At 34.9% G+C, this 118,515-nt stretch overlaps 4 protein-coding genes and 1 long non-coding RNA gene across 8 annotated transcripts; 2 read left to right on the top strand and 3 right to left on the bottom strand.

The window, feature by feature from the left end:
• Positions 1-6,134: 6,134 nt before the first annotated feature.
• On the bottom strand, positions 6,135-19,658 carry LOC106674399 (phosphatidylinositol 5-phosphate 4-kinase type-2 alpha). Its single transcript, XM_014407066.2, has 8 exons — positions 18,990-19,658; positions 15,884-15,981; positions 15,706-15,816; positions 11,844-11,982; positions 11,635-11,765; positions 11,411-11,579; positions 11,091-11,349; positions 6,135-7,242 (listed from the first exon to the last, which is right to left on the bottom strand). Exons 1-8 carry the CDS (start codon positions 19,116-19,118, stop codon positions 7,055-7,057), a joined length of 1,224 nt encoding a protein of 407 aa, XP_014262552.1. The 5' UTR covers positions 19,119-19,658; the 3' UTR covers positions 6,135-7,054.
• Positions 19,659-26,477: 6,819 nt separating this feature from the next.
• On the top strand, positions 26,478-37,398 carry LOC106674398. Of its 2 annotated transcripts, none has more exons than XM_024228781.1 (5): positions 26,478-32,414; positions 32,643-33,425; positions 33,842-34,396; positions 34,976-35,563; positions 36,161-37,398. In XM_024228781.1, exons 1-5 carry the CDS (start codon positions 26,780-26,782, stop codon positions 37,342-37,344), a joined length of 8,745 nt encoding a protein of 2,914 aa, XP_024084549.1. In that variant the 5' UTR covers positions 26,478-26,779; the 3' UTR covers positions 37,345-37,398. The 2 variants fall into 2 exon arrangements, with proteins under 2 accessions (XP_024084549.1, XP_024084548.1); XM_024228780.1 differs by having other exon boundaries at positions 33,842-34,558.
• An 8,507-nt stretch (positions 37,399-45,905) lies between these two features.
• LOC106674395 lies at positions 45,906-53,544 on the top strand. Its single transcript, XM_014407063.2, has 4 exons — positions 45,906-49,194; positions 49,423-50,043; positions 50,444-51,586; positions 52,190-53,544. The coding sequence occupies exons 1-4, from the start codon at positions 46,161-46,163 to the stop codon at positions 53,368-53,370; spliced, it is 5,979 nt and encodes a 1,992-aa protein (XP_014262549.1). The 5' UTR covers positions 45,906-46,160; the 3' UTR covers positions 53,371-53,544.
• An 82-nt stretch (positions 53,545-53,626) lies between these two features.
• On the bottom strand, positions 53,627-55,649 carry LOC112127605. Of its 3 annotated transcripts, none has more exons than XR_002910648.1 (3): positions 55,356-55,649; positions 54,146-54,534; positions 53,627-53,762 (listed from the first exon to the last, which is right to left on the bottom strand). It is a non-coding gene; the product is annotated as an uncharacterized LOC112127605 (long non-coding RNA). The 3 variants fall into 3 exon arrangements; XR_002910649.1 differs by having other exon boundaries at positions 54,146-54,339; positions 54,410-55,631; XR_002910647.1 differs by having other exon boundaries at positions 54,146-55,617.
• A 763-nt stretch (positions 55,650-56,412) lies between these two features.
• Positions 56,413-118,359, bottom strand: LOC106660774 (sushi, von Willebrand factor type A, EGF and pentraxin domain-containing protein 1). Its single transcript, XM_014383686.2, has 39 exons — positions 118,302-118,359; positions 95,484-95,520; positions 73,954-74,035; positions 68,767-69,679; positions 68,500-68,704; positions 67,897-68,415; positions 67,495-67,677; positions 67,076-67,435; positions 66,811-67,013; positions 66,584-66,751; positions 65,945-66,524; positions 65,702-65,883; positions 65,328-65,630; positions 64,984-65,253; positions 64,602-64,914; positions 64,288-64,539; positions 63,978-64,216; positions 63,709-63,922; positions 63,166-63,636; positions 62,969-63,103; positions 62,709-62,906; positions 62,012-62,647; positions 61,747-61,947; positions 61,329-61,690; positions 61,064-61,257; positions 60,745-60,992; positions 60,548-60,679; positions 60,314-60,479; positions 59,868-60,110; positions 59,251-59,792; positions 58,969-59,181; positions 58,599-58,899; positions 58,343-58,533; positions 57,937-58,262; positions 57,567-57,878; positions 57,152-57,501; positions 56,888-57,087; positions 56,698-56,808; positions 56,413-56,614 (listed from the first exon to the last, which is right to left on the bottom strand). Exons 1-39 carry the CDS (start codon positions 118,356-118,358, stop codon positions 56,583-56,585), a joined length of 10,644 nt encoding a protein of 3,547 aa, XP_014239172.1. The 5' UTR covers position 118,359; the 3' UTR covers positions 56,413-56,582.
• Between the last annotated feature and the right edge of the window lie 156 nt (positions 118,360-118,515).

The raw sequence follows: 118,515 nt of genomic DNA, 5'->3' as shown, positions 1-118,515 counted from the left end.
CATTCTGATAATTGCCATATGGAGAAAGGGAAATTACTCAGCCAAAAAAGTCTCATTTAAACTTACTAGAGATTATCGGTGAAAATTAGGAAACTTCTTTCCTCCTATATATTTGTAAGCGGACGACGGCGCGGCGGCCGAATTATCTCTCGATATTCACTTGTTTTTCTCTAAGCGACAAGAGATGAGTCGGCGTAAGCACGTCGCTACTTATTCTTGTGTAGGGAAGGTAAGGTTCCAGAATTCATTAAACCAGAGAGCGTATTCAGTAACATTTATTGTACACAATTCTTTCTCTTAATCTCAAAAACCTCAGAATCTTATTTAATCTACAAGTCAGCCACAACTCTAAATCTGGGATGAGTATAAACAAAGGGACTTTCCCCAAACGATGCTCGCCATGATCAGTGTCCACAGCATCTCTTCTCTCGACCTCTGATGGCTCGATTGGTCGCAACGGCTGATCCTCGCTGGCTCTGGCTGGCTGAGTCCTCTTGTTGAATCCCAGAAATTTTTATCTTTTATCTAGTTTCTCATGAGTCAAAAGTTTACACTTAACTTCCCAGGATGAAGGGATATAGGATAATGTCAAGATTCTCATCAATGTACAATTTTTTTTTTTTTGACACTGAATTCAGCAGTACAAACGGTTTTTAATTTGGGGCTAATTCAAGCTATTCTCAAAAAACTATTTTTGAACACTGTTTTTGGGAATAACAAAAGCTAATTTCTTCAACCAATTTATTTACCATTTTAATTGTTATTAAATTAATCGCTCATGGTAGCAAAAACAAAGAAAAGAAAAAAAAAACTTGTCAGCAAATTCCTCAAATAACATCGATTGAATGTTTATGTGGTGTGCAACTTGAAAATAAGGGTGGTAACAAAGGTTCAGGACCCCTTCTGTAAAGTTCATTTGCCGTAAAAAAAAGGATCATTCTGATAATTGCCAAATGGAGAGAGGGAAATTACTCAGCCAAGAAAGTCTCTTTTAAACTTACTAGAGATTTTCAATGAAAATGAGGAAAGCTCTTGTAGTGAATGCAGGGTGGGCTTAACCTTTTTTCCCCTACGTATAATACATACTTTTTTTTGGGGGGGGGGGCATTTTTGGGAAAACCTATGAATGTAAATTTTATATTTTTTTTATCTAGTATCTCATGAGTCAAAAGTTTACAACTAACTTTCCAGGATGAAGGGATACAGAATAATGCCAAAATACTCATCAATGTACAATTTTTTTTTACACTGATTCAGCAGTACAAACGGTTTTTAATTTGGAACAACCATTCCAGTTATTCGGAAAAAAATATTTTTGAATGTTGTTTTTGGGAAAAACAAAATCTCTAACTTTTCAACCAATTTATTTACCATTTTAATTTATATTAAATTAATTTCTCATGGTAGCAAAAACAAAGATAAGAAAAATCTAGTCGGCAAATTCCTCAAATAGCATCGATTAACAGGACACCCTGAATGTAGCTTATTAAAGTGTGATACATCCTGGTGAAAATTTTAGTCCATTTTTCCCAACAACAGAATCAACTCCATTTTTTCTTGTAATATATGACATGTTTATAATATGCACAGCGAGTTGAACAATGCAGAAACTTCAGTGTGACATGTTTTCATATGTGTTATCTATGGAGTAAAACTTTTTAATTTTTTTATTACCCGAACAAAACATTTTTTATTGACTTTTTCAAACGTTAATTCCTTTTTTTTTTTTTTTTTTTTTTTTTGACGAATGTCATATGTTGTTCAAATTGGGGGTTATCGGGAAAAAAGGGCCAGAGGCGACGGTGGGAATCGAACCCACGACAGCGGCGTGAGAGTCTCTCATGCTAACCACTCAGCTACCGTGGTCCCTGTTAATTCCTTTAAATTTGTATTTGTGAACTGAAATTTGCACCTGGCTGAATCGCACTTGAATGAGCTATATTCAAGAGCGCCGTACCAAAGAGGATGTAGTGTTTCTGGGCCAAAGCTTTGCAGTGACAAAGGACATTATCCAATTTCTCTTAAAATGATAATTAAATTGACAATAACCAGAAAGCCAGTATATTAGCTTATTATTTTCTTTAAATTCTTACAGGCCTGGTATTGTCGGTCAATGGGATCCTTTAAGGTACACTTATTTGAAACCCGGACATGTCTTGAGGACTTTACCTTTCGTTTGTGATAATTTTGTATGTAATATGTAAATTGCTTAAGCAATTGTGATGATGGCATGACAGTATTCCCTGCATAGTCTGGCTTGCCTGGCTCTCTCGCCAGCCGTCACTTTCTATTTTACCATACCACCCTCATTATCATTCTGTTCGAGGCAGATTATGGATGCATATTGTCACAGTCGATGCCATAGGTTGAGAATTAAGAGGAAATCATGGGTGGTTAAACTTAATAAAAAATCAATTAATTTTTAAGTGAAGCCTTCCCAAATACTCATGATAAAAACAAGGGTACTTTTTATTCGGTGTGATGCGGAGAAAGTCCTACAGGGCCGTGAAAGGTCTCGATATATTCCTGCAGTATTCTTGATTTGGGATGGACAACAAACACTTTTACGGGCAAGTCAGAGTTGTGGCAAGATTAAACAAAACGGGAACTTAGGCCTAGCTAGTGACCGGGTGCCTTACACAACACATATACATTTTAATATATGAAAAGTTAAAGACCTTTTGGGTATTCTGGATGTTGATCAAAATCAAACTAAAGAACAGCTTTGGAGCTTGTGCATTAAAATGAAACATGACCTGCTCTTCACCTGGTAGATTATAGGATGTGTCTGTGGCAGGTTTAAGCGTTGAAACGGCGCTTATCACTGTAGGTAAAGGTCTTGAGTTCGAATCTAGCATACTTACAAATGGGCTATTAGCTACTTTTGCCTGAACCCTGAGGGTTCATATAACCCCGTAAAAAAAAATAATAATAAAAAAAAATAATATATATATGTATACATAAAATGGTAGATTTAGAAATTATCTTTAAAATAAATAAATTGTTTTATTTACCTTTGTGCTAATTAATTTTTCTTATTTTACAGTTTGCTTTGGCAGTAGTGAGGATGCATCTTACAGTGTTGTACTAACACCCTTCAAACAGTTTGTTAGTTTAGATGAAGTTAAACTGTACATTAATTTTTTTAACATTGTTATTTTTGTAATTTAAGTACATAAATTGTTTGTTTCCATTTCATTTGGTTACTTTCTTTACCTTTAATTCTTATTGTAAAAACTTGAGTTTTTGGGTGCTATTTACCACATTTTTATGATGGATTTGAATTATATTATTTTCTAACACTCGAAGGTGTAGTTTTTTTAAATGTGTAGAGATTAGTGACCGTTAGTTGATAATTATTCAGATATCGTGAGATGCGGTCTGGTGTGATGTAGGTTTCAGAAAAACATTTTCTTTATCGTGCCAACGTTTCGATCTTTATTGAGATCATCTTCAGGGCCTGGGATTTACAAACAATGTTTACATTTAACAAATACATTTAGGATGTGGAAAAGTGAATTTTTTTTAAAGATGAAATTATGTTTATTTTACATTTTGTGTTGTTAAAATGTTGTTTTGAATCCTGTTAGTGACGCAAAAAAATATATGACATGAAGGTAGAAGGAAGCTTCTCAAAAAATATAAATGAAGTCACCTTTATGCGAATAAATTCTATATTCAGTTTCTAAGATAAAGAATTTATTTAATATTCAATTTAAATATATTAATCCTCAATGGCATAACTGGATGCGGGATATTTTGTAGCCAGTTTTGCCGTACTTATTGGCAGCATTATTTTTAGGTCGTGACATGTTCCTCAAGCTTATGAGCACCTGTAACACTAAACATCTCAAAATATGCGCTCATCAAAAGCTGCTGACACCGGAGACATTTTCCTTTTGCACCTTCTTGGATTTGAAGTTTTTCATTATCTCTCTACAATTTTATGACAAATAAAAGAAAAAAAGGGCTATTTTCCTGCATTCCAAATCTCTGTTTATTTCAAAGATTTATGGAGTAGAATTGATTCATAGCTGTTAAAATGGCATTTTATTTTAATGATCCTGATAACTTTTCATCATATATTTTTAGAATGCTTAATCAAAAACTGCCCTTGTTTATATTTATGTGGTGAATCATGTATAGGCGATGAAACCCTTTTCCCACTTAGGTGAAATTTCCGATTCATCGTTGATCTATCTAAGAAGCTCTTATCTCTTACAATGCTAAATAAATTTTCATCTCGTAAAACAATTCTGTAATTTATAACAACCCATTAATGCTATTTAAATAAATTTACTCTTTTGAATGTTCAAAAATTATTAACACTGAATAATTATTGTGATAAAGTTGCTGATACCAAGATAGCAGCCTGAGACTTTAAGCGTTAAAAGTAATGCTAAATGTTAGGAAACTATCAAATATGAAAGTACAGTGGAACACAACTGGGACTTTGCCATAGAACATTCTCAGATATCTTATACCTATGTATAAAAAGAAAAAAGATCTTTTAACAAGCTTTATTTTATCTTTTATATTACACACTTTTTTAACATTGAAAACCTGATAAAACATCTGTTATCACAAGAACCACAATAATTAAAATGCCGATATAAAGGCATTTATTTATTTTTTTAATTTAAATTAATTTACATTGAATAATTCATTAGCGTACAACTTAGCAACTAAAGTTTGTATTCTTAAGTTTTTTTTTTTAAATTCATAATAGAAAAAAAAATTACAATGAGCAAAAGCAAATTTTTTAAAAACAGTATAAAAGACCGTAATTTTTTTTTATATATTAAATATATGAAAACGTACAAAAAGGTAGCCAGTGGATTAACACCTACATTATGGCAAGTGATGATTATCAATTTTACCTCACAGTTTTGTCTGTTAATGTGTATTTTATTTTAAATATTTTAAGCATACAAAGTACCATTTTAACTATGGGAATTGATGAAACTAGACCAAAAGCATATAATTGAATTTGTCTTATATTGTCAACTCAAGAGACGTTTGTATTTTATCTGGAGAGAAAGCCAACGATAGCAACTTTTGTGCTGATAGGCCTGAATATATTTAATATTAAAAAAAGTGTAAACAGCACTTTTACATTTAAATTATATTAACTAAAAAAAATTTATTTTGATAACAAGACTATCAATCAAGCAACTTACTTTTTATACAATAACAACACTTTATTCTTTGTAAATTGAAATTCAATCCAAAATTTTTCTGTACGAGTGAGCTTTTACAATTAATTGTGTCATTCCTTCCACTTAGAACTGCTTTTCTACATTTTACTCTTTCCTGACTTTTAATAACGTTGCATTTGGTTTGAAGACTGTTTCAAACCAGACACTTTTTAAGGAACAGAAGCATGTCCCAAAATCGGTATCAACTCAATTCACCTATCTAACATGAAAATATTGCAATAGTAGAAAAACACTTAAACTGTTATCTATTTTAATGAGTTTGATATATATTTAAATATGTCACATTAATCGAATGACTTTTAACGAGAATATACTCATTTATATTCACATTTAAGACAATTTCATACTACCCTGCAGGATTAAAGTTTCTTAATTTTGAATACTAACAAAGTTGTTCCATTCCTGTGTTTAAAATTTTTAAACGGACTCCAATTCTGTTTTCTCCGATTTTATATGTTATCAATTATATTGAAAACTTATGTTTTCTTAAATATAACATTTATTCAACTATCAATATTGATTTATGTTTATCGAGATTCAATTTCGGCAAAAGTTTGATTTTTAGTTGTTTTAAGCGAACTTCTACTTTGGTAAATACTCTGATAATCAGCACATTTTATGATATCGGGTGATGATCAAAGTGTAGAAATTCTACCGCCAGAGATAAATTTTTGCACACTGGCTTGTGTACTTTCAATTATCAGTCTTCTGCATGCAACTTAACGTTTACATTGTCCAAATAAAATGAGAAGCACCGGTATATTTAATTGACTAACACAACTTGTAATTATTTTTTAAATAACAGCGGATTTAATTTAAATTTATATTTTGCGTTTTCAAAAAAATAACTTCTCTGGGTTGATAAGAAAATTTTAATTTCAAATTTATTGAGAACTAGTTCTTTTTCTCTCACACTTTTTTTTTTTTAACACTATGGTGCATTTTTCTAATCGATCAGACTATCCGACAATTGTAAAACTGCAAATTCCTAATCAGTCTTTACAGAGAAAATAGATCTCCATTTTCTCATCTTGGCTTCCATTTAAGAAAGTCTCCACTCGTCCAGTTACTTTATGAAATTCAATCGTTCTTCTACAAGTTCTTTGAATTTATTTTAGAAAGCTCCAGTAATAAAAAGCTTTGCATGGAAAAATGCGAGTAAAAAAATTGTGCACATAATCTCTCGAGTTTCAATTCAACATCAAGTCCTTAATTTAAAAAATGCACTTATAGTATAAAGGTTCTTCAATATTTTAAATTAAGAATGGATACTGTCCTAAGAAATATTTATACATAACAATGATCACAGAAATTAAAAAAATAAAATAAAACATGAGAATAAACAATGCACAATAAACTTTTACATTTGTTTTTGCACTACTTAAAGTTATGAATAAGGGAAAATTTTGAATTAAGAAGGATCAAATCCAACCATTTTGGTCTCAAATCAAATTTATGGATACATAATTTTTAAGAAAGAAAATATCTATATCACAAAAAATGGCTTTTAAGCCATGATCTTCCTTTATACTAAGAATAAGAATGAAAGGGCAAATTTGGCTTACATGATGAGCATGTACTGTAACATAATTGTGTTTTCACCAAAAGAAGGTAGACAACTGAGGTAGATGAAAACAAATTTAGCATATATATTTTAAACGTGTAACTATTCAAGTATATAACTATATTAAAATTAGATAAAAGCAATGAAAAGTATGAAATGTGCGTTAATGGTATGATTTAAACAATTTTTTTTTCTTCTTTTTAAAGAATAGACAAAGAGAATGGTCGGCGGCATGACCCACAAAATGAAAGAAACAAAGAAAGCTGGAAATTTATTCGATGGCCTTGCTCAGAAACTCGATAAACCGTTTCCCGTATTGCTCTGGATCACATGTTGAAATCCCGTCGACGTTAGCTCCGTACTTGACTGTTTTGGCTGCCTTTGCTGCTTGCTTTTTCACACCATAATGGGTCAGAACATCGATGAGTGCCAAGAAATAAATCTCTTTAACGGGAGCATCTGAGGAAAAAAAATGACTTTGAGGGTTGATCAATACAATTATTCAAAAATATTATCAAGCTACTACATATTATTATATATAGTTGAACTTCCCCGAGAAGACACTATGTTTATAGATTTTACATTGAAAATGTCTCTTATAAACGGACAACAGAAAGAAAAGCAACTCGAGATTCCACAAATGACAGTGTCTCCACAAATGAGATTCAACTTTACATAGAAATGATGAATAGTGGAGTGAGTGCGGTGTTCAATCCTTTTTAAAAAGATAGTTCCTACTCACAGTAAGGTAATAACACAAGTGAATATTATAATAGTAAATACTGTAAGGAATTAATTATAAATTAGTGATTAAAGATAAAAGATTAGAATAATATCTTAATAATAGATTATTAAATTACGATAAAAATAATAATTAAAATAATTAATTTAATTATTTGGATGTTTAATATTATTTATGTACATCTTTAAAATGGGAGGTAGATCAAAATCTATTATATTATTAATGCATTTATCTCCATGCTCAATTTTACGTTTTTTAATTTCTCTCCCTTTGTTAAAACTATGTAACACTGTTGTATTTAACTTACTGTGATTAGGAACTCTTTTTTAAAAAGGATGACTTTACATGTTGCTTGCAAGCAGTAATGTTTTATGGATTCTCAGACCCCGCACAACCTTAAAGAATGCCTTTGGTCAGTTCTCAGTTCAACTATTTTATTTATTTACTTATTTGTTTTTGTTAACTGTACATGTTTTATTAAAGTATTTAATAAAATTGTTTCTGACTGCCAAGGGAAGGGCTCCTATAATTTGAGTTTCCATTTTGGAAATTCATTTGACAGATTAAAAACAGTATAAATTATTATGCTTTAGACGCGTGGAAAAATCGAACAAAAGAAAAATCACTAAATTTGAAGCAACATTTGTTTAGATGCAACAATATTCAGGGTGTGGTGGCCAAAATTGGAATGACATAAGGACTTTCGGCAATACAATGTCATCCTTGAGTACCCAAAAAACAAAAAAATAGGGAATAATATAAGTATAATATAATATATAGTAATAATATAAATACAAGGAGATGCTAAAAAGTGGAGTGGAATTCCCTACAAAAATAGAGAATATAATTACGGATACTAAAACATCAGAATTTTAGATGTGCTCTTTACATTCATAAATTGGAAAGACAATAGTATGGTACCACATAATTAATCATACGTAGAATAAAATAATTAAGCCATTCCCTGTCTCTATATAAAGAGCATGTAGGCCACCTGATATGAGTTGTGCTTGAGCACAGCAGCGAGTAGTATCTAGGCCCTCTACGAATTTTAGATAAAACAGAGTTGTTTTATTGTATAAAACACTGACAGTTTTGTGTAGCGAGTTTTGAGAGTGAATGTATTTATTAGCATGAATGAATAGCGTGAGAGGGCCGATGGAAAATTGAGTGACCCATCAACCATAATGCACTTTCACCGAGTGAATGGTATGTAAGGCTTTTTGTGTTTCATATCTGAATATGAACAAATCGGAAGGGGTTTATTTCCTATTTGGTCAATGGAGATTAGAAGTGGGTTCTCTACAAAAATGTTAAACAATGAAAAACCATTTGTAAGAATAAAACACCACTGCCCGTGCCAAACGCAGGATTGTACCCTTGTAAGGATCCTATTGTCTATTTGGTGAGAATTAACCAAATAACCAAACTTTTTTATTTAATTTTAACGAGGGTTAAAAAAACAAAAAAACGCTAACCATCCTTAATCAAACTCTCACAGCTGAGCAGTGCTGAAGGAAAAACATCCAGCCCTGGTGAATAGGGCAACATTGTATTTCACCATGACAATACCAGGCCTCAGAGAGTAAAATCGCATTTAAGGTCGATTTATATTGAACGTGACGGGCATCTTACGGGACGTGTACAGAACAAGTCCCATAAGGCGTTTGTATTTACATTACACCGGGCTGCTTACGGCAGGGCAGTGGCTGGGATCTTCAAATCAATTTTTCATCAGTTTTACTAGCGTTCACGTCAAGAAGTGCTTTTTGTATGTGCGCGCGCGATAATAACATGAACTTTAACATAGTTGAATTAGCAGCTATTGCTGTAGCTCTTGATGAGAAAGAAGACGAAAAGACAAGAAGATGGGCTGTACATCCAGTATGGAAGAAAAGGGGATCCGAAGGTGAATTCGTTACCCTCTACAAGGAGTTGAACGATGACGAGGAAAAGTTTTTATGGCTATTTTAGAATGACTCATCAATGTTTTTCACTTCTGTTATGTGCTCAATACTGATGGGGGTGGACAATATGGCGGGAAGGGGAAAGAATCGTAGGCTGTGGCTGGCTCCGGGGCGCCGTACGGGGTTTAGCCCCGTGCTGCCCTAATGCGAACTCTCCTATTTGAAAACAATGAGATAATATGTTGACATGCCCCGTAAGACAGCCGTCCTGTACCCTGCACATTCTAATATAAATCTGCCTTTAGGCAGGCAATAGTTTCCCCATTGTCCATACCCTCCAGACCTTACCCCATCCAATTTTTATTTGTTCTGTTACCTAAACAAAATTAAAGAATTTTTAAATGAAAATGCTCTAAAAATTGAATCCCAGCCAAAGGAGGCTTTTTGCCATTTTTTAAATGTCGTGTAATCTATTTGATTCTCGGCAACGAATGAAATGGCCACGGAGAACTTTCCTGAAGATATACTTTCAGTTCAATTATTAAATCCATTCCAGTTCGTGGACTGATTGACCAAATAACATCCTTCAATCAATTAACATTTATGAAAGGTATTGATTGAGACAAAAATGGCAAAAAGGAGGGAAAATTCGAAAGGTAGGTTGAAGTGGGAAGTTAGTGTCCGAGCGGATTGAAATCACAATAGCTCAAGTGGTAGAGCAGCGACGTATTTAGCCAAAGGTCGTGGGTTCGAATCCCGCTCACGACACTGGCTTTTTTGTCTCAACCAATACCTTTCTTAACTGTTAATAAAATTTATATTTTGATAGTTAGATTTTTTTTCTGAAAACAAAAAAAGCACAAGTACACACCCAATAGCCTAATGTGCTGGACAAAAGCGTTAAGTACTTATCTTGGTCTTCCTTGCCAAAAAGGAGAAAAAGAGCCTGATGGCTGACTTCTCTTTGTCACAGTCTAATCTGCTTTGTAGTAGGTGATCATTAGTTTTTTATCCATTACTAGATCAGTAATGCAACCGTGAATTGAATGATGTTTGTTATAATGGTCTGTGCATGGTAAATAAGATTTCCTGTTTTTATCGGGTTTATTTTTAAGCTTTCATCTCCTATGAATTTACTATTTCAAGTAATGCCAACCTTGGAGATTTTATCTTTGTCTCCAGGATGTTGTCTTAAGGCCAGGTCGTCTACATATAGTGCAAACTTGCAATTTTGCTTGGCAGCAGGGTATTGAAGAATATTATTTTCTTTCCATAATTTTCCACTTATTCTCAGTTAGTCAGTCGTCAGATCATGATTATGACAAACCGATTCAGAGATGAGTGGGAAAAAACATTCTGTCAGAGAAAAGGTTGTAGTTGTAGAGAAAAGTTGTAAAGTCCATACGAAAGTTAAAATTAGTGTTCATGCACAGTTGTCCGTGTACATAGTATATTCGTTTTTTTTTTTTTTTTTTTTATAGCATTCACTTAATGTCATTAATGTAGTCATTTTTCTTTATTGTGGACCCTTCTAATAAGCAGACCAAATCCCATTACAGACTGTATTGAAAAATTACATTAATGTCAAAGCAGTCCAAGAACTTCATACAATATACACTGCACTCTGATATAATAATATTTAAAAAAAAAGTACTGACTTTCAGAGCTTGGTATGGCATAAATATCGAGTTCTGGGACAATCCCTTCATACTGGAGGCTTGGGGTACAACATAGTTGTAAGGGAGAATCAGGTGGTGTGCCACACCATCCACCTCCTCCCTCACTGTCTTCGTCCTCTTCACCGCCTCCTCCTCCGCCCTCGACGTCCTCAATGTCATAACCTTCAGATTCACCTCTGCTGCAGTCATGAATCCCGAGCAGGAGCGAGTAATCCATCAAGTTGAGTTTTGTCAGAAACTGTTGTCAAACAAAACATTAATTTTTAAAATGTTTAATGTATAAAATTGTTGTAACTTACATCAACATCGGCGTTTAATGTTTCTAATAGTTTTTCTTTGGCTTCTTCTCCTATGTAAATTTTAGTTCCCTCTTTCACGAAATCGTTGTCTTTGTAGGTTGGAAGATCTTTCTCACGTTCACGGTCTGAAGCTTCTCGGTCCACAGTAGAGCCTTTGAGATCAAACTTTCTGCAATTAAAAATATAATAAACATCCTCCTGGCAAATTTAGTTTTACGACAAACCTATGTGTAGCAAGATGATTGCTGAAGACATTTCTCATGGCTACCATATAATGTTCAACACCATCAACTGTCAATCTGTACATCCCGAGGTACTGAGGCAGCAGTGTTTTCCCATGCCTTTCAACAATATACTAAAAAACAAAACAAAAAAGATAATATTTTCAAGCCATAATGTACGTTTAATATAAACCATTAGAAGATTTTCTCACAGGGTGGTATTGTTTAAGAAATGAATGCATGCGTTCAACTTCCTCACTGGTAAGTGTCTTGATGACAAAAAGACGGTCGTATGAATGGTAGAACTTTGCCCCTGACTTCCCTGGATTATCCATGACAACAGGTTGTGACCTAACAGCATGAACATTTCAATTAAAACTTAAGTGATTCAAGGCAAATAAGTTTAGTGTTAAAAAAAATAACTTTTTAATTAATCAAAACCACAAAAATTTTAATATTACTACCACAAAAATTACAAGCATGAATTGAATCATAGGTGGGGAAACATAATGAACTGTCATTTGTATAAAATTACAAAGTTATCATTCCATTTCAAAGATTCTCTGCATTTTAACCTTTATGCTAAGATTTGTGGTTTTTTCACTAGCTCACTAAGTTCCTAGATCTATTCTTAGACCCCTCTTTAACAAATTACACTGTTTAATCATCTTTATATTTTGACTGGACATAATTAAAACGACAAAAAAAAAAAAAAATAGAAATTATAAATGATGGGGTGTGTGTGGAGTTCAATCCTTTTAAAAAATATGGTTCCTACTCAGATTAAGTTGTTTCGCAACAATCCAGATTTTGAGCCCTTTAGCTCATCGCCAGGTTGAAGGGTTTCCACAACACGTCTCTCGACATGAATTGCAGAAGTGAACCCGCTGATAACCCTGCCAACAATGCTCCAATGAGGAGCTGGGATTTTTATGGTGCTCAATTTGAACGTGCGAAAAGCGGGAATTATAACACAAATAACAATTGTAATAGTAAATACTGTAAGAAATTAATTGTAAATTAGTGATTAAAGATAAAAAATTTAAAAAATATATATAAATAAATAAAAATAAAAAATGAAATAATTAGAATAATACCTTAATATTACTAAATTATTATAAAACATAATTAATTAAGGTTTTTAGTTGAGATGAAAAAAAGTTAATGGCACGAGAGGGATTCGAACCCACGGCCTTCGGCTTGATACGCCACTGCTCTACCACCTGAGCTATCGTGGCCTCGATCCACTCGGCCATCAACACCCCATCTCAACCCCACCTTATGAGTTTCCCTCCTTTTGCAATTTTTCAAATGTCGTGTAATTGGTTTGGATTCTCGACGACAATTGAAATGGCGACGGAGAGCTTTAGTGAAGTGTACTTCATTTTAATCATTAAATTCACTAATTTTGTGGTCCGCTTGACCAATTAATACATTACAATTAATTAAGGTTTTTAGTTGAGATGAAAAAAAGTTAATGGCACGAGAGGGATTCGAACCCACGACCTTCGGCTTGATACGCCGCTGCTCTACCACCTGAGCTATCGTAACCTCGATCCACTCAGACATCAACTCCCCATCTCAACCCCACCTTATGAGTTTCCCTCCTTTTGCCATTTTTCAAATGTCGTAGAGCAGCATTAATTGTGACGCATTAATTGGTCAAGCGGACCACGAAATTAGTGAATTTAATACAACATAATAATAATTAGAATAATTAGTTTAATTATTTGGACGTTTAATATTATTTATATACATATTTAAAATAATACATAAATAAATAACATATAATAATAATAATATAACAGATTTTGATCTACCTCCCATTTCTAATTATTTCATTTTTATTTTTATTTATTTATAAATTTTTTTTATCTTTAATCACTAATTTACAATTAATTTCTTACAGTATTTACTATTACAATCGTTATTTGTGTTATAATTCCCGCTTTTCGCATGTTCAAATTGAGCACCATAAAAAACCCAGCTCCTCATTGGAACGTTGGCGGGGTTATCAGCGGGTTCACTTCTGCAATTCATGTCGAGAGACGTGTTTGCGGAAACCCTTCAATCTGATGATGAGCAAAAGGGCTCGAAATCCGGATTGTTGCGAAACAACTTAATGTGAGTAGGAACCATTTTTTTTTAAAGGATTGACAAAAACAGTGTTATGCAGTTTTGAAACTTCTTAAACATTACTATTCTTCTAGCCATTTCCAGATTTGGTCGATTCAAATAAGGGGCCTGAACTTAATCGACTTCCATGTGAAGACTTTTCTTAGCTAGATTCACACCAGGCAACTTGTAGAATCAACTTCACTTCCTAACACGTGGTCAGTACCCACGAAAAAAAATGAACACTTGTTCTGCAAAAAAAGAAACAAAAAAGGAGGAAACCCAGAAGAAAATCGTGGATTTATCTAGTGTTACAAAATTGGGATCGCTTTCTCACAACTACTTTCTTCCTTTTAATTTTGTCGCTATACTCCTCATTTATGTACCACGTCATGGGACTAATGAATTTCTTCAATGCTATTTCACATTGAAGTTTGCAAATGCAATGTTTTCTATGGTGAACTCAGCTAGGTGACTGGCATGAATGAGCAATGCTTTTTGTCTTTTGTGTGTAGTCAACCATTTGTGACTGCTGGCCACCTGCTTGGGCAGACAGTTGACTGTGTGTAAATGGGTGTTCCAAATCATTTTATACATGGCCACACTCCTTGACACCCGCCCATTCGGCTAGTTAAATCAACTAATTAATCACTGTCTGAAACAGGTCTTAGGCTAACTAAAGATTTTTGGATATTAGAGGGCTGGCTATTTATAATACTTAAGAAAATTCTAAGAGAATCAAATAAAGTATGACATCTGTAAAGCATGATAATCAAATGGTGCCCAATAATTATTGTTTCACAGGGAGAACCGTTCAGTATCTTATTGGGGCCAAGATCAGATTTGCCACAAAAAAATTCTTTCTGCACAATATTATTCAAAATGGTTCACATTTATCAGAATGAATTAGTAGTTAGTCTGTTGCAAACAATTCTTTTATAAATTTAATAAATCACTCACTGCGAAAGAACTTACCAATAGAACAGAAAATATATCAAACCACAAAAAAAGTTAAATTTGTGATAATATTCCACAATATAAAAATAAAAATTTTACAATTTTGCATGTCAGTTGCATCAAATTTTGTAGTATGTATTAGAAAAATAAAAATTCAAAGACCCCCATTTAGGGCGATAACTTATAGGGTCAGTACATCATCAATCATCAAAGCAAAAATAGAAAAGCGAAAAAATCATCAATCCTGCGTCATTTTTGTTTTAAACCCGAATTTTTTCTTTCCACTCTGTAAATGAAATACCTGCTCCGCTTTGGCAAATTCCTGAGGCTACGAGGTTCTGTCGGGCACCTCCGAAGATAAAACGATTTTTCTCTTTTGTAGTCGCTTTCAGAAAATCTATGCCAAGAAATTTCTGAGGCTTGGATTTTTTAATTTTTTTAATAAGGTTATTCATTTATTTAAAACAAATAGATAAACAATGATGTTAGGCCGAGGATGACAATTTACAAATTTCTAAGCAGAAGCATACATAAATGTACATAAAATCAATGTTTGCTTTCTCATATTCTAAACCTAATCCATTTATGGGGGAGTAAGCATAAACTGTAAGACTTTAATTGATTAACATGGATACAATTTGAGTACTTTTATTCAGGAAGGTTCAGAAATGTACACATGATTTTGAAGTAAATTAATTATCAATGGTTTTCACAATTTTTAATATGAAAAAGACACTATAAATATTAAACTATTATAGATTATTATGGTATTTTTAGACAATATCATTTTCTTGCATATTTTTAAAGAAAAAAAAAGTATGAGAAAGCATTCATTTTAAGTATTTATAACATAAATAGAGCTAAATAGAAGCTGTCAGTAATACATGAAATCAAGCAAATACTACTGATTGTTCTCTAAAAAGGCAGTTTCAGTTAATTGATTTTTTTTTTAAACTTTCACTAAAAGTTTTATAGTATATATAAATTATTAAAAAAAGTCACCTTGTCATTGATTCTTTAAAATCGAGATCATCGATTCCAAATCTCTCCCTCAAATTCCTGAAGACAAGCGGGCAGTACTCTTTGATTTTGAAATGACTCGGCATGTTTTCCCTGGGTGAAACAAATAAATTAATGGAACGCTTTAATTTTCAGACAAAATGAAAAAGCGCCTCCTTACTTGTTAAACAAGTGGTTGTCGACTTTGAGTTTAGAGTAAGCCCGGAAGTCATCAGGCAAAAGCATGACTGGTATTGTAACATGACTCAGTTCATTAATCTGAAACAGAAAAAAAGTGCTCAATTTATGAAAATTTAAAAAAAAATTAACAGATCAGATGCAACAATAACAGTAACAAGGGCTATAAAACATGTATGACATGTTCTCCTTTAAAAAAACTTTGGACATTGTACCAAAGACAAAAAGTACGAAGTACAAGAAAATAGAGGAAGGAAAATACGTAATGTGAAGTTAAATTACGTGAATAAAAAAGTGCTCAATTTATGGAGATTTTCTAAAAACATTTTTAAGAACTTAGATGCAACAATAACAATAACAAGGGAAAAAAACATGTACTGACATGTTCTCCTTTCAAAGAACTTTGAGAATTGTACCAAAGCCAAAAAGTTTCAAGTGCAGGAAAATATGGAAAAATGTGTAATGTGAAGTAAAAAGAAGTAAATAAAATAAAATGAACTCTTTATGGAGACAATTTTAAAATCATTTTACTAGATTAGATGCAACAATAACAGTAACAAAAACATGTATTGACATGTTCTCCTTTCAAAGAACTTTGGGGATTGAATCAAAGCCAAAAGTTACAAGTGAAGGAAAATATGTAATGTGAAGTAAAATGAAGTAAATGTAATAAAATAAGCTCAATTTATGAAAAAAAAATTAAAATAATTTTACTAGATTATACACAACAATAGGACTGAAAGACATGCCTGACACGTTCTCCTCTCAAAGAACTTTGGGAATCGTATCAAAGCCGAATAGTTTCAAGTGCAGGAAAATTTTGGAAAATGTGTAATGTAATATAAATGATAAACGATGGAGTGAGTATTTTGTTTAATCTGTTTAAAAAGATATGTAATGTGATGTAAAATAAAATTTGTTTAATACCTGTATGAAAAATAGTTTTACAATTGATAAAACAATGTATTATTGTACAATTAAAAATAAATAAAATTTAAAGTTCGATAAGTAAGTTTTTTAAGGAATACAACTCGGATTATCAGGCTTTCAATTATAAACGAAGGTCACAAATAACTTGAAATGAAATAAAAACACAAATATGGAGTATCGTACATGACAAATAAAACCTCTAACAAAACCTAATTAAGAAAAAAAATGTTCGAATCTCAGAGCCACAAATCCAGGAAACCAACCCCAAGATCAGGAAAATGTGCTCAATTTAAAATGAAGTAATGAAATAAATTCACTAATTTCGTAGTCCGCTTGACCAATTAAATTTAAGTAATGAAAATGAGTTCAATTTATGGAAAAAAATTAAATTTTTTTAATTAGATTAATTGCAACAATAACGCATTATGCAATAAGTTACAAGGGCTATACGATGTCATAATTGTCAACTTTGGTTACTGTTTGAAAGGCAAAAACTTTCAAGTGAAGGAAAATATGGGAAAATGCATAATTCAAAGTAAAATGATATAAATAAAAAAAGTGCTCAATTTATGGAAATTTTCTAAAAATATTTTTAAGAACTTACATGCAACAATAACATTAACAAGAAAAAAACATATTGTCATGTTCTCCTTTCAAAAAACCTTGGGAATTGTGTAAAATATGGAAAAATGTGTCATGCGAAATAAAATGAAGTAAATGAAATAAAATGAACTCAATTTATGGAGACAATTTTAAAATAATTTTACTAGATTATATGCAACAATATCACTAACGATGTACTGACATGTTCTCCTTTCAAAGAATTTTGGGAATTGAATGAAAGCAAAAAAATGTCAAGGGCAGGAAAATATAGAAAAATGTGTAATGTGAAGTAAAATGAACTCAATTTATGAAAAAATTTTAAAAATATTTGTAAGAACTTAGATACAACAATAAGTAACACGGGTTAAAAATCATGCTCTCCTTTCAAAGAACTTTGGGAATTATATGAAATATGAAAAAATGTGTAATGTGAAGTAAAAAGAAGTAAATAAAATAAAATGAACTCAATATATGTAAAAAATGTAAAATAATTTTACCAGATTATATGCAACAATATCAGTAACGATGGCTAAAAGACATCTACTGATACGTTCTCCTCTCAAAGAATTTTGGGAATTGTATGAAAGCCAAAAATTTTCATGTGCAGGAAAATATGGAAAAATGTGTAATGTAAGTAAAAAGAAGTAAATAAAATAAAATTAACTCAATATATGTAAAAAAATTTAAAACAATTTTACTAGATTATATGCAACAATATCAGTAATGATGGCTAAAAGACATGTACTGACACATTCTCCTTTCAAAGAATTTTGGGAATTGTATGAAAGCCAAATTGTTTCAAGTGCAGGAAAATATTGAAAACGTGTAATGTGAAGTAAAATGAAGTAAATATCAGTAACGATGGCTAAAAAACATGCACTGACATGTTCTCCTTACAAAGAACTTAGGGAATTGCATGAAAGCCAAATTGTTTCAATTGCAGGAAAATATGGAAAAATGTGTAATATGAAGTAAAATGAATTGAATGAAATAAAATGAACCCAATTTATGAAAAATTAAAAAAAAAAATATTTTAACAACTTATATACGACAATAAGTAACAAGGGTTAAAAATCATGTTCTCTTTTCAAAGAACTTTGGAAATTGTATCAAAGCCAAAAGTTTCAAGTACAGGAAAACTTTGTAAAATGAGTAATGTGATAGAAATGATAAACGGTGGAGTGAGCATGTTGTTTAATATGTTTAAAAATATGTGTAATGTGATGAAAAATGATTTATTTTCTGTCTGTAAGAAAAATAGTTTCACAATTGATAAAGCAACGCATTACAATAAAATTAAAATTAAATATGTAAAGTTCGATAAGTAAGTTTTTTTACTCGGATTATCAGGCTTTCAATTACAAACGAAGGTCATAAATAACTTGAAATGAGATAAAAACGCAAATATGGAGCATCGCACAAGGCAAATAGATCACAAAACGAAAGCGATAATTAAGGCGAATAAATTGAATTGACACGTATAAGATTGTCGATGGGTGAAAATAAGGCGAAAGGGTCTTCAAATAAAAGGAAATTTTAAAATAAAAAGAGCTTACGGTATGGTTAACGCCCCACATAAATACGGAGAGGATCGGCTCGTTGGCCCGAAATAATTTGACTTTCTGGTGTTTGACTCTGAAGTGTTTCTTCTTCAATTTGCTGAGACTGCCTTGAATAACGCTCATTTTGATGTTGGGCCGGTTTTGAAAAATGTCACGAGTCTCGAGTCGGATTCGTTCAAGAGTCTCTTTCGGCTCGGTTGGCTCTCAGCGATCCTCGGTGCGCCTGCCAGGGTCGAGTCCGCCCATATTCACTCGAATCGTTCGTTTCTCATCGGGCCGAAGCCGGAGGCGACCATTCCAAGCTGGGGAGCCGGTGAAAAGCCGCCTGGCTCGATCGCGGGTCCGAAATCTGGCTGAAAATCGAGAAAAATCACTTTCGAGACGCAATTGTGTGACGGCAGCCGAACCTCGGAGAATCTGTCAATAAAAACTGGAACCTCCCAGATACGAGAGATTTGGCTTTGCCTCACCTCAGCTCACTTGATACATCCTCGTCGAATTTCTCGAAAATGGACAGATTCCACTTTTACAACGACTCATGAGGACAAAAAGACGATATTCTCAAATACACCACATTCAAACGTCATTATTTTTAAAGCTATACACAATAATAAAACCGAAATAATTCGAAAATCGAAATCAGAACAATATTTATAGCGCGATGCAGCTAAAATTCAAAAAACAAAACAAAACGACTCGACATTCCAAAATATCACATCCGACAATACAAAAAAAAAACCACTACTTAAAACTTCTTAAAAACTAAACTAAAAACAAAAAGTACATTTTACAAACTATTCTTTTCTTGTGCTTCAAAATTAAAACTCCTTGAAAACTATACTAAAAACAAAAGAAGTACATTTTACAAACTATTCTCTTCTTGGGTTTCAAATTATCACATACGACAAAAAAAAAAAAAAAAAAAAAAAAAAAAAAAAAAAACCATAAAAGTACATTTTACAATCTATTCTTTTCCTGTGTTTCAAAACATCTCATTCGACTAACCAAAAAATTTACTAACTTAAAAATCCTTGAAAACTAAACTAAAAACCATAAAAGTACATTTTACAATCTATTCTTTTCCTGTGTTTCAAAACCACATCGGACAAACCAAAAGATTTACTAACTTAAAACTCCTTAAAAACTAAACTAAAAACCATAAAAGTACATTTTACAAACTATTTTTTTCCTGTTTCAAAACATCACATCCGACAAAACAAAAAAAATTAATAACTTAAAACTCCTTAAAAACTAAACTAAAAACAAAAGAAGTACATTTTACAAACTATTCTTTTCCTGTGTTTCAAAACATCTCATTCAACAAAACAAAAAATTTTCTAACTTAAAACTCCTTAAAAACTAAAATAAAAACCATAAAAGAACATTTTACAAACTATTTTTTTCCTGTTTCAAAACATCACATCCGACAAAACAAAAAAATTAATAACTTAAAACTCCTTAAAAACTAAACTAAAAACAAAAGAAGTATATTTTACAAACTATTATCTTCTTGTGTTTCAAAATATCACATCCGACAAAAAAAAAAAAATTATTTACTTAAATTTAAAAAAAAACTAAACATGAAAAAAAGTACATTTTCCAAACTACTCTCTTCCTGTATTTCAAAATATCACATACGAAAAAAATCCCATAAAACGAAAAAAATAACACAAAATTCCTTAAAATCTGAACTTAAGACAAAGTACATTTTACAAACTCCTCTCTTCCTGTGTTTCAAAATATCACATCCAACAAAAAAACTAACTTATAACGCCTTAAAAACTACTAAAAACAAAAGAAGTGCATTTTACAAACTATTCTCTTCTTGTGTCAAATTATCACATTCGACCAAAAAAAAAAAAAAAAAAAAAAAAAAAAAAAAAAAAAAAAAAAAAAAAAAAAAAAAAAACCTAACTTAAAACTCCTTAAAAACAACTAAAAACCATAAAAGTACGTTTTACAAACTATTTTTTTCCTGTTTCAAAATATCACATCCGACAAAAAAAAACTAAACTAAAAACAAAAAAGTACATTTTCCAAACTACTCTCTTCTTGTGTTTCAAAATATTGTATTTGAAAAAAAAATACTAATTTAAAACTAATTAAAAACTAAACTAAAAACAAAAAACGTACATTTTCCAAACTGGTCTTCTTGTTTCAAAATATCGTATTCGACAAAACAAAAAATTACTTACTTAAAACTTCTTAAAAACTAAACTGAAGACAAAAAGTACATTTTACAAACTGCTCTCTTCCTGTTTCAAAATATCGGGTTGTCCGGAAAATAATGCAGGATTTTAAGTTTTCATTAAAAAAAATCTATATAAAATATTCTGTTTACGTTTACAGGATTACTCATTNTATTTTGATTAAAGAACATTGCTTTAAAGTAACTAGTTTCTTTTTTTTTGTTTAATACCAAAATCCTGCATTATTTTCCGGACAACCCAATATTAAAAAAAAAAATGTTTTGATCACAGTTGAGCAAAGAGATATTGCTTGTAGGACCTTGAAGTATCATTAGCATAAATCTGAAATTGGGAATAATTAAGAATTAATGAAAGATCATTTAGAAACATGAAAAAAGTAAAGTATAAATGTAATTTTTTTTGTCTTTAGTTTAGTTTTTAAGGAGTTTTAAGTTAGTATTTTTTTAGTAGTATAGTAGTATTTTTAGTAGCATCGTATTTCAATATACTTTACTCTTTTTCATGTTTCTAAATGATCTTCCATTAGTAACTAATTTTGCCCAATTTCAGCTTTACATACTTATAGCCTTAGAGTTAAATATATTTAAAGTTAAATCATATAAATGTTCTCAATATCTATCAAATTTTCTTCGAAATTCCTCATCCAATCCACCAATCATGTCCCAAGCTTTCAACACTCTTCTAAAACTTTAGCCTTAACTCGATTATTTGGAGATGGTGAGGTGACGTTAGGTTTTAGAAAAACATTTTCTTTTTCATGCCTTTCATTTCAACCTTTGTGTGGTGATTAGTGACCATTAGTCGATGATTATTCGGATATCGTGAGATGCGGTCTGGTGTGATGTAGGTTTCAAAAAAACATTTTCTTTATCGTGCCATCGTTTCGATCTTTATTGAGATCATCTTCAAGGCCTGGGATTTATAAACATTGTTTAAATTTAACGAATACATGTATGATGTGGAAAAAAGTGAACAATGCAAAAAAATATTTTTTATATTTAATCAAAGTATTTCTACTCACTCAGTGTTTGTTTTCTGCGTAATTGTGCCATTCTTGCGTGTCGTGTGATCGAAACGTTGGCACGATAAAGAAAATGTTTTTCTGAAACCTACATCACACCAGACCACATTTCACGATTTCCGAATAATTAGTTTCGATCTTTATTGAGATCATCTTCTTTAGCCTTAACATTCAGAATTGCTGGGTTAAGACTATGGAATTTGCTTCCCTAGGAAGTATGTTCTGCTTCCTTTCTGTTTTGTTTTAGGTCCATACTCCATGACATCTGAATTATTAAAAATGACATGAATGATCTCCTTTTTTCCCCCTATTTCTTTTGTTTTTCCTTTTAACTTTTTTCTCTTTCTGTTTTTATTTCGTAATTGGTTTCATCATTCAATTATAAATGATTAATATTTTAAAAAATATATTGTTTTCATTATTGCTTTCTATATTTTATTATATGTTTGAACTCGAGTTCCTCACTGAAGATGGCGCAACGCCGAAACGCGTTTGAATAACTCATAAACCCGCGAGTGGAGACAGCAAAGGACCCAACGTGATTTCACCGGCTCACAGACCGAATCATCATCACCATCAAAATATTGTGCAATGTCGTCCGCCTGTCATTCAATAATATTGCACAATAAAACACCACGCTTTATATTTTTATTTTAAACTACGTCTGCAGATGATGAATGTGTAATTTTCGTAAAATCACAACCTGTAAATGTCCAAAACAGCTGACGAAAATGATCGGTAACGATGAAATTTAATTTGTTTAAATTTTTTATTTTGATCTTGAAAAGAATTTGATTTAATCGTCTTTGTACATATAATTTTTAAAAAAATCTAGTTCCGTTTTTAGCGTGCTTTGGGATGTCCCGATTTGTTTTTCTGATCCCAAAGAACATAATCTCTGCTTTTTGATCGTTTCTGCCTCAGTTTTTTCTAATTTGTAAGGGGGCTATTGGATGAGAAATGACCAGTATAAAGGCCTATTTTCCTTAATAATTGCCTGCTGGAAGAGATTTTGTTTCTTTGTTGAGATATTAAATTAACTAATTAATGAGTTAATTTATCAAATGTTTGGACGTTTCTTTTTTCCATCCATTTCGCTTTTTATTTGCTTTGGGGTGTGCTAATTACAGTTCTGGACCAAAGCGTGTGACTGTTGCTTCTGTTTTTGCTAGTTTGTCAGCTTTTTTTTTTTTTTTAGATCCATCTGTTTAACCTAATATTAGCTTTTTTGAAGGGCTTTCAAAATTTTCTTTTTATATTAGGCATTAGTATCTCCTTTCCAACATAGCTGGACTATTTCTGGGCTAATGTTTGAAGTCACATTGTACATTTTTTGACATCTCAGTTTGTTCATGACTTAGTTGACACACATCTCAATTTTTTCCAATTTATTAAAGTGGTAATTAAATGGTCAATGACCAGTACAAAGACCTAATTTTGCCTTAATGCCTGCCTCCTGGAAGAGAGAGTTTTGTTTTCTTAGTTGAGATATTGGATTTTTCAATTGTTTTACATCTGGTTAGTTTATTCAATGTTTAGTCATTTCTTTCTCCATCCATGTCACTTTTTACATGATTTGGCGCATGCCATTTTGCAGTTCTGGACAGTGACTGTTGCTCCTGTTTTTTTGCTAGTCCGTCAGCCTGTTTTTAGCCTCGTGTACTGTCACTGATATCAGAGTTACTTGATTACATTTTCCCAGGTGCTAGAAATATGTTAGGCTTTTACTTGCTTTTAATTGAAGGTGGAATTTAAGGCCTAAGGCCTTCATGCTGCTTGGCTATCTGAAAATTAAAAAAAAAAGTTTTAATCCTTTTTTAAGTACGTCTTGTTCACAGAGTTCTATTACATGGATTTCAGTTTGGAAAATTAATGGTGTGGGGCCTAAAGGTGCTAGGTCAACATTTGGGCCTTTGATTCCTTTTCCCACTCACGTGTTCCATTTTAGATCCATCTATGTACCATAATAAAGCCCCTCTATTAGTTTTTAACGTTTTTATCCTTCCTAACATGTTTTATTGCTATTTTTAATTGGAAAGATCTGCCAAAGTTTCCTTTTAATATCTCAAAGCATTAGTGTTGCCTTTCCAAAACGGCTGGACCTTTTCTGGACTAATGCTTTGCAGTCATATAGGACGATGTATCTACTATTTCATGACTGAGTCGACAATTTTCCGTCTTAATTTTTTCCATCATATTGAGGTTGCATGGGCATGGCCTATATAAAGCCTTAGTATTTTCTTTTTTTCTTACCTGCTAGGACAATTAGATTTTTTCCTGGTTGAAATGTTGAGAAACTTCGATTGTTTTTCACTTGGTGAATTCATCCAGTTCAGTTCCGATTCAACATTATTATGTTGTTCCATTTGTAGCATGCTTTGGCATGCGCCGATTTGCTGTTTTTGTTCAAAGGGTGATAGGTATGTTCCAGCCTTTGCTAAATTGTCAGCCTGTTTGTTGCCTTAAATCGTGTCCTGGTAGCCACATCAGAGTTACCTGATTACGTTTTCTCAGGAATTGGTGGCTGTTAAGCATTCCCAGACCAGCGTAGAATTGAAGGTGGAGGAGTCTAAGGCTTTCAGTGATGCTTTGCTATCTGAGAATCTCTTCTTAAATATTTCTTGTCTAACAGAATTCAACTGCATGGATCTCAGCTTGTAAAATTGATGGTATGGGGTCTAGAGGTCAATTAAATTTTGAAGCCTGCTCCAACTCCTTGTTCCATCCGTGTAACCCTGTAAGATGCTCTACTAGTTTCAAGGGTTTTCAAAATCTCTTATTTTTATTTTGTAGGTGCGTCAAAATTTTCTTTCAAGGATTCCTCTGTTTTATAGAACAGGCAGTATTAATTACAGTCGTTCACGAACTGTATTATATACTAGCCTGCAGTTTTTTAAAATTTTATTTTACATTTAGGTTTTAAAAGCAAATTGTCACCTACTTATTTTAGTTTTCTTAATATACTTTTATGTAAAGACATTCATTGGGCTTTGTGATCTCAAAAGTATATGCATATATATTTTGTTGAATTAGAGTAGAAAGATTAGAAAATGTTTTACTAATCTATTGTACATCGTGTCATTGATTTGTTATTTATTGAATCGCAAAAGGCAATGGAGCTCTGTAACCTTCAAGAGTCGTTTATACTTTTTTATTATTTAAAGGTCATTAAAAATTAGCAGGGGGTTGAACAAAAATGCTGCCTGTATTAGTTCAATTGAGCTGTAAATCAGTGTTTTGTGAAATTTTTTTGATGGTAAATGTAGCCATAGCCAGTAAAATCTCTTGAATATTCTATCTTTGGGCTATTTAACTTCCTTTTTCATTTTCTGTTGGATTATTTTTGTATTGCAAGGCGTATGTACTAACACACACATGACATACAAATAATAGACCTTTTTGAAGTTTAATTAAACTTTTTCCAGATTTTTATATACCAAATTAAACTATACCCAAGTCAATTTCATTATTTTTGAAGTAAACAGCATTTTATTATTTATTATTGTTTTATTCAACTATATACCAACAAGATATTTTTTTCATGTTTAGGTATATGCAAGTTATATCTACTATAATATTTTAATTTTTTACAAGCCGAATGACCCGGTAATTTGCTCCTGTTCTCAATAACCTTCTGTGAAATTTAAAAATGAATTTAAACAAATTTAAGTTTGTAATTTTTGGTATTCATTTCAGTTGTGCTGTAAAGGCTAAAAAATGCTACTACCAAATAAAGGAAGTAAAGGTATTCAATGGATAAACACAAAAAACTATAAAACTATCCCGTCCTTTCCTAGGAGAAAATGAAGATAGAGCCAAATTACCACATGTTTATCTAGTTCTCGAGAATGAGCTTCACTTTGGTATTGGGTTTGATGGATTGATGGACCACTCATTCAAACGTTTTGGTATCTTTAACAGGAACTTTGAACATATTCCCTTTTTTATGTTGGTATTTTTTTCCATTTTACTTTCCTTTATGGTTAATTTTTATCAACTTATCTTTTTATGTCTATTTAGAAAGTGTAGTTTGTTTTTTATAAATACACTTTATACTTTTGCCAATATTTTGGGATCTTTTTTGTGTAAATAAATAAATGAAATTAAAAAATAAATAAATATAAAATATAAATAATAATAATAATAATTTTTTAGTGAGTGGTATAGTCAAATGAAGATTAACAAAATATTATCGAGAAAAAAAATCTTTAAATTTCATTCTTTCTGAACATATGATTAATTTAAATATTAATTATATTTTGTTTAACAGTTGGTACTATATTGTATATACAAACTACTATTGCTGGCTAATATGTAAAGCATAATGACATTAAAAATAAATTAATTAAACATAATAAATATATAATTTTTTTTTTAAATGGCTGATTTGGTCAAATGAAGGGAAACAAAATGCTACCATGAAATGAACAAATGACAAAATGTATGCATTTGTTTAACAATTGGTTTCCAAGGGAACTAATATTGCATTTGATAAAAGCTAAACAGCGTTAATTGTGTTTGTTTGTTCAGTTGATATTAAAACAGCAGGCCAAATGAATAATCTCAATGGAAGGTATAACAATAAATTATATCCTACATCAGGTAATATTACATCACATTTACCTTTTTATGATAAGCATTATAGAGCAAGAGTAAACAAAATTCCTAGTAAAAAAAGTAATCAGACAGACTTAAATATTTATTCGAAAAGTTTTGATGAAAGCCCATTATTTTTGAAAGCCTCCTCTAAAAACAAACCTAGTTTAAATTTAAAAGATAACAAATTTGAGTGTTGCAAAATTACAACAGAGACATTTGGGAAGAGATCTGATACAGATGAGAAGAAACAGGTAAAGAAACAATCTCAGCGATATCACTCCGACAAATCTGATGGACACAGAAACTTGGATAGAATGGACGATGGGAACAACATAAATCATTACACCGAGGAACAGGTATATTTACAACAAATTCAAGGGAAATTAGAAACAACATTTTCATTACTAGGCAATGTTCAATCAGGATCTTACAAATTTCAAAATGCTACGTTGAAAGTATCTAAACGCAAAATTGACAGTAGCAAATTTGAAAATCACATTCAACAATCGCATAAAGGAGATGAAGAGCGTAGGCAGATAATAGCGCAGACCAAAACAAATGTCAGCAGTAAAAAGGAATGTGCATTAAATGTTACAAAACCAAGATCTGTAGCTAATGAAAAGAATTCTTACTTGAGCGCAATAAACATATTGAAGAAGGAAGAAGATCAAATCAAAAGAGATTTGTTGCAACAAATAGACACATGCGATGTTGCATTTTATTCTGATAGTTCAATCCTTGAGAATTCAGACAGTGAAGAAAGAATGTCTACCTTAAGCATATTTTGTGAATCGACTGGAACATCTGAAGGTGGGGACCTTTCATCAGAATCACTAGGTACTGTTCAGGATAATAAAAGAGATGAAAGTAGAACATGTGCACCTTCCTTCCACTTCAATAATTCAGGAGTAACTACTGATTTTAAGGAACACGATATCAATCAAGCCAGGACAAAAACCGTTTTGGATGCTGACATATCACTTCCTCCTGTATCATCTTTTGGTGAATATACAATTAAACAAGAAGAGAAATCATATTTGTACATGAAAGAGGTAAATTACAAACACAAATGCATTCATTGGCTTGAAATGAATGAAGAACATCAAGAAAACATTAATAGGCTGCACACGTCCTCTGCTCCAATATTTCAAGCTACAAATAATGATATAAGTGATCTTGCCAATGAGAAAATAAATAAAGAAAAAAATTCTCAATACAAGGATTGCAACTTAAATGATGATAAACCAAAAGTTAGAGTTATTCTGAAAAATCATCCTAGTAATTTGGTTTACAATATTAAAATTCAAGCTACAAAACCGCACAAAACAACAGAAAATTCGTTGTGTGAAAATGTGAAAATGCCAGTTGACCCTATTGGAATTTCAAATAATGAAAAATTAGGCAAACTTACTAAAGAACAGTGTGTATCAACAAATAATTCACAAACAGCAACAAACAAAATTCTTAAATTACAATGCAATACGGTCGTTCATGTAGATATAAAAGGAGGGCGAACACGATTATTGCCAAAAACTGCTATAAGAAATATGTATAAAAAGTATAGGAATTTTAAGAATTTGGCAGAAATACAAAAGAAGAGAGTTTGCATTGAAAGGAGTGTTGCAAAGGTAGATGATTATTCCTACAGCAACCGAAAGTGTAAATGCCAGCAATCTAATATAACATTGGAACAAATCATACAGACTGAACAAGCTACTATTATAATTAAAGAACAACAAACTCAGACAGAAAAAACAGTACTGTGTAGCAGCGAACGGATGGTTCAAACTGAACATAGCGTAATAGCAATTAGTATAAAACAGTATACACAGACCACACAGACAGATAAAATAACTTTGTTTAGGAGTGAACAAATGATTCAAACTACTGTTATTACAAAACAACAAACAACACAGACAGATGAAATAGCAGTTATTAACAGTGAAAAAATGGTCCAAACTGCTATTAGTTCCAAACAAGAAAGAACACAAACAGATAAAATAGCTTTGTTTGCTAGTGAGCACTCAGTTCAAACAGATCAAACTGTAATTTTTTTAAAAAGTGAAATTACACAGACAGATGTAATCAAACCTGCATCTCTCAATGAACACGCGACACAGACTAAATCAACAGTTTTTAACTACAAAGAAAAAACGATCCAGACTGAACCCAATTCTGCACGGATTAATGAAAAGCTCATCCAAACTGAGCACACACTAATTATCCCTAATTACAGTGTTAGCGAGAAAATGATACAGACAGAAAAAGTAGCAATGAGAGTCTGTAAACGATATGTACAAACGGACAGAATCATTCAGAGCACATGTGAACTAAGTATACAAACTGACCAAACCTCTATGATTTCAAAAGAGCAAATCACACAAACCGAGGAAGTTGAGATCTGTGAAATAAAAGAACTGAAACAAACTGAAGACAATGGGAATCAAAACCATGTTCAAGCAGAGGAAAGTTCAATTACACAATGTACACAAATCTGTCCGGATGATAAATTCATTTTTGATCTAGAAGAGCAAATTAAAATTGAGATAAAAAATGTGGATACAAATTTGACAATTCCTGAGAACTTACCCACAGAAAACAAAAGGGCCGACATGAAAATTTGCCAAAAAGACTTTGCAACATTGTCTGATGAGAACGATGACTGTGATATGACTGACTGTTCTTTTCCGTTGCAGCGTAAAACTGAATTAAGTAAAATAGAAAATTGGAACACCAGTGTTACACAAGCAGAAAAACATCCTTATTGCCATGAAGAAAAGGAAGCAAAGCCCAATTACACAATTCAGAACGTGGATAACACTGATAATGCAGTTCCACAAGAAACATTGTCCTGGTGTAATGTCCACGAAGTGGTAAAAGAAGGTAAAGAAGTTTTGCAATTACAGAAATTGACAGAGGAACAACATAACTTGCAATCACATTTGGTGCAGATACAGTCCACACACATTCCAAATACCAATCAAAATCCACCCATAGAGTACACAATCAAAAATTACACAAATGCAGAGAGGAGCTTGAATGGAAATAAACCATCTGAATTAAACTCGGTCCATATGTATATGAGTTCTATGGAGGATTTACTAAGTCTATCAGAAAACTTGGAAACAAGAGAAGAAAATAATATTCATCCTGAGTTCTCCTCTTTGATGATGAATTGCACTGCAAATACTGATGAAGATCTCGTTGTAGGGTGTGTACCCAGGAATGTCACAAATAGTAAGGAAGGAACGCTCCTGATGGCAAATGACCCGTCTCTATTAAACTACTTTGATACGTACGGGAGCACATCAGAGGTCTTGGAATTGGAAGTGGAAAAAACAGAAGAGGTTAATAATATTCAATGCACTTTCTTTTCTCTGATAGAATCAATGAAAAAAGGCCCATCACAACTTGCAGAAACTGAGCCTGAAGAAAATGCCTTATTGTATAGTTGTGAACCGAATATTGATCAGAATTTAACCAGTGAGTGTGTAAGTTTAGAATGGAGGTTGAAAGCAAATGAACCCTCTCAATTAAACTCCATACTTACGAATAAAGGCCAGACCCTTGCTGTGACTGAAGAAGAAAAGAATACTTTACAATATAATTACATTCCAAGTGCTGATCACGATCCTGCCATAGAGTGTGTTTTTAAAAGTGATATAAATACAGAGAGAAACATGAATACAAGTGACTCTTCCGACCTTAACTCCTCTGTTACTAGTATTAGTTCTATGGAGGACGTACAGAGCCTATCAGACAACCTGGACACAAGAGAAGCAGTCAATAATATACAAACTGCATTCCCGTCGCTGATAGACTCGATGGATTATGTTCCAAATACCAATCTAGACCCATCCACAGATTGTATAACCAGCAATGACATAAACAGAGAAACGTTCCCGAAAGCATATGACTCATCTGGATTACATTCCTTCAATATGAATGCCAGCACTTCACAAACTTTAGAATGTAAACATAGTCCACAGGAAGACATAGAAATAGCAGAAGAAATCAATAATGTAAAAAGTGCTTTCTCTTCTAGAATATGTTCCATGGAAAAAGGACAAGCACAAGATGTAGTTACGGAACCAGAAAAATATACTTTACCGTCTAATTACATTTCGAGTACCAATCTAGATCCAACCTTAGAAACACGTCAATTGTCTCAATCAAACCTCTCACATGTGACCCCTCTGGAGAGCTTAGAGACTAAATACAGCCCTTCAGAAAACTTGGAAAAAAAGGAAGAAGCCAATAATGTAGAAAATGCATTCCTATCTTGGATAAGCTCTACGAACAAAGGCCATACACTATTTGCAGATACAGAAGAAGAACAAAATAATTTATTGTATAATTCCACTCCATATGCTGATCAATATCCTGCTATAGAGGATGTAATCAACAATGCTACAAATGGAGAAAAGTGTTTGAAATCTACAGAGGATTTAGATTTGGAAATAAAAGAAGCAGTCAGTAATATGCATACTGCTTTCTCTTCCTTGATGGACTTAATGAATTGTACTGCAAATACCGATGAAGATCCTGTCATAGAGTGTGTACCCAAGAATGTCACAAATAATAAGGAAGGAACGCTCCTGAAGGCAAATGACCCGTCTCTATTAAAATACTTTGATACGTACGGGAGCACGTCAGAGGACTTGGAATTGGAAGTGGAAAAAACAGAAGAGGTTAATAATATTCAATGCACTTTCTTCTCTCTGATAGAATCAATGAAAAAAGGCCCATCACAACTTGCAGAAACTGAACCTGAAGAAAATGCCTTAATGTATAGTTGTGAACCGAATATTGATGAAAAGTCAACCAGTGAGTGTGTAACTAAAAGTTATGCAAGTGTAGAACAGAGCTTGAATGCAAATGAACCCTCTCCATTAATCTCCTTACTTATGAATAACAGCCAGACGCTTGCTGTTACAGAAGAAGAAAATAGAACTTCACAATTTAATCACATTCCAAGTGCTGATCATGATCCTGCCAGAGAGTGTGTTTTTAAAAGTGATCTAAACACAGAGAGAAACATGAATACAAGTGACTCATCTGAACTTAACTCCTCCCTTACTGGTCTTAATTCTATGGAGGACTTACAGAGTATAACAGACAATCTGGACACGAGAGAAGCAGTCAATAATATACAAACTGCATTCTCGTCGCTGATAGACTCGATGGGTTATGTCCCAAGTCCTGATCAAGATCCAGTGATAGAATGTATAACCAGCACTGACATAAATAAAGGAACAATCGTGAAGGCAAATGACCCATCCCTTCTGAAATACTTCGATACGTATGGAAGCACGTCGGAGGAAGATTTGGACTTGGAAGTGGAAAAAACCGAAGAGGTCAGTAATATACAATGCGCTTTCTTTTCGTTGATAGACTCCATGAAAAAAGGCCAAGCACAACCTCAACCACCTAACTTGAAAAAATGTGATGATGATATAGTCTTAGAACAAATTAGTGAAAAAGATGTTCCACAATTTCTGAAACTGGCAGATGAAGGACACAATTTCCAGACTAATGAAATGCCAATTGGAAAACCTGATGCTGAAATTAAGAACAGACAAAATAAATGTAAGAAATGCATTTTTTATTATTTTTAAACTGTTTTAAATAACTTAAAATACTGTATATTTCAAAATAGTGTAACGATAATATTCCAGATTTCAACAATATTATGATTTTTTCTTATTAATCATTTGCATTAATTTATTATTAAGCATTACATTAGTAAACGAATAAATTGTAATGTAAATTTATCATTCATATATAATTGAAACTTAAACAAATAATCCATTTCAGATTCTCGGCCATGTTCAGTAATATTAGGTTTAAAATATAAGCCATTATTACCCAGACAATTAAGAAATAGGAAGAGAAAAAGAGAACATGTGCAAAAGCAGGAAATTTCCGTTGAATGTTTAAGGTTAGATTCCATGAGTACCCCAGTTAGCGATATTGACAGGAACAATCCAGAAGGAAACCAAAGTTCAGAAATGAAAATATCTAATGAGAAAAATTGCAATGATATAAATAGCTATTCAGTTCCATTCCTATCTATTGAAGAATCAAATAAACCAGATAAACTGGAGAACTGTGTTATGCAATCTGAACACCAGGTTTCTGATAGCTACCAAGAATCAGTAACTCAGGAGAACTATACGCCAAAACAAACTGATATACATGGGGTGGCACAAGATCATATATTTCAACCTACAGATGAACAGAATAAAACAGATAATTTGGACAACAGCCATAATATGCATTGTGACGAGCCTTCTATTATCCAAAAAGATTCAGCAGCAACGCTGCAGAACCGTACTCTAACAGAGAGAAATAAATGTGACGGATATGGGGAGGCACAAGTTCATACATTGCAACCTATGGTTGATCTGAATAAAACAGATAATTTGGACAAAAGCCAAATGCATTCTGAAGAGGCCTCCATCATCCAAGAAGATACAGCAGCAACTCAGCAGAACGATACTCTAACAGAGAGAAATAAATGTGACGAATATGTGGTGACACAGCAGAAGTCTAATGATATACAAGCTTTGACAGCAATGAAGGACAGACGAATAAAATGTAAGGAATTTTTTTTTTCTTTTCGAACTACATTACTATTTAAGAAAATATGAGACTATTTTTACATTTGACATTTTTGCCTGCTAATTACTTAAATTAAGGTGCTACATATTTGATGGTGTAATTAATTTCTTTCTTCAATTTAAACCTATCATGAAGTAAATAGTCTATTTTAAAATTCAAAACTGTGTCCCTTATATGCATCATAATTTAAGGAATATATTTAGTTTAAAAAAATATGCAAAAACAAAAATTTGATTTTTTTTTCTCCAGCAATAATGTCATGTTGTATTCTTGTTTAACAATTGAGGTTCTAAGTTTGAGGATATTTTTTACAGCATGTTCACGTAAATTCACATCACTTGTTGTCAATTCACACCTTACGTTTTTTTGCATAATTTTATATTTTGTTTCAGATTATAAACCATTAAAATGCAGGCCAGCTTCATCAAACGGGACCAAACAGATATCGAACCCTGAGCATTTGACAACGAAGTATGCTGTAGATTGTCCCAAGAATTTAAAAGAACCTTTACAACATAAACGAACTAGAAGATCATCTAGCTCTCTACCACCTCCAGAAGAAACAAAATGTAATATAAACGTGTGGGATTATAGCACAAGATCACCCTTCAAAGTGACATTTAATGGAGATTACTCGGAGAATTTATTAGACTCAGAAGACACTCAGGACAAGAAAGCTGACAATGATTGGGTAAGAAAATTTCCAAAATCTGAAGAATACAAATGTCTTGAAGATACAGGGGATTATGTGTCACCAAGGAATAGTACCAATGAAAGTAGTGACGCAGAATCAATTTTTAATATTCCAAGTAAAAGATCGGCTAGTGGCACCTCTTCAGGAACATGTATGTCAAAATCTTCATTGGACAATAAAAGTGGCTCACCCACCAAGATAGTTAGGAATAAATTAAATGCTAACACAGTCACTACACCACCACCACACATAGATTCTAACATTAAACCAAAGTCAAGGGGAAAGAAAAAATTGGTAAATAAGGCACACAATGATATTGATACCAATCAATTATCAGCCAACATTCAGCCGGAAACAAATCCTACTAACAGAGATAACACAGAATTTAAGGATGGACAAAAACATATAAAAGATGGTAAGATAAAAGAGTTCAAAAAGTTTAAGACGTTTAAATCATAAATGTACACAGATATTTTGCTCATATAGTGTCTTAAAACTTTCCCCATGTTATTTTCACATCATCTCATTAATACGGTTTTTGATTAGATGATCCATGATTCATATAGATATGAGTGGCAATAAAATTCTTTAGCGGTAAACTTTTTTCTTTGTCAATGATGTCCTATTTCAACTTTCACTTGTCACAGATTTGAATTTTATGAGTTACATCTTTTTTATGTTGATTGTTTGTAAAAGTGTTTTGCAATTGGCATTTTAATTTTAAGAGATATATTTTTACATGATATTCACATATATACATGTTATATATTACTTAATTTTCTCAATTCACAACCTAATGATTTTTTTGCATAATGTTATATTTCAATTTTAGATCATAGGCCACGTTTAAAACCATTAAAATGCAGATCAGCCCCATCAAACATAACCAGGCAGAATTCAAATACAGAGCACCTGACAACAAAGTCTGGTTTAGATAGTCATAAGAATGGAAATGCACCTGTAACGAAGCGAAATAGAAAATCGTCCAGCTCTTTGCCACCACATTCAGAGGAAACGAGTAAGATAAATGTGTGGGACTATTCCATGAGATCACCCTTCAAAGTGACATTTAATGGAGATTACAAGGACAATTTATTAAACTCAGAAGATACACAGGACAAAAAAGGTGATAATGATTGGGTGAGAAAATTACCCAAATCTGAAGAATACAAATGTCTTGAAGATACTGGGGATTATGAGACACCAAAGAACAGTACTAATGAAAGTAGCGACTCCTCAGAAACTTCTACGGCAGAATCTTCTTTAGATGATGGGTGTGATTCAAGAATGAAGAAAGCCACTGCACAATTAATGATCTGTGACCAAAATGCTATGCAAGTTGAAAAACCTCAGTCTCGGCAGAATAGAGTTAAAAGAGATAACACACATATTAAGAATGGACAAAAACATAAGAGAGATGGTAAGCTAAAATTTTTCAAAACTGAAAATTCTTATTTGAAAGAAAAAAAAAAGATTACAGTTATATTGATATAATTACATCCTAAAGTTGGTTATTTTGTTAAGGGTGAAAATATAAAGAAGTACTTTTTTTTCTTATTTGCTAAAATACTAAAGTTTTTGAAAAAGAAAAAAGTATTAGTGTGGTTATTTGTATTGGGATTAAATTTAATCTGCACCACCCATATTCAGTGTTAAGACAATTTTGTACATAAATTGACATCAAACTTTCTTGTTGTTATATTCATGAAGCCATCTCTGTGTATTTAGAAAAAATCACCATTTTTTTATTGCTTTCACTTAGAAAACCTGTGATATGAGGTTCACACCTAGACAGCCAACTTTTTTTTGGCTACATTGCGAAATATTCTAATTCAACTTTCACTTTTTATGGATTTGTAAGACATGTGGCGAAAATCCCCATCCACCTTAAAATGTTGTTTATAAGTTAAAGAGGAAATTAGTTTAATATTTTATGCAGGATATTATGATATCACTTTCTGCTCCCAATTATGTTTTCATAACTTTTTTTTGCATAATGCTATATTTTGTTTTTCAGTGCCATTGAGCCAGAATTCAAATACTGAGCACTTGACGACAACGACAGGTTTAGATTGTCATAAGAACGTAAAAGGGCCTTTAAAGAAACAAACTCAAAAATCATCTAGTTCTTTGCAGCCTTCAACAGAATATTCTATAAATGTGTGGGACTACTTCCCAAAATCACCCTTCAAAGTGACCTTATCAAAGTCAGATACACAGGACAAGAAAGAGGACAATGATTGGGTGAGAAAATTCCCAAAGTCCGAAGAATACAAATGTTTAGAAGATACTGGGGATTATGAATCGCCAATGACAGACACTGATGAACACAGTGATACAGAATCATCTCTTCTAAACATTCCACGTTTACATTCGGCCAGTGATTCCTCAGAATCTTGTACGACGGAATCTTCATCAAATCATAAATCTGGCTCACCGACTAAGTCGAAAGGAAAATTATCTGACACGTCGACAACTCCACTGCCAGCAAGTCAAACACACGTGATACAAGCTTGGCTTGATAATGGAACAAACATTAAAACAAAATCCCGACGAAAGAAAAAGTTGGTAAAACAGGATGAGTCCATAAAAGTTTCAACAGACAATGAGTCGAAAACTGTTGATAACATGATAATTGACGAATTTATTTCACCTGATTTTGACACTAAATTGATTCGTGTTAAGCCTTGCCGTAGCGACATTAGTGAGAACAAACACTATGACCATTCACATATCTTTACAACACATCCATTAACAAATACATCAACAAATGTAAGCGCACGAATAGGATATTCCTCAGCTAAAGAAGCGGCTCAATACGTGGGTGATTTATGCATTGAGGATGTAACATCATTCGAGGCATCTGGTACTACATTTGTAGATTTAAAACGTAGACCCACACATGTAGAAAAAAGGGAACATAACAGTTTTACACAGCAGGATGATGGTAAACAAGAATTAACACGAGGAAATGGGGTTTCTTTGTCAACGTTTCAAAATACTGTGAAAGTAAAGACATTAAGTCCACTGAATAATATCGGACCAAACTATTATAATAAAATTCAAGATAAAACAGTTATTATGTCACGACATGTTAGAAGACCAATTAGCAAACAGAGAAATGTGGAAAGCTCGGTGAGAAAAAATGTTTCGGTACAAAACGATGCGGAAAGGAATGTTGAAACAAGTAAGGAAAATTGAAGACATCATCATTCTCTAAATTAATTGTCAACAATAAACTTACTTTGAAACATTTAAAATTGTACTTTACTGATCTATAGTTGTACATGAGAGTTGAAAATTGAACTTTACATTATATTGATGTAAATGTATGGGTGATAGTAACATGACAAAATAACACACAGGCCAACCAGTAAAAATGTAAAAGTGTTCTAACACATCTGATAAATTGTTATCTTCTTTTCTTTCAAATTGAGGCTGTAAATGACAAAAGCCAAGTTCAAAACTTAGTTCAACCTTCATTTAACAGGTGTGTTATGACCTTTCACCATCTTTGCTGGTTGGCTTGTTTACAATGAAACAAAATATCATGAAAAAATACTTTAAATTTCATCTTTGTGAACATTGGTCAGGAGAGGGGGAAAATGTAGTTTAACGCTGCTTATGTAGTTTCTAAGAATACTGCCTACATGTGTCTACATACGTGGGAAGAATAACTTATGTACTTTACCACGATTTGAAAATAATAATTTGACAACTCCTCGCTACTCAAGTTAGAACTTCCATGAAGGTTTAAATCATTTACAATTAACATCAGTATTCATTAAGGTCTCAAATACAATTATTACAATTTTATACCACTAATTACATTATTCAAGTATATGTTACATTGGTTAATACAATTATTAGTTTTTTCATCTCCAGAGCATCCGGATTACATTTTGTTAAGTTATTTACAATAAAAACTTATCTCTTTTTGCAAAAAATTATTACACAAATTATCATTAATTTGAAAATTACGATGCACAGAATACAGTCCACCAACATAGGTAGAAATAATGGGAATTACATTTTTTTTAAATTTCATATTGTTATTTGTGATATTCCTGGGTACACACTCTATAACGGGATCTTCATCGGTATTTGCAGTGCAATTCATTAAGTCCATCAAAGAAGAGAAACCAGTATGCATATTACTGACTGTTTCTTTTATTTCCAAATCTAAGTCCTCTGTAGACTTCAAACACTTTTCTCCATTTGTGGCATTGTTGATTACACCCTCTATAGCTGGATCTTGATGAGCATATGGAATTATTCTGAAAGGTATTTTTTTCATCTTCTGTACCTGCAAGTTGTGTATGGCCTTTTTTAGTAGAGCTTATCCTAGAAAAGAATGCATTTTCTACATGATTGGCTTCTTCCTTTTTTTCCAAGTTTTCTGAAGGGCTGTGTTTAGTCTCTAAGCTCTCCAGAGTGGTCACATATGAGAGGTTTGATTGAGACAATTCACATGCTTCTAAGGCTGGATCTAGATTGGTAGTTGAAATGTAATTAGACAGAAAAGTATATTTTTCTGATTCCGTAACTACATCTTGTGCTTGTCCTTTTTCCATGGAGCAAATACTAGAAGAGAAAGCACTTTGTACATTGTTGATTTCTTCTGCTATTTCTACCTCTTCCTGTTACTATGTTTAAGTTTACATTCTGAATTTTCTGAAGTGCTGGCATTCATATCGAAGGATTGTAATCCAGATGAGTCATATGCTTTGGGGAACTTTTCTCTGTTTATGTCATTGCTGGTTAGACAATCTGTGAATGGGTCTAGGTTGGTATTTGAAACTGAATTTGCTGATTCTATCAAAGAGGAGAACACAGTATGGATATTATAGACTTTTGTTTCCAAGTTTTCTGATAGACTTAGTAAATCCTCCTTAGAACTCGTATACATATGGACTGAGTTTAATTCAGTTGAGTCAATTTTGTTGAAGTTTTCTGTATTTATGTCACTTTGAATTACACGCTCCATAGAATGTTCTTCATAAGTACATGGAATACTAGAATACTGAAAACGATTTGTTTCTTCTCCTGTAATTTCAAGCTTCTGACCTTTTTTTGTAGAGTTTAATATAGAAAAGCATGCACTTGGTTCATTATTGTCTTCTGTTCTTGCCAATTTTTCATAAAGACTGGGTTTTGGTATAATTTCTAAGCTCTCCTTCTTTGAACATGTATGTAAGGGGTTTAATTCAGACGGTTTATTTCCATTCAAGCTCATCTCTGCGTTTGTGCAATTTTTGATTGTGTACTCTATGGGTGGATTTTGATTGGTATTTGGAATGTGTGTGGACTGTATCTGCACCAAATGAGATTGCAAGTTATGTTGTTCGTCTGACTTCTTTTAACAATTCAGGGACATTACACCAGGACAATGTTTCTTGTGGAACTGCATCATCACTGCCATCCACCTTCTGAATTGTGTAATTGGGCTTTGCTTCCTTTTCTTCATGACAATAAGGAATTTTCTCTGCTTGTGTAACACTGGTGTTCCAATTATCTATTTTACGAAATTCTTTTTACTAAAAAATAAAAGTGTAACCCTGCAACGGAAAAGAACTGTCAGTCATATCACAGTCATCATTCTCATCAGACAATGTTGCAAAGTCTTTTTGGTAAATTCTCATGTCAGCACTTTCGTTTTCTATGAGAAAGTTCTCTGTTGTTCTCGAATTTGTATCCACATTTTTTATCTCAAATTGCTCAATTTTAATTTGCTCTTCTAGACCAAAAATGAATTTATCATCCGGACAGATTCGTGTACATTGTGTAATTGAACTTTCCTCTGCTTGAACATAGTTTTGATTCCCATCATCTTCAGTTTGTTTCAATTATTTTATTTCACAGATGGTCAGTTTGAACGATTTGTTCATTTAGAGGCACAGTGATTTTGTCAGTCTGCCTACTTAGTTCACATGTGCTCTGAATGATTCTGTCCATTTGTACATATCGTTTACAGATTCTCATTGCTACTTTTGCCGTCTGTATCACTTTCTCACTAACACTGTAATTAAGGATAATTAGTGTTTGCTCAGTTTGGATGAGCTTTTCACTAACCCATACATAATTAGGTTCGGTCTGGATGGTTTTTTCTTTGTTAATAAAAACTGTAGATTCTGTTTGTGCCACGTGTTCATTGACAGATACAGCTTTGATTACATCTGTCTGTCACGTTTTTAAAAAAATTACAGTCTGATCTGTTTGAACTGTGTGTTCTCTAGTAAACAAAGCTATTTTATCTGTTTGGGTTCTTTCTTGTTTTGAACTAATAGCAGTTTGGACCATTTTTTCACAGTTACCAACAGCTATTTCCTCTGTCTGTGTTGTTTGTTGTTTTGTACTAACAGTAGTTTGAGTCATTTGTTCACTGCTAAACAAAGTTATTTTATCTGCCTGTGTGGTCTGTGTATCCTGTTTTATACTGATTGCTATTGTGCTATGTTCAATTTAAACCATCCGTTCGCTGCTACACAGTACTGTTTTTTCTGTCTGAGTTTGTTGTTCTTTAATTATAATAGTAGCTTGTTCAGTCTGTATGATTTGTTCCAATGTTATATTAGATTGCTGGCATTTACACTTTTGGTTGCTGTAGGAATAATCATCTCCTTTGCAACACTCCTTTCAATGCAAACTCTCTTCTTTTGTATTTCTGCCAAATTCTTAAAATTACTATACTTTTTATACATATTTCTTATAGCAGTTTTCGGCAATAATCGTGTTCGGCCTCCTTTTATATCCACATGAACAACCGTATTGCATTGTAATTTAAGAATTTTGTTTGTTGCTGTTTGTGAATTATTCGTTGATATACAGTGTTCTTTGGTAAGCTCGCGTAATTTTTCATTATTCGAAATTGCGATAGGGTCAACTGGCATTTTCACATTTTCACACAACGAATTTTCTGTTGTTTTGTGCGGTTTTGTAGCTTGAATTTTAATATTGTAAACCAAATTAGTAGGATGATTTTTCAGAATAACTCTAACTTTTGATTTATCATCATTTAAGTTGCAATCCTTGTTTTGAGAATGTTTTTGCTTATTTATTTCCTCAAGGGCAGGATCACTTATACCATTATTTGTGCCTTGAAAGATTGCAGCAGAGGACGTGTGCAGCCTCTTAATGTTTTCTTGATGTTCTTCATTCATTTCAAGCCAATGAATGCATTTGTGTTTGTAATTTTCCTCTTTCATATACAAATACGATTTCTCTTCTTGTTTAATTGTATATTCGCAAAAAGATGATACAGGAGGAAGTGGTATGTCAGCATCCAAAACGGCTTTTGTCCTGGCTTGATTGATATTGTGGGGCTTAAAGTCAGTAGTTATTCCCGAGTTATTGAAGTGCAAGGAAGGTGCACATGTTCTATTTATGTCTCTTTTATTATCCTGAACAGTACCTAGTGATTCTGATGAAAGGTCCCCACCTTCTGAAGATGTTCCAGTCGATTCACAAAATATGCTGAAGGTAGACATTCTTTCTTCACTGTCTGAATTCTCAAAGATTGAACTATCAGTATAAAATGCAATATCGCATGTGTCTATTTGTTGCAACAAATCTCTTCTGATTTGATCTTCTTCCGTCTTCAATATGTTCATTGCGCTCAAGTAAGTATTATTTTTATTAGCTACAGTTCTTGGTTTTGTAACATTTAATGCACATTCCTTTTGACTGCTGACATTTGTTTTGGTCTGCGCTATTATCTGTCTACTGTCTTCATCTCCTTTATGCGGTTGTGGAATGTGATTTCCAAATTTGCTTCTGTTGCGTTTAGATACTTTCAACGTAGCGTTTTGTAATTTGTAAGATCCTGATTGAACTTTGTGTAGTAATGAAAATGTTTTTTCTAATTTCCCTTGAATTTGTTGTAAATATACTTGTTCCTCGGTGTAATGATTTATATTTGTTTTCCCATCGCCCATTCTGTCCAAGTTTCTGTGTCCATCAGATTTGTCGGAGTGAAATCCTTGTGATTATTTCTTTATCTGTTTCTTGTCATCTGTATCAGATGTCTTCCCCAATGTTTCTTGAGCTGTTGTAATTTTTTTCTTAATTCAGGCATTCTGGTTTTGGTATCTTTAACAGCAACTTTGAGCATAAAAATGTGGAGCATGGAAAACAATTCATGAACACTAATGATAAAAGGGTGAAATGTCCCAATTTTACAAAAAACAACTGAATTTTCAATTTCTTCCAAAGTTTTCAAGAGTTGGTTATATAATGTTTGTAATTGATGCAATGTGTCTTTGATTTCAATTTTTTTACATATCTCCCAATTAAATAAATCTTTGCTTCCAACTCCTCATCATTTTTGATTCATTTTCATTAAAATTTTTAACAATACAGAAATATTCTAAATTTTAAAATTAAATGTGTAATTTGAAAAAGTTCTGCACAAGGTACCTATGTGCTGTAATTGTAATGTAAGTTGTGTGTATGGTAGAAATTTTGAATGGTTCCGTACGAACATTTTGGTTAAAGTAATTTTCTGTGACTTTAGGGTTAAAAAAAGATGATGTGCTGCCAGCGTCTAACAGCAATTTTAAATAAAGTATTTTCCATGATATGTACAGCAGGCATGGTTTTTCGGAAAGATTCATTAAGTGACATTCTGGTAATTTGTAGGGGACTCTAAAAAATTATGTTCGTTTGTAAAAAATTGATGTTGTCCTGCGTATCCTAAATGATCAGTTTCCATCAATTTCTTGGTCAGTGATATTATGTATTTTTATTGAGCAGTTAGGGGGATACTGGTCAAATTTAGTATTCTATCGTGTGAAAAAGTTATTTGATTTCTGAAAAGATGGTTTGTTCTGAAAAGATGTTTTACTCTGCTTTGAACCGACTTGGTGCATTGGCTGTATGTTACATCCATTTAGGCCTTTTTCAGACGAGCCGGTTTCGTTGATTCAACTAAGTTGCCCAATCTCAGTTAGTTTACTGCCATGTAAGACTCTTCTTTGCTGGTTTCCCACCAGGCAAGTTGTGGAATCAACCTCTCTTCCAAACAGGAGTTCAGTATGATGTTAGAACCCAAGAAAGCATCAGCACTTCTTGTGTCTGCTCTTCTGCAAAAAGAGAAGGAAAGAAGAAACCCAGTAATGAAAAGTGTGGGTTTATCCATTGCTGTAAAATTGGGAAACCGGCGCTTTCTCTGATACTGTTGTGCTACTTCCCTCCAAACTTGTGCTTGCTGGCCACCCGCCTGGGCGGATGAGTTGATTATGTGTGAAGGGGATGGGCAATTCCCAAGCATTTTGCTACCAAGTTACACTCCTTGACCCATCCATTCAACGAGCTGGCTCGTCTGAAAGAGGCCTTAATGCTTGCTGTTTTGGGGGATGATTTATTTTCTCATCTTAATGTGATTGGTACATTATGTAATTGAGTATAGTATTTAAATTTTTAAGAGGGGTTGGATTTTGCAATTGGTTTAATTAGAAAAGATGGAAAAAACAAAATGTTATTAGTTCGATTGTTATGTCAGTTTGGTAATTTCTATTTGCAGTGAAAACAAGTTCTTTTTATCAGAGTAGGCATGATGGAGGACTTTCTTTAAATCTAACCAACAGTTTATTGTGCAGTTCTCTAGAATGTCCGATGCCACGCTTTTATGATCTTCTTTCTTATACTTGATAAGACATATTTAAAAATGGCTGGCTCACCCGTGAATTCTGATACCATTTCTAGGTATTGTCATTTGAGTTCTGCTGTCACCTTGCTTTTATTTATTTAATTTCTTAGGTAGGGTAGTTTTGAATTGAAGTTGTTAAAATTGATAACTGATGATGAGTTAGAATAAAGAATTATTATATGTTTAGTGTATCCAGTTATATTCAGTTGTTTTTTGTTTACAATAAAAAAAAGTATTCTTTCAAGAGTATGAAGATCAAATTCACCATGACCTCTGGTCTTTCTAGAATCTTTGTTGAATTTCGAGGAGCTTGACTCAATGACAAATAACGCCCAAATTGAGTTTGGCTAATTGACTCTGAAAACAGGCAATTTGATATTCTTCAAAATGTTAATCATTCTACTTACTGCGCCAATTAACTCAGGCAGATCAATGGAACTTTTTTTAAAAAAGAACTTTTATTTTATTAACTGAATACATCAGTTGAGATGTTCTACTTCAACATAACATAAGAGAGTGAATAATAGTCAGACATCTTGTTGTAACGAGGTTTATCTAAGAATCCACGGAAAAGTTATTTTTTTGAATTCAGGCATTCAGGTTTCGGTACCTTTAATGGAAACTTTGAGCATATTCCCTTTTTTATGTTGGTATTTTTTTTTCCCATTTTACTTTCCTTTATGGTTCATTTTTATTAATTTATCTTTTTATATCTATTTAGGAAGTGTAATTTGTTTTTTATAAAAGTTATATACGAGTATAAACATTGTGTTAAATAAATAATATGATGACAATGCTGGGATGCAGGTGTTGCTCCTAGAATTGTCATCAGCATTCTCTCCCACTCTAGAAATTTTATAAGGATTTTTATTTTAACAAACGTTAGTCTTAAGCCAGATTTCCCGAAAGCATATTGACGAGATTTGATTTAGATTCATAAAGTTCTGAATGTATATCAGCTTTATTTGTAATTTCTTTGAATAAAAGTTTTTTAAAAACACGTTCGTCCAAAGAAATTATTTAACTTAAATAAACTTTATACATTTGCCAATATTTTGGGATCTTTTTTTGTAAATAAATAAATGCAATTAAAAAATAATAAATATAAAATATAAATAATAATAATAATTTTTTANTTAAACAAGAAGAGAAATCGTATTTGTATATGAAAGAGGAAAATTACAAACACAAATGCATTCATTGGCTTGAAATGAATGAAGAACATCAAGAAAACATTAAGAGGCTGCACACGTCCTCTGCTGCAATCTTTCAAGGCACAAATAATGGTATAAGTGATCCTGCCTTTGAGGAAATAAATAAGCAAAAACATTCTCAAAACATGGATTGCAACTTAAATGATGATAAATCAAAAGTTAGAGTTATTCTGAAAAATCATCCTACTAATTTGGTTTACAATATTAAAATTCAAGCTACAAAACCACACAAAACAACAGAAAATTCGTTGTGTGAAAATGTGAAAATGCCAATTGACCCTATTGAAATTTCGAATAATGAAAAATTAGGTAAAATTATTAAAGAACAGTGTGTACCAACAAATAATTCACAAACAGCAACAAACAAAATTCTTAAATTACAATGCAATACGGTCGTTCATGTAGATATAAAAGGAGGGCGAACACGATTATTGCCGAAAACTGCTATAAGAAATATGTATAAAAAGTATAGGAATTTTAAGAATTTGGCAGAAATACAAAAGAAGAGAGTTTGCATTGAAAGGAGTGTTGCAAAGGTAGATGATTATTCCTACAGCAACCGAAAGTGTAAATGCCAGCAATCTAATATAACATTGGAACAAAACATACAGACTGAACAAGCTACTATTATTATTAAAGAACAACAAACTCAGACAGAAAAAACAGTAGTGTGTAGCAGTGAACGTATGGTTCAAACTGAACATAGCGTAATAGCAATTAGTATAAAACAGTATACACAGACCACACAGACAGATAAAATAACTTTGTTTAGGAGTGAACAAATGATTCAAACTACTGTTATTACAAAACAACAAACAACACAGACAGATGAAATAGCTGTTGTTAACTGTGAAAAAATGGTCCAAACTGCTATTAGTTCCAAACAAGAAAGAACCCAAACAGATAAAATAGCTTTGTTTGCTAGTGAGCACTCAGTTCAAACAGATCAGACTGTAATTTTTTTAAAAAGTGAAATTACACAGACAGATGTAATCAAAGCTGTATCTGTCAATGAACACGCGACACAGACTAAATCGACAGTTTTTAAGTACAAAGAAAAAACGATCCAGACTGAACCCAATTCTGTACGGGTTAGTGAAAAGCTCATCCAAACTGAGCACACACTAATTATCCCTAATTACAGTGTTAGCGAAAAAATGATACAGACGGAAAAAGTAGCAATGAGAGTCTGTAAACGATATGTACAAACGGACAGAATCATTCAGAGCACATGTGAACTTAGTATACAGACTGACAAAATCACTGTGTCTCTAAATGAACAAATCGTACAAACAGACCAATCCTCTATGATTTCAAAAGAGCAAATCACACAAACTGAGGAAGTTGAGATCTCTGAAATAAAAGAATTGAAACAAAGTGAAGATGATGGGAATCAAAACTATGTTCAAGCAGAGGAAAGTTCAATTACACAATGTACACAAATCTGTCTGGATGATAAATTCATTTTTGGTTTAGAAGAGCAAATTAAAATTGAGCCATTTGAGATAAAAAACGAGGATACCAATTTGAGAATTTCAGAGAACTTTCCCATAAAAAATGAAAGAGCCGACATGAAAATTTACCAAAAAGACTTTGCAACATTGTCTGATGAGAACGATGATTGTGATATGTCTGACTGTTCTTTTCCATTGCAGTGTAGCATTGAATTAAGTAAAATAGATAATTGGAACACCAGTTTTACACAAGCAGAGAAAATTCCTTATTGTCATGAAGAAAAGGAAGCAAAGCACAATTACACAATTCAAAAGGTGGATGGCAGTGATGATGCAGTTCCACAAGAAACATTGTCCTGGTGTAATGTCCATGAATTGTTAAAAGAAGTCAAAGAAGGGTCACAATTACAGAAATTGACAGAGGAACAACATAACTTGCAATCAAATTTGGTGCTGATAAAGTCCACACACATTCCAAATACCGATCAAAATCCACCTATAGAATACACAATCAAAAATTATACACAGGCAGAGATGAGCTTGAATGGAAATAAACCATCTGAATTAAACTCCTTACATACATGTTCAAACAAGGAGAGCTTAGAAATTACACCAAAACCCAGTTTGTATGAAAAATTGGCGAGAACAGAAGATAATAATGAACCAAGTGCATGCTTTTCTATATTAAGCCCTACGAAAAAAGGTCAGAAATTTGAAATTACAGGAGAAGAAACAAATACTTTACAGTATTCTAGTATTCCATGTACTGATGAAGAACATTCTATGGAGCGTGTAATTCAAAGTGACATAAATACAGAAAGCTTGAACAATATTGACTCAACTGAATTAAACTCGGTTCATACATATATGAGTTCTAAGGAGGACTTACTAAGTCCATCAGAAAACTTGGAAACAAGAGAAGAAGTCAATAGCATTCATACTGAAATCTTCTCTTTCATAGACTCAACGAATTCTGTTCCAAATACCAATCTAGATCTATCCACAGATTGTATAACCAGCAATGACATAAACAGAGAAAAGTTCCTGAAAGCATATGACTCATCTGGATTACAGTCCTTCAATATGAATGCCAGCACTTCAGAAACTTTAGAATGCAAACTTAAACATAGTCCACAGGAAGACATAGAAATAGCAGAAGAAATCAATAATGTACAAAGTGCTTTCTCTTCTAGAATATGTTACATGGAAAAAGGACAGACACAAGAGGTAGTTACGGAACCAGAAAAATATACTTTACCGTCTAATTACATTTCAACTACCAATCTAGATCCAACCTTAGAAACACGTCAATTGTCTCAATTAAACCTCTCATATGTGACCCCTCCAGGGAGCTTAGAGATTAAACACAGCCCTTCAGAAAACTTGGAAAAAAAGGAAGAAGCCAATAATGTAGAAAATGCATTCCTATCTTGGTTAAGCTCTACGAACAAAGGCTATACACTATTTGCAGGTACAGAAGAAGAACAAAATAATTTACTGTATAATTCCACTCCATATGCTGATCAATATCCTGCTATAGAGTGTGTAATCAACAATGCCACAAATGGAGAAAAGTGTCTGAAGTCTACAGAGGACTTAGATTTGGAAATAAAAGAAGCAGTCAGTAATATGCATACTGCTTTCTCTTCTTTGATGGACTTAATGAATTGTACTGCAAATACCGATGAAGATCCTGTCATTGAGTGTGTACCCAAGAATGTCACAAATAATAAGGAAGGAACGCTCCTGAAGGCAAATGACCCGTCTCTATTAAAATACTTTGATACGTACGGGAGCACGTCAGAGGACTTGGAATTGGAAGTTGAAAAAACAGAAGAGGTTAATAATATTCAATGCACTTTCTTTTCTCTGATAGAATCAATGAAAAAAGGCCCATCACAACTTGCAGAAACTGAACCTGAAGAAAATGCCTTATTGTATAGTTGTGAACTGAATATTGATGAAAAGTCAACCAGTGAGTGTGTAACTAAAAGTTATGCGAGTGTAGAACAGAGCTTCACTGCAAATGAACCCTCTCCATTAATCACCTTACTTATGAATAACAGCCAGATGCTTGCTGTTACAGAAGAAGAAAATAGAACTTTACAATTTAATCACATTCCAAGTGCTGATCACGATCCTGACAGAGAGTGTGTTTTTAAAAGTGATCTACATACAGAGAGAAACATGAATACAAGTGACTCATCTGAACTTAACTCCTCCCTTACTGGTCTTAATTCTATGGAGGACTTACAGAGTATAACAGACAATCTGGACGCGAGAGAAGCAGTCAATAATATACAAACTGCATTCTCGTCGCTGATAGACTCGATGGGTTATGTCCCAAGTCCTGATCAAGATCCAGTGATAGAATGTATAACCAGCACTGACATAAATAAAGGAACGATCGTGAAGGCAAATGACCCATCCCTTTTGAAATACTTCGATACGTATGGAAGCACGTCGGAGGAAGACTTGGATTTGGAAGTAGAAAAAACCGAAGAGGTCAGCAATATACAATGCGCTTTCTTTTCGTTGATAGATTCCATGAAAAAAGGCCAAGCACAACCTCAGCCACCTAACTTGAAAAATTGTGATGATGATATGGTCTTAGAACAAATTAGTGAAAAAGATGTTCCACAATTTCTGAAACTGGCAGATGAAGGACACAATTTCCAGTCTAATGAAATGGCAATTGGAAAACCTGATGCTGAAACTAAGAACAGACAAAATAAATGTAAGAAATGTATTTTTTATTATTTTTAAATTGTTTTAAATAACTTAAAATACTGTATATTTCAAAATAGTGTAACGATAATATTCCAGATTTCAACAATATTATGATTTTTTCTTATTAATCATTTGCATTAATTTATTATTAAGCATTACATTAGTAAACGAATAAATTGTAATGTAAATTTATCATTCATATACAATTGAAACTTAAACAAATAATCCATTTCAGATTCTCGGCCATGTTCAGTAATATTAGGTTTAAAATATAAGCCATTATTACCCAGACAATTAAGAAATAGGAAGAGAAAAAGAGAACATGTGCAAAAGCAGGAAATTTCCATTGAATGTTTAAGGTTAGATTCCATGAGTACCCCAGTTAGCAATACTGACAGGAACAATCCAGAAGGAAACCAAAGTTCAGAAATGAAAATATCTAATGAGAAAAATTGCAATGATATAAATAGCTATTCAGTTCCATTCCAATCTATTGAAGAATCGAATAAACCAGATAAACTGGAGAACTGTGTTATTCAATCTGAACACCAGGTTTCTGATAGCTACCAAGAATCAGAAGTAACTCAGGAGAATTATACCCCAAAACAAACTGATGAATATGACGTGGTACAAGTTCTTACATTGCAACCTACGGATGAACGGAATAAAACAGATAATTTGGACAATAGTCATATGCCTTCTGAAGAGGCCTCTATCATCCAAAAAGATAAAGCAGCAACTCAGCAGAACCGTACTCTAAAAGAGAAAAATAAATGTGACGAATATGGGGTGACACAAGAGCTGAAGTCTAATGGCGTACAAGCTTTTACAGTAATGAAGGACACACGCATAAAATGTAAGGAATTTTTTTCTTTTCAAACCACATTACTATTTAAAAAAATATAAAGCTATTTTTACTTTTGACATTTTTGCCTGCTAATAACTTAAGTTGCTACATATTCCATATTGTAATTAATTTCTTTCTTTAAATTAAACCTATCATGAAGTAGATAGTCTATTTTTAAATTCAAAACTGTGTCCATTACATGCATCATAATTTAAGGAATAAATTTAGTTTGCCAAAACAAAAATTTGATTTTTTATCTCCAGCAACAATGTCATCTTCTTGTATACTTGTTTAACAATTGAGATTCTAAGTTTGAGGATATTTTTTATAGCATGTTCACGTAAATTCACATTACTTGTTGTCAATTCACACCTTACGTTTTTTTGAATAATTTTATATTTTGTTTCAGATTATAAACCATTAAAATGCAGGCCAGCCGCATCAAACGAGACCAAACAGATATCGAACCCTGAGCATTTAACAACGAAGTCTGCTGTAGATTGTCCCAAGAATTTAAAAGAACCTTTACAACATAAACGAACTAGAAGATCATCTAGCTCTCTACCACCTCCAGAAGAAACAAAATGTAATATAAACGTGTGGGATTATAGCACAAGATCACCCTTCAAAGTGACATTTAATGGAGATTACTCGGAGAATTTATTAGACTCAGAAGACACTCAGGACAAGAAAGCTGACAATGATTGGGTAACAAAATTTCCAAAATCGGAAGAATACAAATGTCTTGAAGATACTGGGGATTATGTGTCATCAAAGAATAGTACCAATGAAAGTAGTGACGCAGAATCAATTTTGAATATTGCATATAAAAGATCGGCTAGTAGCACCTCTTCAGGAACACGTATGTCAAAATCTTCATTAGACAATAAAAGTGGCTCACCCACCAAGACAGTTAGGAATAAATTAAATGGTAACATAGTCACTACACCACCACCACACATAGATCATAGGCCACGTTTAAAACCATTAAAATGCAGATCAGCCCCATCAAACATAACCAGGCAGAATTTAAATACAGAGCACCTGACAACAAAGTCTGGTTTAGAGTGTCATAAGAATGGAAATGCACCTTTAACGAAGCGAAATAGAAAATCGTCCAGCTCTTTGCCACCACATTCAGAGGAAACGTGTAAGATAAATGTGTGGGACTATTCCATGAGATCACCCTTCAAAGTGACATTTAATGGAGATTACAAGGACAATTTATTAAACTCAGAAGATACACAGGATAAAAAAGGTGATAATGATTGGGTGAGAAAATTACCCAAATCTGAAGAATACAAATGTCTTGAAGATACTGGGGATTATGAGACACCAAAGAATAGTACTAATGAAAGTAGCGACTCCTCAGAAATTTCTACGACAGAATCTTCTTTAGATGATTGGTGTGATTCAGGAATGAAGAAAGCCACTGCACAATTAATGATCTGTGACCAAAATGCTATGCAAGTTGAAAAACCTCAGTCTCGGCAGAATAGAGTTAAAAGAGATAACACACATATTAAGAATGGACAAAAACATAAGAGAGATGGTAAGCTAAAATTTTTCAAAACTGAAAATTCTTATTTGAAAGAAAAAAAAAAGATTACAGTTATATTGATATAATTACATCCTAAAGTTGGTTATTTTGTTAAGGGTGAAAATATAAAGAAGTACTTTTTTTTCTTATTTGCTAAAATACTAAAGTTTTTGAAAAAGAAAAAAGTATTAGTGTGGTTATTTGTATTGGGATTAAATTTAATCTGCACCACCCATATTCAGTGTTAAGATAATTTTGTACATAAATTGACATCAAACTTGCCTTTTATTCATAAAGCCATCTCTGGTGTTTTTAGAAAAAATCACCATTTATTTTATTGCTTTCACTTAGATAACCTGTGATATGAGGTTCACACCTAGACAGCCAACTTTTTTCTTGGCTATATTGCAAAATATTCTAATTCAACTTTCACTTTTTATGATTTGTAAGAGATGTGGCCAAAATCCCCATCCACCTTAAAATGTTGTTTATAAGTTAAAGAGGAAATTAGTTTAATATTTTAAGCAGGATATTCAGATACATACACATCACTTTCTGCTCTAAATTATGTTTTTATAACTTTTTTTTTGCATAATGCTATGTTTTGTTTTTCAGATCATAGGCCATGTTCAGTGCCATCGAGCCAGAATTCAAATACTGAGCATAAGAACGTAAAAGGGCCTTTAAAGAAACAAACTCGAAAATCATCTAGTTCTTTGCAACCTTCAACAGAATATTCCATAAACGTGTGGGACTACTTCCCAAAATCACCCTTCAAAGTGACCTTATCAAAGTCGGAAGATACACAGGACAAGAAAGAGGACAATGATTGGGTGAGAAAATTCCCAAAATCAGAAGAATACAAATGTTTAGAAGATACTGGGGATTATGAATCGCCAATGACAGACTCTGATGAACACAGTGATACAGAATCATCTCTTCTGAACATTCCACGTTTACATTCGGCCAGTGATTCCTCAGAATCTTGTACGACGGAATCTTCATCAAATCATAAATCTTGCTCATCGACTAAGTTGACAGGAAATGAACTATGTGACCCGTCGACAACTGCATTGCAATCAAGCCAAACACATGTGATACAAGCTTGGCTTGATAATGGAACAAACATCAAAACAAAATCTAGACGAAAGAGAAAGTTGGTAAAACAGGATGAATGTATAAAAGTTTTAACAGACAATGAATCGAAACATCTTGATGACATAACAATTGACGATTTTACTTCCACTGATTTTGACACTAAATTGATTCATGTTAAGCCTTGCCGTAGCGACATTAGTGAGAAGAAACACTATGACCATTCACATATCTTTACAACACATCCATTAACAAATACATCAACAAATGTAGGCGCCCGAATAGGATGTTCCTCAGCTCAAGAAGGGGCTCAATACGTGGGCGATTTATTAATTGAGGATATAACATCGTTCGAGGCGTCTGATACTACATTTGTAGATTTGAATCCTAGAGCCACAAATGTAGATAAAAGAGAACATAATAACATTGGTACACAGCAGGATGATGGTAAACAAAAATTAACACGAGGAAATGGTGTTTCTTTGTCAACGCTTCAAAATACTGTGAAAGTAAAGACATTAAGTCCACTGAATAATATCGGACCAAACTATTACAATAAAATTCAAAATAAAACAGTTATTATGTCACGACATGTTAGAAGGCCAATTAGCAAACAGCGAAATGTGGAAAGCTTGCTGAGAAAAAATGGTTCAGCACAAAACAATACGGAAAGGAATGTTGTTACAAGTGAGGAAAATTGAAGACATCATCATTCTCTAAATTAATTGTCTATAATAAACTTACTTGAAACATTTAATATTCTTTTACTTTACTGCTTTATCTTTATGTACATGAAAGTTTAAAGTTGAACTTTACATAACAATTCTTTACATTTACTGACAAGATCACCACATTTTAGTTTTTCTGCATTGACTAGCCCAATAACTGGGAGGAAATAGGGCTAAAAAAAAGGTAGTGAAATAACAGTGGAAAAAAGTATATACAAATAACAAATCGTAACAATTATGTAATTTATTATAAAAAACACCTATCTTGTGGATGTTTTGATAACAGCACACCTTCCTTTCCTTCGTGCGCCTAGATCTAGAACAGCCCAATCCTCCTCAGTTTCTTCAGGGTTAACATCTAATAGCTGAAAACCATCAAATATTGTTTAATGGAATAAATCTTTTCTTTGTCTATCAAATCAAAAGCTAAAATCAAACTCTTAGCCACATACACGGGTTATGGTTTGTTCATGGTTCAAGACAGGCCCAACTCTGAATCCTTTTTATTAGGAACAGAGCCCCAGAGGTCATGATCAAACCAGAATACAACCGATCAAGTGCATTTTTACAATAAAATTTAATTAAAGTTTGAAAACAATTCATTAATTACATAGGAAAAGAACAATTAGAATCAATTAAATTTTCCTTTTTCAGTTTTAAAACAATTTTTTTTTTAAATTTAAATAAACAGAAATTTCATGCAAACCGTTTGCTAGACCATTTGAAACAAGGGTGGATGGGTACTCACTATTTAGTCAATCTGCTGTGGATCGAAGCACTTTATTTTAGGGAATTCAACACTTTTTAAATTCTTTTCAGGATTGCACACTTCTTTGTGTCTCTCATCTACACGGAATCGACTTGTTCACTTCTAGACTCGATTGTCTCTACCCTCATTGTCGAGATCCTCTTTTATTTTTTAATCTAGCCTAATCATGAAATCTAAATCACAACATTGTCACTATGAAATAAATTGAAATGTGACATATGACAAATGAACAACTCCATCTACCACTTTTGCATCTCATTTCAAATTAATGTTATAATTTAATTGAAATTGTCATCAAGGCGTGTTCAGACATTTCACCATCTTCACTGGTTGGCTTTCACCATTTTCATTTGATGGTCTATGTCTCACTATAACAGAAAAAACCAAAAATGTAATCAAAATATGAAAAAATTCTTTAAATTTCAACTTTCTGAACACATGATTAATTAAAATATTTATTTTTTGTTTGAAACTTAGTTGAACCTTAAGTTATTCGTATTCTGACATTTCACCATTTTCATCGGTGTGTGTACCCTTTGAACATTTTTTCAGGTGGCGCATATATTGTCCTATCTTATTCTTTATATGAATTAAGTGTGGGACCAGGCTTTTTGTGTATTATTTTCTTCTTCAATGTTAAATTGCAAAAAATGAAGTTATTAATTTATTTTAGTTTGATCGTTTGTGATCAGTTTGTCTTGCCTATTCTCTCTGTTTTGGTTTGTCAAACAATCTAGGCATGTCCTAATATAATCTGTTCATTTGATCTACTAAGCCTCAAACTTAGCTTTTTGTCTCATATTTCTTGTTCACTTTTTAATTGTAGTAAATAAAGTAAATTTAAATTTACTCTTAGTTTGGTCATTATTGATCATTTTGGCCTCCCTATCTTATCTGTTTTGTTTGTCAGATGGTACAGGTGTTATCCTGGCCTGTTCATTTGATGAACTAAGTCTTGAGTAACAAATAAATTTGCAAATACATTTTAAAAACAATTTGATTCTTTCTGATCATTTTGATTTGCCAGCCCTTACTGTTCGGTCTGTACAAGAGTACCCATCGCTGATGATGGTGAAATGCCAAAACCTGTCATGGCTACCGACCCCATGGAGAAATGACTTAGTTTTATACTTGGTTTTTCTTTTAAAGTGACACACAGACCAATAAGTGAAATGCCAAAACTCCTTACCATGCAAACCCCATGGAGAAATTCATTGTTCATAGTTTCATCTTGATCTGCTTATTCTTGATTTTTTAATTATAAAAGATAGTGAAATGTCAGAACACGCCTCTTAAAATGAAGTTGAACTTGGCTTCTTGTTAGTATTTTCAACCTTGTTTTGCAATAAATGAAGATGACAATTTATCATGTGTTAGAACACTTTTCCATTTTTAGTGGTTGGCCTGTAGGTTATTTTATCATGTTACCATGACCCATGCATTTCCATCAGTGTAATGTAAAGTTCAAGTTTAAACTTTCATTTAAATAGCTGTAAATCAAGGATTAGAAAGGATTATAAGAAAAAGCAATTTTAAACAAATAATGTTATTTATTATTTTATAAAATTTACAATAGATTGAAAAACCTTATAACTATATATAACTTCATTTTTCGTTGTCAATATAAAAAGTCTTATGATTTTTAGCGATAGAAAATTTATTTTATTTATAAAAAAAAGAACTTTCCATGTACACTTGTTTACAATTTATTACAATATTAATCTCACAGAAGTAATGAACGTTTAAACTATTGAATAATTATAATATACATATTGCTCGCCTGCTGAATTAAACAGCAACAAAGTATAAACTAGAGAGTCTTGATGGAGCAATATGCTATTATTATTTTCTTGCCATTCGCAAATCACTATAAAATATTTGGTTCAAATAGTGTTACAGTAATAAGCGAATGCCCAAGAAATGCTCCCTACTCTAAAAAATAAATAAAGAATAGCGGAAAAGAAGAAAAAAAAAAATCTTTTCGTCTCATTCTGCCATTCTAGAAAATAATCTTGTTCTTAACTAAAAGAAAATTCATCGTTCTTCCCTCTCACCAAAATGACTATGACTTCATGTTGAGCATATACACTGTGGTATAAAACAAAAAAACAAAAACAAAAAATACAAAATCTGGCACTATTATACAGCGAAATCCTTTATCGTTTTATGTACAATATAACAAGTTGTTATAAATATTCTGGTTTGTTTTTTGTTTATAAAATTATTATTAGCTTTTTTTTTTAACGATTATTTAGCAAATGTACAGACTATAAAACAATTATGGTACTCAAGTTGAAAATAATAATAAAAAAAATTAAAGCATCATCATTCAGATGGTAAGCCAGCAATCACAACTTCCCTTACTTCTAGTCGGGATCGCGTTTAAATATTTTGTCATAACTAATTTTGAATTTCATTACTGCCCTTCACTTTCACTATCACTTTTATCTAAAATATAAATTAAATGAAATAGTTTTGGCAACAAAGTAAAATAATTATAGACAAATTATTTTACATTTTATTTTAATTACCTTTTTTGCCTGGGTAAGCGTGTCTCTTTAACCTATCGTAAAGATCTTCTTTATTACCGTAAATACTAGCATTGGATCTGGCTAAACTGTTCATCTTTCCATTGTGCATTCCTAAGAAAGAAAGGATTTTTTTAAAAGTTTAGTTAGTTTTTTTTTAAAGATAAAATTCTAGTTAGAAAAATCAAATCACCTTTCATGTAGGTTTCATTGTAAAAATTTGGCATCTCCCATCCATCCTCTTCATCATCATAGTAATGAGCATATGTAGAATGGTGCGATGGTGCGATTGATTCAGCATATGGGGCTGCCCCATAATAAAAGTTAACTTGAGATCCTGTGTGATCATTTGTTTGTGCAATGAGTTTCTTTGGTTCTTTTCTCCTCTCAGCTCTGTAATAAATGTTGCTTAAACTTGTGCGACAAGTGAAAAGAATAAGAAAAGGAAGAAGCGTACCTGGCACAAATCATCCATACAAATAGAGCAATAATGATCAGGAAAATCACAGTAGCTGCAATGCCTCCGGCAATGTAAGCGAATTCAGACTTTTCTTCGCAATGTGGTCCAATGAATGAACCGACGCATCTGCAAGATGGCGTGCCACGAGAATCTTTGACGCATGTGCCTTTGTTCTGGCAGAAGCCGTCACAGACATCACTGCAGACTTTTCCAGTTCCGTTGTATCCAGGCTTACAGTCACACTTGAAGTCATTTGTCTCTGGGATAAGTAGACAGTACGCATTTGGATCACAAAGCATTTCAGCTCCGTTCATCTCACATGGGTTCCAGCATTCACTCTTTGTTGTCTTTAAATACAAAGAAAAAAAAATAGCAAAAGTTCCAAATTACTAATTATTTTATTTAAACTTACAGCTCCAGTTCCTTTGGTACTAGTGTTAGGTGGACAAGGTAGGCAGGCAGTTTGCTGAGAAGATGGTTGGTAAGTTCCTTTCTTGCAAGTGACACAACTGTTCAGACTTGTGTTCAGGAAAGATCCTGGCTGGCAAACAGGTAAAGAGCATTCTTCAACGGTGGCTGCACCGGCTCTTGCAGTTGTTCTTCCTGTTGGACAGCTTTGACATGCTGCTTCTAAACCCTGCGTCCTGTATGTACCCCTTGGGCAAGGTTCACACTGTCCTTCAACTCCAAGCTGCATACCAGAGCTACATTCATCACGGCATTCCTAAAAAAAAATTATAATTTAATTAATTAAAATTACGCTATGATGTATTAATTCTTACATCTTGTGAAACAGCTTCTGTAGTTCTAGTAGTTTTTCCAAGACCACATAGAAGACACTTAAAGCTTCCCTCATTCGGCTGGTAAAATCCGTGTCCACAGCTTCTACACAAACCTGCCTCGTCATCATAGTATTTACCAGCTGGGCATCGCTCTTTACAATCGGCAGCAGATCTAGCACCAGGAGCGATAGTCACCCCCTGCCTTCCTGCAATGGCTGGGCAGACCGAACACTGTAGTTGACCTGCTTCGCTCTGGTATGTCCCAGTAGTGCAAGGTTTGCAACTTGAAGTTGCTTTATCATAGTATGTACCAACAGAGCACGCAACTAAAATCCAGATAAGATAAATATAGAAAAATGAGGAAATTCAAGGAAAAAGCTGTTATGAGAAAGGTAAAGTGGCTTACCGCATTTTGGTGCCATTACAACCTGTCCCATTGGGCAAGCGTAATCAGATGTCAGTGACAAAGATGCTGGATCTGGTACTGTGTTTGGCAAAATATCGTGTACATCAAGTTGATCCTCTTCTAAGATTAACTTTTCAAGTAGCCTTTGAACAGTTGACCTTTGGTTGGAGTTCAGATTTTCAACTGGATCACTACAAAAAAAAAAAAAAGTTAATACAATATAAACATTTTTAAAAATAAACAATATGAAACGTACTTGACTGCAGGGAATGAGATATGGACACTGTAGGTATCACTGGTCTGTCTTGTCGGCCTGCTCAGTTCGCCCAGATCTGTTGTTGATCTGGTATTTCTGTGATCACATTTAATTTCAATTACAAGATCTTTACATTCCCTCGTTCCATCCACAGAATAAGAGCAGAAGTTCCAATCTCTATTGACGAGGTTAATGGCAGATTTGACTTTTTGTCGCAGCACGCCTTGTCCTGCCTCGTTGCAAAGTACTGATGTTGGAAACTGCATGTTGACTTTGAAAACTCTCTGTGCAGGCTTAGCGGCTAAAATGGTCATTTGGTATTGTAAGTAAACTGGGAAGGGGGTAATAGTCTATGATCATTTTTTTTTACCTGAACAAGCTGGATAGACAAGAGGAAGTTGAGGGTTGTCAGTGGGCCTCCAGAATCCTTCAGCACCGCACGTGTAGAATTTCGGTACGGGCTGCGAGAAACTGAGTCCAGAGTTACAAGCGATCTCACAAACTTTGAACTGTCCTCCAGAACCCCAATCTTTGCATTGTTGAGTCCCTCCAACAGGATCAGCCAATTGTGGGCAAAATTCCGCTGAAAAAAAAAAGAAAGTTAAAACTCATTTTTATTTTTATCATATTTTTTGTATATAAATTTTCTTACATAGTAAATACACTCTAAATGAACAGGTAGCCGTGTTTCCTGCTTGATCAAAGGCGACATAGGCAATGTGGTATGTTCCCCAAAGTAAGGTTTGACCTGGTCTGTGCCCACTTCTTTCTTCAACCCTCGCGATTCCAACGTTATCTGAGAACCTCGGCTCATCCCATGTAACTACAGCCGTTCCATTTTTAGCAATGACCCAGAGGTCACCAGGACAGTGCTCAACTTTAGGCGGGACTTTATCAACTTGAAGCTGATCACAGTTTGGTCCTGTGTAACCGACGGGGCACGAGTGATGACTGCATTCGGACGGCACTCTCCTTTCAACACCTCCAGTTATGTCTTCATAACCTGACCAAGTAAGCACAAGGCCTTGGTACAAGACTGGTTCAGTCCTACAGTCTCTCACTTGTTTTTGTATTTCATTGGTAACGTCTAAAGCCCGTCCCCATACTTGAACTTTGCTCAAATGCCCTTGGAATCCTGATTCGGTATATGCCTTGACGTTATCTGGCCTAGGCTTTCCGAGAACAACCCAACCACTAAAACAAAATAAATAGTTGTTAATAAATAAATATATATGATATATTTACATAAATATTGGCATAAATACTTACAAATCAGGGAGTGATTTTCCCGCTCCATATCCATCAACTTTACTGGCGATTAGGCCTTCTGTGACCAATGTCAAAACACCTTCATGCCACACAATAGCGATATGATGCCATTGACCATCATTGATAGTTGCATATTCTTGGAATGCCAAGAAAACGTCTTGAAGTTCTGGGAACAAGGAAACAAGAACTCCACTGGAATGGGCCTGAACCAAGACCCTTCTTCCACTCGCAACATGACCAGACCTAATGAGTACAATAATTAGTGCACATATATTCAATTAGGTTTTGTATTATCAATTAAATATTTGGTGAACTTTAAGGGACTTGATAATAATTGATGGTTCCCAATTTAAAAACTTAAGCATTCTGAGCTTTTAGCTTAAGTTATCAGCTGAGCTTAAACAAATAAAATACGTGTATGTTTATTTTAACATAAAAATACATACGTGACACTGTATAAAGTAAAGAAGATTCCAGATTCATCCTTGTGTGCAAATTGTACCCACATAGCGATTGTCAGACTTGATTTACCAGTTAGAGGGAATGGTACTGAAAGAGCTGCACTGCTGTCAGAAGGTTCAGAGAATGAGAGGTCATAGTCGACTTGAATTGCTAAAAAAACATTGACTATAGTAATTGCAGCTATAGATTAAGCAATTAGAATAAAATAAAATGTGTACTTTTGCGACAATCGTCTCCTGTGAGGTTAAAAGGACACTGGCAATAGAATCTGTCTGTGAGATCAATACATGTTGCAGTTGGTGGACATGAATTTTCTTTGCAGTCGACGATATCTTCATCACAATTTTTACCTATAAAAAAATGGGTTTATGATTAAATTGTTTATATAAAAAGAAAAAATGAGATGATAACGAACCAGTGAATCCAGGAGGGCAGATGCAAGTGTAACCAGGGCCATCGTCAATGCAAGTGGCACCGTTTTCACAAACATTAGCCTCACAAGCATCCAGCTCGTATTGGCAACCAACACCACGGTAATCAGAAGGACAGGTACAGTTAAGACCTGAGCCAAAGTCTTGACATTTCCCTCCGTGCATACAAGGACTACCGACACATCGTTCAGGAGCAGTTTCACATTGTTTTCCATCAGTTCCAGAAGGACATCTGTAACAAAAGATAATGAAGTGAAATTCATTGAATTGATGGTTTCCAATAATCCATAAAATTAATCTTACACGCAAAAGAAGTCTTGGAAGAGGTCAATACATTTTGCATCATTCTGGCACGGCTTGGCATTGCAAGATCCTATGTCAGATTCACACCTGTGACCTGTCCATCCTGGTGGACATTCACACCTAAAGTTAGCAATACCATCTCTGCACACTCCTCCGTTAAGACAAGGTGATGATTCGCAATCGTTCACATTTTCCTAGAAGTATTGTTTTATTAATGTTTGTTTAAGGTTATATGCTCTAAAATATTTTTTTAAAAGATAATAACTTCGCATAGTTCTCCTTTATATCCATCATGGCACTTGCAAAAGAATTTGTTGTCCAGGTCAACACATTTTTCAGTGCCTTCAGAATTGCATGGGTCGATTTGGCATTCGTCAATTTCTGCTTCGCATTGGAGGCCAACAAAGCCAGGTCTGCATTTGCAGATGAAGCCGTCGAGCATGTCCATGCAAGTTCCGCCATTTTGGCATGGATTGGTGGAACAATCATCGACCAGATGCTGGCATTTCTTTCCTGTATAGCCAGGCTCGCAGCTGCAAGAGAAGCCATTCACAAGATCTGTACACATGCCTCCATTTTCACAAGGATTGTTTGCACAGTCATTGATGTTAATCTCGCATGATTCGCCTATAAAAGTTATAAGTTGGTGATTTGATTTTAATCTTTAAATTCGTCTAGTTTACCTGTCCATCCTGGGAAGCATACACATTGGTGTTTGAATAGTTTGTCTACGCAGATACCGTTTTGACAGGGTGAAGCTGCACAAAGATCTACTTTTTCTTGACACCTCTTTCCAGTAAAACCAGGTGGACATTCACATTTGAAATCATCTATAAGGTCGGTGCAATTGGCTCCAAGCAAGCAGGGTTTTTCCGCACAATCATCTATTTAAAAACAATGTTCATTAAATTGGTTGTTATGGATCAAAAAAATTTTTTTATAACTTACTTATATTAATTTCACAATGTTGGCCTTCCCAACCTGGAAGACATTCACATTTATACCGTCCTTGAAGTAATGCGGTACAAGAGGCATCATTCTTGCATGGGTTTCCATTTGCAGTGCAAGGATTTATAGTCACATCACAATTTGGCCCTGTGTAACCAGATCTGCACAAGCAGGTGTAATTGCTGAGTCCAGGCTCATCCTTACACATCGCCCTTTCTGGACACGTGTTGTTCCTACAGTCTGATCTTTCTTCCTGACAATTGATTCCTGTATAGCCTGGTTTACACTGGCACCTGTATCCCTGTGGCAGATCTTTGCATACTCCACCATTGAAACAGGGCGAGGAAGCACATTCATCGATATCATTTTCACATCGTCTTCCTGAAAAGCCAGCTGGGCAGAAGCACTGAACACTGTGACCCATTGGGACACAAAGTCCACCATGGAGACAGGAGTTTTCAGAGCACTGGATCGGGTGGCATTCTTCCCTTGCTGAAGCTCCAGGTCCTTTCGTGATCAAATTAGTAGCACATTCTGTGCATGAAGTCATTCCACTTCTTGGCTGATAAAAGTTCATAGGACAAAGAGCACATGGTGAAAGTCCAGTGTCAGAATATTGGCCAGGAGGACACTTAGCTGAAATTATAATTATCGTTTTAGAAACTTCCTAGATAATTACAAAAAAATATCAACGTACCTCTGCAGTAATCTTTTCCAGGTGCTGCAGGCTGATAAGTGTAAGTATTCGCTGGGCAAGCCTGACAATCTTTGTATCCTCCAGTTGGTGGTTCTGAAGTGTAGCTGTTTCTTGGGCACTCCAAACAAGGTACTAAGCCAGTTGGTGAGTAAGTCCCATAACCACAAACAGGAACACAATCATTTACACTCTTTGAGCCTATTAAAAAAAAATTGTTAAAATGTATTGTGACAAACATGACTTAAAAAATCTCTATTGACCTTCTTCTTTGGTGTATGTTCCTAGAGGGCATCTTAGGCAAGATCCTTGTCTGTCTCTATCCTGGTACATTCCTTTTGGACATGGTGTACATGTTTTCTGTTTAACCGCAGCAAATGTTCCCGCAGGGCAATGCACTAAATTCATAATAATTAGATTTATTCCATAAAATTTACATTGTGCAATAATAAATGCTTACAGCATCGAGGGACTTGGTTAGGATCCATGTTTAAGACTTCACCAATATTACATGTAAACCCACGGCTTATAGTGCTCTGTAAAGCTTTAAGTGGTGGACATTGGTTTCCGATTGAAGAGACGTTGAGAAGAGGATCGATCACTGCGCTTGCATAAGGCACTGAGAGATCAAAGATGAGGTTAAGAGTCGATCCACAAAGGTCATACAGTTGTGGCTGTTTCACGGCAGGAATGATGACAAGAGTAAAATCAACTTTGACAACATTGTCTTCTAGGAGTGTCGGAGAAGCAGTTATGAATGAGACATTCATGTTGACATTAACAGCAGAACATCTCTGACTGAGAATAGTATTGATTTGTCCGTAATATTGTGACATCAATTCTGTGTACTGGTTCAAACAGTTTTGTGCGACTGCTCCATTCGCTCTGTAGGTCATTGTTGCAATCACATTATAATCAGCTTGCTGTGTATCTGTAAATGTGTTATGTTTGTATGAAATGACGTCAGGTTAAAAATCAATTCTTTTCGTGGAAAAAAATTTACCTTCAGAGACACAGTCAGGAACGACAGAGGAAGGTGTCCAGGGACTCTTGCTCTGACAGCTGTATGTTTTAATTGGTTCTCCATCTGTAAACCTAAATCCTCGGTTGCAAGTAGCAATGCACTGAAGTCCTTTTTCACCAGGAAGGCAGTTGAGAGCTCCATTTGCTGGCGGTTTCAGTTCCCAATCAACACAGGACGTCGCTTGTACAGCAACCTAACATTGCACAACATTAAAATCTTGTTTTCAGAAGAAAGAAAAAAGTTCAAACCTGGAAATGACAAGTGGCTTTATTGTTATATTTGTCGGTAGCAATGACAGTGACGTTTTCAAAAGATCCGATAAGGATTGTAGCTTTGTCAGGTACAAATGTAACGGTGACATCTCCTGATGCATCAGACACATTCACTCGCCTTCTTGTTTCGTTGAAGTTGACTACATAGCTGTCCTGCCTGTCAACAAGCTCGATTACATAGCTCTGAGGGCAGCTAAGAAGTGGTGGAGTGTCATCTGAAACAATAATGTGTATTTTGTATTTTGGAATGCTGAATTTTTTTTAAAGAATGTAGAATATAACTAACCAGTTACAGTGATGTTGATTTCACAAATGGCCACATTGCCGTCAAAATCGTATGCTACATATTTAACAGCCATGTCTTTAAATGTAGTCAATGGAGTTTTGAAACCAGGTGGTTTGATTTCAAGTCTTGCAATGGATCCGCTGTTGTCAAGAGCCACAGGTTCAGTCAGATTCACGGGTTCGATACCATTGGGTCCTCGTTTAACAATTATTGGGTGAGATGGACAGTTTTGGAAAACTGGTGGTTCATTATCTGCAAATTTGTTTCAGTTAGTAGTTTTTTTTCCATTTATTTAAATGGTTTTGTTTTCTTACCAACACAAGGTGAATAACCATAGTCAAAACCCAATAATGGTTCTGTCTTTGGTTCTTCACAACCCATGAGTTCAAATTTCAAACAAGCATTGTCCATGTAGCTTACTATCCCCAGAATGACAAATCGGGCTGAGACGTATTTTGGTAGGGTGATCATAGCAAGTTCTCCATAATTGCCAGGCTCTCTCATTGTCAAATTGAAGTTAGGGAAGTAAACGACATAATTATCATTTTCAGCTTGTTTATAAAAGAATCTTATTTCAGTAGGCCGTCCAACTATATCGTTTGTCACGACACCTTTAACTAAGATAGCCTAAAAACATAAAAGTAAATTAGTTAGAATAATATCGAATTTATTCAATTACAAATATTATGTACTTACTTTAACTCTGAAAACTTGTCCAAGATCAACGCTGACATAGGTGAAGGTTTCTTGCTTTCCGCACCATCCTGTGACTGAATTTAGACGGATGTTCCTCGCTTCATAATTAGGCCTTTCAGATGTTGAATTAATAGCAGAATCTGGGATTCGCCCTGATGCAAGACCCAGGGGTTTAACGACTGCACATTCTGGCTCACGGACACAAGAAATGGGTCTCGGGTTGATCAAGATATATCCAGGCTTGTTACATCCAAACTGAACTTCTGAGCCCTTAAAACCATTAAAAAATGTAAATTAAACTAAGTATTTCTAATAAATATACATTGATGTATGTAATAATTTACTTGTTCGTAACTGCTTGCTACTTGATATCCATCAATTGGTCGACCAGGATCTTGACAGACAGGCCCCTCGCATCTTAAATCGCCAAAGTCCCAGACTCCATTAGCTTGGCAACGTACGACATTGTCATGTTTGTCAGTCTGTCCGGCAAGTTTGAAAGTGTCCTGGCAGCCGAAGAAAAACGAAGACTGGTACCTTGTGTCCTTGTATAAACCGTATTCAGCACCGGGTGTTGGGCCTGGAATACCACAGTCAACCCTCGGACATCCCGGTGAAGCACCTGACAGCCAATAATCTGGGAAACCCTGAAAATTGATATTTAATATTATTTCACAGTTAGGAAATTTTAATTTAAGCAATTAATGACGTTAATTACAGGTTTTGGATCGTAGACACACTGACGGAATCCTGAAGATGCAGTTCTTCTCAAATGCCTTCCTTGATTGTTGCACTGAACTGTTACATTTTCTTTGAAAGGGATGAGTTTAGATTCTTTATTTAAACGAACTATTGACAATCCCTCATTTTTGTTGTCCCCAAGTGATACACATTGAGCATCTTTAAAGAAATTATAAAAATTAAGAATATTTCCAAGTAAAATATAATTTTTAAGATTTACATTGACAAATTGGAACAGTTCCATTCCATGCGCCTCCTGAAGTACAGAGGAGTGATGCAGAGCCGACCATGACATAGCCAAAGTTACACTGGAAGTTTGCGAGGTCACCAAAGTGGTACTGTTCTTTAGACGAGAGCAAAAGGCCATTGTCAGGTTTTTCAAGTGGTGGGCACATGACGGGTACGCATGTCTTGTTCCTCTGGAATATATCACCATCCCTTTCTCCAGTTTCGGAATTGTCAATAGTAAACCCAGCAGTTCCATTTTGCATATAGAGCTCATATCCGACATTGCAAACACATGAAAATGTGCCAGGACTGTTGATGCATTTTTGGTCACAGCCGCCATTGTTGGCATTGCATTCATTGACATCGACACATTCGAGTCTAGTGCATCCCATGACCTCCAAACGAAGACAAGGTGCAATGGCGTAATCTTGAACCTTGAATTTAATGAATTGCGCTTCTATTGGCACTGGGAGATTAAGGACAGAGAGGCTTGGGCTCAGAATTCTGAATTCAACAGGAGTACCATCTGGATTTGTGTAATCTCTCATGACATCAGTTAAGTTATTAGTGTACTAAAAAGTAAACAGTTAATATTTTGATAATTATTAAATTTTAAAAGGATAATATTTACCTGTATTCTTATAGCTGAAGTAAAAGCAACAGTGCCATCAGGCCTAGGTGTACTCTGAGTTCTAAATCCACGGATAACTGTTGGAGCTTTAAGATCGATGGTAACCCAATTAGCACCAGGCTCAATGCTATTTCCACACCATCCTTGTCTGCTGTTGAGTCTGATCATCTGCAAAAACACAAGTGTTTTTTATCACTGAGTTTAAAAAAAAAGTACAATATACTTACATCTTTGGAATAGCCAGATTCGACACCAGAGACAGTTATTGATTCATCAGGGATTCCTCCAGTTGTAAGTCCCAGGTCACCTACAGGCCTGCATTCCATACTTCCCACAAATCCTGATCTGCACTTACAATGGAAGCTACCAGCAGTATTCACACATTCCGTTGATGCTTGGTCGCATTGACTAGTTGCACACTCATTGACATCTTTAATGAATAAAATAAGTTAATTATGTTTTTAATTTAAATTACAAATGACTACCGCTTACCTTCACATCTTGGTAAATTAAGGAATTCTTGTTCTGGCCCACATTTAATTACACTCGATCCTAATAATTTGAAACCTTTGTGGCATTGGATTTTTCCTTCATCTCCATAGAAATATTTCCTAGTTGGGTCAAGAATGAACCCATTTGAGATTTCTGGCAACGTAGGACAGAGCGATCTCGAGCAAGTCGGAACATCGCTAGACCAAGTGCCGTTGCTCATGCAGAGAATGACAGGCTGTCCAGATCTAGTGTATCCGGGCTCACATTCAAATCTGATGATGGTTCCGTAGCTCCGTCCTCCTCCGTTCAACACCGTCGCTATCCCGTGAGGAACTTCTGGGAGTGGTGCACACTGGGATGCTGGAATAATTTAAAGGATGAGTGGTGTCCTTTTGATTTTTATTGAATTATATAAATACCTAAACATGTTGGCAGTCTTTCCCACCTTCCATCGGACAAACAGGACACCCTTTCAACTGGTAGACCAGATGGGAAAGCAAAACCGGCATAACATTGGTACATGGCTTCACCTCTGTATGTTACATTTGTGGATCCAATTGAGAAACCATTGTCAATTTGTGGAACTGGTCCGCAATATACCTCTGCATAATTAAAAAAAAAAAAATTATATATATAAAGAATAACCCTAAGGTGTGTCAAATTAATTAAAATTTGAAATTTTCTTTTTTATAGACTTTTAGGGGCTGAACTTTTAAAAAAGTTGAACAATTTGCTGAATCAAACATTTCTTTTTTTGTAGAAATAGATTCACGATTTAAAAATGACAGTGTTCTTAAATTTGGCAGGGTTGCAAAAATTACCTTGGCATTTTGGTATATAAGAGGTTGACCAGTTGCCACCAGGCATGCAGTCGGTGTTAATCCTGTTCTTTCCTGTGGCGAACTCCTGGCCGATGGGACATGTGAAAACGACGGATGTGCCGAAGGCTGTTTCTCTGCTTGAAGCCAGAGCACCTTCGCCGGGCCGCAGAGTCGGGCAGTCGGCGGAAAAGGTCGCATGCCATCCTTTCGCGTTATGCAAAGCATCCGTCGTAAATCTGACGAGCATGTCACCGCTGGATGCAGTCAGTGTGATTTTTGGAATCTGATTTCCAGTGAATCCATTGCCAGGATGGAGTCGGAGGCCGCTCGTGCTCACGCCGTCGTAAACCTGTACGGTATCAGATGTATGGACTGTCATCGAGTCGAACCTGAGCGAGATCGGAGCTTTGTTAGGGCTGCGGATCCTCAAAAGGCAATCTTGATTGCTCGGGTAGTTGGAAAGGCCGAAAGCCGGAGATGCTAATGTTCCATTGTGAGCTACAATCGTCGCCCTGCAACCTAGTAATTACAAAATTGTATAAAACACCAACTTGCTTCAACCGTTTCATAAGATGTGGAAAAAACTGAAAGTATATTCGGTACCTTGAGAATAACGAATTTTGAATCCTCGCCGAGAATCGCCTAAGCTAGTTTTGAAATAAAGGTAAAGTTGATTTCCGGTGGACATGAGAAGTTTTGGGTTCGTATCCATTTTGCCTGTCAGTCTTGCTACGGGCCTGCTCTTAGGAGAATCACCATCTCTGACTAGAATGTAATCCCTCCCAGTCTCCAAGTCGATATCATCAATCTGAAAGCAAATGTGCAAAATGTAAATTTTTCTTTAAGTAAAAGATCAATTTTTAAGCATACCTCTAAAGTGATAATTCTTCCTGGTTGTGCTGTAATGATGTAAAGGCATTCCAAACCGCCTGGGTATTTTCTTGGATAGGAAGGAGACGTAATCGGCTGAGGGGATGTAGTAGCTCTCAGATTACCACCACAAAGCTGCGGTTCTGTTTTCCAAGATGCCCTGAATCCTTTCTTTTCCACTGAAGCGTCTGTACTAAATTTGATAATCATGAAGTTCGAAGCGGACACGAAAGACATATTTCCGATTTCAGGCCTTCCGGACAAAGTAGCCAGATTGACGGATTTCTCTTCGGTCCTTCCTCCTACCAAAATCTGTACCGTGTCGAAAGATTTTTCCGTATCGAATTCTTGAAACTGAAGGAGGATGTTGTGTCCGTGTGGCCCTTCGAGCGTCCATTTGCAGTTGGATAAAGATTCGTACTTTTGGGGGTAGTTGGGACTCTCGACGACGTCTCCGGAACTGGCCATGTAGAAGTTGCAGTTGCTGGGGCAGTCGATTTCGTCGGACCAGTCGTCGCAGTCATTCTGTTTGTCGCATTTGAACGCGGCGTTGATGCATTTGCCGTTGGAGCAATGGAACGAACCCGACGGACAAGCGTTGGCACGGCAAAGGAACGGAAGGAGCGACTCGCACGTTTCCAGCTCCCAGGATTGGTGTTCGTCCGTTAAAGAGACGTCGACGCATTCACCCCTGACGGAATCCGGCTGGTCGATGGACCAGAATCCGGCGTATTGCGAAACAAGGACTCCAGCGGCCGACTCCAGCGTATTCGTACGGAGGTCGTCGAGGGACGCCAATCCGAGCCAGTAATGCTGGGTTCTGTGATCCCCCGGGCCGACGTTCTTCATCGCCAAATTGGCCGTAAAATTATTTTCGCCGTACGATTCGACAAGCACGAGGTCGCTGCCATACCTGAAACGAAAAACAAAAACAACTTTTTAGTATTTTCTCAATTACATTTTTTATCAAGATAGAAATACATCGAACAGCGTAATAAATTTATCTAGTTAAATTATTTCCTGGGAGATGATGATATTATCAAGTCGATCTCAGGTCCTCCTGTTATTACTATTAATCAGGAATCAAACGTGCTACTTCGGTTCAACGGTTCAAGGAAGTCCGTAGCTCAAGATATTAATTAGTCGTTTTATCAATGAGTAAATTCACGTAGGAAACATCCACTGATTTAACAAAAATAATTAAAGCTAACATTGACTTGAGATGTACCAAACAATGCTACGACAAAAATTTATAAAAATCTGAAGGGCCATTGTTTTCTAACAACCCTATGCCATAATGAGGGAAAAATATTTGAATTTGAAATTAATGACCACAAGAAGAATCCTAGGCAAATGTTGAGGGCTAAAACCAGAAATGGCCTACTGGACGTATAAGACCCAAAAGAACCTATCGATCATTAATCTGGTAGACCAAAGCTCAACAAAAAGTAGCTTCTCAAACATTAGGCAGCATACAAAGACTAGCAAACCTATGTATCACAGGGGCAATGAGAACAACCCCTACAAGTGCATTAGAAACTCTGCTAACAAGGAGAGGCTAGGAAAAGATCATTTAGGCTCCAAAAACAATAAAATTGGATAGGAACTAAACAATTCGGGCATACTACCAAAATTAACAAAATTATATACCCAATCTTAGAAATGGGGATTGACTATATGATCAAGGGACTATAAAGGAGAGAAGGATACGGGAGAGGATCAGTTACAATGATATGGTATACTGATGGCTCCAAAACAAAAGAAGGAACAAGTACAAGTCCAAAACATGAGTAATCAAACTCATTAGGAAAGTTCACTTCGGTCTTTCAAGCAGAAATACATGCCATCAATGCTTGTACCCTGGAAAATCTTAAAAGAGGTTTCACTGGCAAAAAAATCCTCATAAGATATGATAGCCAAGCAACTATTAACGAGAAAGCAGACAGACTGTTCAGAGGGGGATCTGCAAGACATACATAAGCCCCGAACCTATTCTTGGGATAACAAAGGAGAAGTGGATAAACTCTATGGGCGCTAAACACAGTAAACTTATGATGAAACAACCCTCACCAAGACTGGCAAAATCGCTGCTGCAATTGGATAGGGCTAAACTCAGAGGAGTGATAGGACTACTAACCGGTCACAGTCATCTGAGAAAACATCTACACAACATAGCCATATATCACGATGATCCCATCTGCATTATGTAATGAGGAGGAGGAAACAGCCACCCATATCATCTTCGAATGCGAAACAACAGCGACAGTCAATGACCTGATACTTCTAAGGAGAAAGATTGAGTCCATTGCACTAAACTAATGAACTAGGAAGGTACAATAAGCCAGAAGGCTGCAGTGCCTGGGGACCACAAACCCCGCTTCCTGGTATCCTTATTACAAATACCATACCAATATTTGAAATTTATTTAATAACTATTAAAAATAATAAGCATAATGCAATAAGCTCAATAATGAGCATAAGAGCATAATGGAAACTATGTTCTTTACAAGGTCGATGTTGGCCGGAAAGGCCATGGGAACTCCGGCAGTACCTATTTAGAGTGGGCTAAGAAAGTAATTAGCATTGGGACCGGGTTGACATTTTCTTCAGTTGACGTCATGCTCCCATTGTCTGGGTGACAATCCGTGGTGATGCTGCCTTGACAATATGTGACATACGCATGACCCGCTTGCTTCTTAGTTTTGGACCTAAACCCCATTTTAAATATCGTCTTGTTCAATTCACGTTAGCCCTGTTGAGTGAAACTCTCCGTAACGATAAAGCGCTTCCACCTTACGGTTTACCAGAGTAATTAGAATTTGACAGATACCCTCGGATAATCACGCGAGACCGTTCACCCCGGTCCTACGGACTTGAGCTCGATCCTTGTTTAAAAACATTTTAGACGTACGATTTTATAAATTATAATTATGATTATAATTTAAAAAAAATATTTCCATGTTCTGACCTTCCTCTCGGACAGGCCGCACAACATCCTGATTATTTGGGTCCGCTATCTTCGCCGTTTTCTTAATTTTTCCCTTATAGGTCATATAGCCGATAAAAAAGACGATAATGTGATAAATTACTAAAATCGTTTGATCTGTCAGACGCATTTAAATTTTTCACCTTAGTGTCATCGTAAGATCTGATGCATCTGCTATTCTTTCAGAGGAATGGTTTTGTTGTTATTGATAATCCTAATCTTGCCTTTACTCGACATTTTGGTCTGTCAGACGCGTTGCGATCTTTTCCCATCATGGTCGGTTAGTGACACAATGAGATATAATTTTTGCTATTACAAAATCTATTTCCTCCGTTAGAACTGGATCAAAATAACCGAAGGAAGTATTGCGATATTCAACGATGATGAGGACTAAAAACAGGAGTGGCGAAGAATAGGCAGGCAAAAATGGTTCACGTTCATTCCCCCAAAGGCATCGAACATATGTTCCCTTGTTTACATGAATTTTGAAACTCATGAAGATCTTTAACGTCAGGACTTATCCCCGAGGAGACTTCTCAGACGCCCAGTGTTCTCAACCAGTGTTCTCAAAGAGAACACCAGGAAGATTTTACATGCGTGGACTTGTCACATTCCTTGGCTAGCGAGGTGGTGCAATGCTAACCAAGTTCAGAAGTGTCTTGAAAAGGGCAAATCCATACATGTGCGTTGAAAAAGTCAGTTTTGTGGTTTCTGTCACAGCCTTTCTGCCTTGCCTTTCACCACCCTCGGAGAATTAGAAAGGGTACTCTATCTCCGGCTTCGGTTGGCCGGTACCCTCTAGCTAAGGTACAATTTGTTTGCAAACCACGACCGCCACGAGTCCAATCTCATTTAGCAGAGTCGCTTGGATTCTCTACTCCCGTGGTTCAGAATTATTTTTAAGGTGGAACTGATCGCCCACCCGGTGGTTTATACGAACCCCCTACTGATGCACCCGTTGCCAGAGGGGTGCGGATTCAGTAACCCAGGAAGCTTTTGCCAAAACAGTGAGGGAAGAGGAAGGATAAGGAAGGTAAGGGGGAAATTTTGCCTCCATCATTGGTTACCCCAAGGCACCGGGGCTGATGGTAGGGCTTGGCTTGGCCCACAGGGAAGGTGACCCTAAGGGATGCGGGCATCGGACAGTTTATTCCCGCATACTCGGTCATCCTAAAAAGGACTCTGAAGATCTTTAACGACCGCACTTGGCCTATTCAGCCTTGTCGGACGTTTTGATTCTCAAGATGAGAGCTGACGCACCTCCGCATCCGACAGAATAGTGTTACTGCCTCAGCATTGGTGTAGAGGTAGCTCATCCCCGAAGGGCCAAGACAACCTCGCTCCTCGCTTGTCCATTCCAAGTGGCCGGGTTTGCATTGAGCATCAAACCATATGCCGCGCGCGGGTTTTATGCTACCTAAGCTGAAATACCCGATCTCCCGCGCGCTTCCTAGATAGAGGCGACTCTATCTTCCAGAGTAGTGGGGCTTCACCAGCGTCGAAACTTCCGGATCCGCTCCGGCCGCGGTTTCGTTTAAGTGGAATTTCTAACCACCCCCTAGAGGAGCACCGCCTACGGTAAAAACCTCCTGTCGAGCTCAGCCTACACCTGCCATGCGCATTCGAGGGACGCCATAGGCTCAGCCTAGGTGGTCAAATCCTTCGCTTCCCCAAGGTACCTCGCCGGTCATACGCACAACAATGCAAAGCATACTCGAATAAGAGAAACCGATTCACTACCCGTTCCCATCCGCTACTACTCACGCATTAGAGGGATTATCCAGCATAATCATTGCGTCCTCAACGCCTATACGCTACCGTCCGATCCGCCGTATCCCGTATAAGCAGGGAGAGGCGAAGAAACGCTTGTACCCTAACTCAACAAGTAAAAATGTCGAAATACTTCTGAACCAAAACAATTAGGATAGGCAGGCCAAAATAGTTCAAGTTCATTACCCTGCAGGCATCAAGAAGAAATCTAATAATTTGTCTGTAGATCTTCAGCGAAAAGGACGGATACATGAAGGGAGGTAATATATGTATAATAGTTTCATTGTCGGCCAGCCATCGTCCCGAAGAAAATTTTCCTGGTAATTGTACCCGTAGGCCATATTCGTTTCTCCATTTTGGCAAATCAGATATAATAAACGGACCATTATTTTAATTGATCAACTGCAAATAATGATTAAATAAGTATTTACCTATTGCAAAGCTGAGCTGCGCTTTCCCAGGAGTGCTTTATACTGAAGAACTTGTAGCAGTGCAATCCTTTGAGTTCCCATCCTAGAAAAAACAAAACAAAAAACAACAATCAGAATTGCTCTTTTATGTCATCAATACAGCAAACAATACAATTTCGTAATTCGCCTAGTAGATTTTATAATACATGAGTATAAAGCAGTGTCGAAAAAAAAATCTATTATGCCGATTTATGCCCAGCGGGCGTATTTACATGACGACATGCCATTGTTGTGGCACTGAGTAGGAGAAAATCTATTATAATAAAAACCCGGCATGTCATTACACAATTATTCACATATAAACTAAAGGTAAACAATTTTTGTTGAAGCAATATTAAGTTGTTTTTTTTGTATCATGAAGTGAAGTGATAATTTGTCATGTAAGCCCAAATTAAAAAAAAAAGTTTACTGCGGTATAACTGGCTGGAAAATTGAATTATGTAAAGGTTATTTATGTCATACATTATAACACAAACGCACACAGATATATAATAATTAAATTTATCGGACGGGATTCCAGCCAAATAAACTTTCTTTTACCGGGGCATCTCATGAGTTATCACTGCGGCGCACGTTAACAATTGCACAGGTACATTTCGGCCCGGGCAGTCGTAAATTTCGTGTTATTGACTCTTGTATAGGATTTGACACGCACACGGGTAAATTGCCGGTTGTGGAAGCATTTTCAGACCGTCCCGCATAAACCGTCGGACAATTATGTGAGCTTAATGAGGGTGGGGTAGGTGTTCTGCCATGTTCTTTTGCCAAAGCTTACTTATTTATTGCCTTCTCAAACGACACGTTGTTTGTTTTTTTCTACGTAGATTTTAAGTTTTATTGGATTGTACTTTTTTTACCTTAACAAGTGATAAAACCTCAAAGATAAGTTAACTGTCTCTTTCCTTCTCTCGCTCTCTCTCTCTCTCTCTCTCTCTCTCTCTCCTCAATCTACCTGTATTTTCATCTTTCACCTGTCTTCTCTTTTACTTTTTCTTTGTTTTTCTCCTCTCCCTTATATTCTAAATGAATCCCTTTTATACTCTTTCTCACTGCCTCTGCCTTTTTGTCACTCGCCCCTCCTATTTCTTTCTTCCTCTTTCTTTCTTTTTCTCTCCCTTTCTCTCTCTCACCCTGTATTTTCATCTTTCCTCTGTCTTCTCTTTTATTATTCTCTCTCTCACTTTTCCCTTGTCTTTCTCCTCTTGCTTTATTCCCAATGAATCCCTTTTACCCTCTTTCTCACTCTCTCCTTTATCTACCTGTATTTTCATCTTTCGCCTGTGTTCTCTTTTATTATTCTCTCTTTCATTTTTTCTTTGTATTTCTTCTCTCTGATATATTCCCAATGAATCCCTTTTACACTCTTTCTCACTGCTCTGCCTTTTTGTCACTCTCTCTGACAACTGTCTGTCTTCTCTTTTACTATTCTCTTTCACTTTTTCTTTGTTTTTCTCTTCTTCCTTATATTCCAAAATAATCCCTTTTATACTCTTTCGCACTGCCTCAGCCTTTTTGTCACTCTCTCTTCCTATTTCTCTCTCTCTATCTTCCTATTTCTCTCTCTCTCCCCTCTATCTACCTGTATTTTCATCTTTCTCCTGTGTTCTCTTTTATTATTCTCACTTTCATTCTTTCTTTGTAGTTCTTGTCTGATATATTCTCAATGAATCCCTTTCCACTATTTCTCACTATCTCTGCCTTTTTGTCACTCTCTCTTCCTATTTCTCTCTCTCTCTCTCTCTCTCTCTCTCTATCTTCCTATTTCTCTCTCTCTCCCCTCTATCTACCTGTATTTTCATCTTTCTCCAGTGTTCTCTTTTATTATTCTCTCTTTCATTCTTTCTTTGTAGTTCTTGTCTGATATATTCTCAATGAATCCCTTTCCACTATTTCTCACTATCTCTGCCTTTTTGTCACTCTCTCTGACAAGTGTCTGTCTTCTCTTTTACTATTCTCTTTCACTTTTTCTTTGTTTTTCTCTTCTTCCTTATATTCCAAAATAATCCCTTTTACACTCTTTCGCACTGCCTCAGCCTTTTTGTCACTCTTTCTTCCTATTTCTCTCTCTCTCTATCTTCCTATCTCTCTCTCTCTCTCTCTCTCTCTCTCTCTCCCCCTCTATCTACCTGTATTTTCATCTTTCTCCTGTGTTCTCTTTTATTATTCTCTCTTTCATTCTTTCTTTGTATTTCTTCTCTCTGATATATTCTCAATGAATCCCTTTCCACTCTTTCTCACTATATCTGCCTTTTTGTCACTCTCTCTTCCTATTTCTCTCTCTCCCTCTCTCACTCTCTCTCTCTCTCTGTCTCTGTCTCTTCTGTCTACCTGTATTTTCACCTTTCACCTGTCTTCTCTTTTACTATTCTCTCTTTCACTTTTTCTTTGTTTTTCTCTTCTTCCTTATATTCCAAAAGAATCCCTTTTACACTCTTTCTCACTGCCTCTGCCTTTTTGTCACTCTCTCTTCCTATTTCTTTCTCTCTCTCTATCTACCTGTTTTCATCTTTCCTCTATCCTCCCTTTTATCATCCTGTCTTTCACTTTTTTCTCCTCATTCTTATATATTCAAAGAATCCTTTTTCCACATTCTCACGGCCTCTACCTTTCTCTCTCTCTTTCTTTATTTCTCTCTTTTTTCCTCCCTATCTTCCTATCTATTTACGTTGTTATTAAACTATTTTTCTCTTTTTTCTATTTATTTATTTTTCACTCTCATCTCCATTTATATTCGTGTTCTTACGTCCTGATAGGATTTTTTTAAGTAATTCTTTTATTTAATAATGTTAAGTATGGTCATAACTAATCGATATATTCTGGTTAGGGGATGTCATTGGCTAAAGGGGGGGGGTGTAAAGTCATATTTTTTGATCAGGCTTGATACCCCTTAATTATGTATTTTGTCCCGCCGGATTGGAAACAGTATGTCATTTTTTATCCAATAAAAAGCACCTCGAAAAGAAAAATGTTATGTAAATCTTTGAATCCAGAACTAACAGGTAAAGCGTAAAGATTGGATTTTATGGCAATAAGGAAAAAAAAATGTTTAAACATGACTAAATCTATTTTTCCCGCGCTGTTGAAAATGAAAATTCAATCGGGCAGAAATATACACAGAGGTGAGGCGTTTTTTGTTTTTTCTAAGTGGCCTCATGGCCTACCGCAAGGAGCAGAATGGTTATGATAATCTGAAAAGGACCGGGATGCAATTATGGGCAATAACCGGGCCGTTTGACGGGTACACAGAGAAATTGGAACCCATCGGTCAGGTCTGGAAACTAATTATCACAACGGGAATTTCGGCGCAGTGACCGCGTAGAACATTTTCGGCCTTCTTTTATTGACTGGAAGTGAATCGTTCCCTTTTTTTATTATTAACTGGTTCACACATGAATTGTAATTACGTTGAAGTCCAGAATAAAAATTGTTGTTTGTTATATTTAATTAATAATTTATTAGACAGGAAATTCGAATTTCACAATCTCTTCTTTCTTACAGCGATATGCTGAAAATCGTTCTTTCCGAACTAAAATTGAACTCGAATCACCATAATCAATTAAAATAGGATATTAATCTAGACTAATTTCCCATAATCTACAATTAATTGAAAAACCTCCTGACAGATATTGGGTGTCTAAAATCCCAATTAAGGCAGGAAAATACAGATTAATTAATATTCAGTCAGAAGAGGAAGCTGATTATAACTACCTTACTGCGATGTTATTTTAAAATATGTTTGCACTAGTGTGTGAACCAAAGCAAACTTTAGTTTCACGGTCAATGAGTGTTGTAGAGGATGAACGATGGGTAGATAGAAAAAATAGTGTATGCAGGGATGAAGAGAAAGAGAAAAANGAGAGATAGACTGGAATATATTTAGAGCGAAAATAAGAAAGAGATGGAAAGTGGAGTGAAAGATGGAACAAAAGTGATAGAAAGACAAATGTTAATGATAGAAAATGCAAGAGAAAAAGAAAGTGAGAAAAAATATATAGATAGGTACAATAGATAGAGAGAGATATAATGGTGGGGAGAAAACGAAAGAAAATGGGAAAAAGGAAAAAACAAATATGTACGTGTCAGTGAGTGAAAACAGAGAAGAGATCAAATAAGAATGAGAGCGATAGGGCAAGAGACAAAGTAAGAAAAACAGAAAGAAAGGATGAGTGTCGGAAAGAGAAAAAATGAGAGAGAAATTGATAGGGCGAAGGAAAAAGAAGGTAGGACAAAAAGGAATGTTAAGGTGAGGGACGAAATAAAGAAAGTAAATTTGAGACCAATAATGAAAATGAGGAATAAAGTAAGAACGAGAGAAAACAACGCATGTGGGAGAAAGAGAGAGATACGGTGAGAGACAGAGCAGCGAAGACAAACAGAAAGAGATTGTACATAAAAGAGAAAAAAAGAGATAAAATAGAAAGTGATAGTTAAGAGATAAAAAGAAAAATAAGGTGAGAAAAAGAAAAAGATATGGAGAGAGATAGAGCAAAAAGTGAAAAAGCGATTGTGTTATGACAGAATAAAATAGAAAGAAAAATATTGTTAAAGAGTAGTTTAGTTTTTTGAATCGTTCCTATTATTTTTGGTCTGCCTATTCTCCTACTTTGGTAGATGAGCAGGGTGAGTCAAGACTTTCATTTTAAGCAAATTTTGCTTGGGTAAATTTTATTCTATTTATTTAGAAATCGTGAGATGCGGTCTGGTGTGATGTAGGTTTCAGAAAAACATTTTCTTTATCGTGCCAACGTTTCGATCTTTATTGAGANGCACGATAAAGAAAATGTTTTTCTGAAACCTACATCACACCAGACCGCATCTCACGATTTCTAAATAAATATCGATTAACTGTCACTAATCACCACACATTTTATTCTATTGTCGAAGAGGGTGAGAAGCCGAAACGCGTCTGACAGATCAAAACAAAAATTTTTAAAAGTTTTATTGTCTTATGTCGTTTTCTCACTTTTAACAAATTTTATTTTGTCGATGCGTGTCTTTTATTCAGAGAGGGTCTATTAGGCAATCAGAGAATAAATTTAACTAAATTCTTCTTTAGAAGTAAGGTCGGAAAATAAATACATAACATTAAGCTCAAAAAATAACAAATGTTTAGCATTTGATTTCATTTTTTGTCAGAATAGAAATCGCAAGTCAATACTTCGCAGTGGTCTTGCTTTCGGTTTTAATGAGAATCCGGGAAAAAGTAAAGCCGGTCACGACTAAGTCATACCCAGTGACTCACAATTCGAAAATCCGTGAACACAATCGACCAGTGGAGCTTTCACCTTTTCGTTCATTGCCAAAAAATTCTGACAAGACGTGAGCAGGTCCTGGACGTTTATAAAATCTTTATTTACTGGATTTCAATTTCACACATTAAAAAATATTTACTTCTCAGGCTTACTGGGAGTAAAATAAGTACTTACAAGTATACGTACTTATTTTTGTTGTTATTAGGATCACTTTTTTTTCTAATTTATAACAAACCAAAATTTAACTTGATCTGAAAAATTTGAGTTTGCATACAATTTCCCAGAAAGTAACTTCCAGACAAACAGAACCAGCGAACATGAAAAGTTCAATGTCTACCTTTTATCAAACTGCTGATGCCTTCAATTTTTGAAACTGCTCTATTAATATTTGATTCGTAAGATTGACATTATGATTAACTCTAGCGACCAAATAAAAAATGGTCATAAAGTTCAATTTCAATCCATTGAGGAAAGTTTGAAAAGAGGACCAGTGACCTCTTGACCATTCTTCTCCGTTTCCAATGTCGCTGGACCCAATTCACCTTTTCCTCGTTAAAAGAAAAGTTGGGTCGTTTTACCAGAGGTCGAACCAATCCCCATTACAAGGTGTCGCTTGATTTCTCTCAGATAGAAGTAGATAGATGGTGTTTCGAATTCGGCTAATTTCAACAAGGGCTGAAGCAATTTTTCTAAAGTGTATCGCAAAAGTATATTTCCTTTCAACCCGGTCACCAGGACCGGTGAAGATTGGCCAATCAGTTGAAAATATGTTGCAACTTAATGTTTATCCTTTCTACACGTGTGAGAAACCTTTTTTCCACTTTTTTGCTAAATTAAATCAGACCGAGGCCTGATTTCTTTCTAAGAGTGCACAATGCCTGAAAACTTTTTTTCGAGTCATTTTCCCATTAATTAATGCATTAATGCAATCCACTATTTTTTGTTGTTGAAAATCCGTGGATATTGCATAAAAATCTCGAACGTAGAAAGCAATGTGGAAGAAAAAGCTCTGAAACAATGGTAAAAACTGATAAAATTACTCATTTTTCTGAAAAAGCATTCAAAATTCTCTCTCTTTATCACCCTCTCTTTTTCTCTCTCCCTCCCATTCTTTCTAACATTCTCTCTCTCTTTCACTTTTTCCTTTCTCTCTCTCTCTTTCTCTATCTATCTAGTTCTCTCTCTATTTCTCTATCTATCTATTTCTTTCTCTTTCTCTTCCTTTCTTTCTCTATCTGTCTATCTATTTCTTACTCTCTCTCTCTCTCTCTCTCTCTCTCTCTCTCTTCCTCGCTATCTATATCTCTCTCCCTCCCTTTTATTTTTTCTAACATTCTCTCATTCTCTCTCTCTCTATCTATCTATTTTTTCTCTTTTTTCTATCCCTATTTCTCTATCTATCTGTTTATCTATACATTTCTCTCTCTCTCTCTCTCTCTCATTTCTGTCTCTTTTTTCTCTCTCTATTTCTCTATCTATCTGTCTATCTATACATTTGTCTCTCTCTCCCTCCCACTCTTTCTAAAATTCTCTCTATGTATCTATTTCTTTCTCTTTTTTTCTTTCTCTATTTCTCTATCTATCTGTCTATCTCTCTATCTCTCTCTCCCTCCCTCCCATTCTTTCTAACATTCTCTCTTTCTCTCTCTATCTATTTCTCTCTCTTTTTTTCTCTCTATTTCTCTATCTATCTGTCTCTCTTTCTCTCTATATCTTCTGCTTATATCTGTTCAGTTTTTCACCATTTCACTTTTCTTTTGTCTTTATCTATGTCAATAATCTCAATCTATTTCAGTATCTCTCTCTATCTATCTATTTTTCTCTCTCTCCACATCTGCATCTCTTTTTTTTTATTACCCACTAACTCACCTTCTTTTTCTCTTTTTTATTTTCCCTCTCAATCTATTTCAGTCAATAAAATACCAGGACTACTCTAGTCGAAATATAATTATAAACACCAACTTTGTAAAGATACGACTAAAAGGCATATTTTTGAAAATTAGTTTTGCCGTAGTTGTAATACTGTATTGGGTGGTCTGAGAGTTGATGAATTGTTGTGTCAGCAGTATGATCATTACTCTCCTGGGGCCTATTATTTCCTTGGCCTTTGTTAAACGTTTCGGTCTTCGTACATCGTCTACGGTGGCCTGTGGGTTGGTGTGGATCCCAGTTTCCTCTTTTACTGGTTTTTTCTTCACTTTTTTAATTTTGTGCAAATTCACCGACTTTTTTGTTGAGTTTTTTTTTTAACGGAAATATTCCAGGTTTTAAATGGACGAGTTGTCTCAAGCCATTCGGGAAAATTAAGGACAGATTGGATGCCAGAGGCATTTTTATCTGAAATAAACGTCTCCCCATGTCCAAAGTGCGGAATTGACAAATGCGCCGGCATCGTTTAAACAGGCGGATATCCAGGAACAGATGTGTATTTTAAAATATTTGACGGGCTAACGGTATCCGGAGAGCCATCCACTCCGAATGGACCCCCTTCCAGGGTATTCCGGACTTAAGTGATTATTAAAAAGTAAAGGAATTTTAACTTTATCATTGTTGAATAACGGTTTTTTTTAAATGATATAAAATAAAAAAAGCTTTAAACTAAAAGTAGAATTATTCTATTATATGGCCCTTTAACATAATATTAACTTTTCGCTCTAGAAATATGGTACTTATATGCCTGATTGTTTCAAAAGTCTACCTGTGAAGAAAATTTTCTACAAAATTGTTTAAAACCCACGTATTCGTGACAAAAACTTACTTCCGTCGAATTTTACCCGTAAAAACGAACGGGTTTAAAAATCAAGAACGGGAGTTGTACAAGGCTGGAAAAAGAGGATTGTTCTTTCCGTCACGGCCAACGCAAAAGGGAATTATTGCGGAATAAGCTTTAATACGGCATTTGAAGGTATTTTGGGCAACAGTGCTCAAGGCGAGAAGGTGCAACGACAGGCAGCAATGTAGCTGCTAATTTGAGCAACGCTGTTCCGTCGCTAAATAACCTCTCAATGATAAATTTTTATTTGAACATATTTTTAATCTCAATTTGTCTGTCTGCCTTCTCTCTCTCTTTGTTTTTTATTGCTCACAACTCACTTTCTTTCTATTTTGCATCTCTGTATTTAACATTATTTTTTTCTTCTTTTCATTTTTGTTCCCTCTTTTACTACCTCACTTACTTTTTCTCTTGGCTCATAGCCTCATTAGAAATAAAAAACGTAGTAAACAATAATTTTTATATCGTGGATCGAAGTCAAGTGGTAGAGCAACGGCGTTTTTAGCAGAAGGTCGTGGGTTCCAATCCCGCTCGTGACATTGACTTTTTTTATCTCAACCAATAACTTACATAAAGATTAATTAATTGAAAGAAGTTATTTGGTCAATCGGGCTACGAAATCTAATGGATTTAATATTTTTTATCTTAGTTTTTTCTTTTACACTATATTCCAGTCTTTCTGTCTCTCTGTTACTCATATTACTAACTTTCTTTCATTTTTGCTTTTCGGTCTTTAACACTATTTCTTTCTTCTTCTCTTTTTTTACCCGTCTGTCACTACATCACTTAATTTTTCTTTCTTTTTCTTATTTTGTCTCTCACTCTATTCCAGCCTTTCTCTCTCGATTTCTCTCTTTTCTCCTTGTAGCACTATTTCTTTCTTACTTTCAATTTTGTTTTTTTACACCACATATACTTTTCTCATGGATCTCTCTCACTCGTTCTTTTACTCACTTTCTTTCATTTTTGCATTTACTTTATTTAACATTGTTTATTTCTTCTTTTTTATTCCTTCTTTTTCATATCACATACTTTCTTTCTGTCTTTATTATTATCGCTCTGTATCTATTGCAGTCTCTCTCTCTCTCTCTCTCTCTCTCTCTCTCTCTCAGACACACACACACACACACACACACACACACAAACACTATGTATATATCTATGACTCTCTCTATTTATTACTTAGTTTATTTCTCTTGCATTTTTGTCTTAATCACTATTTATTTATTCCGTCTTTCACCATACAACTAACTTCCTTATCTTTTTCCCACATCCAAATAATTCTGCCCATCAATTCTCTATCTCACTCTCTCTCTCTCCCCTTTTTTTCTTTCTCTATCTATCTATCTAATTATCTATCTCTCACTCACTCACCCCTCCATCTCTGTGTCACTATTAACTTATCTTCATAATTATGTGTATCTTTCTTTCTATCTGATCAATTTATACGCTTTGTATTTCATTTATCTACTTATCCCATGCGTTTATATACATTCACCTTAGAAATAGACAGCATATTTCAAAAAATGAAAGAACCTGATTAACAATGAGAAAGTTCTGCGTCCTTCCATGATGAAATATAATGGATTTGTTTTATGCGTACAATTTATCCAAGGACAACTGTTTAAAGAAACAATCAATGATCTCACATAAGAAACTTTCCAAACGAAATTTTTAGAACTTTAGATTAAAGTCCGGCCTAAGAATCAGTCTCTAATCCAATCTCGCTTTCCCCATGATCGCCTCTGAACTGTATTGTTATACAAAATCTACTTCACCGTCACTATTCTCCTGAGAATCGGATCATCATCTTAACTTAAAGGAGACCGTTAGCTTAAGAATTGCGGTTTCTTCAGTTTCTGTCGCTCTGTCAAGTCGACTCAAAAAAAGGACAAGACGATGTCTCTCATATAGACGGAGAAAATAGAAAATATGTTGTAATTACAAGTTATAAGCAAGATCACTTGGTAATTACATCTAAAACTAATTTTCAAGCCTGACATTTAAACCAGACGGGAAAATTTTCCACTCATATTACGCTAGAGACCACCGGCTGAACATCAGGTTGACTTCCGCGTGAGATTAGATAACACGGTTTACATATTTTCTTCTTTTGAGCCTTTTGTTAGAGAATCAAGGAGAAAAAAACGATAACGAGCCCGATGTACCGGTAGACGACTTTCTCCGGGACTGCCCTGAGATGGGGGATCCGTTTCCCATCTAGGGAAATCACGGCACAATTCCAATAACACCTGCGCCCTCCCATAATTGAATTACCGTTGGATTTGTTTTTCCACTGTAGAAAGGGGTATTCGAAAAAAAAGAAAAGATTTCCTGGTCTAAAAGTTGATAAAATATGAGCATACTTGAGCAACTTTCCAATCTAGCGAGCCACTAATTATTTTCAGCATAGCATTACGGCTTGATCGATATGTTGAAACCCTAATGGAAAGTAAACGAGTAATGTTGATTGCAGAAATGATAGCAAATAATAATTATAAAATAATTTTTGATCTGTGCACGACCGTAGTCTATTATATTTTCAGGACTTTTCTTTCTGAAATTAAATCTGGAAGGGTGAACAGGCAGAAAGTTATTTCGTCGTTCTGGAGGCGGTGAGACGAGTCGAATCTGATTTTAACAGCGAGAAATGTCCAGGCCAGGGTTACCTTTTCACAAAACCGCCGACAAGTGGGACTCAACCTTCCAGAAACGGGAAGAACGTGGAATAAAACCTCCTCGTACACGACCGCAGGCGTTTAACAACACAGGAAATTGTAGAAGAAAGCGCCTTCTCCCGCCGAAAGTTACGCGGAAGGACCCTGAAAGTTCAAAGAGTGAAAGTAAAGGCCGGCAGTAAAAAGAAAAGAAAAAAAATAATTGAGGAGGAGGTGAGCACAAAGACAAAAGAAGCCGGCGGATGAGCGTTTTGCTCGCTGGGCCAGGAACAGCCGAAAAACGGGGTTAGCAGAAACATTTTTGAAGATTTTTGTTAAAATTTTGAGACTTGGTGAATCGATGACCCATTGAAAATCATTGGGTAAAAATTGACCACCATGGCTCATCTTTTGTTCGTGTCAATATTGAATCTGACTTGTTAAACCAAACGACATCTTCGATGGACTTTTTAATATTAAACTTTCTAAACGAAACGACCGACTGGATTCTATCTGTCCCAAGATTAACTACGAAAATATACAGTCTAACCAAATTTTGGTATATTTTCTTGATCTCTCAGTCATCTCAGTGAACTGTTCTCTTGGTTAAAATTGATCTTAATGCTTGACTTATACCGAAAATCTCAACCATTAGCTCAACGTGGTACAACGTTGAAAGTGTGTAATCAAAGGACGTGAATCTTTAATCTTAAGGAGAGAGATCCACCTATCCAATGCTGCAAAATAAGCTTTTTGACCTGTCAGATTATTACAGGAATTAACTGAGGAGAAGCTAATTGCCTAGGATTTTGTCGAACTGCAGATAAATATTTCTACGTATGAAGTGCCAAAGCTGGGCTTTTGAATAACACGTAACCTCTCAATTATAGGTAGACATTTATAACCTGGCCAACAGGTTTAACTGAATATGAATAACTGTTTCGAAATTAAACCAAGCAATAATATTTCTTTGGGAACAATCTCGCTTTGGCACGGGAAATGTTTATACTGAAGCAAGCAGAAAAGCATTTATACAGTAAATTCTAAGTGAAGCATACTTTAAAATTACACTGAAGGTGACCTGGATAACCTGGTAGCCACCCTACGCAATTGATTGTCGATATGACCACACTTTCTCAATGAACAGTGAAACATTTATTTCCACTTGCAAATAATCTGAAAATGATATTTTCGTGATCGACCATGGAAATGTTAATGCTGATGCTACAAAGATGATTGGTCATCAATTGGTGATGCTTGGCACTGGATAACCTAGTGGCTCAGGTGTAATCCTGTTCATTAACTTTTCTCGCAGATTGATATGAATTGTGTTGCCTTGCTTTGTTATGCTAAAGAGGAACATTTTCGCAATGCACATCAACATAGAAAAACATGCCAATAGTCAATAAGGGGAAACTAGACCTGACCTGACCATCAGTAATCATATGAAAGTGTCATTTTCGAGGTTTAACTTGATATTTTCCCGTTGACGTACTTGCTTTATTACAGGATGATCTGATTGATCAGGAGTAACTTGATTCGATTAATTTTTGACATGATATGATGTGATATCTGTTGTCTTGCTCTGACATTCTTCAGAGAAACATATTTTACAAGAGTACTTGTAGAATATGTAAACTTATAGGTTGACTATCAGAAATCAATTGAAAGTGAATGAATTCAAGGAAGGGAACTAAAAACCTCGTACTTTCTTAGTAACATGCTCGTGCTTTCGTACTGGGTGTGCTGGTTGCCCATTTCTAACCCAAATTCAATGGTATGTCTGATGTGAATTGTTGTCATTGAAGTGCTGCACTTAACTGACAGGAATTAACTCTGTGCGAATTATTGCTTAGATAATACACGAAACTGGGCATTTAAGTTGCCATTGGGAGATTTCATTTCCAAGTTTCCCCCGGCTTCGTTCCTAAAGCGTTGAAATCTCCAGAGTCAGGTTATCCAAGGAAGGAAACTTATTAAAAGAAACGCTCCACGGCTTTTTTGTTTTTAAATACGACAAACTAGGCCAGTCGTGGTAGGAGAGGACTATATTTGTCTCAGGTAGAAAACTGGCCTACAATGATCCAGGGGGGGAGGGGCGTGGGTAAATAAATACCGCGGCACTGAGCGCGCACGGTTGGGCTCCGCGGAGAAACTTTCATTTCGCTAAGAGCAAGGTTCATCCTATGACCTTTTTCAAAAGGACGGCGAGCTCACGATTTGATATTAGGCCCGACGTCACGTATTCGCCGAGTCTTGCCAAGTCCTGGGTTCGTTAAACCTTTAAAATGGACGTGTAGCTGACATGAAGTACAATGAAGGAAACGCATTTTGCAATTTAAGGAATGATTCCAATTCGACTTTGAAAAACAGTAAAAAAGATCCGAGAAGAAACCCTTGGTTGAAAAGTGAGTGGTTTTGAAGTCTATTGAATTAAAAGTGTGCCGGTGCGAAGAAGAAAAGGCATCTGACACACTTCAACTGGGTACACTTCCTTACTATTTCCTACTTAAGAATCCTTCTCTTCTCCCACTTCTACATCCTTTTATATAAAAAAATCCATTGTTTTCAATTTTCCCGTGAACAATTTAAATTAAAAAATCTAATTCTAATGTAACAGACACATCTGATTATTATTCTAGCATTCGTTTGGAACGAAACACCCTTCAAATGCTCTTTCTCTGAAAATTGTCAGCCATTTTTACAGTAATTCATATCAAGTTTGGTACAAAATAAAGAAATAAAAACGTCAAGAATTGGACAGATTCTGAGATGAAATCCGCCTTACAATTTTTTTCAATTTCTTCATCAGCAGCTGAAGATTTTAAAAAGAATAATCGAACGTCGTATGCCAATTGCCAGCAACTCGATAATAAACAGTCGTGGTTGAAAATAAACAAATTAAAAGTTAACAAAAGTATTTATAAAATTTATAAAACTTAGTAAAGAAGTCCATTATATTTAGTGGTCTGTTGACCAAATTACTTCTTTCAATTACTTACTCTTTTTGTGTATGGTTTTGGTTCAAATGTGAATTTTGGTTGAAATTTATTGATATCTCAAGAGGTAGAGCAGAGGCGTATTTAGCCGAAGGTCGTGGGGTCGAATTCCGCTCGTGGCGCTAGGTTTTTTCATTTCAACCAAAACCTTACATAAAAAGATTAATTAATTGAAATTAGTAAAGAAGTTCATTAGATTTCGTGGTCCGATTGACCAAATAATATCTTTCAATTAATAAATCGTTATGTAAGGTATTGGTTGAGATAAAAAATATCATTATAATTGAAAAATGACAAAAAGGAGGGAAAATTCGCAAGTTTGGGTTGAGATGGGAAGTTAGTGTCCGAGTGGTAGAGCAGCTGCAGCGGCGTATTCAGCCGAAGGTCGTGGGTTCGAATCCCGATCGTGACGCTGACTTTTTTACCTCAACCAATACCTTACATAAAGATTAGTAAAGAAGGTTGAATTTAGTACAACCACCCACTCATAAAACGGACAAACGTACGTAAAAAAGACATTTTTATTAACTGTGAGATAGGTTAACAATGACCTTACATTTTCAAATGACAAGAGTTGTGGGCTGGTTTTTTTTTATCTGGACACAGAAGACCCACACAAGCTTATAACCCGGAGGATAAGCAATTACCGGCTAGGATAATCGGAAAGGATCAAATTACAAGATCAAGGGCTAACCCGGAAAATGTATTAACCTACAATCTATAATTCTAAGTTTAACGTCTATTATCTTGATTTTTTGGTAATAATTCAATAACACAACTAGATATATTAAAGTTGAAAGGTGATAAAAGACCGGTAGAAAGAAAAGTTTTTATTTGGCACCCACCAGGATTGGGCATTTACAGTATTTATGCCATTTGAGTCATTAGGTCAGAATGTTAACAAATGCTCACTGTACAGTTTAATGTTTTTTGTTTGTTTTAACCAACAACCTGGTCAATCTGTTTACATTCTTTCCGGGTGAGAAGACTGGAGTAGGAGGAATTCCTGACACGCCTTCCACTATGGAAAGAATTAGTCCACAACGGTACCCGTGGGGGGAAGGTGCGCCCAAGGCTATCCGGATTTCAACAGACAATGTCACTTGATGCAAAGTCATCATCCGTTATTATATGTCTCAGCTATTGTTGGTCGGTGGTCCAGACTGGCCGCGATTGGACCCGGGCGCCATATCCTCACCAGGGTTGATTAACTTCAATTTAATCCTCATCAAATATGTTTTTTGTCTTCACATCTCATTTTTTTATTGAAAAAGTTACGTGCTTCCACGCTAATTGGTCTTTATTGCCGGTCAGATCGTTAAAAATCGATTTCGTACAGGTTTTTTCTATAATGGAACTTATATTACCTATAATATCATTAAAAATTAACTGTACCAGGCTCATATTATCACACACACACACACACACACACACACACACACACACACACACACACACACACACACACACACATATATATATATATATATATATATATAACAAAATTATACAAAACGAAAGTTATAATTTGACGAATTTAACATGTCTAAAACCCTTCAGCCAAGTAATTGTTTTAAAAAAACAAACCAAAGGAACACAATAAGCATACAGATTTTGATCTTCCACTGGAATATGATCTGCATATCTTAAAAGCTATAATTTTCAAAACCAACATTTTTTATTATAACGAGTATAACGACGGATTTGGAAGGATTGTTCGAGAAGCTCTTCCTTGTGAAGAGTACGTCTGAGCATTCATCGAGGGTCTGAGACGCAAGGAAGGGATCGTGATCATTCGTTTGAGAATAGGCCATACCCGATTGACTCACGGACACCTGCTTTTGGGGCAAACCCGGCGCAGGCGTCCAGGTTGTAGAGAAAAGTTGTGTGTTGCACTCGAGGAGTACCACACCTTGACAACTTACAGGGAGCCAGTAGGCATAGCACCCGACATAAATCCAGTTCCAGGACTCGAGAGTGGGTTGTTGGGCCTTCTGATCTGAATTTTAAGGAAAACGGTGGAGTTTCCCCATCTGTAAATGTAAATGAGCAGCTCCTACAGCGTGTTTGATATGTATTTGTTTATGAGAGGACCGATTTCACCGTAGGTAGCCTCAAAAAAATGTAAATTAAAAATAAAAATAACTAAAATAAACAGACAGCAAAACATAAAGAAAGAGAGAAGGAGAAAAGACAGAAACACAGCAAGACAGAGGAATCACCCCTTGTTGTGTGACACGGAAGAGGGAGAGAGAGAGAGAGAGAGAGAGAGAGAGAGAGAGAGAGAGAGAGAGAGAGANGAGTGAGAGAGAGAAACAGAGAGAGAGAGAGAGAGAGAGTGAGAGTGAGAGTGAGAGTGAGAGAGAGAGAGAGAAAGAGAGTGGGAGAGAGAGAGAGGATGAGAGAGGGGGAGAGAGAGAGAGAGTGTGAGTGAGGGACGGAGGAAGAGAGAAAGGAATAAGGAATAAGGTGTGCACGTTTTTCTTACGCTTAATTTTCAACATGTTCCACAAAACGAATTACATGCTTTTAAGCATAATATATACAACATCAACATGCGAGTATGTGTGTTTGTGTGCCCAATATACAAAAGAATGTCCGTTAGTAATTCTCGTTCTATCTGACACGGAAAATTCGATCTGCTCTCATTTTGTCACTCTTACTAGCTACCTTAGCTCTTACTAGCTCTTTAAGTAATACACACGTTTGTACAGGTAAATATCAGGAGGAAAAGAAATGGCAAAACAAAATTCAATTATCCACAAGCTTTTGGACATAGTAGGCATTAAATTTAATGATTGTATTTATTTGAAGGGAGCGTATATGTTGTAACATTTTACCAATCATCCCAATAGGTTTTGCAATGGGTGTACAGTTTTGTATGAGCTCCACAACTGACCACTAGTAAAAAAATGGCATTGGGCAAGAAATTGAATGTAACGTATCGACCGGGTTGGAGTCTGTTTCAAATGAATGTTGTTTTTCAACAACTGACCTTGTGCGTATGTAATTTAATTAATTCAAATAGTTTTCATTTCAACTTATGAATTATGCGCAAGAATCTTTATATGCGATTTTATCAATCTTTGGATTATATACATTTTTTATGCTTATTGCTTTGACCTGAAATAATCTTTTGAGGATACACCTTCTAAAAGATTGATATAATTGATTTTTAGCTCTGGTTTTTTTCTCGCTTTACCGTTACTCCAATACAATTGTGCAAAGGTGATTAATCCTACATTGGAAAATAGAATTAAAGCCAGGATAGAAAAGAAGTGCGCTGATCGTTTGAGAAGGGCACGAGGAGTCGAAGGATCTCCAGTATCAATGGCTCATGGAGAGAATGATTATTAGCCCGGATTTTTCTATCTGTTCGACACAATTTCTTTCTCCAGCATCCCGATTACCAAAAAGGGGCACAGCGTGGGCAGAACTGACCTTTGCCCATTGAGAAGTCAAGGATGCCGGTCCAAGGGTAGTGAACGTTGAATAATTGGATTTGTATCGTTCATTCTTCTCTCGTGAATCTTGCTATTTATTTACCCTGAGGGTTATCGCTTGAGATAAGTGGCTGTTGAAAATCTTTTTCTTTATTTTTAAATATTCCAGTTATGCCTTGCCATTCTGATTGGTCAATTTTGGCCAAGCGGTACATTTGAAAAAGCATCGTGCTTATAACATTTTCAATTTAATATTATACGATAACTGTGGTTAAAACTTTTTCTTCTAAACATTTTGGGTATCAAAAGAACACCTTTGTGTTAAAAAAAGAACTTTGTGAGATTTCTTCTTTGAGCAGACACAGAAAGAAAACTAAGTGTAACTGTCAGCACCCATTAGGTATGACTCAAACCACCCACACAGACACAAATGATAAAAGTGACTAGAAACTACCCATTGGCAGTTCTCTAATGAATCTACAATGGTGACTATTTAATAAAAAGACTTATGTCACTATCAATGGGTACGAGATCCCGCAGCTATTGCTTCTTCAATCTGCGATGAAGGTTTGACGAAATTAGTTTTTGGATTTGAGGATTTATGATGGTTGGGGGGGGGGTTATGAAAATATTTAGGTTTGTATTGGGTAGTTTCGTTTGACTAACGAATGACTAATGACAAATGGAGCGACAAGGCTTTTTTTAGGGTTACGGATTGATCAGTTTGAATGCTGCGGATTTTGAATTATTTTGCTGAACCTAACCAGTCGTATTCACTGAAATCAGTTTTTATTTGTGAGAGGATGTTGGAGTGTTTATCTTACTACTTCTTGGAGGGGGCTGTTACTAATGTAAACTTAAGGAGGGAGCTTTTTGCGGAGGGTGAAGGCTACATGGGTGGATTTTTCTAGGTTAAATTTAGTTTTTTCTTTTCACACCAGAATTCCAGTGGGGTGAGGTGTTGTTGACGGTAGAAACAAGGTTATAGTTGCTTGAGAATCATCAGTGATCAGCGGCTTGGTAAGAGCGCTTCCGTAACGCAGAATTAGAGAACAAATTGATATCCCGGATGTTCTCAACTGTAGTTCGTTATCACGACACAGGATCAGGTCTGGTGCGGCGATATCACCTATATCTGGACGAGCAAACAATGACCTTATCTGGCAGCGGTGCTGGCTTTATTTAGCCACAAGATGTTCATAATGTTCACTAGGGTACGCTGGTATCGTCTGCAAAAGTCAGAGTGTTGATTTGAGAATTGGAGCGAATTTCAGCTGTGTACACCTGGTGATGTGTGGGACTTAGTATGCTACCCTGAGAAACACCAGCAAGAATAAGATTGTTTGAGGAAGACGCTGACCGTTCAATGACTCGGAAGTCCGTTTGTAGAAGGAATGATATCCTTGACCAAAAACATCAAAACGCATTTAAAAGCGCGGAACAATACTGCCTCAACTCAACGGAAATATAAATAAAGTCCATAACACGGTGGCACTGCTGGACAGCTAAGGTTCAGCTGCGCAAATACAGAACCTACTAAAAGGAGAAAACGGCTTAGAAGGAAAATAGGAGAGGAGAGTTTAGGAATTTTTCGATCTATAGATCATAATCGAGATCTATTATTATTCAGAAATCGTGAGATGCGGTCTGGTGTGAGGTTGGTTTCAGAAAAACATTTTCTCTATCGTGCCAACGTTTCGATCTTTATTGAGATCATCTTCAGGGCTCAAAGTGTTTATCATCTGTGTAATTGTGCCATTCTTTCCTGTCGTGTTGTCGTCGCAACTAAACGTGACAACTGGTCCTGAAGATGATCTCAATAAAGATCGAAACGTTGGCACGATAAAGAAAATGTTTTTCTGAAACCTACATCACACCAGACCGCATCTCACGATTTCTGAATAATTATCGATTAACGGTCACTAACCACCGCACATCGAGATCTATGTAGTTGGCGTGTTGAATGAATGAATACCTTGGACAATTAAGCAGCAAAATAATTTTCCTCTTTCCCATTCAACAAGGGCCAAGCAACACAGAGCTACTTCGTTTTAAATAAAAGATAACAGGATTTTTTTTTAAATTTTAATGGACAACAGAAACAATATACTTATATACAATATAATACTGAGTGATGGTCACAAAAGTATGCTTATATTCAAAATAAATAATACATCGAAATTATAGCACAACACAACTTGTTGATAACTAAAAGACATCAATCAACAATATACGTATATCCTTAACTCTTCTCATAAATCATACACTGCAGAAACAGAACACAACAGAACAAACTAATTTGGCTTAATCTGTTATAAAAGCAGACAACAAATTCCAGTTTGAAAAATAATATTTCATACAGAAAATATATAGCAACAGGCAACAAAATAAAAAATGATTCAAACCATACACAGATACATAAGATACACAGATACAAATACATCACTCAAATGAATGGGAGTCAAGGTAAAAACAGGCACCAATAAAATGCGCACAAATAAAAATTAATAAACAAAAAACATTTTAACAAGACACCTAAGACAGAAGCATAAGCATAAATTGACCAATTTATTTAATACAGTATCCATAAAAGCCTCACTAAAGACAGCAAACATATATGGAAGACTCCTGAAATTGAACCACTAGGTAAAAAAAATTTTTAAATCATAAAGGTACGAAGAATAAAAAAGGTCTTTTAAGAACAAAGACGGAAAATGTAAACTACGCAAAATCTCACACAAAACGATCACGAACCCTCTCGATAATACAGACGATTTTAAAATTTCATGACGAAGAAAAATGGACTTACCATATAAAACTTGAAATATACAAACACATAATTCGATAGCCATTAACACCAGTTGAAATACCACAAGGGCTGGGAAAAACAAACACACCTCTGATGATGGTAAAAAACCGAAACGTGAGCAAATAAGAAAGGATAAGAAGACCAAAATGTTCAGAAATGACGAAGCTAATAAGTCAAATTGTTAAATAATACGCCAATGAAAAAAGAACAAAGGGCAAACCTTCAATTTTACAACACATGACGGACAGCCTTCCTTCCCAACATGCGAAACATCGGTTAAACAATTGCCAAAGAAAATCGGCAAGGAGTGGTTTCTTCGGCTAAAAAGCCGAATGAGCCAGGTTGAGAAAGTGATCCTTAAAGCGTGACACAAGGATTACTCCATTTTCAAATCCACCCAGTCGAATTTGCCGATTTCAAGCCTATTACAAATTAAGAAATGCCATTGCATCCCTTGATGGCTTATTCTCAAAAATTAATTATTTCATACTGTCTCTTATTTTTGACTTAAATAAACACTTGGCTAACTTTACCCAAATTGGGGAGAAATTAACAGGCTAATTCGATTAAAGGCTTTTAACTGTGCCCAACGCGTGACACTTCGGGTTCGACGACCTTCTCATGCCAAAGTGAATTTCTCCGATTGTTCATACACACAAGAGAAACTTTGGCCATTTGTTTAAAGAAGAACTTAAGACACGGATGGAAAAAAAAAGAAAAGAAGGACGATAGAAAGTCACTTAGTAAGACGATAGGAATGCAAGGACGCACGAGGTTTAACTGTACCGCGTCTGTTTACGCTTGGACCTCGATTTACAGGTTTAACCCTAAAAAAATGACAATGAAAATACTTCAAAAAAGCGGGTCACCTATAAATTTTGCTATTTACAATACAAAAAAAAACTTCTTGAATCTTTTGAAAACTGGGAAGGGTTGATAAATCATGTTTATATATTGACCAATTATTAAGAAAATAATAAATTCATGTTACCATATTGTTCAATAATATGAAATTTATGGAAATTTATAGATTACGTAAGGTATTTACTGTTTAAAGTTATAAATTTATTCTTTATAACTATCTGTTTTTTCTTCGGCCTGGAACGTTTCTTTTTAAATCATTTAAATTGCCAACACCCTTCCGAATTTCAGAGTGAAACTTTAAAAATAGGGTGTGAAATTGGGCTTAAATTTAATTATAAAATGAAATCTAACCAGGCGATAGTAATTCGCCTTTTACTTTGAAATGAAAGTAGGCCTGTTCGCCATCTATTCCTGGACCGGGCGAACAATAGGACTTCCCACTGCAGACAATGGTCGGACTGTGGCTGTTGTTCATCATGGATTTATTCGTCTTTTTTTTTCTATTTGTATTAATTTTCATACAAGGACCATCTTCCCCTATGGCGGCCCTTCTCGAACGATTTTGAAATTGTTTACCTTAGGAATCAAGGCCGTTTTATAATTAAACCCCTTTGTCGTGCCAACCCCTTAGTTTAAATTGGTTTCTATTCACAGTCGTCTCATTAAAAGCAGGCTAATAAACTCCTTTACTCACCGTTCGGGCACGTAAACAATCCTCCGGGCGTTGAGCTCTGTAAAAAAACGAAACAATTATAATTAGGAAAAAATAAACAGTAAAATTTTTATTGCACATGTAATTTGTCACATAACGGTTCGTATTTCTTGTAAATTCGAGTTACAAGAAAACCATAAAACGATCTTTCTCACAATATTATATGATCAGGTTTAAATATAACAAATATATATTTCAATATATAAATAATATTTTATGTATAACCAATAAAATCTATGGCTATAATCAAAGAATAGATTATAAAAGTCATAAATCTTAAAGCATAAATACAATCCATTTTATTTCGTGGTCCGATTGACCAAATAACTTCTTTCAATTAATTAATCTTTATGTAAGGCATTGGTTGAAATAAAAAAAATTAGTGACACGAGTGGGATTCGAACCCATGACCTTCGGCTAAATACACCGCTGCTCTATCATTTTAGGTATTGACCCTCAAGTGGGAGAGCAACGGCGTATTTAGCCGAAGGTCGTGGGTTCGAATCCCGCTCGTGGCACTAACTTTTTCATTTCAACCAACACCTTAGTATAGATTAATTAATTGAAAGAAGTTATTTCGTCAATCGGACCACTAAACATAATGGATTGAATAAGTAAAACGAAGTATAACTTCACTAACAACTCCTCATGGCCACTCCATATGTCACCGAGAATTCTGATTACGCGAAATTTGAAAAAAAAAGGCAAAAAGGAGTAAAATTCGAAAGGTTGTAGGTTGAGAGGGGAAGTTGGTGTCCGAGTGGATCGACGTCACAATAGCTCAAGTGGTAGAGCAACGGCGTTTTTAGCCGAAGGTCGTGGGTTCGAATCCCGCTCTTGACACTAACCTTTTCATTTCAACCAATACCTTACATAAACATAAATATAATGTTAAAGTCTTGTCTTGCGCTTGTAAAGTCTATGTTGTCTGAACATTTGTTAGCATTGGTTCCGTAGTTGTTTTATGAAAAATTGTGGAGAAAGGTTAAATACATTATTTCGCAGAAAAGCCCGTTCGGAATGGGAGAAATCTTCTTTTTGTGATGGTCAAACTGATTTTACTTGGACGAGTTACTCTGCTGTCAATGTTATTCGTTGAACTATATTCGTTGAATGCTCGACCGCTGAGGTTGAATGGATGGTTAGAGCTAAAGATAAAATATTACTACTTCGGTCATAAAATAATTATGTATTTCTATGATATATACCTTGAATTTGCTCATTCGTACTTTTCTAATTTTTGCGTTTTTGAAAAGTAGATTAAAGTTTTTTTTAAAACAAGAAACCAACTTAATATTAATCCTTTTCACCACGAAAAATCTCTGAATACAAAGTTTAGAGAAAATAAAAAAATGCTTATGTCTTTGAAATTGTTCGAGTTGGATGCACAAATTCGGTAAAGTTAGGATGCTGGATTAATGCTGCGTTGGATCGAGTTGGTAATGTTAGGTATGGTTTGGTTAGATAGGCTATGTTGGGTTAGGGATGGTTAGTTATGGGTAGAGTTAAGATTTAGGGATGAGTTAGGTTAGGTCAGGTTAGATTTGAGTAGGGTTGAGATTAAAGATAAATTAGGTTAGATCAAGGTAGGTATGGGCAGGGTGGTTAGAGCTAAAAAAAATATTACTACTTTGCTACATCTTTCGGTCATAAAACAATTATGTATTTCTGTGATATAAACGTTTAATTTGCTCGTTCGTACTTTTCTCATTTTGGCGTTTTTGAAAAGTAGATTAAAGTTTTTTTTTTTTAACAAGAAACCAACTTAATATTCATCCTTTTCACCACGAAAAATTTCTGAGTATAAAGTTTAGAGAAAATAAAAAAATGCTTATGTCTTTGAAATTGTTCGAGTTTTCCCTCCTTTTGCCATTTTTCAAATGTCGTGTAATCGGTTTGGATTCTCGAAGACAATTGAAATGGCGACGGAGAGCTTTAGTGAAGTTTACTTCATTTTTAAATCTCTAATTCACTATTTTCGTGGTCCGCTTGACCAATTAATACAAGACAATTAATTAAAGTTTTAGTTGAGATGAAAAAAAATTGAAAAATGGCAAAAGGAGGGAAAACTCATAAGGTGGGGTTGAGATGGGGAGTTGATGTCTGAGTGGATCGAGGTCACGATAGCTCAGGTGGTTGAGCGGCGGCGTATCTAGCCGAAGGTCGTGGGTTCGAATCCCTCTCGTGCCATTAACTTTTTTTCATCTCAACTAAAAACCTTAATTAATTGTCTTGTATTAATTGGTCAAGCGGACCACGAAAATAGTGAATTAAAAGTTGAGATTAGAGATGAGTTAGGTTAGGTATGGGCAGGGTTGAGATTACAGATGAATTAGGTTAGATCAGGTTAGGTTACATATCCATTCAATATTTTCCGAGAAGCGTAGAAAATATAATTAATTGCTATTTAGAAAGATTTGAAAACAAGCTTTCAATTGATCACAGTGTAACAAGATTCAGCTCCCTATCTTCATGATTTAACTTTTTCACTATTTTAACAAAACTGTTCTTTTAATTTCTTGCACATTTGAAAAAAATAAATAAAAACCTAGAGTTAGGTTAAAGATAGCGTAAGGGTAAAGGAAGGTTTAGGTTAGCTCAGCCATGGTCAGGGCAAGGGACAGGTTAGGTTGCTAATCCATCCAATGTAATGTTCAGATCAGCATGTTTATTATTTACATTTTTCTCTAGATTTTGATACAAATATTCATGAAACTTGATTCATGGTATAAGCGGATTAAATATGTCAGGAACCTAAGGGGAGAAGCAACCATTTATTACGTTACAAAAGCATTATTCAACTTGTAAAATCTTTGTGATATTTTAATGAACTGTTGGCTGCCGTTTTATGGAGGTTTGCGGAAAGATATTTAAGTAAAGATAAAACAGTTGTCAAGGAATAAAATATTAAGGGAAAAATTTTTATATAGAGATGACTTTCAAACATAAAAATACGTGTGGGTTGAAGGAAATCTTGTTGTCGTAACACCTGTCTGTATGTTTTTGGCTGTTTCTTAGAGAAAATAGAAAAAACAATTTACCAGCATTGATTGTTTAAACGTTTTTAATCAATTAATAAACCTGTTTTGGTAATCATTAAATGGTTTTCAATTGATCATGAGGTATAGGAGAAAAAGGTACCAAAATACTAATAGATTTCACGTTTTGTTTGAAAGATGGCTGTTCAAGGGTTATCTAAACTTACTGCAGAGGATAATTATCGAAGAATCTCCCAAATTACATCAGATAAAGCACAGGGCAGAAAGCTTTCTCCGAATCACGAACAATTATCCTATCAGCGTGGTGGAGGACTTCAAAAAGAAAGTGGAAGTAACGCGGACCAAAAAGCCGAAATTTCATATCTCCAAAACCTTGTAAGACGAATTAGATAGTACAGTTGTTAGTTCGACGGCTCGTTTTCAAATACCGTAACAAGAGTTTCTAGGTCGGGGACGTGTCGGCCTAAAAAAAAAATTATGTGATGATTCAAAGGCGTGCCGTTACAAGAAGAGGCGGCTTCATAATTAATGAAGCTTAACAGTACACTTACCCTTGAACTTTCCTTTTTGTACAAGACACAAAGGGGGAAAAATAATCCCGTTGGACAGCATGTAACAATTTTTAGAAGAAAGTAATTACCGGTATTTTACTGTTCTCACGGCTGGCATCGTGACTGAAATTTAACCGATCCTATCTTATAACTCCTGTCAATTTTACACCTTGACACGGCAGAAGAATGCGGACGTAAATTGAGCGAACCGTGCCCCGTGAGTGTGGAAGAATACTTGTTCCTCGTCCGGTAAAAGGCATACGTCGATGCCCAGAATATGGGTCTGATTCGTCATTTTGGAACTTTCAGTTCTCACGAGTGGCTCATCTCAAATCGTGACGAAAGTCTGATCTCACCGTCATTTACAAACTTATGAACGATGTTACTTTATATTAATGACGCATTTGATGCAAATATTTGTTGATGTTTTAACCTATTTCGCTGAGAAATTGATTTTATTTAAAAAATACTTGAAAATATCGAAAAACGAATTTCACTCGCAACCTACCAGAAAATATTGAAAAACGGCTAAAATTCTCTTAAACTAATTTTAATATTCCAAAAATATCCTTATATGACTTCAAAATTTCTTAAGACTAGACAAATATTTCCACTTGAAAATAACTAGGAAATAGAGAGAGGAACTGATGATCCTTCTAGAATTAGTTTTTCTAACCTACAAAGAAACAAATTCTCACATAAATATTCTTGAAATTATTATAAAAAAATTGCCATGTTTGTCTTAAAGTTTGCTTGAAAAATATGGAAAAACAAATACATCCCGTATGAAACTAAGAAGGAAATGGACAGAGAAACTTAACAATCTTTTAGAATTAATTTTGCTGAACTAAAAAGGAACCACATTTCATCAAAATATTCATGAAATTCGTATTTAAAAAATAACCATTTTCAATTAAAGTTTGCTTGAAAAACAAATACATCTACACGTACATGAAACTAGCTAGGAAATAGAGATACAAACTGATGATTCTTCTTGAATTAGTTTTGATAAACTAAAAAGCAAATACATTTCTAAATATTCATGAAATTATTATTTAAAAAATAACTTGGTTGACTTAAAGTTTGCTTGAACAATATGGAAAAACAAATATATTCCACATGAAACTAGGAAGGAAATGGACGAGAAACTTCAGAGTCTTCTAGAATTAGTTTTGCTAAAGTAAAAAGGAACCACATTTCATCTTAATATTCATGAAATTAATATTTAAAAAATAACCATGTTTCAATTAAGGTTTGCTTGAAAAATAAATACATCTACATCAAACTAACTGGGAAATATACAAACTGATGATTCTTCTTGTATTAGTTTTGATAAACTAAAAAGCAAATACATTTCTAAATATTCATGAAATTATTATTTAAAAAATAACTTGGTTTGTCTTAAAGTTTGCTTGAAAACTATGGAAAAGCAAATACATCTACATGAAACAAGGAAAGAAATAGAGAGAGAACTTGATAATTCTAGAATTACTTTTGGTAAACTAAAAAGAAACCAAATTTCGGCTAAATATTCTTAAAATTATTATTACAAAAATAACCATGTTTGTTTTAAGGTTTGCTTGAAAAATATAGAAAAATAAACACATCCCTCATGAAACTAACTAGTAAATAAGTAGAAACTTCCAGATTCATCTTGAATTGTTTCAATATAAACTTAAGAGCAACCATTTTTTAAAAAGCTCAAATTTAATCGAAATTATTGAAAAACAAACATAATTCACTTTTACTAGTTAGGAAAATGCTTAGAACCAATCAGATTCCTCTTAGTTATACCGTAAAAATTGACAAATTTTACTTAAAATTGCGCGAAATTGTGCTAAAATTAATACATTCCTCACAAAACTTGAAAATTTTTTTTTACCAATTTCTTCTGAAACTAATAATGTACATAGTAAACAAAAAACTGTTGAAAATTTGACCTAAACATTGCTTGAAATATTGTTAATTTAATCGATATTTGCCTAGTGGGCACTATTCCAATTAATAATTCATTTTATCTAAGGTTTTTTGTTAAGATGAAAAATTAGCCGAAGGTCCTGTGTTCGAATCCCGCTCATGACACTGATTTTTCATCTCAACCAAAAACCTCAGATAAAAAAATAATTAATTTGAATTAGTGTTAATAATCATTCCAGACTAAGCTTTCTGTAAAACTGTAAAATACAGGGAAACTGATAAATTTTCCCCAAAACGTTTTAAAATACTGAAAGACAACTAGATTCTACTGGCAACATGATGGAAATTTTTGAAAAAAGGTAAAAAAAACCAAGTTGGAAGTATTGGTGTAGGAAACAATTTCGAGTGAGACTAATTGAAAGCTGTAATATAATAATAAACTAACTCATTCGACCAAGCCTGTTAAAAAATATTTCATAACAACGAGACTCTTCAGAAGTCAGTTTGAAAATAATGAAAGACAACTAGGAAATTGGTTAAAACCTACTTGGAAATATTGTGCTATAGAAATTTCTTGTGAAAATACCTTTAAAGATAATATTGAAATAATTGCCATATTCTACCCCCAAACAAGTCAAAAATAATTTTTTATCGCATAACAACGAAAATCTTCTAAAGTCCGTGAAAGACTCAAAAGATTGTGTGGGAAGCGTAAGTAAAACGTACAGAAATATAACTTTTTTAAATTTACAACTTGCTTGGAAATACTGACAAGCTAAACCTATTTCACAGATAATAGAAACCTAAAACTAGTTAAAACGTATTGAAAAACAACCAAATTCTTATACAAATTATTTTAAAAAGTGCTGAAAGGCAGGTAGATTCTAGTTGAAAATTTCTTGAAATTAGTAAAAAACGTCAAAATTTTATTTAGAACAAGCTTAAAATTATTAAGACTTAGATACTTATTAACAATTTTCTCTGAAACTGCTTTTAACATATAAAATAGAAAATTACCACATTCGACCCAAAACAAGTTAAAAATTGTTACTTATTACACAAAAACTGAAAAATCTTCTTCAGAAAACTACGTTCTACGTGATGCACGTTTAAAATTATTGAAAAATGTCAATTTTTTTTACAACCAAGAATCTACTTGGAAATATGCATAAACTAAAAATATCCTTTGAGACGAACTTAAAAATAAAAGAAAACTACCACCTTTTTTTCCAAAAAGTATAATACCTATTATTTACCTAAGACAGTTTTCATACACTACTTAAAAATAGAGACAGCGAGGTTCTACGTAAAACAAGCTTGAAGTTATTGCAAAACGACAAGATTTTATTTACAACCAGTTTGGAAATAATCAATAAATTGTTTTATCTAGTTCATCTAAGAAGAAGGTAAACATAATAAAACCTAAAAGAGCTGAAAATATTTGAAAATAACCAGATATATCTGTAAGTAATATTAAGAAAACAAAAAAAATCTAGATTTGACATAAAACTTGTTTTTGAAGTGATTAAAAAACGGAAAATTTAATTTGTTGGAAGGTTGGCTATATTTAGTTTAAGAGCAATAAAATAAAGATAATTACAGTGTTAACAAATTGATTAAGTTCATGTTCTCGTGGCTTATTTAATAAAAGAAGAACCAAATATAAACAATCCTGAAATCAAAGAAATCAAGGAAGTAAAAATCGTCTAAAACAAATTATGTTGGTGGAACATCGAGGTGTGTTTCACGTGGGCGTTGATACCGGCCAATTCTCCTTCGTTTTTAAAAGCTTTTCATGGGCGAACTAGCATGATTTCATATGAGGCGAAGCATGTCTTGATTTTGCATGGGAATCGCTTTGAGAATGCCACATAAGTCTCTATGAATATGTAAAAGGGGACATGTTCGCCTGCCACTGCCGTACTCACCCACGCACCTTTTACTTTCTAAAAAGATGTTTCTGAGCCGTTTCCCCATTCCTCTCATAATGGGAATTTATGGGTAAAGGTAAAAAAAACTGACTGAGCAGATTTAAGGAGTGATTATAAGCCAAAGTTTTCAATAAAAACTGTTCAGCAAGGTTCTTGTTCAATTGTGAGGTCTCTCGTTGAAGCCTCTGCGGTGATGAACGTATAATTTAGTCTTTTCCAAACGTCCTGACCCGCTTATCATCGCTGATTTTTTCTGCCAGAGTATTATCTAAATCTCTCCAGGAAACTGCGTACCAAATCGACCGATTTATCCAAAATTCGCCTAATAAGCGTGTGTCTAATCGTAGATAACATGTATAAAATCTCGTTGGATAATTACTACAGGTATTACTGTAATCGTAAAGTAATACAAAGAAAACCGTGCGTGAATCGGGATTTTCTGGCTCTTTCACACGACAAGGTTCACTCTCACGTGTCACAAATGACTGCGGACAAAAATCCCCCGCTGGAACGCGAAACCCTCCTCGGACCTCTCACAGAGAGAATTGGCAAACGAGATGGTTACGAAATATTTTGAGTTCCATGGAGAGTCTGGAAAAAAAAACTTTATAGAAGCCTCTTAATAATGAGTAAATATTTCCAAAATGATGAACTTGTTTGATCATTTTCGACTGTTTTGGTGTTTTGGTTCTCTCAAGCTCGTTTCTGCTTCCTAATAATTTCAGTGGTTGTACTTGCAATTTCTGAATTATTGGTCCACCTTTCACTAATTTATCAATGGAGTCCAACTGGCCCATCCGTGAAGATAAACCGACCAAAAATATTAGAAACGACGAAATAATTTTTTTCTGCATAAGCAAGACATTTTATGCGTAAATACTTTTATTTAGGCAATTTCGACGATGCTGTTCAGCGCATGTCAAACATGCGTGAACGAGTTTTATTAGTGAAATCTATGTAAATTTATCGCAAGGGGATTTATTATCTACTTACTCTGGCATGCAATTAAACGTTTAAATTAGTCGAAACCAAGCGGACCCTTATAATTACAAACTCGTTCCGTTATGCGATATTTTGAGAACAATAATATTATAATTCGAAAATGTTCATACATTCAGACATTTCCTAAACATCAACCTAGACAAGGCTGAAATATTTATCAGTTTTACTGAAAGTTTGCCTTGAAAAAGTTGTAAGTTTGTGCGTAGTAAGCAGGGTAAGCATGTATTGCAAATTTTGTCGGTTTTTCTCTCACCCTTCCTTTATCCAAGACAACCGCTGGACCAGACGCAACCCCTAAAGTTTTCTAAAAAGTTGAAAAAACGAAAGCCAGATAAGTCCGATTGGACTTGACTAATATACAGTGCTATACCCCGATTATAAGCAATAAAGGAGAGACGGCAAACGTATTTGACTAAATTAGTCAAGAAGAAATGAAGATCAGGGTTGTAAGCAGGGAGAGGCTGCCTACTTTTTGGTGTTATTCCAAATGCTAATCAATCCACGAATGAAGATGGCGAAGTCTGTCAAGCCCGCTTCAGCATTTTCTTACTCCAATGATTGATCAGGGGTATGAGCAGGGTCAGACATGGACACCTATTGCAAATGATCACTTGGTCAAGTATGAACGATGTACACGAGAGTTTTCAAACGTTTTGTTGTCTGTAATTTGCCAGGGTTGTAAGGGTTATAAGATAGGAGATGCAAAACGCTAACTCTTTCTTCGTGGTTTTTAATGTTGGCAAACAATTTTTTTGGACGATTGACGAAATAACGCATACCCACTAAAGAAGATGAAAATTTTGACATACGCGTTTTAGCAGTTTTAAAATTTCATTCTTGATCAGGAATTTAGGAAGGGTGATGACCATCACTTCTCGTGAATTTTCCCGTTGTCAAATGCGAACGACGTGTATGAAAGTTTTCTTTTAGTTCTAGTATTCATTGGTTTGCCAGGGTTATAAGCAGGGAGAGGCGAAGTACCGATTCTTTACTTGTTTTTGTCATGCTTAACAAGAGACAGAGCGTCTGGTGAAAACTATAAATCCACCAATGAGACAGTGAAATGTCTGTCAGGCGCGTTTCAGCATTTTCTCATTTCAATGGTTGACAGGTTTCTTACAGTTGAGAGATGTACAGTAGAGCGACGCGTTTTTGGGTTTTTATGTTGGAAGGATGTGTCTTTTTCCTTTCTTTATCAATGAAGATGAGGCGGAAATTATCGAAAACGACAAACTACAAAAAGTAATTTATTTTATTAGAAATTAAAGTTAATAAATATCGATGTTGCAATTGATCGATTACACAAAGTCGTTTAGGTGGTGAAAGCAGTCTAGGCGTCTTTGAGGATAATGATAGAACGTGGGGTACTTTCGATTTGTCCTTTTCATAAGCCTTGTGATTTTTACGTACCGTTTTTTATAAGACACCGGGGAAAAAATGTCAACAGGTACACAGGAACAACGAAGGGCAAATCTTTCGTCCTAGAGCCTTTCCAAACCTTGGCGTTTTTCTTTCTTCGCCCTTTCTATTCCACACATCAGGAATTAGGATAACAATGCAGTGAATGGACAAGTATTGAAAATCCGAGACGAGGGCAATTCCATGTAATCAAAACATTTGCTCCACTCCACTTCTTCAGTACACAAAACCGGTGATGAAAATATCGGCCCGCGGGATCCTTGTCTGCGTCGAAAAAACGTCCCTAAATTTATTCCTAGTGAAAGGGTTCGTACTCTCTTTTTTAAAAGCTCCAAGGATTCCATTAAGATACAACCGTCTGAAAGCCCTTCCAATAGAATAATTAGCTTCTATATCTTGAAACATCTTGAAATAGTCGTCTAGACTAGAACCTCAAAACCAAAATAAAAAAGTCTTTAAAACTTTTATCCATTTAAAATACAATGGTCTTGGTCGTTCGAAATATAACAAGTATATAACGAGCAAATTTTTTAAACAGGGAAGTTTTATGCTTGACCCAAACAGATTAGTTTTTAAATGTTATAACTGTTAACAGTTAAACATTTCTGACCATCCTCGTGCCACTTAACAAACTGTGACTAACGAGCAATTATTATGTGGGATGGGAAAATACGAAAAAAATTTCTTGACAATATAGTACTAACGATATAGTGAATGTACAAAGTACTTTTGTTTAGTTTTAACTTCTTTTTTTTTAAATCAGTTTCTACTGAAACGATCAATCAAAGTCCAAATACACAATTATAACCACTTTTTAATGAAGTAATAAATAAAAACCATTTTTCTTTCATCTTGATACAGCGTGCTTTTAAAATTAAATTGTAATTACTACACAAAGGAAGGATCTACAAGAAAAATTTGGTCAGACTGGCCAAACCTTCACCTTAAATGTCCTTAAAAACTCAACCATTGTTTTTCAATTTCGATCACCTTAAATGAGGAAACAGTAGAAGAAAATCCGCCCGTGAATGTAGTTTTTCGTCGGTGACGCGGTAAAAATCGCCTCGCTTGTGCTACCTCGATCGGATTATTCACCGTGTGGTTTCAGATTATCCTCTGTTCCGGTCAATGAAGAATGATTTAAGAAAACACTTTTGGGTCAACGAAAAGAGACCAAAATCAGACATGGAAGAAATTTTCTCAACAAGGCTCAAACAAATTAGGCTCAACTAAAATATGACGAAGCAGGATATAAATATACAAGCATATTATAGATGTTAAACCTGACAAAACGTTAAAGGTAGGTATTAATTATTGATTCTATGATTCGATCACCTTGGCGGTCTATAAAATGAAAGAATTCCTCCTTCCTGCATTTCTTAGTCAATTCATTGAGAAAGAATGCAGAAACCATGCATCCAACTCGTCTAGAAATCTTGTCGAATGTGCTGATAATTTGTTCTTGTGGATATTTCAACATAACAATCTATAATTTATACAATAATAAATTGTATGTTACCTTTACCTAAAAGTATGAACCGGTACTGGATCACTTATTGGTCTTCACTCCTGGTTCCTCACTGAAGATGGAGAAACGTGTTTGGATTGTTCAATACACCAGCGAATGTAGGCGGACCCAGTAAGTGACCCAATGCCAGTTCATCATGTCTTCACCGATTCGCAGACCAACATCCAGCATCAACTCTAAAATTATGAGTAAACTAATCTGAAACGTTCAACTTATATTTAATTTTTAGAGTAGCTAGCAGGACGATTACTTCAGTAGTCAAAAATTAGTTTGCTTAACTTAAAATAATACTGCCTCAACTTAAGGGATGAGGTGATAATAATAACTAGTTGTTTAAAGCATTTTTCTTTATTCTAACTAGTAATCTTCTTGTTTTTCATTATTTAAACTAACGCTTTTACATTTGGGCGCTAATTATTATTGTTTTCTTATTTTGTTTTTAAATTTATATTTAAGTCTTTTTATCAGGAACAATTAAAAAGTGTATTTGTATTTTTTCTATTAACTCTGTAAGCCAATAAGTCACTTAGTATGTTTTTATATACAATTATATTCACCAAATTCTACTATTTCAATTATTATTTGAAACCTTTTACGAATACTTTTTTTTTATCCTGCGGCTCGGGCAGTTCACAAACATCTCATTTATTCCTGATTGAATTGAAAAGAGGGCTTTTTATTTTCTTAAGGGCGATCCAAGGACTTCGCCGTCGTGAGAAAACGGAAATTCGATTCCGGGCTCATCTCGCCCTTGGGCTATAAAGCGGGCTATAATTAATTTCCTCTTTTTCTGAGGATCCTTCGAAGCGCCGAGTTTCATATCAAAAAGCCTTCGGGAATGGTTGAAAACGACCGTCTATCTTATTCTTCACCATGCTTCGGCAAGAGAACAAAAGAAATTGTGTCTTACGGTTAAGAAATAGGTCAGTTGTTCTTTAATTTAAACAACCGTCGACCAGACGACAGTTCAAATGCTCATCGGTGGTAATCTTTATATTAATTTCAATTAATTAATCTTTATGTAAGGTTTTTAGTTGAGATAAAAAAGTCAATGGCACGAGCGGGATTCGAACCCACGATTTTCGGCTAAATACGCCGTTGCTCTACCATTTGAGCTATCGTGACTACGATTCACTCAGACACCGACTTCCCATCTCAACCTACCTTTCGAATTTTCCCTCCTTTTTGCCAATTTTCAATTTTTGGAAAAAAGGAAGGAAAATTCGAAAGGTAGGTTGAGATGGGAAGTTGATATCCTTGTGGATAGAGGTCACGATAATTCAAGTGGTAGAGCAGAGGCGTATTTAGCCGAAGGTCGTGGGTTCGAATCCCGCTCTTGACACTGACTTTTTCATTTCAACCAATACCTTACATAAAGATTAATTAATTGAAAGAAGTTATTTGGTCAATCGGACCACGAAATATAATGGACTTTGTATTAATTATCAAATTCAATATGGGCATATGTTTTACGGTCCAAAATTGGACCATTCCTAGCAAATAATCTATTTGAACTTATTAGGCATAATGAATATTTACCGTGATAGGTCCGTACCTGTCTGTTACATTTACCTACAACCTGTCATTTCCTGATTTTTTTGTTTGCTTAGGATGCTCTATTTAATCAAATTATTCTATTTTGCTTAATCACAGCTGTTTTGGTCTACTGCAATCGGAGCGTCGTAAAAATATGTATAAATAAAGAAGGGTATAAGCAGGGAGAGGCAAAGCGCCTTTTTCTCCTCGTAGTTGTTAGCGAGGGTCACATAGTCTAGAGAAATAATGTATATCGAAAAGATGGTGAAAAGTCTCTCAAGTGCTTTTCTACATTTTGACTTTCAAGGGTTAACGGGTATGAACATGATGAGGTGACACCGACCCCAAACCAGGAGAGTTGCAAGATAGATTCCAATCATTCTGGTCCTTTCCTTTCTTGTAGTCTGTCATGCAACCGTGAGTCAGAGACTCTGGTCTCTATAATCCAACCTGTTTGGTCTGTTCAGCGTCAGTTTGTAAATAATTTTTAAATATGGAAATATGGTAAGCAGGGAGAAGCAAAGCATAATTGCTCCCCTCGTAGTTTTTTTATGTTGTTTGTTATGTTTATGAAAATATAAATCTACCGATGAAGATAGTGAAAAGCCTGTCCATGTAACTTCAGTTGATCGGAACATAAGGAGGGTGAGGCAAGACACTGAGGCCTGTTGCAAATTTCCCTTTATTCAATACGAACGATTCAAGGCGGGAACACATTTACCCGATGCTACCCGACGTAAATCCAAAGTCAATTTTCCATAAGATTGTATTACCCCCGTGCACATCTGCCCACATCTATGCAACCCTACTCTGCGATCCCCACTGTCCACTGTCCAGATTTACGTCGGGTAGCAACGAGTACAGTCGAAGACAAAAGAACCGGACACTCATATTTTTATTCAAACTACATGTATTATTGTCGTTATATTAATTACAACATACTTATTTTAATTTGACCCAAATTAACAAAAGATCAAAAATTCATTAGTTTTTATTTAAAAATAAATTAATTTGAATGGTTTGGTAGAAAATTGATCAAAACACCGGAATACCATTTTTTGATATAATGAATTTACCTAACAATTTATTACACGGTTTTACTTATAAAATTTATCTAACAATTCATTTCATGGTTTTGCTCATAAAAATATACCATTTTCGTTGAGTAGCGTCAGAACAGGACACTCATATTTTTCGTAGTTTATTTCAAACTAAGTATATGTAATTTTGTCGTTATATTAATTATAACATTCCGATTTTAATTTAACACAAATTAAACGAGATCCAAAATTTATAAGTTTTTATAATAATTCTTTAGTTATGACGGTTAGGAAGAAAATTTATCAAAACACCGGAATAACTTTATTTAAAATAATTAAGTTTAACAAACAACTTATTACATGGTTGTGCTCATAAAATGTAACTTACTATTTATTACATGGTTGTGCTCATAAAATTTAACTAACAATTTATTACAAGTTCAATTAATTAATGTTTTAAATTGAGATAAAAAGTTAGTGTCACGAGCGGGATTCGAACCCACGACCCCGGGCACTAACTTCCCATCTCAACCGCACCTTTTGAATTTTCCCTCCTTTTTGCCATTTTTCAAGTTGGTCAATTGGTCGAGCGGACCACGAAAAATAGTGAATTAATTACAAGGTTTTGCTCAAAATAGTGCATTAAGAACAAAAGAGGCGTTGTGATTGCGATAATAATTTGTGATACACGCTGTGTGACTGTACGTGTCGTGCGCTTGACGTGGCAAAGGTTTAGACACCAAAACGTGACAAGGCGTCGGGTATCATCGGGTAGCGTCGCATAGCGTTGCATCGGGTGTGTTCCCCGCTTTAAGCTGGCGTACCGCAAGGAAGCATGCTACTACATGTTTACTACATTTACCCATAACTTTCCTCTTCCTGTCTCTTTTAGCATTATTTATTTAAATTAATAATACACATTTACAATATATGTGACTGATGTAAATGTTGGGATATATGAACTGAGCCCTAGCCATAATTATTATATAGAATTAGTCTGACATTTCATTTGGTTTAAAAAGGATTCTATTGAAAAATTAGATACTTCTTTGTAGTAAAATAAGGACGCGTTAAGTATCACGAAGGTTGCACATCGTTATTTGCTGAATCCCCACGTGATAGGAAGGAAACCTCAACCGCTTCCGGATCGGTCAGAACGTTCACGATTAGTGCTGAATTTCACTGTTTAACGAAGAAAAACGAGAGATCAGTACTATAGTTATCGCCCCGAGACGTGATCCGAATCGCTGATGAGGAAGTACCGCTATTGATGTACACCAATTAGACTCTTACCATGCCGGTTTTTCACGAGCACCACCTTTTCGGAGTTTTATTAGAGGATCTCACGTCATGTTTATGAAGGTGCAGGTATGCAAATACGTTGAACCAGATTCCCGGCTTACCGTTACATAATTACTTGTTTATGGAAACCGGACGCCGGTTGCAGGCCGGTCAAGAAGAATTTTTCAACCGACCTCCCCCCATTCAGTATCCATTCTGTTCGAGGTTGTTTTTTCGAAGACCTTGGGCCTTTATTAATTGTAAAAATTTTGTAGTTCGTGTTCTTAGCGGTGAAAAAATCTCGCTCCAATTTTCAAGACAGTTGCGACATTTTGAAAATTGACAAAAACGCTGTGGTTAAGGGGCCGCGGTCAGGTATAATTCAAGCGACGTCGCGTTCTGCCCCTGTCACGACTGTCGCATTGGACGGGTGTTGTCAGAGGAGAAATATGACGACACCACAAGATGAAAAGAATGCGCAACATCTCAAGGATGCAAAAATCCTTTTTGACCTGTTTGTGGATTCTAAATAGGCGAAGAGGATGATCCAACGAACTGCTTGTCAGAGGCGAAAATAGAGGGTGCATCATCGTCTTTTCCCTTGTTTTTCTAAACTGAAGTCTCAAAATGATATCATCTCAGTGAGCTAAGAGCCTTTCGACCAGTTGCATGACTCAAGACTAAAATTGATTCGACATTCATCTTTCTGGCAAATTTTTCGCGCAATGGGATGACTTGACAGTCGACTTAAAAACCCAAGAAAAGAAAATTCTGCCAGGATGAGATTTTAATTCAATAGCGTTACTAGGACTAAAGGAAGTTAGGTTTAGTTATCAACTATCTGATATTGTCTTAACAATTCTATATCAGAATTGACATTTAAATATTTTAAAATACCAACCCTACAACCCATTTTTGATGTAGAACAGCATGGCGTAAATGGATCTTTCGGAGAAATCTGACAAACGTCTAATCTCACTACATTGTATCCAAGGTGGAGCAATCAAAGATTACACTGCGATAAAAAAAATTGCATTGACGACCTAGATATGCCATTCAGGAAAAACGATTAAGGCCGTCGTGACAGGTGGCGGTACTTCTCAGCCTAACCTATTGATCTCGCTCGATCAGAATGTAGACCGGTTCCAGGACTAATCTTGTAATGTGATTATGTTGATTATAAATTTGTTCTGTCGAATTTGCATTATTAGACGGGGATATTGAATAATTTAAATACAAAATATTTGCCCGTTGGTTGTGAAAAGGTCAAAGATTCATCTGTTACCAGTTTGAGAACCGCCTCCAGAAGAAATCTGGCGATCGGCAAGACACACTGATTAAATGCGGGAACTAGTATACTCCATTCCCCGGTCGATTATTAACGGACCCAACTAGATATTTATAAATTTTAACTCAGAAGTTAGCGAGACTGATGAAACGACACTTGAGCACGAATCAAAGGATGTTGACCCAGGTTTTAACTCTCGCTAAGCCTGTTCTTATCTATAATCTTACCGTTACTCTATTATGATTCATCTTTTTAACTTAAAAATGCGAAAAACCTACGAAAATTTCCTGTCAAAGCAAAAATAATAGAAGAGAAGATAATGGTGTTGACGATGTTAACTTTTAGGGTTTTTCTTTTATGCGAAAAGATTTTCGACAGAAGACAATTGCTGGCTGGCTAGAGAGTCGGGAAAGAGAAAAAAGTAAAATTGGGGGAAAATCGTGTAAACAAAAAGCCTTTTAAACTGAACACCCATGATGAAGAATGAAGACACGTCGCGTCGAATCTTCTTCGGGCCTCTTTTTAGCACGGCTACGTGACCGAGTGACTGTCTCCTAGGCGGAGCCCAGCTGCGAAATGTCACCTTCGACGGATGGCTTGTCGACCACGAAAATTACATGTTAGTTAGTTGGGTTCGGGTCGTTGCCCCTGGAGGAACCGCCTATCCTCGTGAGAGACCTTCGAGTGCCGGCGGATCCTCACCCCGGCCGAGTCATCGCCCATCGTCTTGTGACTGGTCTGGAGCCGTTGAAATTGGAAAAACTGCCACAAGCGGGAAGTCGTTAAAACGGCCGAAGACGACTGCCACTTTTTAGAATTTCTGCAATCCTTAAAAGTTGATGGCTCAAATTATCCCAATCGCCCCGGGCATCGTGTTGTAACCACTAGCTGAAACATATTTCACTTCTATGCGGTCTGCTAAGGATTTCTCGAATTTCTTTGAGAGAACGTTTGCATAAAATAATTTTGTAACTTCTATCTAATGCTTAGAGGATTTCTTCAACTTAAAATTAGAGTATATTAGATTTTAGTAATAAGTCACTATACGATTTACTGATGACAAAGAAATTATATTATTTTTCTATGACAACATATCAATTCTTGCACAGCTCTCAATAAATCTTCACCAAAGCACGAACAGTCTATAAAAAAAAAGGCAAACACATCAAATTATTTAATCTCTAGTTGATGTCACTGTAGTGGTTATTCTGGAATCTGGTCTAACTATCCTCCATGTTTTGTTCCGTAAGACCCATTTTGCTTTTTCTGTGTGCTAATAGAACACCCTACAAAAGACAAAAGCGGCACGTCTGTGTATGAGAGGGGATGAACAGTCTCACCCAGCTTATATCCCTGACAGATCACTGAAACCCAAAGCGAAAAGCCGAAACGCTAAAACGACGAAGATAAGCAGTTCAAAATAATCGGAAACAAGCAAATTTGATTCATTGTCGTGCAGATTTTATTTAAAAAGGAATAGGCCTGTGAAGTGATGAAGTTCATCTCCGGTCATTCTGGTCCGCTTACTCTCGCTCTGTACCTGTACAGTATTAACAGAAAATTTCAAGTAGATAGGTGTTAGACGAAATGACAGACGCGATTAAAAAAAACCAAAGTACGAACTGAATATTTCATTATTTATTTATTCAAAGTAATTCCAACTAAGATCGAAAGGTGTCGTCATAGTTGAACAGTTTGAAACGTAATTGCCAATTATATACTTCTTTTTCTTTTCTATTATTCTTCCTTTTATGTATCGTAGACAATCTCTATGATAATATATTTTTTAAAATAAATTTTAGTAGATGTACAGTAGATAATCAAATAGTTACAGTACGGATTTGTAAAAATAGTACAACTATTAGTAATTCAAAACTTTGAAAAGTTGTTCATTAAAAACTAGTAAAAGTAATATTTAATAAATAAAAATAACTTTATATTTATTCAACATGTAGATATTTCATCGTCTTTATTTTTAAATTAATTTGTTGTTTAACTTGTTAATTGGCATTGTTAATTACTACCAGGTCATATCTGTTTGTTATCGCTGAGAATTCTAAGAACTAGACGAATTTCTCCTCATTCCTTAAACATAGACAATTTTCTAGGAGGTTTTCTTGTGTCGTTTTGACGTTTTCTGACTAAACGGACACATACAAACAAAGAGAGAAAGAGAGAGAGAGAGAGAGAGAGAGAGAGAGAGAGAGAACGAAAACGGAGACAGACAGACAGCACCCACACTTATATTTTAGAGAGAAAGGTAGTGAGAAGAGAGGAAGAAAGATAGTTTGATAAGATAGATACATAAATAGGAAGATGGGAGATAAATACAAAACGTGGTAGATTGAGGGATGAGTAGATAAGAAATATGATTGGAAGGAAAATGAGAGGAATGATGTCGATCGATTGACAATAAATGGATAAATATATAGATTAGGAGAGATGTCTAGCCATCTTTCTGGACAAAATTAAATGCCTCCTTTAATTACTGTTTTTATAAAAAGGGCGATATGTTAAACCAGTAAATCACATCGATGACGCCGAAGTGTGGCACCCCTCGCCGTACGAATCAATATCATAAACTCATATCTACCTACAATTTAACTTTAAATTATGTATCTTTCTCGATCTATATATTTATCGATATTTTATTGGATACCAATTTAGTGTTTCTGTTTTTTATGCCATTTTACTCCTTATTTCACGATGTGGCTCTTTTTGATTTTACATGTTTTTATTATATAATCTTTTACCACTTTATCCAAATATCGAATTAAAAAATATAATTTTTCTTTCACTCAATCGTAAAAATCGTAGCAAAGCGATCAGAAATTTTTGTACAAACTAATTATTTTCATTATTAACATATTGGCAGGCGGATGACATAGGGACACTTAATTTTTGGTCAAAACCCGCATATTTGTCCGGCATGTAGAGAAAGTTTGCTCTATGTGTCCCCCTTATTGAATGGTGTCATTCATCGGCTCCATATAGAGAGCGTGTAGGAGTGCGTCCCGATTTGAGGATGCTCCAGCACGACACGAGTATTTGGCCCCCCGGTTACGATTGGAGGAAACGCGGATGTTTTGTTTTATAAAGTACTGGTTTTATGTACATAAGTGAATGCATTTATTAGCGAGAATGTGTAGCGGCCTCATGGTGGTTCATTGACTACTCTACTCGAATGAACGGTATGAAATAGGAAAAAATGTATTTAAGAATGAGTAAATCTAGATTTAAAAATCATGTGTTGGGTTCTAAAATGAACCCCCAACGTATGATTTTGAAAAGATCTAGCCTCTGGATGTCGGCAGTGGGACGGATAAGATCAATCAAGCAATCTATTGCAAAAATGCTCTCTCTTTTATTTTGCTCAATATTGTCCAATAAATATTTTTGATATTTAAAACATCAACAGATGTCATTAGCGCTGACTCGACAGGTATTGAGAGATCTTTATTTTTCTAATGTCCACTCTTTCATCCAGTTCTGTGTGCTGGTTTTGGGTCTTTGGGAGACCAGCCTTGAGGGTACTGATCGGCATGGATTATCTAGAAAATTGTAGAGGGGGTCTTTTGTGGATCTTGGAATATTGAAGTTTCAGGGGATTTTCATGTCTACCCTACTGGAAAACAAATGATTATTGTTGCCTGCTCTTAGACTGAACAAAATCAAGTGTGGTGTAAACGATTTTGGCCATTTTTTTAACGCTTTTCCATTAAAAAGTTTCTAAATTGGGTTTTTAAAAAGTACACGCAATGTATTTATGAATGTAATATCAATAAAATTTATTTTTAAATATCTTGTATATTTATATTTTATAAATTTATAATTATTTGAATCAACTGGTAATTATTGAAATAATTTTTGTATTTCACGAAATATAGCTCTCTCTCTTTCACACACAGACACAGACACAGACACAGACACAGACACACACACAAACACACACACACACAGAGATACACACACATACACATACACACATACACAGACAGACAGACAGACAGACAGACAGACAGACACACACACACACACACACACACACACACACACACACACACACACACACACACACACACTAGCGACTTACATTTACAGAATTTTTAAAGAAACAATATTCATTCCTAATTCCCCTTCTATTTCTCTCTTTCTCTATCTCTCTCTCTCTCTCTCTCTCTCTCTCTCTCTCTCTCTCTCTCCCTCATTCCCTCCTTCTGTCTGTCTGTCTTTTTCTTTCTAACTCTTTAACAGGTTTTCTGGAATCATATTCTCTTTATATCGATTTATTAGAATGGAACTGTTTGCTAGCTGCGAGAGGGGTGTTAAAACCGCATTGTACAGCTAGGAAACGATTATTTAAGCCCTCTTGGTTTCTTTGGAGCCTTAGGTTTAGACTTTCCTTTCTACGCTTGCAATCCAAGATTACTGTAATCAGTTTTACCTTAGTCATTGTTCGTTCCTGCACATCTATTGTTTTCCGTCATGCTATTTCCTGTCATAATTCAAAGAAATCTGAATAGAAAATTAAATCAAAGCCAACAAAGCTTAATTTGTATTGAGTAATTTGCATTTTTGAATTTTTATGATAATTGTTTTAGGTAGAGAGATTAAATGATAATTTTACTCGGTTTTTGTGAAATAAGCGACCTCGTGCAATATCAAACTTGTGGAAAAAGTTGAAAAAAAGTAGTTGTTTTAACTAGTTTTTATATTTGTAGGTACCGGTCGAGATCTAAATTGCCAGTTGGGATCTCCAATTTTTAAACTATTTCTATTGGATCTAAGATACCGTTCTCTCTAAAAATATATCCTGCCTGTGATAATAGCTTATTCACATGACCGTAGGAATTGAAAACGATTAATTTCAGCCTTCTAAAGGTGCGGGGATTTTTTTTCCTGGTCTTGAGAAACGGTCACAATCAACGGCCATCTTCCCAGTGAAACTCCTCGGCTTGTAAAGGTCGCCCGATCGCCCGGATCCTTTAAAGGATCGATCCCGCACGTCAGGACCCGTCCCCGTGGAGAATCCGACGACAATACCAGTACGCCCACAAGGTAAATTAAAAGACCGACGTGTGTGATGTGCGGGACGAACCCGGCCATTGTACGCCAGCGTAAGAGTCAGTACCCTCGACGTCAAATTACCCAGAATTGAGAAATTGTTCAGTATTAAAAAAAACGAGTGGAAAATGATGTTTGCGCTTGACCGCAGCCTTGTTATCGGTCGAAATGAGAACTGGGTTCAACCACAGTGCAAGAATCTGTTTTTTTTTTTTTTTTTTTTTTTTTTTTTTTTTAACGAGATAGATGTTTAAAAAGTCTCCAAAAATTTATACTTCATGGTAAAGCTTTGAAAATGAAAAAAATTAAAAATTTATAGTTTTAACAGATATTCATATCTCTCTTGGTTCATAAACGGCAGTAGCTTTCTTTTTAAAAAATTCTTTTGAAGCTCAAAGCTTTTACCATTGTAACATATAACGCGAAAGTTATTGAAAACCACTATTCCATCGGGATTGCCATTCGAGTCAGGACGAGAATCGACAATGAGCGAGGGAACGAGGCGACAACTTTCTACTGGGCGGGCATTGTTCAATTCGAACATGGAATTTTTATTAAGAAACCTGGAAATTTTGCACGAACGGCGAGAAAGGCATGGGGCGCACGTTTTACGCCGGTTTTGTTTAAAAATCTTCTTACAAAACTTATACGACGACCCTTTCTCCGCAGAGCAAATAAAAACTCGCACGTAATTCTGTTCACATCGGATGTCATAAGCTCATGTGAAAAAAAGATACATTTTCAGAATATTATCAAGAAAAGCTCGGATGTTTCGAAAGTTCTACCTCTTAAGTAAGTTCTTCATTAGTCACTGACATTCATTAATCTTCATATCTCGAAATTTCCTTCAGTCTTTAAAATTATACATGGGTAAAAAAACAGAAAGCCGTCGAGTAAAGGCAACAGTACTCATAATAATTTTCACGTTGCAGCTTATTGAATTTAAATTGTTGAACCTGGAAGAGAATTTTTCCCCTTCGAATCATAAACTTCCGAGCAATAAAAAGATGATACATGCGATGAAAATAGTTTCGTTTCCTGCTTTCTCATCGTGTGTACAAGGGCGTTCTCGGCCTGCTTGGAAAATCACTTTCATTAATTATAAAGGGGCGGAACTTATGTTTTGAATAACATTCGACACGGTGTTTTAGCTTTGAAAGCGTGACAGTGGTCCGTGTAAAAATCCGGAAGGGTTATTCTGTACGGAAAATTGATCATAAACAGTTTCTGAACTTGGGATTTACCTGCGTCGTCTGTAGAAGGATGGCCGCGAAGACCGCCAAAAAATACCCTTTTGGCATCCTCTGAAACAAAGGAAAAAATCAGAAAATTAGTAATTTAAAAAACAAAAAAATCATTGACAAAATCGGTAGGTCAGCAGCCTTGATAAGCCTTGATAATATATAATTATTTATTGTTTAAGCTATACAGCTATACCTGAATTGACAACAGAATATA

Source organism: Cimex lectularius, unplaced genomic scaffold, assembly GCF_000648675.2.
Source record: "Cimex lectularius strain Harlan isolate CLEC.00 unplaced genomic scaffold, Clec_2.1 scaffold269, whole genome shotgun sequence".
Classification (NCBI taxonomy): domain Eukaryota; kingdom Metazoa; phylum Arthropoda; class Insecta; order Hemiptera; family Cimicidae; genus Cimex; species Cimex lectularius.
This window is presented reverse-complemented; position numbering and strand designations above follow the sequence as displayed.

Bases quoted from the DNA above. Each gene is read 5' to 3' on its own strand.
- LOC106674399 (XM_014407066.2), bottom strand. From the start codon at position 19,118: ATGAGCGTTATTCAAGGCAGTCTCAGCAAATTGAAGAAGAAACACTTC. The intron at 15,817-15,883 runs GTAAGGAGGCGC...TGTTTCACCCAG, and splicing joins GACAACCACTTGTTTAACAA to GGAAAACATGCCGAGTCATT. The intron at 7,243-11,090 runs GTCAGTACTTTT...TTTTTTCCTCAG, and splicing joins TGCCATACCAAGCTCTGAAA to ATGCTCCCGTTAAAGAGATT.
- LOC106674398 (XM_024228780.1), top strand. From the start codon at position 26,780: ATGAATAATCTCAATGGAAGGTATAACAATAAATTATATCCTACATCA. The intron at 32,415-32,642 runs GTAAGAAATGCA...AATCCATTTCAG, and splicing joins TAAGAACAGACAAAATAAAT to ATTCTCGGCCATGTTCAGTA. The intron at 35,564-36,160 runs GTAAGCTAAAAT...TTTGTTTTTCAG, and splicing joins ACAAAAACATAAGAGAGATG to TGCCATTGAGCCAGAATTCA.
- LOC106674395 (XM_014407063.2), top strand. From the start codon at position 46,161: ATGATACAGACGGAAAAAGTAGCAATGAGAGTCTGTAAACGATATGTA. The intron at 49,195-49,422 runs GTAAGAAATGTA...AATCCATTTCAG, and splicing joins TAAGAACAGACAAAATAAAT to ATTCTCGGCCATGTTCAGTA. The intron at 51,587-52,189 runs GTAAGCTAAAAT...TTTGTTTTTCAG, and splicing joins ACAAAAACATAAGAGAGATG to ATCATAGGCCATGTTCAGTG.
- LOC106660774 (XM_014383686.2), bottom strand. From the start codon at position 118,358: ATGCCAAAAGGGTATTTTTTGGCGGTCTTCGCGGCCATCCTTCTACAG. The intron at 65,884-65,944 runs GTAAATCTTAAA...ATTTCTTTAAAG, and splicing joins AACTGTTCCAATTTGTCAAT to ATGCTCAATGTGTATCACTT. The intron at 59,793-59,867 runs GTAAGTATTTAT...ATTTTGTTTTAG, and splicing joins GGAAAATCACTCCCTGATTT to TGGTTGGGTTGTTCTCGGAA.